General features: G+C 43.1%; 1 protein-coding gene across 1 annotated transcript; it reads right to left on the bottom strand.

Annotated features, from left to right (window-relative positions):
- Positions 1-15,852: 15,852 nt before the first annotated feature.
- On the bottom strand, positions 15,853-108,390 carry SLC16A10 (solute carrier family 16 member 10). The gene is made up of 6 exons (XM_040428884.1): positions 107,779-108,390; positions 28,717-28,861; positions 26,784-27,189; positions 23,090-23,233; positions 18,166-18,394; positions 15,853-16,600 (listed from the first exon to the last, which is right to left on the bottom strand). Exons 1-6 carry the CDS (start codon positions 108,128-108,130, stop codon positions 16,365-16,367), a joined length of 1,512 nt encoding a protein of 503 aa, XP_040284818.1. The 5' UTR covers positions 108,131-108,390; the 3' UTR covers positions 15,853-16,364.
- Positions 108,391-112,216: the final 3,826 nt, after the last annotated feature.

Here is a 112,216-nt window from a genome sequence, read left to right as displayed (position 1 = left end):
CTTACCCTGGCCTTAGGCAAGTGACAAACTGCCCCCCCCCTCCTCAATCTGAATCCACAGATCCCCTCCATAACAGTGCCATCCACAGATCCCCTCCATAACAGTGCCATCCACAGATCCCCTCCATAACAGTGCCATCCACAGATCCCCTCCATAACAGTGCCATCCACAGATCCCCTCCATAACAGTGCCATCCACAGATCCCCTCCATAACAGTGCCATCCACAGATCCCCTCCATAACAGTGCCATCCACAGATCCCCTCCATAACAGTGCCATCCACAGATCCCCTCCATAAAAGTGCCATTCACAGATCCCCTCCATAACAGCGCCATTCACAGACGACCCCCCAGCGCCATAAATATCACTTGTAGACAAATCTGCATGTTGTTTCAAGGCGGCGTCTGGGGAGGGGCCAAGGGCGGGGCCAGGGGTGTGGCTGAAGGAGGGATCAGGGGGTGGAGCTGAAGGGGGCCCCGTCATGTATGCTGTACGGGGCCCCATGATTTCTATCAGCGGCCCTGCCTGCGTCCATAGGACACAGACAGTTGCCTGTATTGAGGAAACATAGAGCCATCCGTCGGCTTCCTGCTCTATCATTCCTCTCCCCTTTCTGTCCTCTACACTGCAGGTCTGGGCAGTGGGCGGGAGCGCCGTTTGTCCTGCTGTTGGTGTTGCTGTTTCTGGGGAACGAGGTGAATATGTGGATTTTTTTTATTTATTTTTCTGCCTGTGAAGTGGGCACTTTACTGGGCATATTACAGTGTGGGGCACAACTGGGTATTACTGTCAGGGGGCACAGCTGGGTTTATTACAGTGAGGGGGCACAGCTGGGTATATTACAGTGAGGGGGCACAACTGGACATATTACAGTGAGAAGGGAAAATAGCATGTTACAGTGAGGGGACACAACTGGGCATATTACTGTGAGGGGACACAACTGGGTATATTACAGTGAGGGGGCACAGCTGGGCATATTACTGTGAGGGAGCACAGCTGGGCATATTACCGTGAGGGGGCACAGCTTGGATTATTACTGTGAGGGGGCACAACTGGGCATATTACTGTGAGGGGGCACAGCTGGGCATATTACACTGAGAGGGCACAGCTGGGCATATTACTGTGAGGGGGCACATTACATTGAGAGGGCACAGCTGGGCATATTACTGTGAGGGTGCACGGCTGGGCATATTACTGTCAGCGGGGCATAATGGCATATTACTCTGAGGGGGTACAGCTGGGTTTATTTCTGTGAGGGGGCACAGCTGGGCATATTACTGTGAGGGGGGCATAACTGGGCATACTACTTTGAGGGGGCAAAACTGGGCATATTACTCTGAGGGGGCACATATCTGGGCATCGCTAGTGTGAGGGGGCACAATGCTGGCATAACTACTGTGGTGTCATAAAGAAGGAATAATTACTATGTGGGGGCATTTAGGGGACTGGGTGGGATTAGGTGTTTAGTTATGTTTTAGGGTGGAGTTAGAGGCGTGGCCTAACGCAGAAAACATTCGCACTCCGCACATAGAATTATCAGGTTGCATTTCTAGTGATAATATTTCACACAGACTGTTATGCCTTCTTCCAGCCACAAGAGGCCACTGTGTCTTTGAGTAAGAAAGAAATGAAGTTGTTGGTCCCAGAGGATGTAGCAGGAGTTTGAAGTTCCCAGGCAGGCTGTGTGTTGCTTCCTGGCTGGTGGTGAGCTGAGAGTCTGGCTGCAGTTGGACAGAGCCACAGAGACTAAAAAGTGATTCTGAGAAGAGTCGCAATTGAGAGACTTGTGACAGGACACAGGGCCTGGCTAACGTGCTATAGGTTAGCGGGACCGTGGCACAGGACGGGGAATCCTGGCAGAGCTTAACTGGATTTCTGCACCTGCAATTTTGGTTTTCACCCCTGTACATTTAGGCCAGCTGCACTCTGTGCGGATTTGAGTGCAGAAAATCCGCATGGAGTCCTCACCAAAGCCGCACAGTGTGGTTATGTGGTTTTTGGTGTGGATTTCCCGCAGATTTCATCCTTCCATTGAAAAGGGTAAAATCCACACTGCCCTAACCCTGAGGCTAATCCCGCCTGCCCTCACTACCCACAATGCATTGAGCTCCTCACATGCACTAGCCAGTAACAATAGCCCCCCAAAAGTGTCAGTAACCAGAGCTCTCCCCCCTAAAGGGTTAATCTCCTGCAGCACAAAGGGGTCCTCTTACCACATGTTGCTTTCATTTATACACTGAGCAGACGGCAGATCTCCCTTCCCTGTTGTGCGCTGCTCCAACTCTGCATTCTCCAGCTCTGCTGAGTGAGGGAGCGTCTGCCAAGCGCAGGGACAGGGAGAAGTGCACACAGCCCAGGCACTGTTATCAGCTGCTGGGGAGGACCTGGCTTTAATCATTTGCTTACAGTCCCTGGCTGTAAGTAATGCGATCCTGCACGCAGCCTGCTTCTGCGTGCTCCGTCTATCAACAGATAGACCGACCATTCCTAGCAACCCTATTTTAAGCACAGGTAAAGATAGGCAGTACAGGGAACAAAAATGTGGAATTAAGGGGTAATTGAATACACAGTGAAAAGTTGAAATAGGGCCACCAAAGTGATATTAATCACCACAATCCAATACTCCAAAAAAAATAATAATATGACAGTTATCCCTTAATTGAGCATGCAGCTGGGGAGAGCAGATTGTGCTCCTTCACTGGGGCAACAAGGCTAGGTGAGTGCTTTTTTAAATTTTATAAATAGTACAGGCTTTGCTGTTGTAAGGGTGGACACTAACTATGGGGGCTACACTACTGTAAGGTGTGCACTAAGGGGGCATTCTGCGGTATGTGGAGGCACCAAAGTGGCATTCTACTCTGGGTGTGGGCACTAAAGGAGTAAAACTATGGGGGGGGGGGACCAAAGTCCATAACTACTGTGTGGGTGCACTAAAGGCCACAACTACTGTGTGGGGGCACTAAAGGGGCAGTCTACTGTGTGTAGGGGCACTAAGGAGGCATAACTACTGAGTGGAGGCACTAAGGGGGAAAAACGACTGTGTGGGGGCACAAATGGAACTGGGCGGGATTTGGGTGTATAGCTAGGCACTGGATGGAGTTAGAGGCGTGGCTTAGCGTAAAAATTTGCTGCAGCTACACGCACTACTGATAATGTCCCTCCTTGGACTTTTCAGAAGTTGGGAGGTATGCATCTTGTAGCCATATATTTCCTGTAGGTTCTTTCCCTAATTGTTTTTCCAGTTTCTTTTTTTTTTTTCTTTTATAATTTTCACCATTTCTCACTCTAAGAAGTTATTAAACCTGAGTCTGGACAAAATATGTTTCCCCATGTTCAAAAATAAGACCACGCATATATCATAGTAAAGTCTTTCATATTTATTATGTACTTATATACTGTGGCAGTTACTACAGCACTCCTGCCTTCTTTTCACATTCATTGCATAGTTATACTTCAGCGTTAGTTTTGCTAATAACAAAAATAGCATCAGGAAATACTGTTTTTGTTTCACTTCATTACTTTAAAAAAGATGAAAATTAGTCAAGCAGATGTATAAAACTGTATTTGCTAAAAATGTCTTCATTTTACGGACAATGATATATTATACATTCAGATAGTATATAGAAGAAGAATAAGTACTTGGAAGGACCTTAGCAAATGTCAGTATAAGGCATAATAGAATAATAGCACTTTTGAAAACAATTCCCAAAGAGTGTAAGGGGCGATACATATTTGTATAACAACTCATGGACATTTGTAACACCTAAAATCTACAATCATACAAAGTAGCAAAGGAAACATCTAGTTGTGTATCGTGTCAAGTATGAAAATTATATTAAGGTGAGGCCCAGAGGTGCCTTCAACATGCTGCTGGTTTCCAGTAGAATCAGTCAACAGTTTGGCGACAGGTACACTCCCAACAACTTAGTCAAGATCCCGTAATGCAATGCTCTCTGCTGCCCAGTTTTCTGAGAGTGGGTACATTAATTTAAGGTTCAGTCCCTGTTGTAAACAGAATACCTCTCGGAACCCAAATCAGAGGAAGCCTACAAAATTGTAAATGATGCCGTTGGTGAGAATGGACTATAGAATATACTTTAACTACCTTTTAAGTTGATTACATCAAGAAGCACATTGTGAAAGGAAACCAGTCAGACGGTTCGTTCATGCCACGAAATCCACAGGCAGCAAGAAATCCCGACAGTCTCCCTAGTTACTAAAAACTATATAAAGCCCCCATGGCTTTCTTGATTGACAATTCTCTTCCTTTTGGTGTATGAAGCCTAATGAGTAGGGTACTGCCCTGTTACATGTGCGCTTGGCAGCTGAAGGCACCAGTGTTGGTCCCATGTTCATATGTGCCCGCACTGCTAAGTAAAATTAACTCTTCATATATGTAAATGAGACTGTAGGAGTAACAAGGGCACTGCTGTTACACATAGGGGCTCTGCTGTCTCAGTAACTGCCGCACCCTCTCCACTTTGATTGACAGAGCCGGACCCCCATTGCTATAGTCCACACTCAAAATCGGACATGACTTGAATGAGAGCAGTGAACTCATATTCTTCCATCTGATGATATAGGAAAACTACAGGTATACTGCTGTTTATCACAATAGATTTAAAGGGGTTATCCGAGACTAAAAAATGTCCCCCATATGCTGGGCCCCTCACACTGATTCTACTTACCTGGATCCCTACTTCGCTCTTGGTCAGGTGTTGGGGGGAAGGGGGGAGCAGCCAATGGAGGGGGGGAGCCTGCCTAGAGTCACCCGTGATGCTAGGGAGACTCATCACCATCACCGCCTGCCATTGGCTGCTCCCCCCTGACACCGGATGTTTTCATCCGCGCACAGGGAGAGGCACAGGGAGTGGGGAGCCAGGTAAGTATATTGTGTGTGAGTGGTCCGGGCATATGGGGAAAATTTTCTCCGACTCGGATAACCCCTTTAAAGCAAAGTTCCCAGCCACGATTCACTAATAATATGTTATAATCAGAATTGCACCCCTTGTGAGAAATCCAGCAATAACAAGTAAAGCTGTTAAATATTGCCATACACACAAGTCAACTGGCACAATTAGGGAGATGTTGCTCTTACCAACCAGTCACATCCCAGCTATCATTTTTATCAGCCTTTTGGAAAATAGTTGATACTGGCAAGTCCCCTAATCATGTCTAACCCATCCTACCAACCAAGGCCTCATGCACACGGCCATTGTGCGGCCGTTCTGTGCATTGGGACTGCAATTTGCTGTCCCCAATGCACGGGAAACATCTGTAAGGCGGCCGGGACGGATTGAGACCCATTCAACTTGAATGGGTCCGTGATCCGTCCGCACCATAACAAAATAGAACATGTTCTATTTTTTTGCGGTGCTGAGGCACGGACAGAAGCACCACGGAAACACTCTGTAGTGCTTCCGATTCATGCTTCCATTCCGCACCGCCCTGATTGGAGACCCATTCAAGTGAATGGGTCCACATCCATGATGCGGGGTGCAATACGGCCACGGCCGGGCAACTGCCATGTGCATGAGGCCTAATATAAACCAGGGAGTTTTACTAAGACTGCACTTATAACACGGCAATAATAATTACCCACACTTTATGGTTACAGAATCAACTCAAGACTTTGTACCCATATTTCTCGAAATGGGAAGGTTAATTATTAATATAAATCTATGCCAGTTCATAGCTGGGTTAGGTTTGAAGTCCTGGCACACAGAGGGCTGCAGATGTGTCTAATTTATTAGTGCATGGGGTCAAGACTAGCGTATGAAACAAGTCTTGATAAATTTCCCCCATTCAAGAATTTACGGCTACAGCTTTACCTGGATTGCTGTCTAAAATTTGCAGTACAAGTAAGAGCTCATTCACAGGACAGTATGGTCATCGTGCCTGTGTTGTGGGCTGCAAATAGCGGTCCTCCTCCACCAATTCCCTGTTGCAGCTGTTCTGACGTTGCTCTGGTCCCTGCTGCGCTCCACTTCTTGTCCCATCTCAACATGCCGGAATTGGCAGGAAAGGCTTACTCAGCCAATCACTGGCTGGTGTCTTGCCATTTCTGTTGTGTTGAGCCAGAACAGGAAGCAGAGGGCAGCGGACACCTAAGACAGCATTGGAAAGGCAAGAATCACTAGAGGAGAGTAAGGGCTCTTTCACACGAGCGGATCCTGTGCATGAAATCCACTGTGTGAAAAAGAGTGCCAAGCCCCGCTCCGGACAGCAGAGACACGGAGCAGTAACATGATTGATAATGCTCCGTGCCTCTCTGTGATCTTTTTACTACAAAATCACAGTGACAACTTTATCTCACTGTGATTTTGTAGTAAAAAGATCACATAGAGGCACAGAGCATTATCAATCATGTTAATGCTCCGTGTCTCTGCTGTCCGGAACGGGGTTTGGCACTCTTTCACGCTGCGGATTACCTGCATGTGAACGAGCCCTAACACATTCAACACATTCTGGCCATTAAAAAATAAAATAAAAAAATAAAGTAATGTTTGTTTTGTTATTTTACAACATTTCCTGCATTTCTAAAATGGGTTTTCCAGGGAGATTTTAAATAGCAAATAGTGGTCCTCCTCCACCAATTCCGTGTTGCTGCCGTTTCAATGCTGCTTTAGTCCCTGCTGCTCTCCATTGCTTGTCCCAACTTGACATGCTGGAAATGCCATGAAAGGGCTGCTCAGTCAAGCACTGGCTGGCTTTCTGTCATTTCTGTTGTGTTGAGCCAGGACAGGAAGCAGACAGAACCCGACATCTAGAACAGCATTGGAAAGACAGTAGAAGGGATAAGGCCGGCCTTTTTTGTAAAAGAAAAAAAAAAAAACTTCCTTGAAAAAACTATTTAAAAGCTTTTTCTGAGATTTTTTTTATATTGTGACCTATCATCAGCTGGCAGAGGATAGGTCATCAGTAAGAAAAATCTCAAAAAAAACCTTTAAACCCTCAGACAACCCTTGCTGTTATACATGTAATACAGCATCTGATAGAACATGGCACATTTTTTTTCTCTTGGACCCTATTTCAATCTGAGGAAAAAACGCCATATAAAATAAAGCCATTGATTTCTATGGGTGTCCTTGTAGAATAGAACTTGGTTAGAGCTGTTTATATGGCCATGTGCAATAGTAAATTCCAGCCTCTAGTAATCTGAAATGTATTAAAATGTGACCTTTTTAATTTTGCCAGAATGAGTAGCACAACTTCTAGTAATGAGAAAACAAGTTCCCTACCTGTATGAAACAGAACATGAACATGAAGCTGACATTTGCTATGGTCTATTTCCTCATAACTTCTTCTGTCTACAGAGTTGACTACAGATAGGATAACGTGATGCAGTACACAACCTTCTAGCAGATGTACAAAAACAACGTAAAGAGCACGTGTCACCACTTAGCACTATGTCAAACGGTCGGCAGCTGTCCATCAGCGCTTGTAAGCAGTCCCACGATGTCTCTGGCATCTCCACGTTTCGTCTATCCTATGCAAATTAACCCTATGTTTAACTAAGATATTGCCATTGCACCCAGAGGCTCTGTCTTCTATGTTGCGCCCCCACCTATGTGATGGACAGGCCAGACAGTCCCTGAAGTTTTGTGGGATTGTGTTCAGTACATGCGCAGTAAAGAGATTGCCCATCTGCTCGGCCGTCACAGCAGTGGGGGCTAGGCATAGACAGGGAGGGGAGCCTCTGGGGGCAACAAGGTGCAAGGTCACTGCCCTCTTTGCACCTAGAGGGTAATTTGCATATTATAAAAAGTCTTTTTTTTTTTTTTTTAGGATTGACGTAACATATGGAGATGCCAGAGACGTCATGGGATTCTGCTTACTAGAGAGGATGGACAGCTGCTGACTGTTTAACATAGTGGTATGTGGTGACAGATGCCCTTTAAAATACATGTATTTTTTTCTCCCTCCTTATTTTGGGTCTTCCACCCAGTACAAAAAGCTCTTTCTGATTCAAGAGGGCAAGATCTCAGCGCTTCAACGTCTCTGCTGTACACATGAAGATATTGGATTACTATAACGCAGCCAATTAGTTTTACGAAGTCAGACTCAGTTGACTGTTAACCCTCTCACCAATGGAGAATAGAGGGAAGAAGGAGATTTCATTATGTCAGGTCTGGTGGTATTTTATTCTGGTATGTGTCGGTGCTGAATGAAGAATATGGGGGGATTTTATCAAGATGCGGACTGCAGAATTCTACCTTTAAAAAGGTGCAATATTGGGCTTTGGAACTTTAGCGTTAGAAATGTTCATTCGTTTCACTCCAGATTTATCAACTGAGACTTTTTAAAAAGCTGGAAAAAAAATTAATAAAATTGCACTCTCATCCCAGTAAGAGAATAAAAAAAAAACTGAAATAGCACTCCTAGAAGAAAGTGTAAGTGTACCAAATTTAACAAACATTACCCTCATGATAAATTTCCCCCAAAGTTTTTCTCACTGCATGAATTTCAATATTCTTCTACTGCTGGATAAATTCCTCATTTTTTAAGGTCTCAGCTTGCCGTCATTAACTATATTCTTTAGTTCCTGAACCACAGTTTGTAGCAAGCTGGAGCTCTGAGAACTGTATTGTAGTCCTGTTGGTCAGGACACCTCAGTAATCACCACATGGCTAGGATACATTATCATCTTTTGGACACAAATTAAGCTTATCATGAAAGCCGTGAAAACTGAACAGAAATTGACTCGCTTCCCATTTTTGCTTTTTGTACCTGGTGTTTTACTATATAAAGTGCCCTCAGCAATAGAAGACGGTAAATGCAGTACCATAAGCAATCTTGTACTGGGTGCCAGGGGATCCGATAGTTATCATGACACAGTGGCATTTTTTTCTATATACATTGTTGATATGGTCTCCTGATGACCTTCAATGGAGAAACTTGTTGGGAATTTTTGGTTTGTGTTAGTGGTGGACATTGGTGTGTGTTGCTTATTACACAGATGTGGGCACTGATGTTTACTTTGCCTTATTTCTTTTGTTGGTTAACAACAGAGCATACTGAGAAGTTTCAGGGATAGCACCGTGTGGGCACACACTTTTTGGGGTGATCACTTTGCAGTGATAGGGGGAGCCAACGGTCAGTCTTGCTTTTGGCCATATACTATGTGAGATTCCCCATTATGACCCCCTTGAATCAAATGGAAAAGAACAAAAGAGATATAGGAAAATTCTTTGACTGTTGTAATCTGTGGATAAGAGGCTACTTCTTAAAGGGGTTGTTCAAGAATTGGGGGAGCTTTTGGCAACCCCACATACACTTTACTGGACCTCTAAAGGGAAGATTACTTACCTGCTTCCCAGCGCTGGCTCTCCACTCCTTCTCCCAGCCTGTGATACTCCTATGGGCTCCCTTGAAGTCAACCTTTGACATCGCGAGACCAAATCACCTTGCTTCATACGACCATTTGTCATGACAATAGGGGAGTCGGTCACTGTCATGGGCAAGTGATTGGCTGTGGCGATGTCAAACCAGATGTTTACATCGAGGAAGCCCACCAGAGCATCGCAGGCCTGGAGGAGAAGGAGCAGGGAGCCAGTGCCAGGAAACTCATTTTCCCTTTACAGCTCCAGTAAAGTGAGTGTGTGGGGGGTGGTTTGCCAAAAACCCAACCATTTTTACACAACCCTTTTAAAGGATTCTGTCATAATAAGTGGGTAAAAAGGGAAAAGAGAGAATTAATTAAAAAAATTTGAGTAAAGAAAAATCTCTGTTGGTCATTTCCCTAATGGTTGAAGACAGAGAACCTTATTGCACTTCATGGGCTTTATTCTGTGTTTGATATAGCGTATGGCCCCCTCGGTTACTATTAGCAATGGCAAATTTGGTATATGATTCTATCAGTTATTATGTCAGGCTGCTTTAAATGACGTTATAATGAACGTTTTTGAGTTTGATTTTCAATTATAGTTATCTTGCTAATTAGTTATAATGAATGAAGTTTATTTATTGCCACTAGAATACCCCTTTAATTTTGTAGACTTTTCGTATTCATGAATAGCAGCTAGTAGCCAGGAAAATAAGTTATTAAATGAAGGTCATTAAAACAGTCGTGAGACAGGATGACATTTTAGGAGTTCTATATTTATACACACTATTTATAGCTGAGCCTTGCCTGCAAATTGCATCTACGGAGGGGTATCCTCACCATGGGATGCATACATCATTCTTCATTTTATGCTATGTGTTTAATAAGAATAAAGATCTCGCTTTACATATAGTGTAAATACACCATGTTATACACATTAACACCAAATACATGAGGGTAATATAGAAATAAGTCCATATTACATGTTCCTTTTGCATAGTAATCTTGTCCCAAGAACACATGGACATTAAAAGTAAACAATATTCATGCATGCTAGGTATCTAAATGGGGCTATAAATTGAGATAAGGCAAACTTGGATATATTCCGTTGTATTACTCTGAGGCACACAAATCTTCCAGCACTTGTGACTTAGCATATTTCTCATTTATATTCACTGTACAGTGTAATTATATAACATCACACAAAGTAAAAAAAATAAAAAAAACATTACTAAAGATAATACCATAAAGTAGCTTAAAGGGGTTATCTGGCCTTGGAACCAACAACCCTGGGGTCCTAACCAGTGCCCCTTAACACAAAAAAACTAGTTCAGCGGTCCGTGGTCCAGCCGCAGCTCCATTTCAGGCCATTTTTGGTCCCCACAGGACCAAGAAGCACCATGCCCTCATGACCACTGCAGCCAATCACAGACCTCAGCAGTCACATCGGCTTGAACGATACATCACAGCTGTGTTCTGGAAACGGAGCAGTGGCAGGACCGGAGGTAGGTGAATGAGGTTTTTTTTATGTTAAGGGGAACAGGTTAGGGACCCAAGGCCAGACAACTCCTTTCATTTGGTCACATAGTTATGTACAATAAATCTTTGGCATAGTTATTTTCTAGTTACCGTTAAAACACTACAGGCAAAATGTATTTGTAGAGTTTGGTATGAATAGTGCAGAACCTAAGAGAGTTGTGCATGACACAAAGCAAGCACACCTATGATGCCCTGCTCCCTCAAGCCCTGCACTAGGCATAGCACAGTGTATATGCTTTGCCCAGATTGTCTTTACTCATGATCATTATGATAACCTGCATCTAAAACTCTGCATTTTTTAAGTAAACAGCCCTTGTTTACTCATAAGGCACATATTCATATACAACCTTTCCAACCTGTACTGTCAGCAGATAAGATTCACACCTATAAATTCTATGGCTCACTCAAATAATTACTTATAGATAGTTACCCACAAATAATTAAGGCGTAAAAGAGCATATACAGCAAACAGTCACACATTGGTAGTGAAGAGTCTATAAACTGAAATGGAAAGAATCGCTACATACGGAATTAAAATCCTACAAGACAACTTGCAGATCATACATTATTCTTCCACCACATGGAAGAGTGATGTTGTGAAGCACAAAGATACCTTCAGACTCACAGAAATGTATAGCTAAAATATACATCACAAGCTGCTGGTGTACTGCATGGTCTTTTTTTTGGGGGGGGGGGGATGTGGAGTCCAAAAATGTTATTGGTTATGCCATATTGTCTTTTGTTTCTGAGATACTGGATACCCCTTATAAATAATTAAAAGTAATATGTAGCAGGGTATGGTCTTTTTTTTTGGACTGAGTAGTGAAAAAAAACTAAAAACAAGAATAAAGATGGTCCCCAAATTCATAAACTCATCAAAGATCTGAATTTCAAAAAAGTCATAAATGATGTTTTTTGGTAACCACAAAGCAGACAATTATGAAGAATGGATGCAAAGCATACTATCAAAGCCTGGGTACAAGGATAAACAGAAAGGGACACAAATGCTGGACAAAACTTGGCATTAATGCCTGAAAGCGGCCAGATCACCACAGACCCTAATGGGTATCCAGCTGTAAACGGTAGAATTCGGCAGTGCCAGACCGGCGAAATTGGGCAGGCTGCTTTCTGCCGCAACAGCTTGCAGGATCCGCCACCCTTAGGGCTCATGCACACTACCGTATGCCCTCAGAGACATACGGTCCGTGAGCGGGCCATATGTCCTGGAGCGGCATACAACGTGCATAGGTTACTATGATACTGTGCGCATCGGGCCGCCCGCGGGACTATTGTCCTGCACTCATATGATCATATAAGTGCAGGACAGTAGTCCCATAGGCGGCCGGATGCGCACAGTATCATAGTAACCTATGATGCTGTGTGCTCCCGTGTGCACGATGTAAGCAGTTTTTCTTCTTTTTAAATATTCTCTACTCTTTTACCTTGTTGATTCACTTTATGTATTTAAAAGTTTCTATCATATCCCCTCTGTCTCGTCTTTCTTCCAAGCTATACATGTTAGGCCTCTTTCACACGACCGTATGGCTATTTCAGGGTTTTGCGGTCCGTTTTTCACGGATCCGTTGTTCCGTTTTTTGTTTCCGTTGTGTTTCCGTTTCGGTTCCATTTTTCCGTTCCGTTTTTCCATATGGCATATACAGTAAACAGTAATTACATAGAAAAAATTGGGCTGGGCATAACATTTTCAATAGATGGTTCCGCAAAAACGGAACGGATACGGAAGACATACGGTTGCATTTCTGTATGTGTTCCATTTTTTTTGCGGACCCATTGACTTGAATGGAGCAACGGAACGTGATTTGCGGACAATAATAGGACAAGACTCAAAATGTAGCGGAACGGAAATGCGGACATACGGAAACGGAATGCTTACGGAGTACATTCTGTTTTTTTTGCGGACCCATTGAAATGAATGGTTCCGTATACTGACCGTATACGGAACGCAAAAAACGTTCGTGTGAACGAGCCCTTAAGGTCCTTTAATCTTTCCTGGTAAGTTTTATCCTGCAATCCATGTACCAGTTTAGTAGCTCTTCTCTGAACTCTCTCCAAAGTATCAATATCCTTCTGGAGATATGGCCTCCAGTACTGCGCACAATACTCCAAATGAGGTCTCACTAGTGCTCTGTAGAGCGGCATGAGCACCTCCCTCTTTCTACTGGTAATGCCTCTCCCTATACACCCAAGCATTCTGCTAGCATTTCCTGCTGCTCTATGACATTGTCTGCCTACCTTTAAGTCTTCTGAAATAATGACCCCTAAATCCCTTTCCTCAGATACTGAGGTTAGGACTGTATCACTGATTTTATATTCTGCTCTTGGGTTTTTACGCCCCAGGTGCATTGTCTTGCACTTATCAACATTAAATTTTAGTTGCCAGATTTTTGACCATTCCTCTAGTTTTCCTAAATCCTTTTCCATTTGGTGTATCCCTCCAGGAACATCAACCCTGTATGGTCGTGTGCATGAGCCCTTACACAGATTTCCAGAAAATCTTCATGATTTTAGTGAGAAACCAGGAGAGAGGTTCCATCAGGATATCAAGGTGATGGAGGAAAGGTGTAAAGGCAGGTGGGACAGACACATAATAGCAGTCTACTGCTGGAACCTCCAAACATGATTGTCCTAATAATGCAAAGAAACAAAGAAAACTTTGAAGAGTTTTTTCAGTACATGAAAGCGTTTTCCACTAACAACACTTATGTGGATAAGGGATAATAGGGCATAAGTGCCTGATTGGGGGAGGGGGGGGGTCCGACTAATGGGACCCTCCAAGTGATAAAATGAGGGTCTCACCGCTCCATTCTCTTCTATGGGACTAACGGAGATGGTGCCGCCGATAAGTATTGTGGAAAACCCCTTTTAGAGCTCATGCACATGACTGTTGGATGTTTTGTAGTCCACAAATTGCGAATCCACAAAACACGGATACCGGCCACGTGAATTCCGCATTTTATTGAACGGAATATCCATCCCCTAATAGAACAGTCCTCTCCTTGTCCATAATGTGGACAATAGGACATGTTCTATTCTTTTGCGGTCCATGCGGACATACAGAGAAGAAATGCAGACGGAGTCATTTCAGTTTTTTTTGGCCCCATTGAAGTTGCAAATAGTCTGCAGCAAAAACAGATCGGACAAAGAAAAAAATACGACTGTGTGCAAGAGCTCTAATTGTAAAGAGCTGAATCTGAATGATTTTTTAAACTGATGATCTATCCTCTGGATAGATCATCAGCATCTGATTGGCGGGGGTCCCGTCGATCAGCTGTTTGAGAAGGCAGCAGCGCCGCGGCCTTCTCGCTGTTTACCGCAGGCCCAGTGACGTCACGACTAGTATCATAGGCCTGGGTGGGGCTAAGCTCTGTTCATTTGAATGGAGCTTAGCCCCGCCCAGGTCATTGATACTAGTCGTGACGTCACTGGGCTTGCGGTAAACAGCGAGAAGGCCGCGGCACTACTGCCAGCGCTGCTGCCTTCTCAAACAGTTGATCGGCAGGGGTCCCGGGTGTCGGACCTCCGCCGATCAGATGCTGATGATCTATCCAGAGGATAGATCATAAGTAAAAAAAAAACTGCAGAACCCCTTTAATGTACCACATACAACCCCATTTGTATAGTTTGAGATAATTTCTATGTGATTTGTGAGTAGACTATGACGGATCAATACGTTTTTGAATAATTAATATTTTTCAAAAGGGACCCCAATTATCTCAAAAACAAGAGCCAATCTAGCAAAACCGATGACATATTTAGAATCATGCTCTAATATAAGTGGCAATAAAGGTAGTGTTCACCAGTGTTATTAGTAGAACATTTAGGTGTATTTCTAGTCCAAAAACAGCTGCTTATATTGACAGATATGCTTACGGTATTTTAAACTTGAAAATGCACCCATGGAGACGGATAATTTGCCAAATGCACTTTTTCAAAAGACGCACTTACCTTCTGCACATACATCTAGTACCTTGCAAAGTTCCAAAAAACAATTTCAAGGAAAAGTACACCCCTTCATCTAGCTAAAAAGTGTCATGGTAAACAAAGAATATGTGAACACAGCCCATAATCAAATTCATTCTGGATAATTTTTGCTTGTATGCTTATCTTTTAGGTTGAGTTTTCACATTTAGGTTTTTGATGTAATTATTGAAGCCAAAGCCAGAAACAGAGGATGCATATAAAGGGAAGACTAAGGCCCCTTGCAGACGAGCGTGTCCGGGTTAGGTCCGGATGCGTCCCGGTGCATTGCGTGCAATGTGTTTTGCACGCGCGTGATAAAAAACTGACTGTGGTACCCAGACCCAAACTTCTTCACAGAAGTTCAGGTTTGGGTTAGTTGTAGTGTAGATTGTATTAATTCCCCTTATAACATGGTTATAAGGGAAAATAATAGCATTCTGAATACAGAATGCATAGTAAAATAGGGCTGGAGGGGTTAAAAAAAACTTTAACTCACCTTAATCCACTTGTTCGCGCAGCCGGCATCTCTTCTGTCTTCATCTGTGAGCAATAGGACCTTTGATGACGTCACTGCGTTCATCACAAGTGGATTAAGGTGAGTTTTTTTTTTGTTTTTTTTTAACCCCTCCAGCCCTATTTTACTATGCATTCTGTATTCAGAATGCTATTATTTTCCCTTATAACCATGTTATAAGGGGAAATAATAATAATCGGGTCCCCATCCCGATCGTCACCTAGCAACCGTACGTGAAAATCGCACCGCATCCGCACTTGCTTGCGGATGCTTGCGATTTTCACGCAACCCCAATCATTTCTATGGGGCCTGCGTTACGTGAAAAACGCACAAAGAGGAGCATGCTGCGATTTTCACGCAACGCACAAGTGATGTGTGAAAATCACCGCTTGTGTGCACAGCCCCATAGAAATGAATGGGTCAGGATTCAGCGCGGGTGCAATGCGTTCAACTGACGCATTGCACCCGCGCGGAATACTCGCCCATGTGAAATGGGCCTTATAGTTTTAGGTAATCCTGAAATCTTGGACAAACAAGACCCTGCAGCAGAAATGTATGTGAATACCCAGCACTGATTGCAAAAAAAAATAATATAATAATCATAATGCCAGCAGTCTGCAAAATAAAATACATTGCAATTCAAACACATCAAACTACACTAACACTATACTTCAGCAATCTAATGTGATTGTAAATCCGACAAATTTTGTGCAGAGAAATCTGGTAAACAAAGTAGAACATTTTTCAGTCACTGAAACTGAATATTGGTATTGTGGATGCTATATAAAACAAGCCCTGTATTGCTGTAAAGCTACTTCTGAATATGCATTACTTTTCTGTGGCATTCATAAGGCTGCTCAATAGTCCTGGCATGATACCCACACATAGGCTGACATGACAGGCTTAGTCATATATGTAAGCAAACACCCTAATGTGATCATACAGCTTTGGTTTTGTAGCACCAGTTACAATGAAGTCACTGTCATACACTGTAAAAGAAGGGAAATTATATGATGGAGACATCTTCCTTTTTAGAATTTTCTGCTGTGCCTGGTGTTAATGCACTGGCAGCACTATCCAGAATTTTCTCTTCAGCCTCTTTATCCAGCTCTTTTTTCGTCTCCTTTAAAGTCCTTTCATGTATCCAAGGGATAAGGCACAAGATAAATCCACCAATGATTGGGGGGATACCCGCCAAATAAAATGCTATATCGTAAGAACCAAGTTTGTCACGCAAAAAACCTTGAAGAGACAATAAATTATGGAATGAATCAGTCACCAATCAGTACTTTCATGTATGTTAAAAAATAAATAAATGATGCCATTGTTTGACAATGTCAACCATTAAACATACTAAAGGCGGTCTTCTGAGACCTAGCTTTTATTCTCCCCATTCCTAGTTTGCAAACCTAAATGACTTAAATGCATTTAGAAGTGTGGCTCTGACTGAGTTTATCTAGCAGATCACATCACTGCAGTGGAGCTCGTTTTTTTCTAGAACTGATGGTGGGCCATATATCAATCAATAGCCTTGGTTCGGGAATCCACTACCCGAATGCACTTCATCAGTGACATCCTGTTAAGGGGGCTGGATCTACTTCTCCCTGCAAGTGTGCACACATGGTGGCATTAGTGTGCTGTTCCACACATGCTCAGTAGATTACAAAGAAAAAGGTGGTCAGTCAGCACATCCAAAAGCGCAGGGGCACGTTGCTATGGCTGAGAACAAGACTGTCAAACAAAACAAGCAATGCAACAGCTCACTGCAAACCAAATAAGGTACAAAATTGCATCATAATTGCAAATGCTGAACTAATAAGTTAGAGATACTTGGCAAATCGTTTTGTACAAAATTATTTGAGCCCGTCTGCCGAACGTCAAGGCAATCTCTAGTTAGACGGGTTCCTAACACTAAATCTCTAACTTATTAGTTCAGCATTTGCAATTATGATGCAATTTTGTACTTTATTTGGTTTGCAGTGAGCTGTTGCATTTCTTGTTTTGTTTGACAGTCATGCTCAGTAGATTGTAAGTATAAATGGCATACAGGCAGTTTATTCATGGGAACCTGCAGTTTTTGCCTCAGACTCATTATTGCATAAAAAACAAGGTGGGCTCATTACACCCCTTTTAATAAGATAGATTAGAAATAAAATATATAACATAAAGGCTATGGAAACCTTCGCCTTACATAGAATCAGGCAGCTGCTCTGATGGCTGGATTTGTAGCCCTTATCTCTGAACTTCTGACAGCTCAGTAGACTGTAACTGTAAACAGGCAGTTGAATTATGGGACCTGCAGTTTTCACCTCACACTCAGAAGCGAATAAGAAATGCAAGTGTTACCTGCTCATTACACCCATCCTGATAACATAAAGGCTATGGGCACCTTCCCTTTAAAGAAAATCCATCTGGCAGCTGCTCTGATGGCTGGATGTGTAGCCCTTATCTCTGAACTCCTGACCGCTCAGAAATACTCATTATAGGTTCATTCTTATCAAACTGATAATAATCTTAAATAAGTGTTATGAGCTGGCAGGAGTTCAGAGATAAGGACTATACATGGAGCCATCAGAGCAGCTCCCTGACGGATTCTCTGTAAAATGGAAAACAAGATATACTGGAAGGTAAAGCTGTATAACAGAAACAGCTGAACATTTTTTTTGCCCAAAATTTGTAAAATGCAATTATAAAAAATGACCCTGAAGGTGCCTATAGCCTTTAATGAATCAAAGACCCAATAAATGTATTGTGGCTGTTTTAGTGTAAATCTGAAAACAATGATATAACAAGACATTTCAATTTACCTGCAACAGGTGGGCCAACAGTCATAGGAATGGACATAAATCCAAGCAAAAATCCAATTGCTTGAGACACATACTCTGGCCCAACAAGTTCAAATGCGATTGGAGCCATAATACATATGAAGCAGCCATCAAACAGGCCCATGAAGAGACACACAGCAATCAAGCTACCAAAACTGTGGCACAATGGAATCATCATAGACATCAGTCCAATGAAAAAAAAAGATATCACCTGCAGGGAAAAAAATCAAAATAATAAATTAATGGAAATAAATTAATCTATAAACCGCATCAATCATAAAGAAAATAAAGAAATATGTGAAGCCTGTCACATTATAAAACAATACAGAGGCGGACAGAGACAGCAGAGAACCCATGTGCAACAGCAGTATATGGTCCACAGTAACAAAAGACAAGTTAGGTGAAAACCAAAGAACTTGACACCGCATGTGAAGCATTGTGGTGGAACTGCTATGGTTGTTTTGCTGTAGCTCACGATCATAAAATCTACTATCATTTCTTCATTGTATGAGAAGGTGCTTACGAAGATTATAGATCCACCAGACTTGGACAGCACACCTTGACAATGACTTTATACATACCAGTTAAGTCCACCAAGGAATGTCTGAAAATAAAGATATGGAGGGGTTTTCAATGGCAAAGTCAAAACCTGAATCCACCTCCCATCCATGTACTTTTGGAAGAGTTCAAAATGGGCTGTGCATGCAAGAAGTCCTTCACGCATTTTGATTAATTAATGGGAGATTTTAACTTCCCAGACATTGACTGGGGTCATGGTTCTGCCTCAACTGTAAAGGGGAGAAGATTCCTCACCTTTCTGCATGGCCACTTTATTGGCCAGTTTGTTGAAGCTCCCACTAGGGGCAATGCTCTGCTGGATCTGGCAATATCTAATGGTGCAGAGCTTGTTGGAAATGTTACTGTTCAAGAAACATTTGGTAATAGTGACCACAATATAATTATATTCCCCCGAAGTATAATTAGCAAAATCTGGCTGGTAGAGCAAAAACACAGAATTTTAAAAAGGTCAGTTTCAAGTGGCTGAGGGTAGCATTTCAGGGCATAGACTGGGAGCAGCTACTGTCACATAATAATACTTAGGATAAAAGGGAGAGCTTTAAATACACATTCAGTAATTGCACTAAAAAATGTATTCTTTTAAGTAACAAGTATAAACTCCTAAAATTAAACCCCCAATGGCTTACAGCTACTTTAAAAAGGACAATAAATGACAAAAAGGGCATTTAAAAATACAAATCTGAGGGGGCTTAATAAAATCTTTAAAAAGGAGATGAAATCTGCAAAAGAGAGCAAAACAAATCCCCAAAAATTATTTAAATATAAAAATGCTAAAAAACCGAGGTCTGAGCAGGTAGGTCCCCTAAATAACGATAAAGGGGGTTAGTCACTAAAGAAAAGGAAAAGGCAGAGTTACTAAATGTTTTTTTTTAGCTTTGTATATACAAAAGAAGAGAAAGGAGATGATATCGGTGGTGCCAGTGCTGTTAGTACATCCAGTAATATACTCAATTGACTAACTGTAGATATGGTCCAAACTAAGTTAAATAAGGTAAATGTGAAAAAAAACTCCAGGTCCAGATGGATTACACCCAAGAGTCCTTAAAGAGCTCAGTTCAGTCATTGCTGTGTCCTTGTTTATAATTTTTAAAGATTCTCTAGGTACTGGTACAGTGCCAAGTGATTGGCGCAAGACAGATGTGGTGCCCATATTCAGAAAAGGATCTAGGCAAAGCTTTGGTGCGGGTGCCAGAGGTGGCACTCAGAGCTCTCTCTGTGGGCACCCATGCCCTGGAAAAAGTCTATAGTGTACCAATATATCTTAGACTTTTCCTGCCATTCATCAGCACAGGCCGCACTATGAACAGCACAGCACCTATTATAGCTAAATGATAAAGTACATGGAAGATATACTATATTGGCATTCAGGTTAAATTGCAGTGTTGGCACTTTGCGATAAATAAGTGGGTTTTGGGTTGCAGTTTGGGGACTCGGTCTGTAAAAGGTTTGCCATCACTGATCTAGGTCCTCTACATGTAATTATAGACTAGTTAGTTTAACTTCTGGTGTGGCAAAAATGTTTGAAGGACTCTTAAAGGACTATATACAGGAGTATGTGACTGTAAATAATTTTATAAGTTATAACCAACATGGGTTTACAAAGGACAGAAGTTGTCAGACTAACCTGATATGTTTTTATGAGGAGGTGAGTAGTAGCCTAGACAGAGGGCCAGCTGTGGATGTAGTGTTTCTGGATTTTGCAAAGGCTTTTGATACTGTCCCTCATAGATGTTTAACCCTTCGGATACCAGAGGTTTTTTTTCATTTTTGCGTTTTTATTTTTCTTTCCCTTTTTTCTTGAGCAGTAACTTTTTTATTTTTCCGTTCACATAGCTGTATGAGAGCTTATTTTTTACGGAACAAGTTGTACTTTCTAATGCCACCATTTAATATGGCATACAATGTAGTGCGAAGTGAGAATTTTTTTTTAAATGGGGTGGAATTGAAAAAAATAATGCAATTCCTCCACTGTTTTCCAGGTTTTGTTCCTATGGTGTTCTGTTTGCGGCAAAACTGACCTGTGCCCTTCATTCTCTGGGTCAGTACAATTACAACGATACCACATATGTATAAATAGTGTAAAAATATATGTAAACTTTGAGAATTTTTTTTTTTTTTTTACATCACCATATTCTCACCCCCATAACTTTTTTTTTTATAGTTTTAGCTATTGAGCTGTGTGGGGGCTCATTTCTTGTTTTCATTGATACCATTTCGGAGTGTGTGTGACTTTTTAATCACATTTTATTAAATTTTTTGGGTAAGAGAAGCAATGAAAAAATGGCAAATTTTGACCCTTTTATAGGTTACACCATTCGCCGTATTGGAAAAATATTTTATATTTTAATAGTACAGGCGTTTTTCGGTCGCGGTGATACCTATGATGTTTATATTTTTTGTTATTTATATATTTTTTTTATTATTATACAGGAAGGGGGGGGTGATTTAAACTGTTACATTTTTTTTTATATATATTTTTTTAAACTTTTTTGTTGAACGGTGAACGCATTGCACCCGCACTGAATCCGGACCCATTCACTTCAATGGGGCTGTTCAGATGAGCGGTGTTTTTCACGCATTACTTGTGCGTTGAGTGAAAATCGCAGCATGTTCTATTTTCTGCGTTTTTCACGCAACGCAGGCCCCATAGAAATAAATGGGTCTGCGTGAAAATCACAAACATCCGCAAGCAAGTGCGGATGCGGTGCGATTTTCACGCATGGTTGCTAGGAGATGATGTTAGTAAACTGATAAAAGTCAATTTACTGTATTATTTTCCCTTATAACATGGTTATAAAGGAAAATAATAGCATTCTTAATACAGAATGCTTACTAAAATGTGGCTTGAGGGGTTAAAAAATAAAAAAAATTAACTCATCTTATCCTCTTGTTCGCGCAGCCGGCATCATCTTCTTTCTTCTTCTTTCAGGACCTGCAAAAGGACCTTTGATGACGTAATCTTCTATCTTCATTCAGCAGGACCTGCGCTGACGTCACCGCGCTCCCCACGTGATGAGTGCGATTATGCCATCAAAGGTCCTTTTGCAGGTCCTGAAAGAAGAAGAAAGAAGATGATGCTGGCTGCGCGAACAAAAGGATAAGGTGAGTTATTTTATTTTTCTTTAAACACCTCAATCCACATTTTAGTAAGCATTCTGTATTAAGAATGCTATTATTTTCCCTTATAACCATGTTATAAGGGAAAATAATAAAATCTACAGAACACCTAACCCAAACCCGAACTTCTGTGAAGAAGTTCGGGTCTGGGTACCACAATCCGTTTTTTCTCACGCGCATGCAAAACGCATTGCACCCACGCGGAAAAAAATGAGCATCAGAACGCAATCGCAGTGAAAACTGACTGCAATTGAGTGCCTACTCGCGCGGTTTTCCCGCAACGCACATGCGACGCTTCCGGAGAAAATCTGTGACGCCCGTGTGAAAGAGACCTTAGTCTCTTCAGCGAGATCTGGGGTATTGAATTTAATTACTGGCATCCTCATTGGCCACAGAGGATGCCGGTAAGAGGCAGTTATCTCACTTGATCATGGAATCTAAAGGCTTTAATTACCACGATCAGCATTATTGTTTGAAACACGTGCAAGCGGGCGCCATATTTGCCCACTGCTCCAGCGCAGTACATGTACGGCACGGGTAGCGAAAGGGTTAATATGTAAAATAAGGTCTATCGATAGTTTGTAATTGGATTAAAAACTGGCTGAAGGACCGTGTCCAGAGAATTGTGGTCAATGATTCCTATTCAGAATGGACCTTTTAATGACTGCACATTTTGGGGGAGATTTATCAAAACTGGTGTAAAGGAAAACTGATTTAGTTGACCATAGCACCCAATCAGATTCCTCCTTCATTGTTCAGAGCTCCTTTGCCCACTGAAAGGTGGAATCTGATTGGTTGATATGGGCAACTAAGCCAGTTTTACTTTACACCAGTTTTGAATAATCTCCCCAAAATGTGCAGTCATTAAAAGGTCAATTCCTTGCCCGTGTCTTGCAAAGCAATCAGCAAAATAGGGTTGAAGATATGTTGCAGTAGACATAAGCCTTTGTAATGCAGTCTGACTGGGAAGTTCAGTGGAATCTGAATTTTGTGATCCCATCGTGGAAGTCGTCTCCTTGTCCAGGGAGTTATCACAACAACTGTGTAATATCTATGAGATATCGAGATTGACAAAATCATCTGATAAGGCAGAGTAAGTGAAGCCTGCTTGATGACAGGAATTACATCTATGTTGCTCGGTACAAAATAGGGAACTTTCCTTTCTCTGAACAACAGATAGGACAGACACGGGAGGTAAGTATTGCATTACCTGTAAATAGACTTTCTTGACACCTGGAATGTAATCTGCAACTCTGCCGAAAACAAGCCTTCCAACCCCAGATGTAACGCCGATACATAGCAACAAAACCTCTACCTTGACCTCAGTTCCCAGACGCTCCGAAACATGTTTGATCTGTAGATGAATGGAAAAAGCAAGAGTTAAGCCCCTTCAAATGAGCGAGTTTTTAGCGGGGGTGCAATGCGTGACGTGAACGCATAGCACCCGCACTGAATCCTGACCCAATCATTTCAATGGGTCTGTGTACATGTGCGTTTTTGTCACGCATCAGTTCTGTGTTGCGTGAAAAACGCAGCATGTTCTATATTCTGCGTTTTTCAATCAGCCCTGGCCCCATAGAAGTGAATGGGGCTTCAGTGAAAAACGCATTGCATCCGGAAGCAAGTGTGGATGTAATGCGTTTTTCACTGATGGTTGCTAGAAGATGCTGTTTGTAAACCTTTGCACCCGCGTGGAAAAAAATTAACGCAATTGCAGACAAGACTGGCTGAACTTTCTTGCGAAATGGTGCGAGTTTCACTGGACGCATCCGGACCTAATCCGTCACTTATACACCTGAATTTTAGCCCTGGCATTTTCCCTATAAAAAAAAAATAAAAAAACATCTGAATAAGTGCTTTCATTTTTGTTTTGGATGTTTATTTTTGTGGCGTTTTTTTTGCGCACAGTGTGGGTTATATACTAAAAACTGGCATCTCACAAGCTAATCTTAGAAAAAACCCTGCAGGCAGAAGATCTGACCAATTTATTAAAGGGGTTGTCCGCTTCTTACTATTGACGACCTATCCTGAGGATATCCTATCCTCCTGGCACCCTTCAGCTGTTTGAATCACTTCTATGGAATGGCTCCTCCTGTTCAAGTGAATAGGACAGAGCCATCCTGTAGTGTTTTCTAGTGGTGCCTGTGCGAACTCGCTCCAAGAATGGACATGCCCATTCCTCGTGCGGTCCGTAAAATCACACGTAAATAATCAACAGTTGCATGAATGGCAGCGCAGGCTCCAATTAAAATGGCGTGAAAAAATATTTTAAATATCCAATAATCTCGTTAACATAGGGGAGTGCCAAGCCTGGGTAGAACCCGACAGACTGTGGATCGTACAGACCTATATCTTTGCTAAATTGTGACATAAAAATATTGGTTAAGGTCCTGGCAATGCACCTGTTCCAAGTTCTCCCTGATATTATACATGCTGATCAGTCAGGCTTTATGCTTGAAAAGAGTACGGATAGTAACTTACATAGGATCTATACTAATCTTTCCCTTACTGAAGATAACTGTGGTATGCGTACATTAGTTTTTATAGATCAGGGGGGCTAAGGCCCCCTGCATGCACGAACATGGGCAGCCACAGCGGATCGCAAAAAGATAGAACATGTCCTATCTTTTTGCGGAAGTACGGGACGGACCATTCCGTATCTCCGGATTTGCGGACCCATTCAAGTAAATGGGTCCGCATCCGTGATGCGGAATGCCAACGGAACGGCACCCGTGTATTGCGAATCCGCAAATGCGGTCCACAATACAGCAACGGGAAGCACACGTGTGCAGGGGGCCTAAGGCCTTTGACTCTGTGGAGTGAAGATACTTATGGGCAGTGATGGATCTCTAGGTTTGGCCAAACGTTCCTTCATTGGGTTCAACTCCTCCTGCTGCATGGAAATGCAGCCCTCATCTCCTTTGACAATCAGGCAATTATCAGGAACATTTCTTTCAGTCACGATAATTGCCTGAAACATTGTTTAAAATTGTCTAAGGCCCCTTTCACACGGGCGAGTATTCTGCGCGGATGCGATGCGGGAGGTGAACGCATTGCACCCGCACTGTATCCTGACCCATTCATTTCTATGGGGCTGTTCACATGAGCGGTGATTTTCACGCATCACTTGTGCGTTGCGTGAAAATCGCAGCATGCTCCTCTTTGTGCGTTTTTCACGTAACGCAGGCCCCATAGAAATTAATGGGGTTGCGTGAAAATCGCAAGCATCCGCAAGCAAGTGCGGATGCGGTGCGATTTTCACACACGGTTGCTAGGAGACGATCGGGATGGAGACCCAATCATTATTATTTTCCCTTATAACATGGTTATAAGGGAAAATAATAGCATTCTGAATACAGGATGCATAGTAAAACATCGCTGCAATAGGACCTGTGGTGACGTCACTCCGGTCATCACATGATCCATCACATGATCTTTTACCATGGTGATGGATTATTTGATGACCGGAATGACGTCACCACAGGTCCTGTTGCTGCACAGAGATCAGATGAAGACAGAAGGAGATGCCGGGCTACACGAGCAAGTGGACTAAGGTGAGTTAATTTTTTTTTATTTATTTTTTTAACCCCTCCAGCGATGTTTTACTATGCATTCTGTATTCAGAATGCTATTATTTTCCCTTATAACCATGTTGTAAGGGAAAATAATACAATCTACAGAACGCTGATCCCAAGCCTGAACTTCTGTGAAGAAGTTCGGGTTTCGGTACCAAACACGCGCAATTTTTCTCACGCGAGTGCAAAACACAATGTTTTGCACTCGCGCTGAAAAATCGCGGGTGTTCCCGTAACGCACCCGCACATTTTCCCGTAACGCCCATCTGAAAGAGGCCTAAAAGGACTAACTGATTTGACACTTGGCAATCAGCTTCTTTTTTGGGAACCATTCTAACAAAACAAGATTGTCCAAAGTGTACAACCCCTTTAAAAAACTTTGCAGCTATGTAATCGATGTTTAAAAAGACACACATTCATCTAGATAAAAGGGTTGTCAAGATCATTAAAATTTCTTAAAAATAACTTGGAATGGTATAAGTTAAGTAATACTCATCTCACCGTTTGCATGCTGCTCCAATTCCGAAGCTTCCCCCACTGGTCTCTCCTTCCTGGTCCCTCTCAACACAGGAAATGTGACCACTCAGCTAAACACTGGCCATAGCAGTGACCTGGTTCAACCAGTGCTTGGCTGATTGGTCATTTCCCGTGAACAAAACTGGATCAGCAAGGTATTGGTAAAATAAGTATGACTTATTTAATTATTTTACAAAATTCTGAACCATTTATAAAATAATTTTAAACATTTTAAAGATGGTGGACAAGTCCTTCAGGCTGGAGGAACATGACGACAGTCACACACAGTGGCACTACCAAAGATCATGAGATTTATTGCAACTCTCAGGTTGTGGCCACAACTACCTGCAATTCATGCTGCACTACACTGCAAAACCTTTGGCCACGTGGTATCTGTGGCACTCAAAGTCACCATGTAGCCCCAGCCTAAGGCTACATGCACACGACCGTATGTGTTTTGTGGTCCGCAAAAAAAACGGATGACGTTCTGTATGGCATCCGTTTGTAATAATGCCTATTGTTGTCCGCAAACTATAAAAAAATAATAGGACATGCACTATTTTTTTTGCAGAGCAACGGAACGGACATACTGATGCGGACAGCACACGGTGTGCTGTCCGCGTTTTTTGCGGACCCATTGAAATGAATGGGTCCGCATCCTATCCGCAAAAAAAACGGATCGGACACGGAAACAAAATCTGGTTCGTGTGCATGAGGCCTAAAACCTCATTATCATGTATAAATGGTACAAAGAAAGGCACAAATTGTTGTTAAGTGGGTGAAAATAAGACTGTTGTGTAGGCCATCACTTACCAAGTGAACGTAAGGCACAAAATAGCCAAAAAGTGCTGCTGGAATTCCAAATGCCCATATGCAATAAGTCTTGTATTTGAAGATGTGGAAATTGAAGATCTTTTTACGCCTGTTGCTGCTTCTAGTAGGCAACAGTGGCTTGTAGGTAAATCCAGCCAAAAAGAGCACAAATATCAAGACACATAATACACGCAGTGTATTATAAAATTCTATTTTTTCAAGCAAATAAGTGAGCAGAAAGGGCAGTGACACAGTAAACAGGCTGCTGCCTGCTGTGACAATACCATTTACTAGACCCAAGCGCTTTTTAAAGTAGTGTCCCAAGATCACCAGGGATGGCTGGTAAGCAAATGAGCAGCCACAGGCAAATAAAATTCCATAAGTAAAATAAAGAGGCTCCAAGCTCCTATAGCAAAAGAAAAACAGGTAAGAAATGAAATCCTAGCAACAACAAAAAATGTCACACTTATCCATTTAGACAATATCAGAATACAGAATGCCAAGCCACTATGAACAGAAGTAGAGATGACTAAACAAAGGCAAGTGGTTTGGCGGAAGAAAATACAGAAGCAGTAGTGCAGTGTACAATAAGTCAATATATATACGGAAGCACACGTGATTCAGCCCCAGTTGTGTACATAGTTGTTAGGAGTTTGTGTGAGACCTTCATTTCCTTTGGGCAATAAAGAAACCTACTAAGAAGTCCGAGGCTCTGTGACAACATATTGCTTGTGATGTTTTATGATACAAGCAGCAGCATGGTGGCTCAGTGGTTAGTACTGGTGCCTTGCAGAGCTGGGGTCCTAGGCTTCATTCCAGCTAAGGACAACATCTGCATGGAGTTCGTATGTTCTCCCCTTTTTTGTGTGGGTTTCCTCCTTGGTACGCTTTCCTCCCACACTTGAAAGACATACTGCTAGGGACCTTAGATTGTGAGCACCACTGGGGACAGTGAGTGATGATGATGATTGTAAAGCACCGTGGAATATGCTAGCGCTATATAAGTGAGTAAAATAAGTAAATATTATCCCATATGTCATCACAGTGCAAATACAGATGTGACATATTATGCATAATTGTAGTAACAGAGGAGAGAATTTACAAATTCTCCACTAGAAGGCGCTGGAATGGAGCATTGGTAAATAGGTGACTTTTTTCTTAATGGTAAACACTTTCAGGGCCATAACTAAAATTGCTTTGGACAACCGCTAAAAAGGCACTCCCACAAAATGTTTTAATCTCTGTCCTGTTAGAAAGGTACATGATGTAAACTATAATGAAGGTAATTTTCTTACCAGTGACTGTATTTGTGAGTTATCCCCTCACTTCTGATCCTCAGCTGTGTCATGTGACTGACACTCTGACTCTTCAAATAACACAGCATCTTATGTGTGGACAGGAGGCCAGTTTCTGTATATATTCCTATGGGAGCCTCAATGGAAGTCTCATAGGAATGAATAGAGAAGTAACTGACTTCCTGTCCGGTGTAAGTTGGAGATCAGAGTATTGGTCACATGACACAGCTATAGATCAGAAGGGAGGTTATAACTCACAAACACAGTCACCGGTAAAAAAAAATTACCTTCACTACAGTTTATATAATCTACCTTTCACTTCCACAAAAAAAACTGTGGGAGTTCTTCTTTAAAAGCTTCATTCATAGTGCGCTTTTACATTTATAAGGCTTGTAAGAACCAATTTTTCATTATTCAGTATGGTGACAGTTCTTGATTAATTAGAAGTCAGTAAAAATCATACTATCTATGAAGGGATTTCCTCACTGTACTGCAAGTGCAATAATTCATAATTTTTTATGAAAACCAATGAAAATACATTATTCATGTTTGGTCAATCAATATACGGAGATTATGTAACACACATTAAAACGTGACGGCTGTGATTTGTTTAGCTAACAAATGATAAAAAAACTTACTTGACAAAAGAACTTGAAAAAAGGCCAATAATGGCAACTGCAGCACCAATAACTGCGGTCTTTCGACATCCAAACATGTCCGTAAATACGCTGACCACAGGGGAACAGAAGAATATCATTCCCATTGATAGCGAGTTCACCCATGCTGTGGGGGAAAAATAGGAACCAACGTTATAAACAGATAATAGATTAAACCACTGCTATGTACTAACGCTGAAGAGCAAATTAGTAAATTAATCCTAAATATGAGCAAATGTGTACATGGGTTTAGAAAATATACTTCTACATAGGATTGTAAGAACTGAAAATGTCATCATTCTTTCATGTTCTGTGGAGATTCCAATGATCACATGAGATATTTCACTATCTACAGCACTGGAGTCTACTGTTTGTAAGGAAATTGTCTAGTTTCTGCACTGTGCCATAATCAAAAGAAAAGGGACCTTCTTCTCTTGGTCACATGCAACCTTTACTGTGCGACTGGAATGTATAAGTCTACCCTGGAGGATGTCCTGTGGTGGTCCAGCTTTGGTGACCACCAAGAAAGATGAAAAGATGAGAATGATGAACCCGTGGGAATCACAACACAAGTCCAATAAGAATTGTGAATGAAGCACCGTAGGAAATCCTTTATTACTCTTATGTGTAGCCACACATATTCCACCATACTCCCTTAGAGCTGATAGCAACTCTTAAAAGGGGGTTATCCTACCATGACAACCCTTGTCCAAATACCCTAGAAAGGGTATGGGCATCATTTAGCTCCTCTATGTGCCAGAATGGAGAGCTGCTCTGTATCAATGGCTGGTATGAGCTGCTGCATTTCCCCTGACGCTTTTCGTCAGACCTGCTGCAATGGGATCTGTCAGCTCCAAAACACCCCCCAAACTAGAGTAAGCGGTGTACAGTGTAAGTGGTGCTGAGTCCGCTTATGTAATTTTTATCTTCATGCTCACTGCCATTCCGATGCTTTGCTCCCACAAACCACTAGTAAAATGCATCGACAGGACTCCTCTGTGAGTCCTCTACATTATGTGTGTGAGCTCAGGAGTCCTCTCAATGCATTTTACTGCTGGTTTGTGAGAGCACAGTTTCAGCACGCAAGTGAGTATGAAGAAAAATTACATAATCGGACTCGGCATCACCACTTACAATACACACCACTTACTCAAGTTTGAGGGGGGGGGTTTCGGAGCCAACAGGTTCCCTTTAAAAAAAAAAAAAAGTGGGGTGTGTTCTTGAGACAACCCCTTAAAAGTTATTTTTTTATTTTTCATTTATTCTTATTGTTAGAACTAAAAAGTAGTATTGTAATGGATCGGTTGATGGACTACAATAATACTATGCCAACTCGAACGAATTTACATCATTTCCTCCACCAGTTTATATTAGCTGTAAAACAAGAAAAAGAGCCTCAAGAAAACACTAACTAGAGGTGTGAACAAAGCCTAACTGGTATAGAGTGGAACATACAAAATTCACAAACCATGTGCTGCAAGAATGCTTCTCCTGACCAGAAGATGGCGCACTAACCGCAGAGCTATGACAAACTCCTGAATCAGCTGCTGATACCATAGCAATATATCCCTCTGCAAGTAGTACGCAAGAGGGCTGGCAACCCCATTACCTCCATTAAAGCCATATTATGCACATGATAATCACAGCCTCACCTTCAGAGGTCGCACTACATTTTTTCCAGAAGAGTAAAAATACTCCTCTTAACAATTTTGAGGAGTATTTTTAGCCGAGGAGGAGTACAAATTTTGTGGTAATTCACATATATAATGCATAGGCCCACATAACGTTATGAGGCTAATATTTATGCAGAGAAACCATTGCTAGTCTCCCATGCAGAAATAAATGTAGACAATTTTACATTTATCCAACATCATACACCAGGGATCAGCAACCTCCGACACTCCAGATGTTCTGAAACTACAACTCCCAGAAAGCTTCATTCACTTCTGTGGGAGTTAGAAGAACAGCCAAGCATGTTTGCATGCTGGGAGTTGTAGTTTCACAGCATCTTGAGTGGCAAAGGTTGCTGATCCCTGTCATACACTAAACATAAGACCACTGCTGCCATACACAGCGCCCACCTGATGCTGCCATTCACAGCGCCCACCTGATGCTCCCATACACAGCGCCCACCTGATGCTGCCATACACAGCGCCCACCTGAGGCTGCCATACACAGCGCCCACCTGAGGCTGCCATACACAGCGCCCACCTGACGCTGCCATACACAGCGCCCACCTGACGCTGCCATACACAGCGCCCACCTGATGCTGCCATACACAGCGCCCACCTGATGCTGCCATACACAGCGCCCACCTGACGCTGCCATACACAGCGCCCACCTGACGCTGCCATACACAGCGCCCACCTGACGCTGCCATACACAGCACACACCTGACGCTGCCATACACAGCGCCCACCTGACGCTGCCATACACAGCGCCCACCTGACGCTGCCATACACAGCACACACCTGACGCTGCCATACACAGCGCCCACCTAACACTACTATATACATATTACATACACAGCTCTACCACGTGCCCAATACACAGATAGTTTACTATATACACATTGCACACACAGCTCTGCTACATGTCCATTACACAGATAGAACTACTGTCTGCACATTACACACAGCAAACTGTACAATAGACTGGTTACACTGACGTAGCCCTGCTTTATACACACCTTCCACACATAAAGTACCTCTGCATTCGCCACCAGCACAGTCCTACAGGGAGCCTGTGTTCCCCTAACTCCTCCCACACACATGGCTAATCACATGACTGTGACATCACCACAGGTCCTGTAACCACAATGTAGTGTTTAGTCCAGACTCTGGAGATGACAGGGCTTCTGAGAGAGGCGGGCTTCATGTGTGCTGGACCTGGCAGCTTCTGATACAGCGCTTTTTCCAGGGAGTAACATGGCCTCTATGACGCTGTACAGGTGTTATTGCGACTTCTCCCCACCTTATTGTTGCTACTGTCAATATATAAAACTGTAGGCACCCCTGATTTTACCATTATAAGGGCTCATGCACACAAAACGTTGTTTGGTTCTGCATCCAAGCCGCATTTTTCGTGTGCCGTCCGCATCTGTTGCTCCATTTCGTGGGGCAGGAAAAAAAAATAGAACATGTCCTATTCTAGTCTGTTTTGCAGACAAGGATAGACATTTCTATTATGGGGGACCCATTGCAGAACGAACACTGGTGGCATCCGTGTTTTATGTATCCTCAATTTGCGGACTGCAAAACACGGCACGATCGTGTGCACGAGCCCTAAAGCAGACATTGTTGCAGCATGTTAAAGGGATTCTGTCACCTCCTTTTACGATTTTAAGCTGGCACCATCGCTATGTTGACTAAAGTAGCTTATTTCCAGGACTCTTCTTTTTACTTTATTTCGTTTAGTAGTTTTGATGTAAAAGCGATTTTAATGTTATGCTAATTAGGGTCCAAGGTGCCCAGAGGGGCGTTTTTCTCACTCTCCGGTGCCCAGTGACGCCCCCCTGCAGTGCCCAAGACAGCCTCCTGATAGTCAAAACACCTCCCACAGCCCGGCAAACGGTTCCGCCCCCTCCCCTCGTCATAGTCTACCTTATAGATATGCCCCATCCTCCTCCCTGTCTGCGGCCAGAAAACTCGCGCAGGCGCAGTACCGCCTGCGGCCTGCGCGATCATCAACCTCCTGAGGGCAACAGCCTCAAAAGTCTCACTGGGCATGCGCCGAGCCCAGTGATGTGACCTGAGCGCTGTTGCCCTCTGGACGTTGATGATCGCGCAGGCCGCAGGCGGTACTGCGCCTGCGCGAGTTTTCTGGCTGCAGACAGGAAGGAGGACGGGGCATATCTATAAAGTAGATTATGACGTGCGGAGGGGGCGGAACCGTTTGCCGGGCTGTGGGAGGTGTTTTGACTATCAGGAGGCTGTCTTGGGCACTGCAGGGGGGCATCACTGGGCACCGGAGAGCGAGAAAAACGCCCCTCTGGGCACCTTGGACCCTAATTAGCATAACATAAAAATCGCTTTTACATCAAAACTACTAAACGAAATAAAGTAAAAAAAAAAGAGTCCTGGAAATAAGCTACTTTAGTCAACATAGCGATGGTGCCAGCTTAAAATCGTAAAAGGAGGTGACAGAATCCCTTTAACATATGATTTGATGAGCCATCAGAGGTTCTCGCTAGCACTGATGATGTGTGATATCACACTACAATCTATCATGACTGCAACATGTGGTCATCTCAGTGCAGAATGTCAAGGATCCTAGGCCTAGGAGTGTAACGGCTTAAAAGCGAAAATCCACCTTCACAGCCATTGCAATAGTGTTTTTACTGTCTTTTTGCCATCTGCGCTGCTCCTGCTGCATGGTATCCCTAGGCCGTAATTCACCTGGCAGAGGACAAGAGTATCCTTTTGGCGCATGTCTGTACTGTTCTATGGTGATGTAAGTTCAGTTCAGTTCAGCAAGTTTCCAGGGGCTGAGGTCTTAAAATGAATGCTAAATATTGTGTTTGCTTTATTCCAGAGCTTTAGCATTTTAGAAATGCGTAGGAGAATGGACCATTCTTATAGTACTGCATGGTGCAAGGCTTTTTCGTGACCGTCTGGTGGCATCGGCTGACGTCCTCTCCAGCACATGACTGGGATGAAGGATGATGACTACTTATTTGATAAGCTTTGTGCTACACATTCCAGTGGTCAATGTTAGACTGTATGCGTGTAAAACCATAAAAACACTATATTGTAAGGCACTGTGTCTCGTGCGTGAATGAATGGTAATAGTAGCTTTCATGTCTCTTCCCCTAAGGCTAGTTGCCTGGAAATGGAATTCTACTGTTCTGAGGGGTGTATTGCAAGATCCTGACCCCCAAACATATCATAGAGCAAAAATCAAAATTAAAATAGCCCATGAGATTTATGAGGGCGTGGAGAAAGTCTAAAAAAAGGTGTGCCCTGATAACCTGCTGGGCGAGGGGATGCTGGATGCTGTTAACATACATGGAATGCATATTTACTTTGCAAAGGTCATGATTAAAATTCCCAAACCTCAAATGTATTCTGGTAGGTCGAACGCTCATGCTGCGAGATAGAAAAGCAGGTGAAATAAAGTCCATCCAAATCACTTTGGTTGCACGGACAGATTGAAGGCACATTGGGCCACATTGACTCATGTGATTGCACTTTGTTGTAAAATGCTCCGAAATGTGATGCTATTTAGCAGGTTATCCTTAAGATAACTCAGGTTACCTTCATTTTTCCTGACAACCGACGACTGTCAACTCCCACTAGATTATCGTCAGATCCCATCGAAATGTGTTGGATTGGCCAACTAATCTAAATTTACTATATCCAGCTGTATCCAAGGCTGCGTTCACACCTCCGGCTGTTCTCTGCCTACCGGAGTTCACTGGATCCAACATTGCTGGATCCTCTACTTCACCGCCGGATCCCCACTGCCTGTAATGAGGTCCGGCGGTGATTCGGACACTTTCTCGTATAAATGGCGGGTTACAGACGGGAAAATACCGCTGCATGAGGCAGTTTTCATCCGGCTGACAGCTGGCTAATCTCTGACGGAGATGTGAACGCAGCCTAAGGGCTCATGCACACGACCGTATGTATTTTCGCAAAATATACAAAATGTTCGCAAAAAATACGGATGACATCCGTGTGCATTCCGTATTTTGTGGAACGGAACAGCTGGCCCCTAATAAAACCATACTATCCTTGTCGGTAATGCGGACAATAATAGGACATGGTCAATTTTTTTGCGGAACGGAAATACGGACATACGGAAACAGAATGCACACGGAGTAACTTCAGGTTTTTTTTTTTTGCGGACCCATACAGTGAATGGTTCCGCATACTGTCCGCAAAAAAAAAAAAACAACGGAACGGACAATGAAAGAAAATACGTTTGTATGCATGAGCCCTAAAGTTAAGGATATGTGAAGAAAGCAACAGGAAATCTGAAGTATGTAAATGCATTAGCTGGGTATTACATGCTGTATAAATAATGGCATTCCTTCCTAGACTAAGCACCAGCAGTTATTAACCCAGCGTACGCTGGTCAGCAGAAATGTATTCTTCTCTTCCAACAACAGCCTATTAGCATCCTGCTGAGCATTTGACGCCCAGATGTCTTTAAGGGGCTTGTTTCTCTGTTCCCTTTCTCCCGCTGTGTTAGGAGAAGTTCACATTGTGAAAAGTGATTCCTGCCAGATGCAATATCTTCAGTTCAGTCCAACAGCAGTTGTGTTCTCAAGTCCTGATGTAACCAACAGTGGTGGAGGAATTATTGTACAATGATGTACTGTTTTCTTTTACTGTATACAGGTCCTAAACTAGATGCCATTCATATGATCCTGCCATAGCCCAGCAACTTCACGCTCTCCGAGTACAATTCCTACAGTGCTCTTTTAGCCACTGTTATTTTCAGTAGGTCATTAAGGTTTTTCTACAAAATTAAAGGGGTTTTCCAGGATTTTTATACTGATGACCTATCCTCTGGATAAGTCATTAGTATCTGATGGGTGGGAATCCGACACTTGGGACTTCCGCCGATCCTCCTCAGGCATCAGCGCTCGCAGTAGCACTGTGGTCTTCTCTCAGCTCACCAAGCACAGTGCCGTACATTGTATAGCGGCTGTGCTTGGTATCGCAGTTCAACGGGCCATGTGACTGCTAAACGTGATATGAACATCATATGGCCTTGGGAAAGAGGGGGAATGCTGCAGTACTACTGCGAGCGCCACTGCTTTTTCAAACTGCTGATCGGGTAGTCCCGATCAGATACTCATAACCTTTCCAAATGATAGGTAATCAGTGAAAAAAAAAAAAAAAACTCACAGAAAACCCCTATAAACTATTTAATGACAAATGTCTGCATACTAAGCCAAATATGCATACTACTACGCTGGGACAATTTTACACAAAATGAGGCACTGCAGCCTTGTTCACTGTCAATCTTTAACCAGAGACTAATAACATTTACAACTCTGACTGTGACAGAATCAGAAAGTCTTTTCCTGTTCAGGTAGAGATGCAAAAGACTGTCAACAGTAAAGTAAAAGATGACGCCACTAAGCCAATTTACATAACCCTATGGTTCCATATTTCAGAGCCATAGGCACTTCATGTGCTGCCACATGATGCTTCTGAGACACTGGGGCAAATTTACAAACACTGTCACACTCTGCACTGTCTAAGAATATGAATCACAGTCTAAAGATTAGACAAATTTACCTTTCAGGTTCATGGGACTTTGTAAATTTTGAGTATCGTAATTCCTGCACCATATTTACGCTAGAATTCTGTTGGTGCACCAAACATTTGTCCCTGCACCAGAATTTTGTCTGTGCACCAAAAAAAAGTGTCCCTACACAAAAAAAAACAAAAAAACGGTGTAGTCTAAATCTATGCCACGTATAAGTTGGCTTAGTTTCACCAAAAATTTGCCTAAATTGTGGCGCATTTTTGGTGCACTGAGCTGCTATTAGGCCATGTCCCTTTCCTGTGGAGCCACGACCCCTTGATGGATGAGTCGTAAAAAAAATGTAAAAGAGTGTAAAACGTGAAAATGTGATGCAAAAAAATTTTGGGGAGCAAAATGCGCCCATAAAAATGGCACATTTTTAATAGTAAATCTGCCCCACTATGCTCTCCCCATATATACATGTAGTGAGAGTACGGGTTCCTGGATAACTATGGATGTTGTATTAATGACCTATACATCAAGGATCTTTAAGGGGTTGTCTTGCCAGTTTCCTCTGGTCTCCACTTCCTGGTCCTTCCTGACACACAGGAAATGACCACTCAGCCAATAACTGGCTAAGACGGGTCATCTCTGCGGATAGTGATTGGCTGTACAATCCTTTCATGTGTGTCAGGAAGTAGGGACCAGTGGGGACATGGGGAAACCTCAGAGCAGGAGCGGTGGGGGATTGGACATATCGCTACCTTGCCATTGCCAATCTGACCCTTTGGACACCTCCTTTAATAAATCCATTTACATGAGGTCCTCTTCCCTCCTAAAGTGATTAAAATTGGAATATAGTATAGAGCAGGTCTGGTCGACCTGCGGCTCTCCAGCTGTTGTAAAACTACAATTCTCACCATGCCCTGCTGTAGGCTGTCTGGGCATGCTGGGAGTTGTAGTTTTGCAACAGCTGGAGAGACGCAGGTTGGCCATCCCTGGTATAGAGAAAACGGTGAGGCAGAACATACTGTATGTAGTAATGGTGTCTGCAATGGTGTGGCAGTGAACATTTGGCTGTATCTGTTGCAGTGCAATTCTGCGCCATTGACCATGAATTACTAGTTGTTTATCTCTCAAGTACACTTTCATTAAAGGGATCTAAAAGTGCTGCACACGCTCCTAAAAATGCGTGACACAGCAGCAACAGATGGCTCGTTTCACTAGTAAATCAAGGCGGGTTGGGTTGATAATGACTAGTCTGTCATCAAGCATGCTCTCTCTTATCTATAAAGCACATGCCAAGCACATTAATCCATGTTGCCCTGAGATAATGGCTATGGCACAAACAGGATTAGCTATAAATATATGTCTTTTTGGCTTATTAGACCATGTAGTATCTTAATAATTAACTTAGAAATATGCACAAAGTAGACAAATCCAGATCGACCTTTGGTAGTTTATAAGACCTGTAAACACAGGACAGTGCAAGGGACTCCCTGATACCCATCCATACACATACAAGGGGAGCCAAACACATCTGAGTGGGCCCCTAACCCAGTAGGCCCAACAATAAGTGATTCTGGGGTTGCATCGTGAGTCGCATTGTGACCCCATTCCTTTCTATTCTAGCACCGCCACGCTGCGATCCTTGGGAGTGACAGCTTTTGCACAACCAGCATCACCGTGTAGCCGCACCTTACAGAGCTCTACTTGCCCTCAATGTCTTACTATATCTCAGTTTCATACAAGGCTACAAGTTGGTCAACTATCATACTGGCCACCAAGATTAAAAGCCATGTGGAAGGCTACAGAAAATATAGTATTTCTCCGGGGCAATGGGGAACTCAGAGGACAGGTAGGGCTCTGGATGGAAACTGAATTGTAAGATTTTTGTCATAGTATCAGTATTATTGTATTATCAAGTGATAGGTCAAACTGTAAGAGTCTGATCAGTAGGGATCCAACTGATGTGACATTTAATTATGGGGTCCCAGCATCCCTGTCTGAATGGAGCTAGGTTGTGCAATTACCAGTGGAGTTAAATGAAGCAGCTGCATACCCGTGCAGGTCCTGTCCATCTAGATGGGGCTACAAGGCCCGGTGGTGTCCCCTAAAAGGCAGGGTGCTCTGTTCCCTTGGTGGCCCCCTACTCCTCAGTGAGGCCGCGGAGACTGCTCCCCACTAGTCATACTTCTGGTATGAATCAATGTACTTAGATCAGTACAACATAAACCCACAAGCTTATTGTGCTAGTAGTGTCTACAACAGAGGTTATAATAAAATTAGGAACCAAAACCCAAAAAAGTCTCATGGCACTTGTGGCCAGTCCTAAAGAGAAATGGGGTCATACTATGGAATTTTATCATGTAATCCACAGGTGGATGTGCAGTTGATCTGGAGCACTCTTAAGAAATGGACCTCTGACCTATACATATATGTTGTGAAAATAATCAGGACATAATTTTGGACCTGTCTAGATTTGAAAGGGTGAACATTCACTTAGGTTTAAGGGTGTTGTCTAGAACCCCGGGTAGGTCATAGACAAGGAAGTTGTCTAGAACCCAGGGTAGGTTATAGACAAGGGGGTTGTCTAGAACCCAGGGTAGGTTATAGACAAGGGGTTGTCTAGAACCCAGGGTAGGTCATAGACAAAGGGGTTGTCTAGAACCACGGGGTAGGTCATCAGTGTTTGACCAGCAGGGGTCTGATTTCCACCAGTCCCATCACCTGCTTCCTTGATTCTGATGTCATGTCCATCAATGACATGGCCTTTCTGCCAAGCAGACCACTTAGGTGAATGGGCCTGAGTTGCAATATAGCCGCTAAACAAAGTATGGTGCTGTGCTTGGTATACTGAGAGGCTGCAGCGCTCATCCAAGCTCTGTGCCCCCTTCAAGCAGGTGATCTTGATGGACGTCCGAAGAGGGAGCCCCACCAATCTGACATTAATTACCGATCCTGAGGATAGGTCATCAATATTTAAGCCCTGGACAAACCCTTTAAATAAAAATTTGAGGGAAGATCCCTAGATCTCATTGAAGGCATAGTGTAGTATGTGAACTCAATGACCATGACAATGTATAGTATTTCAAGACTATGTCGTAGCTCTCTTTCTAAGAAATCGCCATAACATGTGAAAAGCTCTATGCACATGCAAAATCTCTCCTCGGTAACTTGACATCACAATGTGCTGATACATTTTTTTTCAAACCCCCAAATATACTTTAGCTGTATGGGCAACAGAAGGCAAATATACATTTAAACGTCATCCCCTTGATCTACTTCCTGACAGACTCAATCACTTCTGTCATTCTTTACCTAGAACACCACGCATTTCTAGTGCTGAACAAATGCTGCAGTGTTTGTGTTTCCATATTCGTCCAAATCTGGAAGTGAGTCATATTTCTGAACTGATTATCTGAAGATTTAATTTATCTTTCCCAATTAATTTTCCAGTCTGGCATCTGTATCCTCTGGCAGACCTCAGCTTCTACTAAGGCCATTTGTTCTGTTAACGCAATCTCTTTCTTCTACCAATGCTACGAACGAATCATTTTCTGACGCTAGCCTAAAATACTGATTTTCATGCCTGAGTAAGACATTTAAAGGCTATGTGCACTGTTGCAAAGAAAATAAAGGTTTTCTTCCATGCATTAAATAAAAAAAAATGCAATATGACTGCAACATGTGAATACAACACGTGAATGGAGGATTAGACTACACAGGATTTGTTTGTAGTCTGTTACCACGGAAACACATAGGTCTGCAAAGAAGCTTTTAGACACAATAAGATATTTTTAGTTAAAGGGATTGTCCGAGATTTTGATGGCCTATCCTCAGGATGGCCAATTCCCAGAGACCTCTGCCGATCGGCTGTTTGAAGAGACTGCAGTGCTCGATGTGCGATGCGGCCTCTTCCTTGGTCAGTAATGTCACATTCGTCGATCACATGGCCGCTATACAATAGATGATTGCGTGCTTGGTAAGCTGCGAGGCGCACCATGACCCCCTCAAACAGCTGATCGGCAGAGGTGCCGGATGTCGGGCCCCCACCAATCTGATACTGATAACAGCTTATAAGTGTTAAACACCCAGTAAAGCCCTTTCAGATAGTTTACTCATTTGCTTTATTTTTTTTAAAGATAGATTAGAGCAAACAAAAAATTGCTGAAAAGAGTGCATAGCAGGAAGCTGCAGGAATTTTATAATTCTTAGGAAATTATCTAAAATGAACCCTACTGTTTCAGAAATACCAGTCCAATTCTGTATGGACAATGGACAAGTAATGCCAGCTCTTAATCGTTGTCAAAACCGTCTGTACAGGAAGCCAAAACCAGGAATGAAGTAAAAAAAATAAGAGTAATATCTGTCCTCTATACTTTCTCTCTTTTTATGATCCACTCCTGATTTTGGTTTCCAAAACTGCATTCAGAAACCTGAACATTTGGCCGTAAAATGATAGCCAATTTTTAACAGGCATTACTTTGGTACCTTTCTTATGATATTTGTCTCTCTAGAAGTATGGCCAAGCCGTTTTCAAAAACACTAAAGAAAACATGAATAAAACCTCATTCACATGTTGCTCGGCCGTCTTGTGCATTGGGGGCCACAATCTGTGGTCCCAAAATGCACAGGCACCATCCGTGTGGCTGATGCGCCGGATCCAGACCTATTCCACTTGAATGGGTCCGTGATCTGTCCGCACTGCAAAAAAAAAAAAATAATAGAACATGTTCTATTTTTTTTCCGGTGCGGAGGCACGAACAGAAGCCCCACGGAAGCACTCCATGGAGTTCCGTGCCTTCGTTCCACACCAACCTTCCGGATTGCGGACCCATTCAAGTGAATGGGTCCGCATTGGTGATGGGGGTGCATGCGGCCGGTGCCCACATATTGCAGTCCCGCTGTTTGCTCGGGGCCGTGTGAATAAGCCCTAATACAAAAATGTGGGGAAAAAAATGGAACATGAAGATGTAAAAGTGTATTAGCTATAAGCAGAGCCACATAAATATACACATTGGGTGTCATTTGTAAAAGAACAGCTTTTTAACGTCAGTCCTTAATAGCCCCTGTGCTGCCTGGGTAAGCATCTAATTTATGATGAGGTGCAGATCTCCTCATGAATTAAGGGCACCTCTAGCAGTCCATAGGGGAGATTTAGTAAAAGTGATGTAAAGGAAAATTGGCTTAGTTGCCTATAGCAACCAGATTCCACCTCCGATTTTCCAGAGATCCTTTGAAAAATTAAAGGTGGAATCTGATTGGTTGCTATGGGCAACTAAGCCAGTTTTCCTTTACACCAGTTTTGATAAATCTTCCCACATGTGCCTGGAGTGAAAACAACTCTAGCCCCTGACTATTTCCAGGTGTAAATGTTAGTAAATTTGCCGGGGCAGATGTCCCAGCCTGCCCGCCCCCACCCCTAAGTGACGAGGACAGCGTAAAAACTCCCATGCAACAATATTTTGTCGCATGAGCATTTAAAAAGTCGCAAAAAGGGCCCTTTTAGTGAATGACCCCCCTTATCTCAAATGCTCCGCAAAGACATACATTTGCTGGAGCCGAAGAAAAGGTGAACCAGCTGTTTCTCCGTAATATTTCTGATGGCACACATATGTGAAAAAACCAGCTGGGCCCCAGTAACCAATTACACCAGTCAGGAAAATGTACAAGTTAGGCATTAGTGGCCGCCTGCTGCTTATATCAAATATTAACCGCTTATTATGGGAACATGAAAGCCGGGTCCACCTGCTGAGATAGGCATCTCTGGTGCTCTGCTAACTCACCCATGAGCGTCTGAAGCCATAAATTACAACAGTAAATGAGGATGAATTAATACAATTACACCATGTAAACTCCGTCCGTACTTCTGTCCAGTGTCCTCACTGAACTGGATTCCTTAAATAACCTTTGCTAAGTGACAGCTATGCTTGAAATGCTGCCTATACTGTATGTTACTGTAAATGTCATGAAGGTCCATGTACACAGCATCCCCTGCATGGCAGCACACTCACAGGGGCACATTTACTAAAACCGGCTTTTTACGCTTTATCGTCAGAAATGAAGTGCATTTGTGGCAGTCCATGCGTCTGGTGTAAAAGCTACGCCTGGCGTAAATGTTAGTAAATTTGCCAGGGCTGGAGTCCGGACACGTCTCCATCACTCCCACCTGGCGGACAACTGGCCGTGCAACTAAGGGTCCATTCACACGTCCGTGGTGTGTTGCGGATCTGCAACACACCCGGCTGGCACCCCCTATAGAAATGCCTATTCTTGCCCGCAGCTGCGGACAAGAATAGGACATGTTCTATCTTTTGCGGAGCTGCGGACCGGAAGTTCGGGGCCGCGCTCCGCAAATGCGGAAGTGGAGAGCACATAGTGTGCTCTCTGCTTCACGTCCGGGCCCATAGAGAATGAATGGGTCTGCACACGTTCCGCAAAATTGCGGAACAGGTGCGGATCCTTTTGCGGACGTGTGAATGGGGCCTAAACATTGTCACACAGCTGGTTAAAAAATAAAATAGTCACAAGTTTGTTAGTAAAAGTGCCCCACCGTCTCTAAGGGTACACAGCGACATGTGATGAGCGACAGCAAGTCGCAGAAAAGCAATGCAACCCAAGAATATGGGTGACTCGTCTGCAACTGGCTGTCGAGCGTCTATTTTCAAATTGAGAAGTTGCAACCATGTCGCAATTTACACTAAAGTCAATGGAAGAAAAGCCACGCGCAAGTAGCGACACAAAATCCGGCAGTGTTAGATTTTATGCGACTGTCGCGTCGCAGTCACAGCACATCACGTGACAAGAAATGTATGTCACCATGTAGCCCTAGCCTAAAGGATCCATTGAGGAGCTGTAGGTACCCCGCATGTCGCCATATACTCTATATATAGCACCTTAGGCTAGGTCTACACGACAACATTTGTCGCACCAATGTCGCGTGACAATTTTTATAATGATAGTCTATGGTGTCGCGCTGTGACATGCTGCGACTGCAACATGACAGTCACAAAAAATGCTGCAGTGCGACACCATAGACTATCATTATAAATTTTGTCGCACCAATGTCGCGCGACACATGTTGCAGTGTAGTTGTGCCCTATGTCGTGCGACACATGTCGTCGTGTAGACCTAGCCTTATACTCACCTAGAAGCAATGCTTGTAAGGGAGAACAGCATATGATGGAGAACTGCTACAATGAAACCCTACCGTTCACATGGAGTCCAACCATAAGACTCCTGGTGAACAGGGGTTCGGCACTGATCTCCTTCTCCTTTTCCCTACATAATAACACAGCATTTTCCGGAAGCTGTTACTAGTGGAGATTGCTGCTTAGGGATTTTGCAGCTGCCATTGAGTTCTATGACAACTATATTAAGTTCCTATATGCTGAGCTTCCTCATAATGTACTACAGTATGTGAGATTTAGAGCTGTATGGGAATTAATAAATGTTGACCAGTTGAGAAATAGGATGTTCAGAATGATCGGTGCACTTTTTGACATTGTGGAGAGAAGTGCAATTTTACTTGGGGGACACTCGAATAAATGTCACCACTTGATTTCTATGGATGATATCACTATTTTTATTTGTGCGAAAAGGTTTTTAAAATGTTCAATAAAAATGCTGCAGCCTAAAAATAGTTATCCATGAGGCCAGTGTGAACAGAGTCCATGGCTACAGATTACTGTTCAAACACAGGGGGAGAATTATCAAAACTGGTGTAGAGGAAAAACTGACTTAGTTGCCCATAGCGACCAATCAGATTCCACGTTTCATTTTCCAAAGGAGCCCTAACAAATGAAAGGTGGAATCTGATTGGTTGCTATGGGCAACTATGCCAGTTTTTGCTCTACACCAGTCTTGATAAATCTCCCACATGGACTGCATGTAGACAACGCAGGTTCTCAATGGTGCCAGTTTATTGCACCGCTCAACATTTATTGGAACTAAATTGTCTAAAACTTGTGATCCAGGAGATCTGGAAAATCGCTGAGCTGACACTGTGCCACGGTGAAACTGTTAAATGCTTACTTGCAGGCCTGGCGCTGCCGACACTTGAAAGCGCTGGATGAATGGCATCAGGGTTTATTGACTTACTACAAGCAATACAGGTGCTCAGGACTAACTGTTGTTTGCTTTGAAACAGAATCAGCCTTGTACAGAGGAGGCGCAGGCGGCCTGTCCCACCCACCGCTCCTCCAATCAATGCTCACACTAGGGTATGTTGATAAACCACATGTGCGAAGGGACTAAAAACAGGCAAAAGCCTGTGTGTCTGGAGCCTTTGTGTAATATCACTTCAACTAACATACAAGAGCTGATCTGTCACATGCACCCAAAACAGGAAAGCTACCTGTCATGTAAGCATTTAGTCACAGCTACGGCCTTAGAACTGGGACATACATTGCGGATATACACTAAACATAATAGGGGAGGTGTTCTGTCACATACTGCACATGTATTATGTCAGTGTACCTATGAAACTGGCTGAGCAGTTACATGTGCGCTTGGTAGCTGAAGGCATCTGTGTTGGTCCCATGTTCATATGTAACCGCATTGCTGAGAAATATGATGTTTAATATATGTAAATGAGTCTCTAGGAGCAACGAGGGCGTTGCCGTTACACTTAGAGGCTCTGCTGTCTCTGCAACTGCTGCGCCCCCTGCACTTTGATTGACAGGGCCAGGCAGTATAAACGTCATCACTCCTGACCCTGACCAGTGATGGCCAGTTCGCCATGTTCGCCCGCGAACACATGCAGGCTGCCATCTTAACTCACAAGTCCGGCGAGGCACAGGAAAGTCCTGACCTTACCTGTGCCTGCGCCGCGAGCCAGTCTGAAACAAATGTGGTCACCGGGAGCAGGCAGTTCCGAGAACAGCCACCGCATTTGTTTCAGACCGGCTCGCGGCGCAGGCACAGGTAAGGACTTACCTGTGCCTCGCCGGACTTGTGATTTAAGATGGCAGCCCGCATGTGTTCGCGATAAGGTCCAGATGCGCTGCGGCGAACCCGCGGGAGTAGGTACGCAATTGCAGTCAGTTTTGACTGCGATTGCGTTTCATTGTTCAGTTTTTTTATCACGCGGATGCAATGCGTTTTGCACGCGCGTGATAAAAAACTGAATGCGGTACCCAGACCCAATGTTCTTCACAGAAGTTCAGGTTTGGGTTCAAGGTTGTGTAGATTGCTATTATTTCCCCTTATAACATGGTTATAAAGGAAAATAATAGCATTCTTAATACAAAATGCATAGTACAATAGGGCTGGAGGGGTTAAAAAAAAAAGTTAAAATAATTTAACTCACCTTAATCCACTTGTTCGCGCAGCCGCCATCTCTTCTGTCTTCTTCTTTGAGGAATAGGACCTTTGATGACGTCACTGCACTCATCACATGGTCCGTCACATGATCTTTTACCATAGTGATGAATCATGTGACGGACCATGTGATGAGCGCAGTGACGTCATCAAAGGTCCTATTCCTCAAAGAAGTAGACAGAAGAGATGCCGGCTGCGCGAACAAGTGGATTAAGGTGAGTAAAATTTTTATTTTATTTTTTTTAACCCCTCCAGCCCAATTGTACTATGCATTCTGTATTCAGAATGCTATTATTTTCCCTTATAACCATGTTATAAGGGGAAATAATAAAGATCGGGTCCCCATCCCGATCGTCTCCTAGCAACCGTGCGTGAAAATCGCACCGCATCCGCACTTGCTTGCGGATGCTTGCAAATTTCACGCAGCCCCATTCACTTCTATGGGGCCTGCATTGCGTGAAAAACGCAGAATATAGAACATGCTGCGATTTTCACGCAACGCACATAGTGATGCGTGAAAATCACCGCTCGTGTACACAGCCCCATAGAAATGAATGGGTCCGGATTCAGTGCGGGTGCAATGCGTTCAACTCACGCATTGCACCCGCGTGGAATACTCGCTCGTGTGAAAGAGGCCTAAGTCTGTAAGGTTCAGATGACTTCTTACATAACCTGAAAATGCAGGAGCATATGAGCAAAAGTATCCGGCATTCAGCCAGCCACTTGAAGTTCAAAGAGTGAACATATAATGACAAAGAGGTCACATACTCAAGAATAAAAACTCACGTAAAACATCATGTGAAATTTAAATAAGAGTCAAGTGATATTTAGCCTACAGGCAATATTCTCTTCAAGTGTAGAAAACATACATCTCTCCTACTAAAAGTGGGCTGTGGTTAGGTTTCGTTCATATCTGTTTCGGAGGTCCTGTTAGGAGCCTCTGTCGCAGATTCCAGCGTACAGTGCTATTTAGTCCAGCAGAATCATGGACACCTTAATGGAAACCCAAAGGATCCTATTAGTCACTGGTGTCCGTCACTTGCCAGATCTGCTGTTTCTATTTATTTAATTTTATTTCCTGTATCAGACCAGCAAAATGGAAAAACTCCATAAATGTAAATAGAGATAAGCGAATTTCATATTTTGTAATTGGTTCACGCTTCGTTTACTGGTAAAAGGTGAATTGCGTTATGGATTCCGTTACCACAGACAATAACGCAACTCTATGATGGAATGCATAACGGAATGCCTTCAGAGGCATTCCATTATTCATTCCGTCATAATAGAAGTCTATGGGCTGCAAAGCGGATCCGTTCCGTTTCCGTTATGCAGGGGAGTCCTCTCCTGCATAACGGAAACGGGACGGATCCGTTTTGCAGCCCATAGACTTCTATTATGACGGAAAGAATAACAGAATGCCTCTAAGGGCATTCCGTTATGCATTCCATCATAGAGTTGCGTTATGGTAACGGAATCCATAACGCAATTCACCTTTTACCAGTAAACGAAGCGTGAACCAATTTCATAACTGGAAATTCGCTCATCTCTAGATGTAAACTTTAGCCTTAGCTTACCATACTGCTGCTAGGTCAGATGTTTTTTTTAGCTTTTATCTTTTATGTACAACCAGCGCTGAACTTTAGCAAGTCACGACAACTTTAGCAGCTGATTAAGTGCACTGCAGATCGTGGATCTTCCAGTGGGAACAGTATGTGATCAAACCATTGTAAGCTGAAAATACTATAACTTGAGACCATAAAGGTTTCTGCACATGATGAAGATTACATGTGTTTTTTCTGCGTAGGTTTTGTGTGGAAAAACCACAGAATACTACAATACCAGCAAAGTGAATGAGAGTAGACAAATCTCATGTACAATTAGCTTTTTTTCTTAGGTGCAGAAATTGACTGTTGTGTGGAATCCACAGCACGTCAATTGTTCTTGCGATTTCGCACCTTCTGCAGAGTGGATTTCCCCTTAGACATCAATGGGGTTATAGAAACAGAACAACTGCACAAAAAAAACTTACCCAAACCTTGATAAATAGTGTGGATATGGCCTCATGCACACGACCGTTCCGTTTTTTTGCGATCCGCAAAACACGGAAGCCACCCGTGTGCCTTCCGCAATTTGCGGAACAGGCGGCCTATTGTAGAAATGCCTATTGTTGAAATGCCGCAACGGATGCGGACAACACACGGAGTGCTGTCCGCATCTTTTGCGGCCCCATTGAAGTGAATGGGTCCGCTCCCGAGCCGCAAAAACTGCGGCTCGGATGCGGACCAGAACAACGGTCGTGTGCATGAGGCGTTAATGTGTGGTTTTTCTCTGTGGTTTTGCTGCATATTTCATGCAGATTCTCTGCACATAAAGCAGCAACTTGTGCAGGCACCCTTAGGCCCCTTTCACACGGGCGAGTTTTCCACGCGGGTGCAATGCGTGAGTTGAACGCATTGGACCCGCACTGAATCCGGACCCATTCATTTCTATGGGGCTGTGTACACGAGCGCTGATTTTCACACATCACTTGTGCGTTGCGTGAAAATCGCAGCAAGCTCTATATTCTGCGTTTTTCACGCAACGCGGGCCCCATAGAAGTGAATGGGGCCGCGTGAAAATCGCAAGCATCTGCAAGCAAGTGCGGATGCGGTGCGATTTTCACGCATGGTTGCTAGGTGACAATCGGGCTGGGGACCTGATCTGTATTATTTTCCCTTATAACATGGTTATAAGGGAAAATAATAGCATTCTGAATACAATAAAGTAAATAATAAAGTAAAATAGTGATGGAGGGGTTAAAAATTAAAAAAAAATAACTCACCGAGTCCACTTGATCGTGTAGTTGCCGATCTCTGTCTTCTTCTGTAATGTTGAGCTGCCGGCTAAGGACCTGTGGTGACGTCACATCACATGATCCAATCACATTGTCCCTCACCATGGAGATGAACCATGTGATTGGACCATGTGATGAGCACAGTGACGTCATCAAAGGTCCTATTCCTGTGCACAGCAAAGAAGAAGACAGAAGAGAAGCCGGGCTGCGCGATCAAGTGGATTAAGGTGAGTTAAATAATTTTTTATTTTTTTTTAACCCCTCCAGCCTTATTGTACTAAGCATTCTGTATTAAGAATGCTATTATTTTCCCTTATAACCATGTTATAAGGGAAAATAATACAATCTACAGAACACCTAACCCAAACCCGAACTTCTGTGAAGAAGTTCGGGTTTGGGTACCAAACATGCCGATTTTTCTCACGCGTGTGCAAAACGCATTACAATGTTTTGCACTTGCGTGGAAAAATCACGCATGTTCCCGCAACGCACCTGCACCTTTTCCCGTAACGCCCGTGTGAAACCAGCCTTAGGCCAGCTACACACATTGCAGCATACTTAAAGTTTTTCCGCATGGATTTCTATGTGGAAAGACCACAGTGTAAGGCCTCATGCACACGACCGTTGACCGACCGTGGCTACATCGCAGCCCACAAACAGCGGGTCCGCAATACACAGGCCTCGGTCGCGTGCACCCTGCATCGCGGATGTGGACCCATGCACTACGGACCATCGGCACTATGGACATATGGACGGTGCCCGTGCATTGTGGACTGCATTTTGTAGTCCGCAACACGGGCCCGGCCAGCACACGTTCGTGTGCATGAGGCCTTATACAGTACCAGCAAAGTATGAGATTACACAAATACCATGTACACTTTGCAGATTTTTTCTGTACGGAAATTGACCTGCCGTGTGGATTTCCAAATCCGCAGCATGTCAATTATGTTTGCAGTTTGAGCTGCGGATTTCACCCTTTTCCAATGACTGGTGAGATCTGTGGAAAAAACGCATCTAATCCACACCAAAAACCGCTGTTAGAAATTGCGGATTTTTGTGCAGAAATGCACATAAATCTGTAAATTCGTGCAGATCTTATGTGCATTCACCCATACTCGTGTGCCGCTGCCCTCAAACATGGCGGAAAATTCTGCAACATCAAAACTTCCCCTATCAGGATGAAAATTGTCTATCCCTATGTTGTGTTTAAATTCCGCATGTAAATAATGTTGTGTTGCAGATTTCCTGTATGAGATGTTCTCCATTCATTTCAATGGGAAATTGATCCTGTAGTGGAAAACGCTGCGGAAAAATTTTGTTGTGGATTTTTTTCCCACAGCATTTTCCACTGCAGGATCAATTTCCCATTGAAATGAATGGAGAGCATCTCATACAGGAAATCTGCACCAAAATGTCCCCCATAATTCACATAAAAAAAATCTGCAACTTTGTAAAAATCTGAACCTGCGGAATTTTCCACCACATGTGAGGGCACCCTAATTCTACAGAAAACTGGTAAATACATCTGTGGTCTCCAAAGGGTAAACCAAAAATAAGACAAAAAAAAGAAAGAAAAATAAGATAACAAAGATTAATAGCTGCGTACATCACTTTCTATGTGGCGGAAGGAGACTCTTCAGGTGCAGGTCCTGTACAGCACACACAGGGGGACATTTATTAATGCTTTTATGTCACTACTGTGGTGGTAAAAAGTTGCAAATTATGCTCCACGCCATATCTGCGCCATAATTTGTGACTTTTTAAGCTTTTTAAAGTGGAGAAAAAAAAGGGTCTGGGCTTATTGGAGGGGTGGGCCTTAGCGTGGCCCGCCAGATGTACTATAACTTGCGCCAGAAACTGGCATAAGATATAGCTCAAGCCTGGCAAATGTAGACTTGAGTTTCTGGTGCATCTGCCTCTTAATAAATTTGAGAGATTAAGACTGCCAGTCTTGAAAAATCTCCTCCATAGTGTGCTCATCCTGGCTCAGGGAAACAGCAGTACAGAACATGTAGTACTGCACTGAGGTATTACTAAACAGTCAGTCAGTGAGGGAGATTTATCAAAACTGGCCTAGTTGCCCATGATAACCAATCAGATTTCCAAAGGAGCTCTGAAAAATGTAAGGTAGAATCTGATTGGTTGCTATGGGCAACTAAACCAGTTTTTCCTTGCAACAGTGTTGATACCACAACCCCCCAAATGCCCATAATGTTTGGCTGCCGTGTCTGTGGCATTGTATGTTAAATGTGGGCCAGGAAGGACCACTTGTAACCTCACACCACTGTAACTTGAGGGACCACTGTATATACTGTCAGTCAGATCACATTTGGCAGTTTGTTTCAGTAAAATTAGGGTGCTCGCACATGTCTCGGCTATGCTGAGTTTTTGTTGAGGCAAAAAAAAGGTATGTGGTTTTTACAGCAACATACCCGCAGTTATGGTGCGTTTTCTTCCAGCAAAGGAAAAAACACATAGCAGACCTAAATTACATTGGGTTATCCAGGAATTTAAACTGATGACCTATCCCTGGGCTAGCTCATCAATATCAGATAGGCGAGGGTCTGACACCCAGGAATCCCACTGATCAGCTGTTAAAAGAGGCTGGGTTTCCATGAGCGCCGTGGGCTATTCCTGGGCCATGTGACGTCACTGTACATCGGTCACATGACCTAGCTGCAGCTCAGCCTCATTGAAGTGAAGCAATATCAAGCACAGCTGCTACACAATGGGGCACATTTACTAAGGGACTTGAGACTACCTTAGGCGTAATATAGTTGCACGTCCTCTTTTTTTAACCTGCTGTCATTTAGTCGCATGGACGGTTTTACGCTGCGTCTGCCAGTTGGGCGTGACGAGGCCGGTGCATGTAGGGGGGGCGTACATTTTAGCGAAAAACTACACCAGCCCCTGTTTTAACACCAGGCGCAAGGACTGCCATACCTCGTCATAAATTATACGAATCTAACGGCAGTGCAGAGGGCATCTTAGTAATGTACGGAGCTGCTGGGAGCCAGCTGCACTCACCAGAGCTCAGGTGAGCGCGCCGGCTCCCTGAAACAGCTGATTTGCAGGGATGCCGGGACTCAGATCCCCTCTGATGTAATAACGATGACCTATCCTGAGGATAAGTCACTTCTATCTTCATTCAGCAGGACCTGCGCTGACGTCACCGCGCAGTGAGCACGATTACATTATCAAAGGTCCTTTTGCAGGTCCTGAAAGAAGCAAGAAGACGATGCCAGCTGCGCGAACAAGAGGATGAGGTAAGTTAATTTTATTTATTTTTTTAACCCCTCAAGGCACATTTTACTAAGCATTCTGTATTAAGAATGCTATTATTTTCCCTTATAACCATGTTATAAGGGAAAATAATACAGTAAATACACTTTAATGGGGTCCGGGGTTGCTTTCATCCCTATCATCTCCTAGCAGCCATGCGTAAAAATCGCACCGCATCCGCACTTGCTTGCGGATGTTTGCGATTTTCACGCAGACCCATTCATTTCTATGGGGCCTGCGTTGCGTGAAAAACGCAGAATATAGAACATGCCTGCGATTTTCACGCAAAAGCACAAGTGGTGCATAAAAATCACCGCTCATCTGCACAGCTCCATTGAAGTGAATGGGTCCGGATTCAGTGCGGGTGCAATGCGTTAACCTCACGCATTGCACCAGCGCGGAATTCTCGTCCGTGTAAAAGGGGCCTAAAGGGTGGCTGCACATGGTGCAGATATATGTGCAGAAAATCCGCATGAAATCTGCACCAAAACTGCACTAAAAAAACACACATAAATCCACACTATTTATTGTGGTTCTGGTGTGGTTTTATGCAGTTTTTTAAATGAATTTTCACACTTTTTAACTTTTTATGTAAAGCCTATGGGGAAAAGCCCTCTACAGAAAGTGTGGAATCATTCAAACAAATGACATACTGTGGATTTTAAAATATACATAAGGCTACATGCACACGAGCGTATGTGTTTTGCGGTCCACAAATTGCAGATCCGCAAAAACAAACTGATGACTTCCATATGCCATCCATTGTTTTTTTTTTGCAGATCCATTGTAACAATGCCTAAAACTGACAAGAATAGGACATGTTCTATATTTTTTGCGGGGCTACGGAACGGACATACTGATGCGGACTGCACACGGTGTGCTGTCCGCATTTTTTGCGGACCCATTAAAATGAATGGGTCTGCATCCTATCCGCAAAAAATACGGAATGGACGCGGAAACAAACAAAGTTCGTGTGCGTGTAGCCTAACAGGTCAATTTCCGCACCTAAAGAAAAAAGCAAAGTATACATGGCATTTGTCTAATCTCTACTTTGCTGGTATTGTATGACACTGTTTTTTCTGCATGAAATCCGCGCAGAAAAAAAATGTGCAAAATCTGCATCAAGTGCAGCCACCTTAAGGCCTCATGCACATGACTGTATGTATTTTGCGGTCCGCAAAAAAAACGGATCCGCAAAAAAATACGGATGACTATCCTTGTCCATAATGCGGACAATAATAGGACATGTTCTATTTTTTTGCGGAACGGAAATACGGAAACTTCAGTTTATTTATTTTTGCTGACCCATTGAAATGAATGGTTCCATATACGGTTCGCAAAAAAAAAAAAAACAGGACGGACACGGAAAGAAAATACGTTCGTGTGCATGAGGCCTAAGGGCTCATGCACACGGCCGTTGCCTGACCGTGGCCGTATTGCGGCCCACATACAGCGGGTCTGTAATACACAGGCACCATTCACTTGAATGGGTCCGCAATCCGTGAGATGCGGTGTAGAACGGAGGCACAGATCGGAAGCACTCCGTAGTGCTTCCGTGGGTTTTCTGTCCGTGCCTCCGTACCGCAAAAAAGTAGTGCATGCACTACTTTTTTGCGGTGCGGACCGTCAGATGCGGATCGCGTACCCCATTGAAGGGAATAGGTCCGCGATCAGCATGCGACAGTCCCACGGTCAGTGCCCGAGCAATTTGCGGTCCGCAGCATGGGCCCGGCCAGCACACAGTGCATGAGCCCTAAATCTAATATGTCATCACATTACATAGGATTAGTAAATCAGCCCCGTTGTCTACTTAACCAGTAGTGAAGGGGTACTTAGTTTGATAATTATGGATTAAGGGGGACAGACTGGTAGGCCTGTCTCATTTATCATTACCTAAATCTACGCCAGCAAGGGAGCTGTTCCTTTGTAAATTATATGGCAGGAAATATCCTGGAGTTCGGTGCGAATGGCTGCGACATTTAAAAAATGTCGCACATCATAAATGCTCCATTAGAATGATCTATTTTCATGGTACTTTTCAGTGGCAAGTGGTGGCATAGCTCGCAAAAAGTTGAAAGATTTTGCAAAAAAAGTCTCAAGTAACATCACTTGCAACTGTTTCATGCCAGACTGTTTCTGGCATAACTGTTTTGATAAACGTCCCCCGCAGTTTTTCCCTAAACTGTGTGGGATTCTAGAAAATCTTTATTGCTACGATGCCTTCAATACAAACTACAAAGCTTACCCTGAGACACATTTTATAACACATCAGAGATTGTGCAAACAACACCCCATACTGTCCCCATAATCTCAGCTTGTGTATCACATTAGTACATGGTGTAAATTACAAAGTCCATATGGAACCCCCTTTAGGTTCATTAAGCCAAATATTTGTACTAAGGTGTTGTTTGAGATGAAGCAGACACTTTTACTATAGTTCACTTGATCTAACTTTTTATGCAGGTTGTCTGGCTTTGATAAACAATTGTGAAACACCAAATACGAGAATTCAGAGTTAAAAGGGTTTTCTGAGACTTTAATACTGATGACATATTCTCTGGATAGGTCATCAGTATCCGATCGGTGGGGCCTGACACCCGGAACCCCCACCAATCTGCTGTTTGAGAAGGCAGCTGTGGTCCTGTGAGCGCCGTGACCAAGCACAGCGCCGTACATTGTACAGTGGCTGTGCTTGGTATCACAACTCAGCCCCATTAACCTCTATGGGGCTGAGCAACGCCTAGGTCACTTGACTTTTGAGTGTAGTCACTCAGCCTAGGGAAAGCTGCGAGAAGGCGGCGGCGGCACTACTGCAAGCACTGCTGCCCTCTCAAACAGCTGATCAGCGGGGGTCCCGGGTGTCGGACCCCCACCGATCAGATACTGATGACCTATCCAATACGATCATCATTATTTAAGTCTCTGAAAATCCCTTTATTAGAGGGGTGTTCTCATGTATCACTTATTGGCCACAAATAGCATATCTTGTGTAAATATCTGGTGTAAAGGAAAACTGGCTTAGATGCCCATAGGAACCACCTTTAATTTTCCAAAGAAGCTCTGAAAAAAAATAGGTTAAATCTGATTGGTTGTTATGGGCAACTAAGCCAGTCTTCCTTTACACCAGTTTTGATAAATCTTCCCCAGTATGTCCCTGCATTAAACAGATAGGAAAATGATCTGAACCAAAAATAATGCAATGCCTTATTTGTCCTGTAGTGGCGCTACCAAGGTACTGAGTACTTGCTGCCAGGTTCCCCCATAAATTATAACTAGGGATGAGAGAAACATCCGTTTCGCATAAAAGTCGATTCGCATAAAACCTTGTTAGACTACTGTACTGAGCAAGGGCTCTGTACAGTATTAGAATGTATTGGCTCCTATGAACCGGAGTTATTACTTTGCCTAGTCTCGCCAGACTTTGGGTAATAACTTCAGAAATTATTTTCTACTGTAGGTACCACTTGGAACCGAAACCGAGTTCGGTAAAAGGTTTTTCAACAGTAGAAATTAATTTCTGAAATTATTACCCGAAGTCTAGTGAGACTTCGTGCAGTAATAACTTTGGCTAATACATTCTAATACTGTACAGGGGCGCTTGCTCCGTACAGTATTCTATCGAAGTTTTATGCAAATCGACTGGCAGCCCCATGGAGAGCCCCGGTACGTCACCGGATCTCCAAAAAATGCCTTTGCCCTGCGCAATTTAGCGCAGGGCAAAGGAGAGCATCGGAGCATTAACTGCTCCAATTCTCATGTCAGGGGGGCTGCCGGGGTGAAAATGGAGGGATCTCCGGGTTCAGCTCTGAACCCGGACAACCCCTTTAACAAAAAGAAATGGCTAAGGGCTCATGCACACGACCATATGTATTTTGCGGTCCCCAAAAAACGGATCCACCAAAAATACAGATAACGTCCGTGAGCATTCCGCATTTTGCAGAACGGAACAGCTGGCCCCTAATAGAACAGCACTATCCTTGTCCGTAATGCAGACAATAATATACCAGCTTTTATGCTGGTCTTAGATTTTCCCGTATGCCTCGTCATAAATTAGGCGCATCTACAGCAGTCCGTGTGCCTGGTGTAAAAACTACCATTTTTTTCAGGTGTAAATGTTAGAATGCCTCATCCTGCCGTGTGACTAAATAAAATTATCGCATGACCGGTCAAAAAAGGGATTTGTGGCTTTTTTTTCCCCACAACTAAGTCCCTTGATAAATGACCCCCACTGCAGTTTTCTGCCCCGAATTGACAATATCTCATCTATAAAACCCCATAACGACTGAAGAATGTGCCAAGTACAGTATACTTTCCAGTCCTGTGATGCTGACACCATAGTGCAGAAAATGATGTGGTCAGCTTTCTTGTCGTAGGGGCCTGACCAAGGAGCTGTGTCAAGAGGGCTCCCTGTTACACAATGGCAAAAAAGGAAACAAAGTACAAGCAGAAAGTTGCTGCTAAAGTACAAAATGAATACAAGCCACAGAACTTGTCCTCAAAAATGACTGCACTTGCAAAATAAAACGCCAAGCTGCAACATTAGTTAATAAAAGGAAAGCAAAGATCAGTTCCTCCCAGGTGGAATAGCCCAAATCCAGCCAGGTGCAACCACAACTTCTCCATTTGCCTCAAGCCCTGTGCAGTAGTAAAAGGGTTTCTGTCACCCCGCAAAACTCATTTTTTTTTTTTTTTGGATAGTTAGATTCCTCATAGTGCGATATAGGAGAATATAATGCTCTTACTTACTTTCATGCGGCCGATTCTTTATAAAACGAACTTTTATAATATGTAAATGAGGGCTCTACCAGCAAGTAGGGCGTCTACTTGCTGGTAGCTGCTGCAGAAATCCGCCCCCTCGCCGTGTTGATTGACAGGGCCAGCCGTGATCTCCTCCTCCGGCCGGCCCTGTCAGTAATTCAAAAATCGCGCGCCTCTGGTCATTCGGCGCAGGCGCTCTGAGATGAGGAGGCTCGTATCCTCAGCACTCCCTCAGTGCGCCTGCGCCGATGACGTCTTCTCTTTCGGTGATGTCATCGGCGCAGGCGCACTGAGGGAGTGCTGAGGATACGAGCCTCCTCATCTCAGAGCGCCTGCGCCGAATGACCAGAGGCGCGCGATTTTTGAATTACTGACAGGGCCGGCCGGAGGAGGAGATCCCGGCTGGCCCTGTCAATCAACACGGCGAGGGGGTGGATTTCTGCAGCAGCTACCAGCAAGTAGACGCCCTACTTGCTGGTAGAGCCCTCATTTACATATTATAAAAGTTCGTTTTATAAAGAATCGGCCGCATGAAAGTAAGTAAGAGCATTATATTCTCCTATATCGCACTATGAGGAATCTAACTATCCAAAAAAAAAAAAAATGAGTTTTGCGGGGTGACAGAAACCCTTTAAAGGGGTTATACAGCCCATGAGGCCTTCTGCATACAAACATGGGGCTACAAAACACGGGCATCGGCCATGTGCATCCCGCATTGCAGTGCGGACCCACTGGGGCACATTTACTATAGTGTCTGCATCTCTTTTCATGAGTAAAAAGCCTGTTTCTGTCTTATTTTTTAAAGGGAACCTGTCACCAGGATTTTGTGTATAGAGCTGAGGACATTGGTTGCTAGATGGCCGCTAGCACATGCGCAATACCCAGTCCCCATAGCTCTGTGTGCTTTTATTGTGTAAAAAAAACTATTTGATACATATGCAAATTAACCTAAGATAAGTCCTGTCCCTGAGATGAGTGAGGGACAGGACTCATCTCAGGTTAATTTGCATATGTATCAAATCGTTTTTTTACACAATAAAAGCACACAGAGCTATGGGGACTGGGTATTGCGCATGTGCTAGCGGCCATCTAGCAACCCATGTCCTCAGCTCTATACACAAAATCCCGATGACAGGTTCCCTTTAAGTCTTATTTACCAACTGATTTTGCACCTGTTGTGCCTGTTTTAAGACTAGGTCAGAAGATTTCAAACTTTTGCGACTTTTTTCTGACCTATTTACGTAGGTGCGCCTTTTTCTGCACCTGAATTAGGCTCATAAATAGTGTTGAGCGAGCTTGTGTTTTAAGTTCGGCGTCTAAAGTTCGGGTTATCGAAGAATCGCGTTATGGATTCTGCTACCACGGACCATAACGGAAGTTAGAATCCATAACGCGATTCTTCAATAACCCAAACTTTAGACGCCGAACTTAAAACACAAGTTCGCTCAACACTACTCATAAACAGTCTTATTTCTACTCAACTCCTAACCAGGCTTATTTTTTCCATGTGTTTTGAGGGGGAACTTGCGCAATTTTTTACATTGAAAAAGAGAGAACTTTTTTCTGATCACTTCCCCATTTTTTTATGCACAAACCAATGAGACAACCTTACAAGAAAACAACTACTAGATGTCAGACTTGGGCCTCATGCACACGACCGTATGTATTTTGCGGTCTGCAAAAAACGGATCTGCAAAAAATACAGATGACGTCCGTGTGCATTCCGTATTTTGCGGAACGGAACAGCTGGCCCCTAATAGAACAGTTCTATCTTTATCTGTAATGCGGACAATAATAGGACATGTTCTATTTTTTTGCGGAACAGAAATACGGACATACAGAAACGGAATGCACACGGAATAACTTCCGTTTTTTTTTTGCGGACCGATTGAAATGAATGGTTCTGTATACGGTTGCAAAAAAAACTGAACGGACACAGAAAGAGAATACGTTCGTGTGCATGAGGCCTAAGGCTAGGTCTACACGACGACACAGATAGGGCACAACTACACTGCAACATTTGTAGCGCAACATTTTGTTGCACTAATGTCGCGCAACAATTTTTATAATGGCAGTCTATGGTGTCGCACTGCAACATGCAACATGCTGCGACTGCGACGCAACAGTCGCAGAAAATTCCATCTCAAATGGATTTTCTGCGACTGTTGCGTTGCAGTCGCAGCATGTTGCATGTTGCAGTGCGACACCATAGACTGCCATTATAAAAATTGTCGTGCGACATTAGTGCAACAAAATGTCGCGCGACAAATGTTGTCGTGTAGACCTAGCCTTAAAGAGGACCTTTCACCAATTCTGACATTGTGAACTAAGTATCATGACATATACAGCGGCGCCCAGGGATCTCACTGCACCTACTATTATCCCTGGGCGCCGCTCTGTTCTCCCGTTATGTCCTCCGGTATGTTCGGGGACTTGGTTATAGTAGGAGGAGACTGCCCTTGTTCTGCTGGGCGTCTCCTTCTCCTAGGCTGTGGCGCTGGCCAATCGCATCACAGAGCGATTGGCCAGCGCTACAGCCTAGGAGAAGGAGACGCCCAGCAGAACAAGGTCAGACTTCGCCTACTATAACCAAGTCCCCTAAGTCTCTGCCTACTATAACCAAGTCCCTGAACATACCGGAGGACATAACGGGAGAACGGAGCGGCGCCCAGGGATAATAGTAGGTGCAGTGAGATCCCTGGGCGCCGCTGTATATGTCATGATACTTAGTTCACAATGTCAGAATTGGTGAAAGGTCCTCTTTAAGGCTAGGTCTACACGACAACATTTGTCGCGCGACATTTTGTTGCACTAATGTCGCACGACAATTTTTATAATGGAAGTCTATGGTTCACAATGTCAGGATCGGTGAAAGGTCCTCTTTAAGCCTCGTCCACATTTCCATGTCAGTGACACGTCCATGAAAAAAAGCGTACGTGTTTCAACCGTGAAGATGTTCATGAAGGGTCTGTGTGTCCGTTTTTACCATCCAAAGAATCTCTGATCAGTCTTCAGTGAAAAACAGACGCACCACAGATGCCATCCGTGTTGTGTCCATGATTTTCACGGACCCATAGACTTCTATGGGCGTGCTTGGTCCGCATCACGGATCAAAGTAGTGCATGTATCCCTGATTTTTTTTTACTGACCCTCGGTCAGTAAAAAAATACTGAAATGTGAAAAGACACATTTAAATCAATGGGTACATGTGCTGTCCGTGGAAAATGCGGATGGCACGTCAGTGAAAAATGGAAATGTGGACGAGGCCTTAGGCTACTTTCACACTTGCGGCAGTGTGATCCGGCGGGCAGTTCCGTCGTCGGAACTGCCCGCCGGATCCGCCGCTGACTGAAAGCATTTGTGAGACGCTGTCCGCAGAGGCGCTGGCAGGAGCGCCGCGGCCTTCTCACTGTTTACTGCAGGCCCAGTGACGTCACGACTAGTATCAATGGCCTGGGCGCGGCTAAGCTCTGTTCACTTGAATGGAGCTTAGCCCCGCCCAGGCCGTTGATACTAGTCGTGACGTCACTGGGGCTGCAGTAAACAGTGAGAAGGCCGCGGCGCTACTGCCAGCGCCGCTGGCTTCTCAAACAGCTGATCACCGGGGGTCCTGGGGGTGTCGGACCCCCGCCAATCAGATGCTGATGATCTATTTAGAGAATAGATCACCAGTTTAAAATAACTGTAGAACCCCTTTAATAGAAAATACAATAACTTACTAAGGGCTCATGCACACGACCGTTGTTGTTTCGCGGTCCATTTTTCACGGATCCGTTGTTCCGCATCTGAGGTTTTTTTTTCTCTGAATTAAGTCCTCTTCCGTTCCGTTATTGAACAAAACATATCCGTATGGTTTTTGGATTTGATAATTTTTTTGCGGATCGGAAACAGTAACTTATTAATCACCAAACACATGAGCAATATGGGCTGGGCATAGTATTTCTACAGTACGGATCCTCAAAATACGGATGAAATACGGATGACATATGGATGTGTTCCGCGTGCGTTCCGTATTTTTTGCGGGCCCATTGACTTGAATTGGGCCTCGGACCGTGATTTGCGAACAATAATAGGACATGCACTACTTTTTTGCGGGACGGAAATACGGAAACGGAATGCACACGGAGCTCCTTCCGTTGTTTTTGCAGACCCATTGAAGTAAATGGTTCCGCATACTGTCCGCAAAAAAAAAAACGGAACGGAAGCGGAAAGAAAAAACATTTGTGTGCATGAGCCCTAAAGCAGACGTCAGGGAAGTTATCAGGTCCTCTTTAAAGAAGAATGCAGAGCATAGAAGAAGCAGTGCTGATGCCTTTTGTCTGCACTGCTGCAAGGGGCCAACATAATAAGGAAAGAAAATAAAGCAAATAAATCGTACATGTAAACATACAGGGGGAATTTATGAAGGCTGCACGCTGGTTTTTGTTTTGTAAAAAAGTAGCAAATAGCACATGCAATTTTTATGCGAAATTTGAGACTTCTTGTTCTATTATGTCTGTCTCACCTGTTTCAAAAAGTTGCTGAGAAAGGGGTGTGGTTAGCTAGACGACTAGGTGTATGCTGGATTTATCAAAAAGTCTCCAAAAATTCCTTAATCTTAGGGCTCATGCACACAAATGTATTTTTTGTCATCATCCGATCCACATTTTTTGCGGGTCACCTGCGGACCCATTCACTTCAACGGGGCCGCAAAAGATGCAGACAGCACACCGTGTACTTTCAGCATCCGTTTGTCCGTTCTGTGCCGTCTGCAAAATTATAGAACGTGTCCAATTTCCGTCCGCATTACGGACAAGGATAGAACTGTTCTATTATGGGCCGGCCGTTCAGTTCCGCAAAATGCACAACACACATGGACCGCAAAACAGTCAACGGTCGTGTGCATGAGCCCTAACTAGCATAAAAACCGGAGTATTTCCAGACAAAAGTGTTATTTTGATGAAAGATGCGTCAAATTTAGCAGCGTAGATTCAAAGCAAAACTGACTTCAAAAATTCCCCAGGGGAAGCATTCCCCTTAGGGCTCATTCAGACGGCCGTATGCTGTCCGCAAAAATGCGGATCTGTTTTTAACGCAGACCGATTCACTTCTATGGGACCCTTTTCTTCTGTTCTGCGGCTGCGCAAAATAAATAAAACATGTCCTATGTCAGTGAAAATCAGGACATGACCCCATTGAAATCTATGGGTCCGCAAAAATGCGAAAATGCAATCCATTTTTTTGCGGACATGCTAAACTGTCTGCAAAAACGGATCTGCAAAAAATACGGATGATGTCCGTGTGCATTCCGTATTTTGTGGAACAGAACAGCTGGCCCCTAATAGAACAGTACTATCCTTGTCCGTAATGCGGACAATAATAGGACATGTTCTATTTTTTTGCGGAACGGAAATACTGAAACGGAATGCGGACCCATTGAAATGAATGGTTCTGCATAATGTCTGCCAAAAAAACTTAATGGACGCGGAAAGTAAATACGTTTGTGTGCATGAGGCCTTATGGAGAGAGCCTAGAAGGCATAAAAAGTCTTATAGGCCAGGCAAGGCTCCTTTGGGGGGAAAAAAAATGAAAATTATCTCTCTTTCCAAAAAGGAAAGAAAGCTGAGCCTGTAATCCCACCAGATGTAAGGTAGCTATCCTATAAATCAATGCCCGACTGTATAATCCGTAATCATGTCATAAGGCATGTTTAAAAGATTTTTGGAAAGAGAGCTAATTTGCATTAAAACTTCCACTGATGATAACTCTCCCCCACAATATATAAAACATAATAAACGCCCAATAACCTATAGAACCTCTTTAACAGAAAAAATACCGCAATAAATCACAAGCAGCCGCAACTCTTGATATTTTTAAAAATGTCAAACCTCAAGACTGTATTCGCCTGTAGCTTTCATGGCATATGAAAAACAAAAGAGCAGTATAAACAGAAAACATGAAATAGTTCAAAGCAGACTATTAAATAATACAGGAGGCAGCACTGAAATCTATAAAACACATCTGGAGAGCATTGTGCCGCATACAGGAATTTACCTTCCCCAGAGCTGCTGCTAATAAGATATAAAAGGAACAGCGATAAAAGCACATCTGGAAATAATCGGCGTTTCTTTGAGGTATTTGGCAATGCTCCTGAGCTTTCTGTGACTACCTCCTCCTCAGTATTTCCAAAGCATTACATATGTGAAAACCCCTACCTGAAGGCTCCTTCACACACACATTTTTCAGCATTTTTTTAAAAATAAAAATGCCATGTATTTCCAGCATGTTAATGCTGCTTTCTACAAGTGTTATTGATGGCATTTATATTTTGTAACAATATGTACCTGCCTTATTTACTATTTTTCTCGTCCTATAGAGTCTATGGAGGAAAAAACAGGAGTGGGTGCAATTCACCGAGAGGGTGGGAATCTTTCCATTATACTTTTTCTGTTAATAGATAATGGGCGTCATTTACAAAGATTGGCTTTTGGCACCAATCTTTTATTCTCCTCTGCTCTGCGGAGGATACGCATCATTTATGACGAGGTGCATCTATGGCAGTACACGTGCCTGGAGTGGAAAACTACTCCACTCCCTGACGGAGTCGTTTTTATTTTGCCAACATCAACATATAAGGCTCCATTCACACGTCCGTGGTGTGTTGCAGACCCGCAAATTGCGGATCCGCAACACACCCGCCCGGCACCCCCTATAGAAATGCCTTTTCTTGTCCTCAAGCTGCGGACAAGAATAGGACATGTTCTATCTTTTGCGGAGCTGCGGACCCGAAGATCAGGGCCACGCTCTGCAAATGCGGATGCGGACAGCACACTGTGTGCTGTCCACATCCATTCCGTCCCCATAGAAAATGAATGGGTCCGCACCCGTTCCGCAATGGATGCGGACCCATTTGCGGACGTGTGAATGGAGCCTAAGGGCTTGTTCACACAACCGTATGTCTTTTTCAGTGTTTTGCAGGCCGTTTTTCACGGATCCGTTGTTCCGTATTTTGTTTCCGTTGTGTTTCCGTTTCTGTTCCGTTTTTCCATATGGCATATACAGTATACAGTAATTACATAGAAAAAATTGGGCTGGGCATAACATTTTCAATAGATGGTTCCGCAAAGAAGGAACAGATACGGAAGACATACGGATGCATTTCTGTATGTGTTCTGTTTTTTTTTCGGACCCATTGACTTGAATGGAGCCACGGAACGTAATTTGCAGGCAATAATAGGACATGTTCTATCTTTCAACGTAACGGAAATACGGAAACGGAATGTATATGGAGTACATTCCGTTTTTTTTGCAGAACCATTGAAATAAATGGTTCCTTATACGGACCGTATACGGAACGCAAAAAACGGCCCGTATACGGAACGCAAAAAAAAACGTTCGTGTGTACGAGCCCTAAGCCTGTTGCCAGGAATAAATGTTAGCAAATTTGCCGGGGGGCGACGGTCCTGCCTCTGACATGCTTCTACCACTCCTAAGTGGCGAGGATGGCGTAATAAGGCCTGTGTGACTAAATATTGTGGCACAGGTGTTTAAAAAGTCACCAAAAAAGGTATTGTGACTTTTTTACTGCCAGATGCTGACGTACCGCTGTCAGTAAATGACCCCCACCTTTCCTTGTTTTGGCTTACAACTATTGATGCAAAATAGTGATTTAATATGTAAGTGTGAATGAGACCTTAGTTTACGCCCAAATGTACCATTAACGCTACAGATCTTTGCAAGCGGAAAATCTGCGGCGTTTACAGTAGCAGCAAAGTGGATGGGATTTTTAAAAACTTATCCACATGCTGCGGAGAGTGTCCGCATTGGAATCCGCAGATAAATTTACATGTGGAGTGGGGATTTAAAATATGCAGCATGTCAATTTATATAGTGGATATCTGGAGTGGATTACACCTTTTGTAATGCAGGGGGTGAAATCTAAGGCAAATCCGACAAGTTACTACTAGAGAAGAGTGAATTTCATTATGAAATTCGTTCACGCTTTGTTTGGTGGTAAAAGCAGAATTACGTTATGGATTCCGTTACCACGGACCATAACGCAATTCTATGACGGAATGCATAACGGAATGCCTTTAGAGGCATTCTGTTATTCATTCCGTCATAAGTCATAATTGAAGTCGATGGCCTGCATAACGGATCCATCCCGTTTCCGTTATGCAGGGGAGTCCGTTATGCAGGGAGTGTTGCAACCTGGCACTCATACTGGAAAGTGGCCGGATGCCATTAAAGCCTATGGGGTCTGGCAGTGAACGCCAGTATCCGGCAATGCCAGAACAGCCTGCCAGATCAGGTTACCAGTTACCTTAGTGGCATTGTCAAGAGGCCCACCCACAATAGTACAGAGGTGCTGAGCAGTACACAAAGGAAAAAAAGATGAAAACTGTATAATGTTTGGTGGGTACAAAAGTGCAATCTAGTTTAAATTAGTGGTTAATAACCTTTTGGGACTTTTTGTATGAATCTGATTTGAGGGATAACCCCTTTAAGGGTCCATTCACACGTCCGCAAAATGGGTCCGCATCCGTTCCGCAATTTTGCGGAACGGGTGCAGACCCATTCATTTTCAATGGGGCCGGAATGTGCTGTCCGCATCCGCATTTGCGGACAAGATTAGGCATTTTCTATTATAGTGCCGGCGATGTGCGGTCCGCAAATTGCGGAATGCACATTGCCAGTGTCCGTGTTTTGCGGATCCGCAATTTGAGGATCCTCAGAACACTTACGGACGTGTGAATGAACCCTTACACTTGGTTTCCACATTCAGGCACTTTGATGCAGTTTTTGAACCCCAAGCCCAAAACGTATCATAAACGGGAAAGGGGGGGGGGGGGCACAAACGAATACATTAATGGGATGTCCAAACAGGTACATGTGCGACAATAACTTCAATCTCTAACAAATCCAGGAACAAATCTGCAAAATGCCATTTAAACCATTTTTTTTTCTGTAACGTTTTAATGGGGATTTGCAAAACCCCATTCACATGCATTGTATGTTACTTTCTTTCCAGATTTCTTTCAAGTTTCTACATGTTTTTATTGTATATATGTCGCAATAATTGATTTCTTGACTGAATCTGGCAAATGTCTACTCAAGCTGTATAAACAATGTGAACTCTCCATCCTACTATCAAATTTCTATAGGAAGCAATAGCAATTTAAAGGCGGGAATAGGCAAACCACTGAGAATATCTATGATTCAGGGTTGCACAGCATGGCAGTCTGATCCTGTACTCATGTTTTTCTCTTTTTATCTGACTTCTTCTTCTAGCTAACCTACACACAACAAAAGCGGGGGCAGATGGAACAGAGTAGGGCTCTGTTCACACTAGTGTCAATACAGAACCATATGAAAGCAAGATCGGACTTCCCACAGGGTTTCATATATGCAAACATCAAAAAGTAATTTAAAGGAATTATAGCCAAACTATCATAGTAAATATGAAAAAGATCATTTGTAAAGTATCTAAGGCTACTTTCACACTTGCGACAGTGTGATCCGTCTCACAAATCCATTGCAAGGACGGATCCGTCTCTCCTCTTGTCATGCGGACAGACGGATCCGTCTTGTATCTTTTTTCAAATTTTTACCGGTCTGCGCATGCGCAGGCCGGAAGGACGGATCCGGCATTCCGGTATTTTGAATGCCGGATCCAGGACTAATACATTCCTATGGGAAAAATGCCGGATCCGGCGTTCAAGCAAGTCTTCAGTTTTTTTCGCCGGAGATAAAACCGTAGCATGCTGCGGTTTTCTCTTTTGCCTGATCAGTCAAAACGACTGAACTGAAGACGGAACTCTATGCCGGAAAAGAAAAACGCTAGTGTGAAAGTACCCTAAGAAAAAAATCATACAAATAGAAATTCTAAAAACAATGAGAGACTAAACAAGAGGCCTAAATAAGAAATGTATTACATGCGACGATTGCATCGAGTTGTGAATGTAACAAAATAATATATCCAAATATATATGTGACCAACCATTTATAAATGCACACATGTAACAATGCAAAGATGTGAGCTGTTCTAACACAATAACATATATAATTAAACTAGTAAGGCTCAGGAAAAAAACTGCAAGCTGTAGAGATAAAAAAAAGTATTCACACTAATCATAAAGTGAGGCCCAGCCAGAATGTCATAGTAGTTAACAGGAACTGGCCAAGAGTAATACCATAGTAGGCTTGAGGGTATCTTACCCACTGACAATATGGCAGGGTACGGGCTCGACACAAGTTTCAAAAACTGGAGAGCTTTCTCAGGAGGCAGTACTAATTATAAATGTGCACTTTAATGATATTGATGACTTTTCTCAGGATAGGTAATCCATATCAGATTGGTGGGCCTCTGACTAGATCAGGCATGCTCAACCTGCGGTCTTCCAGCTGTTGCAAAACTACAACTCCCAGCATGCCCGAACAGTCTACAGCAGGGCATTGTGGGAGTTGTAGTTTTACAACAGCTGGAGGGCCGCAGGTTGAGCATGCCTGGACTAGATTATATTGGTGGTGCAGTGTAATTACAATGGGACGAGCAGTTGTAGTTACACTGCACCACCGCTACAAGGAAGACGCACAAACCTGATCAGTAGGACCCCACCCAATCTGATATTGGTGACCTATCCTGAGGCCAGATCATCAATATCACTACAGTGCACAACCCCTTTAAATAGCACAGGGACTGACTGCTGTCTGTAACCATGCAGAGAAATATGTATGAATTAGGAGTTATTCTGATCCGTCAGAAGAACAGAAAGAATGAAATAAAGGTGCCCGTTTTATGCCCCAATCGATGCTTCAGGGCATCTTTTATGCTGTTAGTGTCTTCTCCAGCCTGTGTCCACTGTTTTAGCAGAAGTAAAAATCATCTGTACATGACTTTTCTTTCCACCAAAAATAATGAATATATGATGGAATGGAGCTTTCCGTTTTCAGGAGGAGTTTTTTACATGAAAGTCAATGGATGACAGATCCAAACAAAGTATGTTAAATTGCATCCATCATTTGATCCGTTTAACGGATCCTTTTTGTTTTCCAATTGTTCTGTTCTTCTGACAGATATGAATGAGCCCTTATTTAGGTAACAGACAGGAATAAGCCAGACTGTGCAGGAAACATAATTCACACTATGCCAAGCACGTGTACGACCGCTGCTACGAACCCAGAACTCTACATGAACACCACAAACAGGAACTGTTGTTTTATTGAAAAATTGCTTATGTAAACTGTGGTTAGAGGCTTAAAGGGGTATTCTGGTTTTGCAATGTTCAGCATATGTTAGCATTTATCTGTAATGCCCCATTTCTCTGCACTCCTTCATGTTCATGTGACATTTCCCACTGTGTTGGTTCCCTGTCCCGATGACATCATGTCTACATCTGAGTCATGGCAAGGCTTGTAAGGCTCTGCCCTCTAGACACAACATCATCAGTGACCTTGCCTCTGAGGGCAGTGTTCTGCTTATTCTCCTGGACCCTCCCCTATAGAAATGATGTCAGCAATGATGCTGTGTCTTAGGGCGGGGTTCTTCCAGCAGGGCTTCAAGCAGGCTTGGATCCAGGGCTGCCATTGTGTATTTCAGAGCTACATACAGGCCCCTGACCCCCCTTTTTATTCACACTGTTTATCAATAACTGTAAATAAAATAATCACTATATTGTACTGGTTATTATGATACCAAATACTGTTTTGTGATATTTATTAAGAAAACAGTTATAACATAAGGCATAACAAATCCCATCTTTACACCAGAGCATTTCTATAGAAGAGAAGGTAAGACAGCTCTTTACTGTACAGAAGGTCTGAGGTTCTAAATCCCACTAAAATGTGTAAAATGATCTTTAGGGTCCATTCACACGTCCGTAAGTGTTTTGCGGATCCGCAAAACACGGACACCTGCAATGTGCAATCCGCAATTTGCGGATCCGCACATCACAGACACTATAATAGAAAATGCCTTTTCTGGTCCGCAATTGCGGACAAGAATAGGACATGTTCTATGTTTTCCAGGAACGGAATTGCGGATCCCGAAAAAACGGATCCCGAAAAAACGGATGCAGATCCCGAAAAAACGGATGTGGATCCAGGAAATGTGGATTTTTGCATCCGTTCCAGCCCCATTGAAAGTGAATGGGTCCGCAAATTGCGGAACGAATGCGGACCCAAATTACGGACGTGTGAATGGACCCTTATAGTAAAAGTTATGGCAGAAAAATAGAATTTTGGCTTCCCTGCTTTTTTTCTTTTATGGTAAATTTCAAAATTTTCTGCAAAGTAATTGTTACTAAAAAAATAATGAAGCAAAAACCATGAAAGTCTTTGTAACAAACGAAGTACGAAATATCAAAAAACAGTATTTAGTGTCCCTGTGATCATTATAAGCTGTACAATATAGTGAACATATCATTTATGGTGATTGGTAGATGGCACAATTTTGTTACCCTTCATTTTAGTAATATACAATTTATTTAGTGCTATACCTAACTAAGAAAATAGCTTTTTAAGCACAGAAAATTCTGCCCTTCCAAATGAGCAGGTCTGTACTCTAATGGTAAATCTCTTGACTGCCATAAAGAAAGTGTGGGGTTCAAATTCAGACCTGTTAAATAATTTCTTCAGTAAAAGTCTGTGCTGGAAGATAGTCCCTCCGCCAACTCATATCAAACATAGCTTCATTTGTAATATTGTAGTGAAGTGAATACTAATGAGGCTACCATGCCCTGTTTGATGTGTGATATTCCAGCTGGGAGGGGAAGGAGAAGCAAAGACCTGATGCTACAGGCACTCCCAGTGAATGTAAATACAGGTTGTGGGTCACATTTATACTGGAGGCGTTAAAATGCATTTCGAAGTTCATCCTCTTATATAATGCAGTAAGGTTGAATTCTGGTGTTATTTATAAAAATAAAAATAAATCCCTTTTCCAAGAGGTCCAAATTAAAATATTTCTGGGTATATCACAATAAGAAATAATATTGGATAATACATTTAAGTTCTTTTAATTCTTTCAAGTTATTTCATGCAGTACTTATAAACTGTGCCTGGATTTGATATTGTCATAAGGCTACATTCACATCTCAGTCCGGCAGAGGAACAGACTACCAGAGTTACCCTATCCAGCACAGCTTGACATGGCTGCACACCACCGGATCCCCACTGACCACAATTGGATCTGACAGCTTTCCAACATAAAAGCTGGCTTTCAGCCAAACAAGTCCTGCATGGGGATCCCATGGAGAACGGCCGTGTCTAGCTAGGCTGGATTCGGTAACTCCGGTAGTCTGGCCAATGGCAGAATAAGAAATTTTTTTTTTTTACTTTGTGGTCTAAAGACAAATGTGAATGGTGGCATGATCAACCAAATTCGGCCAACCATTCACCACTCACAAGTGCATTACACTTTTTTTTAATATGTAACATTGACCACTGGCTTCCATTATAAAATAAATCAATTTACATTTTCACACATACCTTTTTGTAAAAACCGTAGAAGCCTACACTTTCCACTAACATTAAAACAAAAGATCCAGACATAAACCTACATTTGTGCCATACCTGTGCCTCATACATGCCTATGGGTACTGTAGAATATTACATCTCTGGATACTTTTATCTGTTATCGTCAGGCATATAATAAGCCTGATATATGGCCCACACGTGGCGGGAATAAAGCTTTCATAAAGGTGATTAGTAACCTCTACAGTCTGTTACATTTTTTCTAAACCGAAGCATCCCTGATAATTTTGTAATATTTGCCCCACTGTCTAATAATATAAAAATACAGTAAAAAAACAACTCACAACCTATTCTAAGCTGAAAGGTTTAATACATGGCTTGTCATGTGCAAACTATGCAATGACAGACAAAGAATAACATATACCTTACATTTTTTAAATATGATGGATAAATCTGGTTAATAAAGCACCTTAGTTACTTATTAACTAGGGGTTTATATTTGAAACCATGTCTTTTATTACATGATTGGTTTACAAATGTGATACTTTGCTCACAAAATATAGTATACACTACGTGTCAGAATCCAGAGAAGAACACAGGGATCCTGCTTGTCATAAGACTAGAAAATAATGACAGAACTAAATGAATTCACCATAGGTAATCCCATTAGTAAAAAAAAACTAAAGTGCAAAAGACAGTAGTCTGTCACCTGTGTCCCATCGGAATACGGTTTAAGAACTTCAGAAGAAGAAAGCACAATCGTGTATTGTAACGCACTATAGTAGGAGCTAAAGGTCAGTGTTCTCGGAGAGCTCCAGATAAGGATGGAATTCAGCGTTTTTCCCCCTTAACCTGTCATTAGTTTATGGTGCATAAGGCATCCGGAGGTACGATAGACTATAAAACTGTACTTTGTAACATATAAATAGACAGGCCTCTGCATTGGCTTTGAGAGATGCATATAGGTATTTACATTTATACATACAGTAATTAAATCATGTTGGAATATATAAAATGAAATTTCTTTTGCTGTTCTAGGCTTACACTGACATAAAGAAGTCATTTATTTCTGGCATTCCTTTCCATGCATTTTTTTCACTGGTAGACGTGTGAATGTACACAAGTCGCTTGTAATATTTTAACTCCTTAAAGTAAACATCCACCACTGAAAATCATTTTCTTTCACTTGTCGTCAAAATAAACTTTTGTGCTGATTACATCTGTATTATAGCTTTCCAATGGTCAGGTCCAATCAGTTTTTTTTTTTTTTTTTAATGCAAAGTTTCAAATTCCCTTGCACAGATATAATTCTGCTGCCTGCGGCCACCACTAAGGGGAGCTACAGAGCTTAGTGGACACTGTTCAATGAACAAACAGTATGCTGCACCCTTGGAGTTTCCCCTAGTGGTGGATGCAGGTAGAATTTTGTAAAATAAAGTCATGACTTTTGGGCCTAGAGAGAACATGGTGTTAAATGGTGGGCATCTTATGGACCATGTTAATGTAAGAGTTGACTAGGTTTTGTGGGGCTTAGATATTGATGACTTATCCTCAGGATGGGTCATCAACATCAGATTGGTCGGGATCCAACACCTGTCACCACCAACGATCAGATACCTGTGGCAGCCCCTGGCACCAGAAAGCATGCACTGCAGACCTGAAGGGGTTGTTTCAGTTCAACAAGTGGCATTTGCCATGTACAGAAAGGTAATACAAGCTACTTACTAATGTAATGTGATTGTCCATGTTGGATTCATTTTTCCATCACATTAAACACTGCTCATTTCCATGGTTCTAACCACCCTGCAATCCAGCAGCAGTGGCCGTGCTTGCACATTATAGGAAAAGACACCGGCCTCTCTGGTGGCCAAGGACATGGGAGCGCACATAATCCAGCGCTTTTTCCTATAGTATGCAAGCATGGCCACTGCTGATGGATTGCAGGGTGGTCATAACATGGAACGAGCAGTGTATAATGGGATGGTTTAATGAATTCAGCCAGTAAAGGAAGCAATATGGATAATAACAATACATTAGTAAGTGCCTTGTATTAAAATTTTATACCTAATAAATGCTATTTGCTGGAGTGAGACAACCCCTTCAACGAATACTATTGTCATTGACCTCATTAAAAAAAAATAAAGTCACAAAACACTCTTTCAGCAGCATAAAACAACAACCAACTGTAAATCTTGTATACCAAAGAAACACTGTTACACTCTTTCACCATATGTCTGGACCATAGAACCCTATGGATACTGTGCAGTAACTTATTTCAGCTTTATTGCCAAATGTGGCGTGAACCTTGATTTATAAAGATGGCAAGACGGAAATCATGGCTGGAAAGGAGCAGCCGCTACTTCACACAACATTGTGATGGGGGGTCTTTGTATAACTACACAAAAGGAAACAGACGTCTGACAAACTTTCCAGACATCCACATTCGGCATGGTTTACTCTGGGATTTGTGCACTTTTGGGTGCACTGACATGAGGCAAAGACGGGGGCTTATTGTATTATCTCATACACAATTAACGTCTCCGCAATGAGCGCTGCTTCTGACAGCTTGACAAATCTCAGTGAACTGTCCGCAGTGCAAGCTAATCTCCCATGGCAAATTCAAGCAATTACCTATAGATTAGTCCACAATGTTGCCTTTATCCTCATCACTGAGCTGACATAATAGAGATTAGCTATGGCCAATTTCATTGCTGTGTTCACACTTCACATCCAGCAACATACAAGCCCTCGTCCTGTCGCTGGATTACATGTCATGTTCAAGGCCGCTGGTGTCAAGGAAAAGATTGGCATCTGGTTGTTAGAGGCAACTAAGGGTACGACCACACTGCACGGTCATGATGCAGTTAGGGAATCCATGCGGGTACCGTATACATAATCGTGCGTTTAGGGTGGGGGTTTTTTGTCCGCGATTGTGAATGGCCTGTTGTTAATTTTCTTGGTTCTGTAGCATTCTGATGAACTTCAAATAGTGACACGTGGTAAAATATGTTAAACATATATCGCACGCGTATACTTATCTGTATACCCCATGTGGACAACAGCCGCAAGCAGCAGGACATGGTTTATTTGCGGTCAACCACACGTAAATTAGGTGCAGTCATCGCAACTTGGAAAGTACCAGGTCTGTCTCAGAAACGTGACTTTTATTGAGAAACGAGATGTCGTGTCTAACCGCTTCATGACCGCGCCATGTGGTCATACACTAAGCCAGTTTTCCTTACACTAGTTTTGATAAATCTCCCCCATTGTGTTTTTGGACCTGAAGAAGACCTGTCCAGCCCTGAAACATGTAGTCCCTGCATCACATTTATTTTTATATTTTTATTGCAAGTTTTTATTTATTTAACCCCATCCCGACATATGACGCAATAGTACGTCATAGTGGCAGGTGACTTGCCGCATTTTGACGTACTATTACGTCATGGTGAACGGGCGTGCACCGAAGCCACGTGAGCGGATATCCAGTTAGCGTTTGGCTCATTGTGAACATTCCAAGTCCCCGTAAGGACAAGAAGACACCGGCTGAACTTAGGTAAAATTGATACAGTTGCGGTAATAGGTGGGACGCCACCCCGACACATCATCGCACTGTGTCTTTCCTGAGTTCTTGCGTTATCTGCTTATGCTCTGTTAACTCTTAGTAGGAGCGACATACGGGACTGATCACCCTATTGAAGTTGAATGCGATTATTGGAAAGAGTGATATCCACCAAACATACAGTTTTCCATATTTGCACCCTTGATGGTTATTGATTGATTGCGGTCTCATATGCTGTACCTATTGCTGCTATTATTGCGATTTATTTATATGCTGTTGTGTATATGCGATTTATTCTATGCTGCTATTATGTATATGGATTGATTTTATCTATTTTATACACTGCCATTTTAGGGAGTATAATCTCCATTAAATAGTTGTCTCATATTGATTCCATATTTGAGTGCCTGGTCTTATTGTTTTCTTTTGATTTCTGTTTTTTGTGACTGGGTGGGTCACAAAGACCAAGAGCACCTTATCCTAATTACTCAGCTGCAGTAAACCACAGACACTTTGTTTGGAAAAAAGGCATTTTAGTCACCTTACATCACAAATAGTGCAACACCAAGTGATCAAAAAGGTGTTTGTCCAACAAAATACTACTAAACAAACCGTCACCTCATCCCGTATAAAAATGAGACCCTAACTACGACAATTGGTCAAAAAATAAAAAAGCTATAGCTCTCAGACTATGGAGACACTAAAACATCATTTTTTTTTTGCTTCAAAACTGCTATTATTGTGTTAAAGTGAAATAAAAAAAAGTATACATATTAGGTATTGCCACGTCCGTAACAATCTGCTCTATAAAAATGTCACATGACCCAACCCCTCAGGTGAACGCTGTAAAAACAAATAAAAACTGTGCCAAAACAACCAATTATTTGGTCACCTTGCCCCATAAAGTGAATGATCAAAAAATCATATGTAGCCACAAATATGGGGGGTTTCCACTATGTAGGCCCCACAAAGTGACTTCAGACCTGAACTGGTCTTTAAAAAGTGGGTTTTGGAAATTTTCTTAATAATTTTAAGAATTGTTTCTAAAATTCTAAGCCTTCTAACGTCCTAAAAAAATAAAATGACATTTACAAAATGATGCCAACATAAAGTAGACATATGGGGAATGTTAAGTAATAAATATTTTATGAGGTATCCCTTTCTGTTTTAAAAGCAGAGAAATAGAAATTTTGAAATTTGCTAATTTTTCAAGATTTTTGGTAAATTTGGGATTTTTTCATGAATAAAGGTGAAATATATTGACTTAAATTTATGACTACCATGAAGTACAATGTGTCACGAGAAAACAATCTCAGAATGGCTTGGATAAATAAAAGCGTTCCAAAGTTATTACCACATAAAGTGACGCATGTCAGATTTGCAAAAAAATGGCCTGGGCAGAAGGGCGAAAACTGGTCCGGGGTAGAAGGGGTTAAAGAAATATAAGTCCCGTTCCTTGAGATTGCTGCCATTCTTATATAGGCCTAAGGCTTCATGCACACAGCCATGCCCGTATTTTGGTCTGCACACCACAGGTCCGCACAAACGGATACCTTCCATGTGCATTCTGCATTTTCTCCCATCAATAGAAACATAAACATAGAAACATAGAATGTGTCGGCAGATAAGAACCATTTGGCCCATCTAGTCTGCCCAATATACTGAATACTATGGATAGCCCCTGGTCCTATCTTATATGAAGGATGGCCTTATGCCTATCCCATGCATGCTTAAACCCCTTCACTGTATTTGCAGCTACCACTTCTGCAGAAAGGCTATTCCATGCATCCACTACTCTCTCAGTAAAGTAATACTTCCTTATATTACTTTTAAACCTTTGCCCCTCTAATTTAAAACTGTGTCCTCTTGTGGTAGTTTTTCTTCTTTTAAATATGCTCTCCTCCTTTACCGAGTTGATTCCCTTTATGTATTTAAAAGTTTCTATCATATCCCCTCTGTCTCTTCTTTGTTCCAAGCTATACATATTAAGGTCCTTTAACCTTTCCTGGTAAGTTTTATCCTGCAATCCATGTACTAGTTTAGTAGCTCTTCTCTGAACTCTCTCTAGAGTATCTATATCCTTCTGGAGATATGGCCTCCAGTACTGCGCACAATACTCCAAGTGAGGTCTCACCAGTGTTCTGTACAGCGGCATAAGCACTTCACTCGTTCTACTGCTTATACCTCTCCCTATACATCCAAGCATTCTGCTGGCATTTCGTGCTGCTCTATTACATTGTCTTCCCACCTTTAAGTCTTCTGAAATAATTACTCCTAAATCCCTTTCCTCAGATACTGAGGTCAGGACTGTGTCAAATATTCTATATTCTGCCCTTGGGTTTTTACGCCCCAGGTGCATTATCTTGCACTTATCCACATTAAATTTCAGTTTCCAGAGTTCTGACCATTCTTCTAGTTTTCCTAAATCCTTTTCCATTTGGCGTTTCCCTCCAGGAACATCAACCCTGTTACATATCTTTGTGTCATCAGCAAAAAGACAAACCTTACCATCGAGGCCTTTTGCAATATCACTTATGAAGATATTAAACAAAATCAGTCCCAGTACAGATCCCTGTGGAACCCCACTGGTAACATGACCTTGTTTTGAATGTTCTCCATTGACTACAACCCTCTGTTGTCTGTCACTCAGCCACTGCCTAATCCACTCAACAATATGGGAGTCCATGCTCAATGACTGCAGTTTATTGATAAGTCTTCTATGTGGGACAGTGTCAAAAGCCTTACTAAAATCTAGATATGCGATGTCTACTGCACCTCCACCGTCTATTATTTTATTCACCCAGTCAAAAAAATCTATAAGATTTGTTTGACATGATCTCCCTGAAGTAAACCCATGTTGTTTTTCATCTTGCAATCCATGGGATTTTAGATGTTCCACAATCCTATCCTTTAATAGGGTTTCCATTAATTTGCCTACTATTGATGTCAGACTCACTGGTCTATAGTTGCTCGATTCCTCCCTACTACCTTTCTTGTGAATGGGCACGACATTTGCCAATTTCCAATCTTCCGGGACGACTCCTGTTACTAATGATTGGTTAAATAAATCTGTTAACGGTTTTGCCAGCTCACCACTAAGCTCTTTTAATAATTTTGGGTGTATCTCATCAGGCCCCTGTGACTTATTTGTCTTCACCTTAGACAGCAAACTTAGAACATCTTCCTCTGTAAAGATACATGCATCAAACGATTTATTAGTCATTCTTTCTAGTGGAGGTCCTTCTCCTTTTTCTTTTGTAAAAACTGAACAGAAGTATTCATTAAGGCAGTCGGCTAGCCCTTTATTCTCTTCTACATACCTTCCGTCCTTTTTTTTTAGGAATGGCTCTTCTCGTCTGTAATACCGACCAGTATAGGACATGTTCTATAATTTGCCAAACGGCCACAAAAAATATGGATATGTGCATGGCCCCACAGAAATGAATGGGCCAGTGAGCTATTTTAAAAAATTGCGGATAGCACACAGATGGGAAAAAATGGTTGTGTGCATTAGGCCTAAGGTAAGTTATGCCGTTTCTGTGTTATTTCTCTAAGAAATTTATGAGAACATTGACTAGGTGTTACCATTTTTTCCTTTCCAATGTCAGACTATGTAAGGACACCCCCAACTGGTAACACCCAGTTATCAATTTACATGACATAGCGCAGAGTTCTAGGAAAAGATGCTCTGGAATTATTTCATACAAACATATATTAAATCAGACCTGACAGGAGGGCCAATAGATGCTCTTTAAAGGGTTTCTGTCACCCCACAAAACTCTTTTTTTTTTTTTTTGGATAGTTAGATTCCTTATAGGGCGATATAGGAGAATATAATAGTCTTACTTACTTTCATGCGGCCGATTCTTTATAAAACGAAGTTTTATAATATGTAAATGAGGGCTCTACCAGCAAGTAGGGCGTCTACTTGCTGGTAGCCGCAGCAGCAATCCGCCCCCTCGCCGTGTTGATTGACAGGGCCAGCCGGGATCTCCTCCTCCGGCCGGCCCTGTCAGTAATTAAAAAATCGCACGCCTCTGGTCATTCGGCGCAGGCGCTCTGAGATGAGGAGGCTCGTCTCCTCAGTGCGCCTGCGCCGATGACATCACCGAAAGAGAAGACGTCATCGGCGCAGGCGCACTGAGGGAGTGCTGAGGAGACGAGCCTCCTCATCTCTGAGCGCCTGCGCTGAATGACCAGAGGCGCGCGATTTTTGAAATACTGACAGGGCCGGCCGGAGGAGGAGATCCCGGCTGGCCCTGTCAATCAACACGGCGAGGGGGCGGATTGCTGCTGCGGCTACCAGCAAGTAGACGCCCTACTTGCTGGTAGAGCCCTCATTTACATATTATAAAACTTCGTTTTATAAAGAATCGGCCGCATGAAAGTAAGTAAGACTATTATATTCTCCTATATCGCCCTATAAGGAATCTAACTATCCAAAAAAAAAAAAATGAGTTTTGTGGGGTGACAGAAACCCTTTAAAGCTCCCAACTAGATGTCCTACATTCATTTTTAACTTTTCTTTTTTTTTAAGAGGGTTTAAAGGGTTTCTACCACCAGAATTTCTGTTATGTAGCTGACTGACATTAGCGATGTGCTAATGTCAGCAGTACATAACAGTGTTCTTTTTACATTTGTCCCTGCGGCCGTTCTCCTAAAAAACACACTTTTATAATATGCTAATGAGCCTTCAGGTGCTATGTGGGCGTTGATTAAGCACCTAGAGGCTCAGTCCACTCACCCTTTATCCCGCCCAGGTCCTCCGTCTAGCCCGCCCCGCTACTCTTGAGTGACGTCTGACTTCGCAGCATCGCTGACGAAATCCCGCGCCTGCGCCGTCCACTTCTGTATTCGGCGCAGGCACAGTGAGTGAAGGACGCACACCTGGTGCCGGCTTGCTCACTGCGCCTGTGCCGACTACGTCACAGTGAGAAAGCCGGCACCAGGAACGTGTCATTCAATCACTGCGCCTGCGCCAAATAAAGAAGTGGACGGCGCAGGCGCGGGATTTTGTCAGCGATGCTGCGAACTCAAACGTCACTCAAGAGGAGCGGGCTAGACGGAGGACCTGGGCGGGATAAAGGGTGAGTGGACCGAGCCTCTAGGTGCTGAATCAACGCCCACATAGCACCTAGGGGCTCATTAGCATATTGTAAAAGTGTGTTTTTTAGGAGAACGGCCGCAGGGAGAAATGTAAAAAGAACACTGTTATGTACTGCTGACATTAGCATATCGCTAATGTCAGTCAGCTACATAACAGAAATTCTGATGGTAGAAACCCTTTAAGGAGGGTTTTCTGAGACTTAAATACTGATTATCTATACTCTGGCTAGGTTATCAGTACCTGATGAGTGGGGGTCTGACCTCCACCGATCAGCTGTTTAAGAAGGCAGTGGTCCTCACAGTAGTGCCGCAGCCTTCGCTCAGATTTTCCTAGGCGAGTGACGTCACTTCCATTGGTCACATGGCCTAGGAGCAGCGCAGCCCCATTCAAGTGAATGAGGCTGAGAGCGATACCAAGCACAGCCGCTATATAATGTACAGCGCTGTGCTGGATGAGCTGAGAGAACGCTGAGGCGCTCACAGGAGAGCCAGTGCCTTCTCAAACAGATGATCGTCGGGGGTCCCACACCAATCAGATACTAATGACTTATCCAGAGGATAGGTGGTCAGTATCAAAATCTCGTAAAACCCTGTGTCACAATATAGGGTACATTTTAAACCAATACTGATAGGTAGTGGCTGGCTGCTACTTGCCATTTGGGCAGTTAGGAATTCCTATATGTAGGGGCACTTTTCCTCACTTCTTGTGTTTTGGCAATCAGAATATGTTTTGCTCACGTCTGAGCCATGTGCTGAAAATACATAAGACTATTGGGAAATCAAATTCTTTTCACTGCCTCATAGAAACAGAGCACAGCAGCAGCTGGCTCACTGTTCTGAGCTGTTAGCTCACATGAACTGAAGCACATTGTGCACCACTACGGGCACCCGCACACGCAGCAGATTTCAATCATTGGAATAAAGTTCTTTTGGCGGCAAGCACATGGATTTCTGCAAGTTCCATTCAGATGGATGGAACTGATTTTCAGTCACAGAAGTCTCTTCTAAGGCCTTGTTTACATTTCCATGTCCGTCTGACGTCCGCCAAAAAAATCAGTCCGCGTTTTATCCATGAAGTTGTCCATGAAGGATCCATGTTTGGTCCGTGTGTCCATTTTTGAATTTTAATAGCATCTCCAAACAGCGGTCAGTGAAAAACTGACCAAACACGGATGGCATCTATGTTGTATCTGTGATTTTCACGTACCCATAGACTTCAATGGGCGTGTTTGCTCTGCTAACAGACCAAAGTAGTGCCTGTCTCCTGATTTTTTTCACTGACCGTGATGATGTTTTCACTGCCTGTCCCTGTCAATCAAAGTGCAGAGAGTGTGGCAGTTGCAGAGAGAGCACAGTCTCTAGGTGTAACTGCAACGCCCCCATTGCTCCTAGAAGCTCATTTGCATATATTAAAACACTATTTTGCACATATGAACATGGGACAAACACAGATGCCTTTCATAGGTACAAAACTGCTGACAAATGCCCTTTAATTACAAAATAGAGTTACATTAATATAATTTAAGTCTGCTGTGTGTTTTCCCTTCACTGGAAGAAAATGCAGGTATTTTTGGCACATTTTTTGCCACAACAAAAATGCAGCACAGCCGCGACGACGTGTGCCAGCACCCTAAGAAGTCAGAAGATATATATGGATGAGAATAGTTTCTGTTTCCTAAGGCTTTACTCTGACAACTTCCAGACGGTGAAGTCATCTCGAAGAACAGCAAACACCAGACAATCCAGTAATACAGATGCAGTACTATGTATACAATCAGACAAAGCAAAGTATGAATGCTCTGCTATTAACCCCTTCAGGACACAGCCAGTTTTCAGCTTATGGATGGACTGAGCTTAATTTAGCAAATCTGATACAGTCAGGTCCATAAATATTGGGACATCGACACAATTTTACATTTTTTGGCTCTATACACCACCACAATGGATTTGAAATGAAACAAACAAGATGTGCTTTAACTGCAGACTTTAACTGTCAGCTTTAATTTGAGGGTATTTACATCCAAATCAGGTGAACTGTGTAGGAATTACAACAGTTTGCATATGTGCCTCCCACTTGTTAAGGGGCCAAAAGTAATGGGACAATTGGCTTCTCAGCTGTTCCATGGCCAGGTGTGTGTTATTCCCTCATTATCCCAATTACGATGAGCAGATAAAAGGTCCAGAGTTCATTTCAAGTGTGCTATTTGCATTTGGAATCTGTTGCTGTCAACTCTCAAGATGAGATCCAAAGAGCTGTCACTATCAGTGAAGCAAGCCATCATTAGGCTGAAAAAACAAAACAAACTCATCAGAGAGATAGCAAAAACATTAGGCCTGGCCAAAACAACTGTTTGGAACATTCTTAAAAAGATGAGCTCAGCAACACCAAAAGACTCGGAAGATCACAGAAAATAACTGTGGTGGATGACCGAAAAATTCTTTCCCTGGTGAAGAAAACACCCTTCACAACAGTTGGCCAGATCAAGAACACTCTCAAAGAGATAGGTGTATGTGTGTCAAAGTCAACAATCAAGAGAAGACTTCACCAGAGTGAATACAGAGGGTCCACCACAAGATGTAAACCATTGGTGAGCCTCAAAAACAGGAAGGCCAGGTTAGAGTTTGCCAAATTACATCTAAAAAAGCCTTCACAGTTCTGGAACAACATCCTATGGACAGATGAGACCAAGATCAACTTGTACCAGAGTGATGGGAAGAGAAGAGTAGGGAGAAGGAAAGGAACTGCTCATGAGCCTAAGTATACCATCTCATCAGTGAAGCATGGCGGTGGTAATGTCATGGCGTGGGCATGTATGGCTGTCAATGGAACTGGTTCTCTTGTATTTATTGATGATGTGACTGCTGACAAAAGCAGCAGGATGAATTCTGAAGTGTTTCGGGCAATATTATCTGCTCATATTCAGCCAACTGCTTCAGAACTCATTGGACGGCGCTTCACAGTGCAGATGGACAATGACCCAAAGCATACTGCAAAAGCAACCAAAGAGTTTTTTAAGGGAAAGAAGTGGAATGTTATGCAATGGTCAAGTCAATCACCTGACCTGAATCCGATTGAGAATGCATTTCACTTGCTGAAGACAAAACTGAAGGAAAAATGCCCCAAGAACAAGCAGGAACTGAAGACAGTTGCAGTAGAGGTCTGGCAGAGCATCACCAGGGATGAAACCCAGCGTCTGGTGATGTCTATGCGTTCCAGGCTTCAGGCTGTAATTGACTGCAAAGGATTTGCAACCAAGTATTAAAAAGTGAAAGTTTGATTTATGATTATTATTCTGTCCCATTACTGTTGGTCCCTTAACAAGTGGGAGGCACATATGCAAACTGTTGTAATTCCTACACCGTTCACCTGATTTGGATGTAAATACCCTCAAATTAAAGCTGACAGTCTGCAGTTAAAGCACATCCTGTTCGTTTCATTTCAAATCCATTGAGGTGGTGTATACAGTCGTGGCCAAAAGTTTTGAGAATGACACAAATATTAGTTTTCACAAAGTTTGCTGCTAAACTGCTTTTAGATCTTTGTTTTAGTTGTTTCTGTGATGTAGTGAAATAGAATTACACGCACTTCATATGTTTCAAAGGCTTTTATCGACAATTACATGACATTTATGCAAAGAGTCAGTATTTGCAGTGTTGGCCCTTCTTTTTCAGGACCTCTGCAATTCGACTGGGCATGCTCTCAATCAACTTCTGGGCCAATTCCTGACTGATAGCAACCCATTCTTTCATAATCACTTCTTGGAGTTTGTCCGAATTAGTGGGTTTTTGTTTGTCCACCTGCCTCTTGAGGATTGACCATAAATTCTCAATGGGATTAAGATCTTGGGAGTTTCCAGGCCATGGACCCAAAATGTCAACGTTTTGGTCCCCGAGCCACTTAGTTATCACTTTTGCCTTATAGCACGGTGCTCCATCGTGCTGGAAAATGCATTGTTCTTCACCAAACTGTTGTTGGATTGTTGGAAGAAGTTGCTGTTGGAGGGTGTTTTGGTACCATTCTTTATTCATGGCTGTGTTTTTGGGCAAAATTGTGAGTGAGCCCACCCCCTTGGATGAGAAGCAACCCCACACATGAATGGTCTCAGGATGCTTTACTGTTGGCATGACACAGGACTGATGGTAGCGCTCACCTTTTCTTCTCCGGACAAGCCTTTTTCCAGATGCCCCAAACAATCAGAAAGAGGCTTCATCGGAGAATATGACTTTGCCCCAGTCCTCAGCAGTCCATTCACCATACTTTCTGCAGAAGATCAATCTGTCCCTGATGTTTTTTTTGGAGAGAAGTGGCTTCTTTGCTGCCCTCCTTGACACCATGCCATCTTCCAAAAGTCTTCGCCTCACTGTGCGTGCAGATGCGCTCACATCTGCCTGCTGCCATTCCTGAGCAAGCTCTGCACTGGTGGCACTCCGATCCCGCAGCTGAATCCTCTTTAGGAGACGATTCTGGTGCTTGCTGGACTTTCTTGGACGCCCTGAAGCCTTCTTAACAAGAATTGAACCTCTTTCCTTGAAGTTCTTGCTGATCCTATAAATTGTTGATTGAGGTGCAATCTTAGTAGCCACAATATCCTTGCCTGTGAAGACATTTTTATGCAACGCAATGATGGCTGCACGCGTTTCTTTGCAGGTCACCATGGTTAACAATGGAAGAACAATGATTTCAAGCATCACCCTCCTTTTAACATGTCAAGTCTGCCATTTTAACCCAATCAGCCTGACATAATGATCTCCAGCCTTGTGCTCATCAACATTCTCACCTGAGTTAACAAGACGATTACTGAAATGATCTCAGCAGGTCCTTAAATGACAGCAATGAAATGCAGTGGAAAGGTTTTTTGGGGATCAAGTTAATTTTCATGGCAAAGAAGGATTATGCAATTCATCTGATCACTCTTCATAACATTCTGGAGTATATGCAAATTGCTATTATAAAAACTTAAGCAGCAACTTTTCCAATTTCCAATATTTATGTAATTCTCAAAACTGTTGGCCACGACTGTAGAGCCAAAAATGTTAGAATTGTGTCGATGTTCCAATATTTATGGACCTGACTGTATATGTCATTTTATGTAATAACTCTGGAATGCTTTTACTTATCCATCCGATTCTGAGAATGTTTTAATGTTTTCTCATGACTCATCGTACTTAGTGGTAAATTTGGGTTGATATGTTTTACCTTTATTTATAATTAAAAAAATCCCAAATTTACTAAAAAAAAAAAAAAAATGTGCAATGCTCTAAATTCGAATTTCTCTGTATGAAGGCTCGTTCACACAAACGTGTGAAGCCCATGCTGTGGACCGCAAATTGCGGTTCACAATGCACGTGCACTGTCCATGGGGCAGCCGCATGGGGATCGTGGACCCATTAATGTGAATGGGTCCGCAAAAAGATAGATCATGTTCTATCTTTTTGCGGAGCGGAGGCATGGAACGGAACCCCAGGAAGCACTCCGTAGTGCTTCCGTAGTGTTCCGTTCCGTATCTCCGGATTTGCGGACCCATTGAAGTGAATGGGTCCGCATCCATGATCCGGAATGCACACGGAAAGGTGCCCGTGTATTGCGGTTCTGCAAATGCGGTCCGCAATACGGCAACGGGCAGCACACATTTGTGTGCAAGAGGCCTATGTCAACTTTATCTTGGCATAATTGTGTAAATGTAATTTTATTTTTTACGCTATCAGAAGGCTTAGAATTTTAGAAGCAATTTAAAAAATTTCAAAAAAGACCAATTCAGTTTTAAAGTTACTGTGAGGAGCTTACATAATAGAAACCACACATAAATGACCCCATTTTAAAAACTACATCCTTCAAATTATTCCATATTCTTACTTAGACATTTTGTTAACCCTTTAGGTGTTCCACAGGAATTAAAGCAAAATGGAGGTGAAATTTAAAAATGTTATTTTTGGTCAAGATTTTCCAACAAACCTCAATATTTATTTCCCTAATTCTCCAGTTTATAAAAACACCCCATATGTCATAAACTACTGTATGGGCACACGGCAGGGTTCAGAAGGGAAGGAGCGCCATGTGCTTTTTAGAGGTCATATTTTGCTGGAATGGTTTTTGGGTGTCATGTTGCATTTGAAGAGACTCTGAGGTACCCCAATAGTAAAATCGCCTCAAAGATAAACCTCATTTTGAAAACTACACCCTTCAAGGAATGTTTTGAAGGGTTTAGTGAGCGTTTTGATCCAAGTCATTTTCTATAATTTGCTGTGAAAATGTTGCTTTAGCCCCAAAGTTTTCATTTTCACAAGAAGTACCACTCACAAAGCACACCACAATTTGTTAAGCATTTTTTCTGAATATGGCAACAACCCATATGTGATCATAAACTGTAAGATCACATGGCAGGGGTCAGAAGGGAAAGTGCAATTTGGATTTGGAGGGCAGATTTTGCTAGAATGGTTTTTAGGCACCAATTCGTCTTTGAAGAAACCCTGAGGTACCTCTGCAATGACCTCATTTTGGAAACTATACCCCTCAAGGAATTTATCGAGGGGTGTAGTTAGTGTTTTGAACCCACAGGCATTTCACAGAATTTTGAAATACTGTATTTTTCACCCCATAAGACACATTTCTTTTACCCAAAAGTAGGGGGAAAATATCCCTGCGTCTTCTAGGGTGAATACTAATGAGCACTTCCATAATGGAAGAGCTCATTAGTACCGGAGGACCGGGAAGCAGTGAAGGCTCTGTACTGACCGCTTCCTGGTCCTCCGCTGTCAGTTGTGCTGTGGCTGCGCACACCGTGAGGGCACTCTGTGACCTCATGCTGTGCACGCCGATTCACAGCACAGGATGAAGAGGATCACGCTGGAGTTGAGGAGCGACGGTGTCCGGAGCAGGAGAGGTAAGTGGATTTTTTTATTTTATTAAGTATGAGGCAATGGGGGCTGCCGGGGGCTGAGCAATGACCCCCATTTTGGAAACTCTGACCCTCATATGTATTAAGGGGTGGAGTGAGCATTTTGATGCCACAGATATTTTGCAGAAATGAATTTGCAGTGGACCGTGTCAAATAAAAATTTTTCCACAGATATGGCATTTTAGACTCACACCACACTACTTGAACTCATAGGAAGGTTCTACTGGGTACGGAAATGTCATAAATGTGGTTGTAAGCTGCTGTATGGGCACATAGCATGGCTCAGAAGGACAGGAGCGCCATTGAGCTTTTGAAGCGCAGATTTTGCTGGAATGCTTTTTGGAGACTGCATCATATATACAGTCCCTGAGGTACCAGTACAGTGAAAACCCCCAATATGTGACATAGTTTTGGAAATTACACCCCTCAGGTAATTTATCAAGATCAAGGGGTTGAGTGAACATTTTGACACCACAGGTATTTTCCAGAAATTAATGAGCAGGTGACGGTGCAAAATGAAAATTGCAAGTTTTTCACAGATATGCCATTTCAGTCCCCAATATGCTATGCTCAGCTTGTGCCATCTGAGACAGACCACACCCCTTAAATTATCAGAGGTGCAGGTCCCACACCCAGCATCCCCACCAATCAGCTGTTTTGGGCAGCTGCCGGAAACTATACAGTGGATGGATGCGGAGGCAGAAGGATCTGTGTACTCTGTGCAGAAGGATCTGTAGTTTCCAGTAGAGGTGGGCGATATAAATGATATACGATATTATTGTCATAAATTCCGGCCACGGTATAGATTTTAGTTATATCGCCATATCGCGATAGATGACCATGGAGCGGTAGTGAATTGAAAAATCTTCTCACTCACCGCTCCATGGCCTCCCGACTCTGCACCGCGCTGCAGGGCCTTGCGTTCACACATCATCAGCGCGCTGGCTGACACTGTGTGGGACGTCAGGTCCCTCCCAGTGCATGCTGGGAAGAAGACGCGGTCCGTCTCCTGCGGACTCCATTAGCCAGCCGCGCACCCTGCAGGAAAGGTAAGTATATTAGCAGGGGCCCGAATCTACTGGGGGGTCGGGGGGTGGATGGCAATTGCATGGGGCTGATGACGCTGGCTGGGGGACATGATGATGGTGGCAATGGCATGGGGCTGATGGCGCTGGCTGGGGGACATGGATGATGGCACATGGCAATGACATAGGGCTGATGGCGCTGGCTGGGGGACATGGATGATGGCAACGGCATAGGGCTGATGGCGCTGGCTGGGGGACATGGATGATGATGGCCATGTAATTTGTATACATAGAGAAGAAAATAATATATCGCGATATATCGTTATATCGCACATGCTTCAAATTATATTGCAATATAGATTTTAGGCCATATCGCCCAGCCCTAGTTTCCAGCACCATGTACTGCAGCTCAGCTACCATTCACTTGATTGGCAGCGGAGATGCAGTACCCGGCATGGCCAATACACAGAGGGTAGAATCTTGTGCTTTCGTCTCTGTCCCCTTTACTGTATATGGTGGCTGCCTGTAACAGCTGATTGGCGGCACGGGGTGTCAGACCCCCACCAATCTGATGACCTATCAAGATGACAGCCTATCAATATCTAAGTACTGGAAAACCCCTTTAAAGAAGATTAGTAATTAGTAGAATCCTGTTTAGGAGAATTAGGATAATTGAGCTATTAAGAATCTGACAAATATTATAAGCTACTTATACATTAATACCCTGTAAGAGATATAATGCTCAAACATTTTACTCAGCTTTAACGATCATTTGATGGATGGTTGAAAACCTCCATCAGCTTTCCACACAAAACATGTATATATAAAAGTACATTATTCTCCCTGCGGCTACTTTCACATCAGCGTTTTTTCCTTTCCGGTATTGAGATCCGGCAGAGGATCTTAATACCGGAGGAAAATGCTTCAGGTTTGTCCCCATTCATTGTCAATGGGGACAAAATTGAACGAAACGGAGTTCACCAGAATGCATTCCGTTCCGTTTGGTTGTGTTCCCATGCAGGACAGAAAAACGCTGCAAGCAGCGCTTTTGAGTATGTCATGGGATGCGGAGCAAGACAGATCCTGCATGAAACGCAATGTAAGTCCATGATGCCCGATCCGATTTCTCGGACATAAAAGAAAACGGATCCGTCACCCAATTGACTTACAATGGTTTTAGTGCCGGATCAGTCTTGGCTATTTTTAGAGATAATACAACCGGATCCGTTCATAACAGATGCAGCCGGTTGTATTATCCTAACGGAAGCGTTTTTGCTGATCCATGATGTGAAAGTAGCCTAAGTAATAGCTGCAGTTAATAGGCACCATTATAATTTAGGGACACTGTCTAAACTCCAGACCTGGTCTACTTAGTAGTACTTAAACGGGTTTTCCAGGCTCTTAATATTGATGATGACCCATCCTTAAAATAGGTCATAAATATCAGATCGGTGGGGGTCCGACACCCGACACCCCCACCGATCAGCTGTATGAATAGAAGGCACACGTCGAGCTTGTTCCCGTCGAGGCATGCTATTGGCTGACCTCCCTCCGCGCGAAAGAGAAATGCAGGGTCGGCCAAGCAGGCATCAGGAGCTACAAGAGTACCGGGGAATGAGGTAAGTACAATCTGTGTGAGGGGCCAGGGCATTTTTGGGGTTGGATAACCCTTTTAATTATTTGGCTAAAAGGCCTCATTCAGACGTTAGTGATACATTTGCATGTTCTCCAGGGACAGCACATGTATCCATTGATTTTAATGTGTGTATTCACACATCCGTGATTTTCCACTGTATTCCCGTTATGTAAAGGGAACCTGTCACCAGAACAGCTGGTTTGCTTGAAGTTTATAATCATTGCATTAGTATGGAAAAACAACTTATAAAATGTAACTGACATAATGAATATGGTCGTAGTGGAGTCACGGGGGAGTGTCCATGGCTGAGTTGAATCAATGACTACAGCTGGCAATTCCGTCTGCCTCGCTGCTACATCCCGTCCCTTCCATCCTGCACATCAGCGTCTGGCCCTGCCAAATCTCACGATGGCACAGAGAAACTCCATTGGTGGCCGAGAAGCAGAAGCACCTAAAGCTGAGGTATATACTACAGTAAACTGGCATAAATGATAGTAAATGTGCCACATCTGATTGCAAGAGGCGAAGGCGGCTGAGTACAAACAGTTTCTGGCATAGTGAGTTATAGAAAAAATGACCCCAGAAACACCCAGGGCTTCAGGGTCCATGTACATGGCTCCATATGCATGCATTCTACTCTAGAATACTTCCACAATACAGCACGGGTTAGAAGATGTCAGTTTTTTCACTTCTTCTGTATGAATCCATGAATAAGAACCCGGGAGGCACACTGAGGTACTAGGTATAGGTCTAAAGGAGCCTACGAGCTCCACATTAGAGGTCCATTCAGCACAGCTTAATACTGTCACATTCACATCTCCTCTTGTTTTACATTCTTCTGCTCCGTCAGAAGAACAAAAAATATTTTTTTAAAACAGATCCGTTTTTTGAACATCCGTTATGATCAGTTCCCATCCGTTTTTGTCAGTTCCGTTAGAGATCTGTTATTTTGGACAGAAGAGAAAGTCCTCCTCACAGGACAGACTGATTCAAACTGATCATAACTGATGCTCAAAAAAAAACACGGATCGTTTTTTTCTTTTTTTTCTGTTCTTCTATCTGATCAGAAGAACGGAAAAAAAGGTGATGTGAATGTGCCCTGTTGAGCAACTTTTTTTGTCATATCTTTATATACAAGTGAAACGTTTAGTGAGGTTTCAGAAACTTCCCATGGAGCCATGTGTAGAAAAAAGTCGCACTGCAGTCACAAGTCTCGTGATAATTTATTCCTCTAGACCGTAGGCTACATGTAAATTGCTGACTACCTTCCTAATTCCAGTTGATACGCCTTATGAATTGGCTGTGTAATATGAAATACATGTTTACCACATTGTATTGAAACTAGGGAGTCTCAGTTTCTCTTTCCAAGCCTAAGCTGGCACAAGAAACACTGGCAAGAAAACCCCATATTGAGTATTGATTTATAGCTATTCCTGCATACGATAACATCTCCATCAGTGAGATGAAATTACTATAACATGACAATAAGGCCTAGTGCACACGGACGTTGCTTGGGTCTGCATCCGAGCCGCATTTTTTGCACTGTGTACCTTTGTTCAGCAGCCCCACTCGCCTCTACATATCATTCCCATACATTGCCAAACTGCCTCTTTAAAATCTAGAGCTGAATTACGTAACCTGAGAGACAGGAACTGCAAGATATACGATAAGCGGATGAACTCCATTCAACACACTTGACTGAATTAAAAAGGTTTTCTACTTTTGCAGCTGTTAGTGTTATAGACAAGGCAAAAACAGCTGTCGGAACATTCCCAATGAAGAAACATGAATATCCTGTATTTATATCCACAATGGGGTAACAGGACTTTGTATGGCGTCAATGTAACCTTTAGGGAAAATAATAAACATTGTACAAATATGCTGTATGGAATCATTATTGAAGAGAGTTCAGACAATGCACAAGCAAGTGCGTTTGCGCCGGGTGTAGATGTGACGTCATCGGCGCAGGCGCATTGAGGATGGTGCGGCCGAGCGAGCGTCCTCCTCTCAGTGCGCCTGCGCCGACTAAAGACAGGTATGGCGCAGGCGCCAGATTTTGAATGCAGACAGGGTCAGCCAGAGGACGAGCGAGTTCGCTGGCCCTGTCAATCAACATGAGGAGGGGGCGTCTTTATGAGAGGAGGATGCGGCTGCTACCAGCAAGTAGCCGCCCTACTTGCTGGTAGAGAGGTAATTTGCATATTATAAAAGTCTGTTTTTTGAATTAACTACTGAACCAAAATAAGTAATAGCATTATATATTGATATATCGCAGTATAGGGATTATAAGTAGCCCAAAAAAAAAAAGACTTTAGTGGGGTGACAGAAGCCCTTTAACTTTGAAGGGAAAAGTCATGCATGTCTCCATTCCCGACGTGTCCCTTTCTTGAGACAGACCAGTGGTCTCAGAGTTTGGACTATACCTACTGGACATTTATGGCGTATCCTGTGGCTATGCCATAAATGTTTAGATGGGGCAACACCTTTAGAAGCTATGTATACCTTTGGGGGCAATTTTTTTTATTATTGCATTGTGCTCATTTTTAGCGTTTTGTTTTTTTAAAACTGGTCTTTATTTAAAAAAATATGGTGTCCTTTTTTTCTGTACAGAGCTGACATGCTCTAATAGCACCCTTTGGATTTTCTGTCTTTTCCGTCAGACCAGTAGCAGACGGACTCCTTATCTCTGCACTTAGTTATAATAGTTGTTCAAATATCAGCCTGTTTGTACCTAATGTGTATAGCCACCTTTTGTGTTGAAGAGTTTGGCCAGTGGCCTGCGCTGCGGTGCTTGGTGTCTTTGTCATTATATCTATAACATGGCAACACTGCAGACAACTAATCATCAAGTGACAATTTCTTTCTAGAGGGGAGTCCCAAAACAAATTAATTGAGGTTCAAATCAAAACCATTAAAGGCTCTATGCAGGGTTGAGATGGCCTCTATTAAAGAAGACCTAAACACCCCTCTATAATCGGCTGTCAAGCAGCTAGGAGTATTCATTTAACCTTTTTACCTGTCTGTAAAGCGCTGCGGAATATGTCAGCGCTATATAAGTGCTTAAAATAAAATAATACTTTCAAGAACACTTAACAGGAAAAATCCTGTTCCTCTTCTGTCTAGATAAACTGCCTAATTTTGTAATGATGCTCCAACTCCTTGAAACATCAAAAACGTACAAAGTATGACAACATATTCTGAAAAGGCGGCCTGAATGTTGTTCCTGGTGCTTCCATCTTGGATATTTGCATTAATGCAAACCTCAACCCAACAAGCCTTCAGTTGTACTGTCCGAAACATAAACCATGCCCTGCACTGGCAAATGACAATTTTGTATCCCGTTTGCTGTTCCGTTTAGTCAGTTAGCTCCTGTGCACCAGAGGTATTTTGTTTAGTCCTATATTTTCCCTTTAAAGAGGACCTTTCATAGCCTGGCTATGAGCTGAGCGCTGCGATTGGCCAGGGCTACAGCATAGGAGAAGGAGACCGCGGCAGGCTCAACTGGGTGGAGCCTAACTACGAACATACCGGAGGCTATAACCGGAGAACGGAGCGGCGCCCAGGGATAACAGTAAGTGCAGGGGGATCACTGGGCGCCGCTCTACACGTCTGTATGGTCAGTTTACATACTTTCTTCGGGTGAAAGGTCCTCTTTAAGTTTCTGTGTTAAAACCCTTCTTGGTGTTTACAGCCTAAAGGTGACCATACATATTAGCAGGGCAGTTTCTAGGCAATATGGCCAACAGGGCGAACAGCAGAAAAAAACTCATTATAATGTGTGCCAGCAAAAAAAATGCCTCCTTATGTGTGCCAGTACAAAAATGGCCCCTTAAAATATGTGCCAGTAAAAAATGCCCCCTTATAATGTGTGCCAGTGCAAAAAATCCCCATTATAATGTATGCCAGTACAAAAGTACCCACTTTTAATGTGTTACAGTACACAAATGCCCCCTTATAACATGTGCCAGTCCAAAACATGCCCCCATTTAGTGTCCCCAGTAGAACCAATGTCCCCATAGTGCCCTCCCTTTATGTGTGCCAGTACAAAAAGGTCCCTTATAACGTGTGCCAGTACAGAAACTTCCACCTTTTAGTGGCCCCAGTAGTGCTCCCTCCTCGTCCGGTGCTAGAAACAGCCCTGCATATTAGTCTAAAGTTGATCAAAATGGACGATTTCAACCAAAACAAACGTTCTTTGGTAGAAATTTAACAACGTACAATCACTTTAGCTGACAGACCATTATCGCTTGAAAATAAGTCGGCCGTCAAATAGTCAGACGAAAGATGTTTCATTCAAAGATCATTCGTGAACAAAATATCTTACTTTGAAAGAACGTTCCCAGAAAGATCTTTAAATCTGTTGTTCAACCATCAACCAACTTCTACCTAATGTGTGTGGCCCATTAAGTATGCCCTACTTCGCATACTGTGACCTATTGTACGCGGTCTGCGTTCCACTGCTAAGCTTTGCATATACTGACATGTAGCCATGATGTGTATTTTATTGCATCCTTGTGCACTGCTGATGCTGTGTATTAAACAATTAAAATAGAAAAAAATTGAAAATTAAATTATTGGGGTGAATTTATCATTAGGGGAATATTTGAAGTCAGTTTTGCTTCAGTTTGTGTTGGAGTACTTTGTGCCACATTTATCAACTGTCACAGGTTGTTTGATAAATTTCTCTTATCCTTAAACCTAACAATTTTGTCTTGGAAAGCTACTCTTGTTTTCCTACTCCACCCTACTACTGAGGCCTCTTGCACATGAACATGCCGTGTTTTGCGGTCCACCCATGTGCCTTCCGCAATTTGCAGAACGGAAACAGACGGCCCATTATAGAAATGCCTATTCTTGTCCGCAAAATGGACAAGAATAGGACATGATCTATCATTTTTGCGGGGCCACGGAACAAAGCAACAGATGCGGACAGCACACCGAGTGCTGTCCGCATCTTTTGTGGCCTCATTGAAGTGAATGGGTCCGCACCCGAGCCTCAAAAAATGCGGCTCTGATGCGGAACCAAACCACGGTCCTGTGAAAGAGGCTTGAGGTTTCGACTTTTTGTGCGACTCTTAACTCATTAACATAGCTAACCACAGCCAATTTTCCACCCACATTACAAAAATGCAAAATGCAAAAAGTCACAAAATTTTATGAGTGTAAAAAGTTGCAAAAGCCCTATTGAAGCCAGCATTCTGGATTGAAGGTATGATAAATCAGGGCCATTATGTCAGCCATGAAGTAAACATAATAGAGGGATTTATCACTGCAACTTTACCAGTTTTCCAACATGAAAAGAACTGGCAAGTGGCATTAGAAAGAATGGGGCAAGTGACACAATAGGGTGAATGTATCAATCGCCTGTGCCAGAAGTGTGGCTCCAAAAACTTGCAAATCTTTGCACAAAGCCAATTTAGCAAATATAAAAAAGCGACTTTTTGTGATTCTTCTGCCTCCCACTCCAGTGAGGTTGAGTGGGAAAGGGAGTGTGGTTAGCTATGTTAATTAGGTGTACTCCATTACGGGGGTGGGGTAAAAAACGGTAGCTTCTTTAGACAAAGGTACTATTTTTGAAGACGTGTCGAATTTATCAAACAATGTTTGATGTAAATTTGGTCCATAGTATGCCAAAGCAGATTTAACTAAAACTGACCTTCAAAAATTCCTTTATGATAAATGTACCGCAATATTTCTGATCACCTGCTGATTATAAACACAGATTAGGGCTTGTACATATATGTGTTGACTTTTCCTTTATTCTGTCCCTTGAGAGAAACAGAATTAGAAAAATTGTTCACTTTATTCACTCTGTTAAGTCCTGTCTGCAATGCTTTTCTTTCTGCCAAAAGTAATGGATATGAGATAGAAGGATGTAGATATAGTCAATGCATGAAGGGTAGAAACAGACGGTGTTCTGTTTGTATCTATCATTCAATCCGTATAAATCCTCTGGAAAAACACCTTCATAGATATCAGTAGAAACTGTCAAGTCCTACTGTCCTATCTCTATACTACCCTCTATACTTATAGACCTCGACTAAGTCAACCGGACCCAGCTCAAGGTGGTTATCACCGAGACTATGGGGAACATTTATGAAGACTGGCGATTTAGACACCGGTCTTCGTCCCTCCTGCGCTGGCGGATCATCCACTAAAGTCATGTAGAGGTGCCGGCCTAAATCTACTTCAGCTCCCTTGCTGGCGTAGACTTGGACCATTTTCTACTCCTTAAACAGGTGTAGAAAATGATAAATGAGACGGGCCTACCAGCCCAATATTTTCCCCGCCCTTTTTTTTAGACCTGGCGTGGGCGGCGACAAAGGGGAAAAAGTAGCGGATTGCGGCGCAAATAACCTTTGCACAACAATCTGCGTCAGATATATGCTAAAATGTGGCATATGTCTGTTCGTAAATGACCCCCTATATTCCCTGGCCCTGGTACAATGAAGCATTAAGGTGTGACTGTCATATTTTTATTTTTAGCTAATCTGTAGGGACCGAGATAGGGAACATGTTTGTAATATACTTTATTTAGAAAACTTGTACGTTTATGGTAGAAAAGTTGACCAGAAATGTTACTATAGCTGTCCTTATATACAGTAGAACAGCTTCTACCTGCATTGGCAATAGCATGCACTTACTGCTCGCAGTCCTGATTACTCGGTGCTCCGGGGATACATCAGGATCACTCACTGACAGCGCTGGGCACACTCATCAGTAGGGAGAGAAATATATATATATATATATATAGTACACTATGTGAGCAGCAGCCCAGCCCGTCTTCCCAGTTTGTACTGTATTAGGAAGACGCATGTGTCTTAGTAACACGCATTCAGGGTACGCTGCTAAAGGACATTTCTGGGTACGTTTTCTATTATAAATGTACAAGGTATATTAGAAAAATGCTCCTTATCTCTGTCCCTACACATGACAGTCGTAGGTCTGGTAGATCTGTTCCAGTTAGAACAGAATACAGACAGGAGATAACAGGCAGAGTCAGCAATGGGGGGAAAAGACAGTACAAAATCTGTCGGGTCAGCAGCCAGCCGCATTACGACCAAGTCACAATCATATCACGCAAGATCAAAATACTACATGGGTATGGGTTGGCATAGGAATGCTACCTGTCTACTCCCAGATATGCGGTAATACTCGGTGTGCTCTTCTGAAGGCACATCAGATCTATAGATGAGAAGTAACCAACTGCAAAACTAGAATCCCTTCTGCCATGGCCAGGTCATGAAGACAGATGTGTGGAAAATCCTTGTGCATGCATTTGTGCACTTTATGACATCAGATGGGAACCTTGCCAGTATCTACAATCCTGCAATCCCAGGATTCTGTATCAGAACCGCCTCGCTTCTAATAACCTGAGGGGGGAAAATGCCTTGTTTCACTAATTAAAACATGCTGCCTCAGCTTTGCACACGATGTTATGCAGTCCGAGTAGAATTTTTCTGGAAAAGTACTGAATTTACCTAGGTGAAGCCCGCCCGGTACCTTCTGGAAAAGAAAAGTCTAGGTACAGACAGAAAAGTCACATATGGGAACGACCTAAAACCACTTTTTGGGTCCACCCTTCTGGTCAAATAAACTTTTGCAAAGCGAGGATCTTATTTTAGCAGCTTAATGTGAAACGAAGTAGATTGGTAGTGGCAACTAGTCTGCTGCAGCTCATGATCACCCAATGCTAAATGGCCCATACAAATAGGATAGCTGTTCTCAACTGATCAGCGAGATGGTTTATTAAAAGTGACAGCTCTTTCCAAAATGTCTTACTAGGGCGAGGGCAGGGCCGTCTTTAAAGAGATTCTGTCACCTGAATTTTGGTGACAGAGCTTTTACCATCATCACATCAGTCTGCTCGTTTTGTATTAAAATATACTAGTATTACTACCCTAAGGCCCCTTTCACACGGGCGAGTATTCCGCGCGGATGCGATGCGTGAGTTGAACGCTTTGCACCCGCACTGAATCCCGACCCATTCATTTCTATGGGGCTGTGCACACGAGCGGTGAAAATCGCAGCATGCTCTATATTGTGCGTTTTCCACGCAACGCAGGGCCCATAGAAGTGAATGGGGCTGTGTGAAAATCGCAAGCATCCGCAAGCAAGTGCGGATGCGGTGCGATTTTCACGCACGGTTGCTAGGAGACGATCGGGATAAAGACCCGATCATTATTATTTCCCCTTATAACATGGTTATAAGGGAAAATAATAGCATTCTGAATACAGAATGCATAGTAAAATAGGGCTGGAGGGGTTAAAAAAAAAATAATAATAATTTAACTCACCTTAATCCACTTGATCGCACAACCCGGCATCTCCTTCTGTCTTCATCTTAGCTGTGTGCAGGAAAAGGACCTATGGTGACGTCACTCCGGTCATCACATGATCCATCACCATGGTAAAAGATCATGTGACGGACCATGTGATGACCGGAGTGACGTAACCACAGGTCCTTTTCCTGCACACAGCCAGGAGAGGAAAAGGAGATGCCAGGCTGCGCGATCAAGTAGATTAAGGCGAGTAAAATTTATTTATTTTTAACCCCTCCAGCGCTATTTTACTATGCATTCTGTATTCAGAATGCTATTATTTTCCCTTATAACCATGTTATAAGGGAAAATAATACAATCTACAGAACACCGATCCCAAGCCCGAACTTCTGTGAAGAAGTTCGGGTTTGGGTACCAAACATGCGTGATTTCTCTCACGTGCGTGCAAAACACATTACAATGTTTTGCACTCACGCGGAAAAATCGCGCATGTTCCCGCAACGCACCCGCACATTTTTTCCGCAACGCCCGTGTGAAAGAGGCCTAAGTGTTGTCATTTGTTTAGAAAATTGCTTTTATTAATATGGTAATTACCTGAGTAAGGAGCCCAAGGGGCTGTCCGTTGGAGCCCAGACGCGCCCCTTCTCCTGGAGCCCTGCACCGCCCCACTGCTAATTTATTAACTCCTTATCGCCGGACGTTATGCGTTTGCTGAGCTGTAATCTTGCGCATGCGCCGTGGATACACATGTCAACATGTCAGCGCCTGAATCGGCCTCATAGGACGCACTGCACATGCGCCAGCCAGCAATGAGTAGTGAATAAATTAGCAGTGGGGCAGTGCTGGGCTTCAGGAGAAGGGGCGCGTCTGGGATCCAACGGCCGGAGGGACAGCCCCTTGGGCTCCTTACTCAGGTAATTACCATATTAATAAAAGCGATTTTCTAGACAAAGGACAACACTTAGGGTAGTAATACTAGTATATTTTAATACAAAACGAGCAGACTGATGTGATGATGTTAAAAGCTCTGTCACTAAAATCCAGGTGACAGAATCCCTTTAACGCAGGGCAAAAGGGGCAGATGCCCCGGGCCCAGTTGCTCCTGGGGGGCCCAAGGCAGCTGTCTCTTGAGCCCCTCTGGCCACTGCCCACAAATTCAATGACATCGACTGGCGTGCCTAGGGGTGGGATCGCGGTACGCCCCGGGTGTCAGGCTGTCAACTACACAGGGGGGTGCTGCCATGCCTGCCTGCATGCAGGCACTCCAGGCAGCGAACTGTGAGAGAGTGAGAGCTATGATTCTCTTAGGAGAAAGGACCTTAGATTACATCATCACCATGTGACCAGTAACATATCAATATTACTGGTCACATAGCTATGAGGTAATCAAAGGTCCTTTCTTTCTACCAGGAGTGTTGCTGCAGCCTGCAGGAGAAGTTTGCCATAATTGTGGAGCTTTTTTTTGTGAAGATTACATCAGAAAAGGGGGCAGGGGCTGTTATGCTATTATACTGTAAGCTACTGTATAGTGGTGTGCTGTATAGTGTCAGGTGCTATACTGCTCTACTGTATACTATGGGGTGCTGTATACTGTGGGGTGCTATACTGCTCTACTGTATACTGTGGGGTGCTGTATACTGTGGGGTGCTAGGCTGCTCTACTGTATACTGTAGGGTGCTGTATATTGTGGAGTGCTATACTGCTCTACTATATACTGTGAGGTGCTGTATACTGTATATTGTGGAGTGCTATACTGCTCTACTGTATACTGTGGGGTTCTGTATACTGTGGGGTGCTATACTGCTCTACTGTATACTGTGGGGTGCTATGCTGCTCTACTGTATACTATGGGGTGCTGTATACTGTGGGGTGCTATACTGCTCTACTGTATACTATGGGGTGCTGTACACTGTGGGGTGCTATGCTGCTCTAATATATACTGTGGGGTGCTGTATATTGTGGAGTGCTATACTGCTCTACTATATACTGTGGGGTGCTGTATACTGTATATTGTGGAGTGTTATACTACTCTACTGTATACTGTGGGGTGCTGTATAGTGTGGGGTGTTATACTGCTCTACTGTATACTGTGGGGTGCTGTATATTGTGGAGTGCTATACTGCTCTACTGTATAGTGTGGGGTGCTGTATACTGTATAGTGTGGGGTGCTGTATACTGTGGGGTGTTATACTGTATTGCATACTGTGGGGTACTATATACTGTGGGGCGTTGTATACTGTGGGGTGCTATACTATATATTGCATACTGTGGGGTACTGTATACTATAGGTTGCTTTACTGCATATTATGGGGTGCTATATACTATAGGGTGCTATACTGCATACTGTGGGGTGCTGTATACTATAGGGTGCTATACTGCATACTGTGGAATGCAGTATACAATCGGGTTCTATACTGCACACTGTGGGGTGCTGTATACTATAGGATGCTACACTGCATACTGTGGGGTGCTGTATACTATAGGGTGCTATACTGCATACTGTGGGGTGCTATACTGCATACTATGGGGTGCTGTATACTATAGGGTTCTATACTGCATACTGTGGGGTGCTGTATACTATAGGGTTCTATACTGCATACTGTGGGATGCTGTATACTATAGGGTTCTATACTGCATACTGTGGGGTGCTATATACTTTAGGGTGCTATACTGCATACTGTGGGGTGCTGTATACTATAGGGTGCTATATTGCATACTGTGGGGTGTTGTATACTATAGGGTGCTATACTGCATACTGTGGGGTGCTGTATACTATAGGGTGCTATACTGCATAATGTGGGGTGCTGGAGTGCACTGCAACGCTGGGGTAAGCCGAGCCCCGGTCTCCTTCCTGAACTGCAGGGCGGTGCCCCCTGCCCAGAGCACTGATCCTGAGCCCTGATCCTGACCCGCTGGAGTCTTCAGAACTGGAAGTATTTACAGTCATTCACTATACTCTACCAGGTGTGTGTTGTGGTGGAGGGTGTAATTGCATGCTAGAGTGTGGGAAGGCGGGATCCAGGGGGCCCAAGTAAATTCTTGCCCAGGGTCCAATCAATTTTAAAGATGGTCCTGGGTGAGGGTAAGAGGAAATAGCTGAAGAGGGAGTCACTGCCCACATCATGTTTATTCTGTGTTCACAGATTCCATAAAAGATCTTGGACAAAACAACACGCTGCTCTATTTCGTCAGGAAAAATGAAAGACACCATGAAGGAACCTTGATGGACCCTATTATACTCAGTAGGGTTCCTTCAACAATGCTGATATTTTCATATGACGGATCAGAACCACATAAATAATGCAGAGTCTCCGGGAAGACCACTGTCATCTGCACAAGGCACCCCCACACATACTTAAATAAAATGAAAAGCACAAGTTCGGCGCCAAGTCTGTCACACGTTGACTTCACCTCTGTAATACCCATATTTTCTCTGTAGACTTTGACAAATACAGTGAAGCCTCTCCAAAAGATCACCTCTTTGAGAAGGCCAACCCCCATCTAGCAAAAACTTTTCAGTGACAGATTTTTCAGTTCTCCTATTCTATTCAGTTCTTCTTTGAGAGGATCGCCCACAAAAAGACCAACAGCAAGTTTTGGTGGTCATATGAAAGCTGTCAAATCATGCCAGTGCAACGTCCTGCCACAAACAGAGGTCTTCAAATCAGTTGTGGCAGTTTTTAGGGCACTGTAGTGCCAGCTTTAGGCTGCGTTCACACGAGCGTGTCCGGATTAGTTCCGGATGCGTCCCGGTGTGTTGCGGCAAACCCGCGCGAGTAGGAATGCAATTGCAGTCAGTTTTGACTGCGATTGCGTTCCGATGTTCAGTTTTTATCGCGCGTGTGCAATGTGTTTTGCACGCGCGTGATAAAAAACCGACTGTGGTACCCAGACCCGAACTTCTTCACTGAAGTTCAGGTTTGGGTTCGGTGTTGTGTAGATGTTATTATTTTCCCTTATAACATGGTTATAAGGGAAAATAATAGCATTCTGAATACAGAATGCATAGTAGGTGATCAATTGAGGGTTAAAAAATTAAAAAAAATTAACTCACCTTGGACCTTTGGTGACGTCAGATCACATGCTCCAATCACATGGTACATCACCGCGGTGATGTACCATGTGATTGGAGCATGTGATCTGACGTCACCAAAGGTCCTTTAGCCCATAGTTCATCTTTCTAAAGAACTAAAGACCGGGAGAACTACGCGAACAAGAGGACAAGGTGAGTTAATTTTTTTTTATTTTTTAACCCTCAATTGATCACCTACTATGCATTCTGTATTCAGAATGCTATTATTTTCCCTTATAACCATGTTATAAGGGAAAATAATACAGTGAATAGACTGTCACCTAGCAACCGTGCGTGAAAATCGCACCGCATCCGCACTTGCTTGCGGATGCTTGCGATTTTCACGCAACCCCATTCACTTCTATGGGGCCTGCGTTGCGTGAAAAACGCAGAATATAGAGCATGCTGCGATTTTCACGCAACGCATAAGTGATGCGTGAAAATCATCGCTCATCTGAACAGCCCCATTGAAATGAATGGGTCCAGATTCAGTGCGGGTGCAATGCGTTCACCTACCGCATTGCACCCGCGCGGAAATCTCGCCCGTGTGAACGCAGCCTTATGGCTGCATGGACAGATCTGGCGTGTGGTCAAAGTCAAGTCGTTTGTGGCTCCCATGGCTTTTTCTGCCAGATCTCCATTCATTTTCCACCTGGATGCTGAGGACAGCAGAAGCTTCATCAGGCAGAATGGTGGTTGGGGACATATATGTTATAGCTGTCTAAGATGGGAATACCCCTTGAACAATAATATTCATTTTCTACAGTTCCACCACTTTTCTGAAGATATGGATTTGATGAGGGCAGCAGTAACCTTAAATGAACCAAAGCAGTACCCCAGGCCTACAACAAACAGTACAGTAAATCAGCTTTAAAATAATAACACGGTGGGTTTAACCGCCTCACGTCCGCCCATAGGATATAAACGTCCTATGGGTGGACGTCTATTTCTGACAGCACGTTTTAAAACGTCCTGTCAGAAATAGCAGCTGCACGCTAATCGTGCAGCTGCTGATCGGGTTGCCCGCTGTCAGTGACAGCAGGGCAACCCTAAGACGAGGCAGGGACAGTGCCCAGGTGTCCCTGCCTTCACGATCGCTGCAGACACAGCGCTCACCGAGCGCTGTGTCTGCAGAGCAGGAAGCGCTGTGCGCTTCCTGTTCCGGCCCGGCGGTCATGTGACCGCCGTGACCGGAGAGTGCAGGGGCTGTGTGAGGTCTCTCAGAGACCTCGATCAGCCCTGCTCTGAGGCTGTACAGCGCAGGATTGCTGCTGTACAGCCTCTATAGGGGTGCATTTGTCCTGTAACTGGGGCTACTATCTCAGCCCCAGTTACAGGAGAAATCAACTGTGAAAAAAAAAAGAAAAAGTGAAGCAAATGTCCCCCAGAGGTCTTGTATGACCTTATGGGGGACGAAAAGTGTAAAAAAAAATAAAAAAAATAAAGGGTTGAAAAAATAAAATAAAATAAAGTTTCACATGTAAAAAAAAAAAAAGTTCCCAAGTTAGGAATAAAAAAAAAAAAATTAAAATAGAAAAAATAAAGTAAAATAGACATATTTAGTATTGCCGCGTCCGTAAAAACCAGCTCTATAAAAATATCACATGACCTAACCCCTCGGGTGAACACCGTAAAAAAAAAAAAAAAAAACGGTGTCAAAACAAGCAATTTTTGTCACCTTGCATCACAAAAGGTGCAACACCAAGTGATCAAAAACGCGTATGTCCCACAAAATGGTACCAATAAAACCGTCACCTCATCCCGCAAAAAATGAGCGCCTACATAAGAAAATCTCTCAAAAAATAAAAAAACTATAGCTCTTAGAACATGGAGACACTAAAACATAATTTTTTTGGTTTCAAAAATGCTATTATTGTGTTAAAGTGAAACAAATAAAAAAAAGTATACATATTAGGTATTGCCGCGTCCGTAAAAACCAGCTCTATAAAAATATCACATGACCTAACCCCTCGGGTGAACACCGTAAAAAAAAAAAAAAAAAACTGTGTCAAAACAAGCAATTTTTGTCACGTTGCATCACAAAAGGTGCAACACCAAGTGATCAAAAACGCGTATGTCCCACAAAATGGCACCAATAAAACCGTCACCTCATCCCGCAAAAAATGAGCCCCTACATAAGAAAATCTCTCAAAAAATAAAAAAACTATAGCTCTCAGAACATGGACACATTAAAACATAATTTTTTGGTTTCAAAAATGCTATTATTGTGTAAAACTTTAATAAATGAGAAAAAGTATACATATTAGGTATCGCCACGTCCGTAACAATCTGCTCTATAAAAATGTCACTTGACTGAACCCCTAAGGTGAACGCTGTAAAAATAAATAAATAGAAACTGTGCTAAAACAACCAATTTTTTGGTCACCTTGCCCCATAAAGTGTTATATTGAATGATCAAAAAATCATATGTACCCAAAAATAGTACTAATAAAACTGGCACCTTATCCCCTAGTTTCCAAAATGGGGTCACTTCTTGGGAGTTTCTACTGTAAGGGTGCATCAGGGGGCTTCAAATGGGACATGGCATCTAAAAACCATGTGGAGTTCCTTTCCTTCTGCGCCCTGCCGTGTGCCCATACAGCAGTTTACGACCACATGTGGGGTGTTTCTGTAAACCGCAGAATCTGGGTAATAAATATTGAGTTTTGTTTGGCTGTTAACCATCGATGTGTTAGAGAAAAAAATTGATTAAAATGGAAAATCTGCCAAAAAAGTGAAATTTAAAAATTTGATCTCCATTTTCCTTTAATTCTTGTGGAACGCCTAAAGGGTTAACAAAGTTTGTAAAATCGGTTTTGAATACCTTGAGGGGTGTAGTTTCTACAATGGGGTCATTTATGGGGGTATCCACTATGTAGGCCCCACAAAGTGACTTCATACCTGAACTGGTCCTTAAAAAGTGGGTTTTGGCAATTTTCTTAAAAATTTGAAGAATTGCTTCTAAACTTCTAAGCCTTCTAACGTCCTAAAAAAATAAAATGACATTTCCAAAATGATGCCAACATAAAGTAGACATATGGGGAATGTTAAATAATAAATATTTTATGAGGTATCACTTTCTGTTTTAAAAGCAGAGAAATTGAAATTTAGAAAATTGCGATTTTTTTTAAATTTTTGGGTAAATTTGGGATTTTTTCATAAATAAAGGTGAAATATTTTGACTCAAATTTATGACTATCATGAAGTACAATGTGTCACGAGAAAACAATCTCTGAATGACTTGGATAAATAAAGGCGTTCCAAAGTTATTACCACATAAAGTGAGATATGTCCGTTTTGCAAAATTTGGCCTGGTCAGGAAGGGGGCAAAGGGCCCAGATGGGAAGTGGTTAAATAAACTTCCATACATATGTATGGCACGGTCTGCAGAATGTGGTTTCTTTTATTTCGAGGATGATGTCATCTATATGGAGCATTTCTTCCAGACACTGAATAATTAGGAGTTCTCTCAGAAATGCTGTTATTTGCAGCCTGCAGTGATGTGGCCACGTTTTAGAAAACTGGTATGAGACTCTGGATCCGTGTACACAAAGGGGATTTCCCACAGCCATTTAAAGGGGTTTTCTGTGTGTTTGATACGGATGACCTATCCTCAGGCTAGGTCATCAGTATCTGATTATTTGGGGTCTGACACCCGGGACCCCCGCCGATCAGCTGCTTGAAGAGGCTGCGGCGCCCCAGTGAGTGCCGTGGTCTCCTCACAGCTTACCAAGCACAGCGCCGTACATTGTATAGTGGCTGTGCTTGGTATCGCAGCTCAGCCCCATTCACTTAGAGGGAACCTGTCACCTGCAAAACGCATATTAAACCGACCACAGTACCTTACAGTATACCCCAGTGTGTTGCTAATCATGTTTTTCTTTCCTCTTTGTGTTTCTTCATACTTAAAAACACAGTTTTAATATCGGTTGGCGCTGTCTCTGAGTCAGGCTTGAAGTCAATAGCGCATTTGCGGTACGCTGCCTGTTACAGCGCGATCGTCACTCACTCGCCTGCATTTTGCTGGCTACGGATGCGCCAGACAGTTCGATTGTGCGCGCGCCTGGCCGTCACGCTTTAACTGGCTGCGTACCACGCATGCGTTAGAGGAGCGTGATCCCGGCATCACGGTAGCATGTCCATCTAATTGTAGAGAGGAGGGGTAAGGGGCGGGCTTAGCTTTACTTGAAGCAAGGAGGCCGCTGCCCCCTTGACTTCAAGCCTGACTTGGAGACAGCGCCAACCGACATTAAAACAGCGTTTTGAACAAGTATGAAGAAACACAAAGAGGAAAGAAAAACATGATTAGCAACACACTGGGGGATACTGTAAGGTACTGTGGTCGGTTTAATATGCGTTTTGCAGGTGACAGGTTCCCTTTAAACAGGACTGAGCTGCGCCTATTCCACGTGACTGATGAACATGACATCAATGTTAATTTAGGCCTCAGCTCTCACTGGAGCACCACAGCCTCTTCAAGGGGGTGCCGTTAGTCAGACCTCCAGCGATCAGACACTAATGACCCATCCTGAACCTATAGGTCATCAATATTAAACACTTTAACAACTATTCACAGTGTAGATGAAAAATATATGATTGCTGTTGATCCCACCCCGAATCCCCTGTGTGTGTTCGGCGGTAGTGTGCAGGCGTGACTACTGTGCCATTCACTGATGTAGACAGCAGTCCCATAAACAGTCAATGGAGCAGTGGTCACGCAGGAACCTTACCACTCCATTCCCCTACAAGAAAAACGCATCACCAATGTGTATGGCAAAACCCCTTTAAGAATCTCAGTAAGTGTAAAAAAAAAAAAAAAAAATACATTAAAATAAAAAACGTGTAAGAAATGGGTGCTGAAAACTCAATATAAAGCCAATTATAACGCACTTCACAATAAGAACTAAGCGCAAACTCTTCCCTGGAACCAGGCCCAGTATCTCAGCTCATTCACAAGGAAGCAGAGATCTTGACTGATGCTGGTTCCTGGTAGTGAAGGACTCGTGGCCCCTTTGTCGGCATGTGATAAGGATGCATGGAACTATCCGCGGCTGAATTTCTTTCACACTAAGCAAAGGCTGAGCATGTAACATCTACCATCTTCTGGACATCTGCAAATAGGACTTGGAGGGGAAAAGGGGTATGCTGAGGATTAAAAATCTTGAATCATGTACCATGTATATATGTGCCATGCATAAAATGCTAGCTGTAGCACCTCTCTGTACATATGCCAAAACTTTTATTGACTTTTATTGAGTGCTTTGAACATACTGCGCCATGTACAGGATTGAGGCAGGACCGCGGTCAGGACTGTCAGTTTGCTGCACACCGACAATAGGAAGACCAGGGAAGTCCTCTAGAAAGTTGTGAATTCTTCCTGCAGCACGGCATGCAGCTTATAACGCCGCCATCCCTGGCTATTTTGGCTCCTAGGCCATTTGTGCTGGAAGTGTTTCTGGCCGTAGAGCTGAACACGTGCCTCGGAGCAAGCGGATCAATCCAGAGGAGGGACAGGAAGACGCTGCTGGCATTCCACAAAACAAAGGCCTCACATGGGAGCTATCTATCCGCACTTATCTCCTGGGGGGGGGGTCACTGCGCTCTCAGCTCTACAGCCAACAGAGCCAGGGCATATGGTAACCCCAACCTGGCCGAAAAATAACGGTGCGGGCAGTGCAGACTTTGCAAAGGGTTAAATCTGGGGCGGATTTTTGTTTATGTTAACAACTCCACTGAAGTCTATGGGAAATACCACCGTACAGAAGGCGCGACACTGCACAAACAATTGACGCTAGGTCAGATACCGCAAGGAAAATAGTGTACATGAGATTTGTCATATACGCTCTTATTACTGGATTATGTTTCCACATGAAAATCCACAGTACAAAACCATGTGCACTTCACAAGGTGTGCGGGGCCTGAACATCCGCACTGCACACATTATATACAGAGCTCATACAATTCTACTGCATGTATACCTAAAGTACAATACAGCACAGAAAGAAAACTAGATAAAAAGATAGAGAGGTGATAGATATGAGATAGATACTAGATAGAAAATAGATAGATAGATAGATAGATAAAGGTAGAATATTAGATAGATAGATAAACGGTGCTTGCAGCGTTATTCTGTCCACGATGGGAGCGCAACCAAACAGACCGGAAAGTTCAGGTGTGAAAGTAGCCTGAGACAGATAGATAACATATGGCTAGATAAACAGATAAGATATGAAATAGATAGATAGATAGATAGATAGATAATAGATAGATACCGTAGATAGACAAAAGAGGAAGGTTGGGCAGCACAGCTGTGTAACAGGTACAGGCGGAATGCCAGCGGCTGTGGAGGCGATCCCCCTCCAAATAATAGGCTGAAGAAATTCCACGGCACATCTAAAGCGTAAAATAGTAGATAGATAGGAGATAGATAGATAGATAAGAGATAGATAAGAGATAGATAGATAGATATGAGATAGATAGATAGATATGAGATAGATAGATAGATAGATAGATAGATAGATAGGAGATAGATAGATAGATAGATAAGAGATAGATAAGAGATAGATAGATAGATATGAGATAGATAGATAGATATGAGATAGATAGATAGATAGATAGATAGATAGATAGATAGATAGATAGATAGATAGATAGATAGATAAGAGATAGATAGATAGGAGATAGATAGATAAAAGATAGATAGATTAAAAGATAGATAGATAGATAGATAGATAGATCATAGAGGATAGATAGATAGATAGATAGATAATAAATAGATAGATAGATAGATAGATAGATAGATAGATAGATAGATAGATAGATAGATAATAGATAGATCTGAGATAGATAGATAATAGATAGATAGATAGATAGATAGATAGATAGATAGATAGATAGATAGATAGATAGATAGATAGATATTAGATAGGTAGATAGATAGATCTGAGATAGATAGATAGATAGATAGATAGATAGATAGAAGAGGAGGAAGAGGAGAACACAGCGGCCACAGCAGCACAATATATTACTGCCTGCCATAGACTGATATACCATGGACTCCTATATCCCCACCCTGTATATGTCCCCAACCCTACCCAATTATTTCCCACTTGCTTTGGCAATGCTAAAATGTATTTAGTCCTGCCAATAAAGCTTATTTGATTTGATTGATAGATAGATAGATAGATAGATAGATAGATAGATAGATAGATAGATAGATAGATAGGAGATAGATAGATAGATAGATAATAGATAGATAAGAGATAGATAGATAGATAGATAGATAGATAATAGATAGTAGATAGATAGTTAGATAGATAGATAATAGATAGATAGATAATAGATAGATAGTAGATAGATAGATAATAGATAGATAGTAGATAGATAATAGATAGATAGATAGTAGATAGACAGATAGATAATAGATAGATAGTAGATAGATAATAGATAGATAGATATGTAGATAGATAGATAGATAGATAGATAGATAGATAATGGATAATGGATAATAGATAATAGATAGAACTTTAGAAGGGACTTTACAGGAAAGCACAGCTATGTATAACAGTTAGGAAAGGAGTCCGAACAAAGAGTCCCCCTTAGCCCCGCCCATTCACCTGTCTTGAACATGAGCTGCGGATCATCGGCGGAGCCGAACTCCTTCAGCAGGGACAGAAAGAGGACCCCGCAGGCGTTCTGGATGCCAAACACGGAGCCATTGCACCACATGGCAGACAGCATGACAACCCAGCCCCAGCCGCCCTCCGGGGGAGCGAGCTCCGCGCTCTGCCCTGCGCTCTCACTGACTTCCAGCTTCTTGTCCTCACTCCACTCTCCATTCTCTTTCTTCTCCTCCACGTTGAGGGGTGAGGTCTCCTCCACTGCTGCGCTCTGTTCTTCTGCCGGGACCTCAGTAGGAGACTCCTCTGCCCCCAGCTCTGTCTCCACATGGGCTCTGTCGTCCGTCATCGCTGCACTGGCTTCACCTCAGACTGGGGACAGGCTTCCCACCCGCTGTCATACACAGGGGAGGGCTGGCAGTCACTTCCCAGGTCTCCTCTCAGGGCAGCACAACTCAGGAGATAAGAAGAACTTGGTGTAATGGTGTAATGTGACAGAGCCAGCACGAGCCGCGCTCCCCTGCCCCCGCTCCTGTCACCTCGGACACAGCTACTGCCAGTTCACTCGCTCGAGGTACCATGTTTTTTTAAGGCTAAACCTCTGGAAGAGGCGTGGCCGCCGGCAGAGGTGTGTCCCTGGGAGTCCCCGCCCCCGCGACTGCGCGGGCGGTGAGTTTATATGGCAGGAACAGCTGCACTGTAACGTGTGTGAGGGGAAGAGGGCTGACAGAAGCCTTCCGTGGCCTGTCACACAGTGCTAATCCTCGCTTCCTTCTGTGGCAGAGGGTGTTTGGTTAACGGGAGGCTATACCTCAAAATGAACGGAGTATATCTCCTCACATGTGAGAGGTTTACTGGTGAGCGTTGTAAAATAGTGCCGAATCTAGTGCGCTTTACACCTCAGAGGTCTGCTCCCTCCCTGGGTTCACAATGGCCTTCTGGGGAGCAGGGACTTGCAGTAAGCATACATACTAGTCATAAGTCCCAGGGCAAAGATGGCAGCACACAGTCGGCAGGTTAAGCAGAGCTGTGTACCATTTTTACGTCTGAGGTTTTGGTCCGTTTGGCTCGAGTATACACATGGGTCATCTTGAACCCTGTTGTATATGTTTGGTTGTCACTGGGGGTGGCTTTTGAACCACAATGACCCACTGATTTGGACTTGAAGGAGAACGATATAATCATTAAAGGGGTTTTCTCATCTCAGACAATGGGGGGCATATCGCTGGGATAGGCCCCCATTGTCTTATAGGTGCGGGTCCCACCGCTGGGACCCGCACCTATATCGAGAACGAAGCCCCGAAAGTAAAGGAGAGCGCACTGCACATGCGCAGCCGCTCTTCATTCATTTCTATGGGGCCGCCGAAAACAGCCAAGCACCGTCTGCCCCATAAAAATGAATGGGAGCATGGGCCGCTCCTATTCACTTCTATGGGAGAGGCGGGGATTAGCGCTTGGTGGTGGACGGACCTGGAGAAATCTTGGGTCCTCCAGTCACAGCACTCCCTGCTCCATTCTAAATATAGGTGTGGGACCCGCACCTATCAGACAATGAAGGCATATCCTAGCGATATGTCCCCATTGTCTAAGATGGGAATACCCCTTTAACCACCTCAGCCCCCAGTGCTTAAACACCCTGAAAGACCAGGCCACTTTTTACACTTCTGACCTACACTACTTTCACCGTTTATTGCTCGGTCATGCAACTTACCACCCAAATGAATTTTACCTCCTTTTCTTCTCACTAATAGAGCTTTCATTTGGTGGTATTTCATTGCTGCTGACATTTTTACTTTTTTTGTTATTAATCGAAATTTAACGATTTTTTTGCAAAAAAATGACATTTTTCACTTTCAGTTGTAAAATTTTGCAAAAAAAACGACATCCATATAGAAATTTTGCTCTAAATTTATAGTTCTACATGTCTTTGATAAAAAAAAAATGTTTGGGTAAAAAAAAAATGGTTTGGGTAAAAGTTATAGCGTTTACAAACTATGGTACAAAAATGTGAATTTCCGCTTTTTGAAGCAGCTCTGACTTTCTGAGCACCTGTCATGTTTCCTGAGGTTCTACAATGCCCAGACAGTACAAACACCCCACAAATGACCCCATTTCTGAAAGTACACACCCTAAGGTATTCGCTGATGGGCATAGTGAGTTCATAGAACTTTTTATTTTTTGTCACAAGTTAGCGGAAAATGATGATTTTTTTTTTTTTTTTTTTTTTTCTTACAAAGTCTCATATTCCACTAACTTGTGACAAAAAATAAAAAGTTCTATGAACTCACTATGCCCATCAGCGAATACCTTGGGGTCTCTTCTTTCCAAAATGGGGTCACTTGTGGGGTAGTTATACTGCCCTGGCATTCTAGGGGCCCAAATGTGTGGTAAAGAGTTTGAAATCAAATTCAGTAAAAAATGACGAGTGAAATCCGAAAGGTGCTCTTTGGAATATGGGCCCCTTTGCCCACCTAGGCTGCAAAAAAGTGTCACACATCTGGTATCCCCGTACTCAGGAGAAGTTGAGGAATGTGTTTTGGGGTGTCTTTTTACATATACCCATGCTGGGTGAGATAAATATCTTGGTCAAATGACAACTTTGTATAAAAAAATGGGAAAAGTTGTCTTTTGCCAAGATATTTCTCTCACCCAGCATGGGTATATATAAAATGACACCCCAAAACACATTCCCCACCTTCTCCTGAGTACGGAGATACCAGATGTGTGACACTTTTTTGCAGCCTAGGTGGGCAAAGGGGCCCATATTCCAAAGAGCACCTTTCGGATTTCACTCGTCATTTTTTACAGAATTTGATTTCTAACTCCTTACCACACATTTGGGCCCCTAGAATGCCAGGGCAGTATAACTACCCCACAAGTGACCCCATTTTGGAAAGAAGACACCCCAAGCTATTCCGTGAGGGGCATGGCGAGTTCCTAGAATTTTATATTTTTTGTCACAAGTTAGTGGAAAATGATGATTTTTTTTTTTTTTTTTTTTTTTCATACAAAGTCTCATATTCCACTAACTTGTGACAAAAAATAAAAACTTCCATGAACTCACTATGCCCATCAGCGAATACCTTGGGGTCTCTTCTTTCCAAAATGGGGTCACTTGTGGGGTAGTTATACTGCCCTGGCATTCTAGGGGCCCAAATGTGTGGTAAGGAGTTTGAAATCAAATTCTGTAAAAAATGACGAGTGAAATCCGAAAGGTGCTCTTTGGAATATGGGCCCCTTTGCCCACCTAGGCTGCAAAAAAGTGTCACACATCTGGTATCCCCGTACTCAGGAGAAGTTGAGGAATGTGTTTTGGGGTGTCTTTTTACATATACCCATGCTGGGTGAGATAAATATCTTGGTCAAATGACAACTTTGTATAAAAAAATGGGAAAAGTTGTCTTTTGCCAAGATATTTCTCTCACCCAGCATGGGTATATGTAAAATGACACCCCAAAACACATTCCCCACCTTCTCCTGAGTACGGAGATACCAGATGTGTGACACTTTTTTGCAGCCTAGGTGGGCAAAGGGGCCCATATTCCAAAGAGCACCTTTCGGATTTCACTCGTCATTTTTAACAGAATTTGATTTCAAACTCCTTACCACACATTTGGGCCCCTAGAATGCCAGGGCAGTATAACTACCCCACAAGTGACCCCATTTTGGAAAGAAGACACCCCAAGCTATTCCGTGAGGGGCATGGCGAGTTCCTAGAATTTTTTATTTTTTGTCACAAGTTAGTGGAAAATGATGATTTTTTTTTTTTTTTTTTTTTTTCATACAAAGTCTCATATTCCACTAACTTGTGACAAAAAATAAAAACTTCCATGAACTCACTATGCCCATCAGCGAATACCTTGGGGTCTCTTCTTTCCAAAATGGGGTCACTTGTGGGGTAGTTATACTGCCCTGGCATTCTAGGGGCCCAAATGTGTGGTAAGGAGTTTGAAATCAAATTCAGTAAAAAATGACGAGTGAAATCCGAAAGGTGCTCTTTGGAATATGGGCCCCTTTGCCCACCTAGGCTGCAAAAAAGTGTCACACATGTGGTATTGCCGTACTCAGGAGAAGTTGAGGAATGTGTTTTGGGGTGTCTTTTTACATATACCCATGCTGGGTGAGATAAATATCTGGGTCAAATGACAACTTTGTATAAAAAAATGGGAAAAGTTGTCTTTTGCCAAGATATTTCTCTCACCCAGCATGGGTATATATAAAATGACACCCCAAAACACATTCCCCACCTTCTCCTGAGTACGGAGATACCAGATGTGTGACACTTTTTTGCAGCCTAGGTGGGCAAAGGGGCCCATATTCCAAAGAGCACCTTTTGGATTTCACAGGTCATTTTTTACTGAATTTGATTTCAAACTCCTTACCACACATTTGGGCCCCTAGAATGCCAGGGCAGTATAACTACCCCACAAGTGAC

This window comes from Bufo bufo, chromosome 4 (assembly GCF_905171765.1).
Source record: "Bufo bufo chromosome 4, aBufBuf1.1, whole genome shotgun sequence".
Lineage (NCBI taxonomy): Eukaryota > Metazoa > Chordata > Amphibia > Anura > Bufonidae > Bufo > Bufo bufo.
This window is presented reverse-complemented; position numbering and strand designations above follow the sequence as displayed.

What these genes read in the sequence shown, in the direction of transcription:
- SLC16A10 (XM_040428884.1), bottom strand. Translation starts at nt 108,130, where the DNA reads ATGACGGACGACAGAGCCCATGTGGAGACAGAGCTGGGGGCAGAGGAG. An exon ending in TTTTCAAGTTCTTTTGTCAA is followed by an intron (nt 27,190 to 28,716) that starts GTAAGTTTTTTT and finishes CTTTTGCTATAG; the next exon opens with GAGCTTGGAGCCTCTTTATT. An exon ending in TCAAGAAAGTCTATTTACAG is followed by an intron (nt 18,395 to 23,089) that starts GTAATGCAATAC and finishes TTTTCCCTGCAG; the next exon opens with GTGATATCTTTTTTTTTCAT.